This window comes from Typopeltis vanoorti, chromosome 14 (genome assembly GCF_054136105.1).
Source record: "Typopeltis vanoorti isolate ZY-2024b chromosome 14, IOZ_Tvanoo_1.0, whole genome shotgun sequence".
Taxonomy (NCBI): Eukaryota; Metazoa; Arthropoda; class Arachnida; order Uropygi; family Thelyphonidae; genus Typopeltis; species Typopeltis vanoorti.
Window position 1 is genome coordinate 11,669,372 of NC_143562.1, and position 144,179 is coordinate 11,813,550.

The window sequence follows — 144,179 nt, forward strand, 5'->3', positions numbered from 1 at the left end:
CTATGGTTTCCTCAGGGAGTTTAGTTCTGCTATTATTCCTAAGCCTTACAATGATTTTTTTTTTTGTTCCAGATATGCAGCTTTCATGGAAACCATTTAGTAATTATAGATTGAGAATTGCAAAGTTTTCTGTACGTTCAATGCACACACACACACACGCAGTAGCGGGGCCCTGAACATACATGTAAGAATGCGTATCTTGAAGGATAGAAAAAGTTGACCAAGGATCCGGTTACTGCGAGATATGTAACAACATAACCTTGTAACTTCGCAGACCTTCGGGGAAGGCTATTGGGTATAAATATAAATATAGTTAAAAAGTAATAACATAAGTCAGGAGTATGTTGAAACATTCCAAATTGATTTTACAAAATTACTCTTTAAAAAAAATAATAATAATAAAATAAAATCACCAGTTTTCGTAAAGTCAAGGAACGCAGCTAATGAATCTCACTTTGCGTATAACCAATAACATTACTGACAGGATGGGTGAAGCATTAAAGCTTTTCATATTCCCCTTTATCTGTAATGAGAGTTGTTTGGGAGTGGGAGATTTGTGAGTAATTAAGCTCGCCCTCTGGGGGCAGTTGTGTTAGCTATGATCGATTGAGAGAAGAATAGCCTTCGGTCTTTTGTTTTTGTAGTAACCAGTCTCATTGTAATTGACAGCTTGCACGATTAGTGGGTTTGAATGTGAACTTGACTTCACGAAGATTTTTTCTGCAAGATCACGAAGAAGGGAGGAGATGTATGGAATGCCGGTTTCTCGGTGAATCTGTGAATTTCTGACGAACTACGGTGCATCCAGGATCATCCTAAGGCATTTGTTTTGGATTCTCTGCAATTTTGAAATGTTTGATCTTGAAGACTGGACGTATTACCTTCCAGTAAAGAAGCAATTTATTATGTAGGTTCAATTTGCTCTTACGGTTGATCAATGGGTAGAGCTGAGCTATGACTTTGGAAGATTTGGAGCAAATGAGATTGATGTGTTTGTTGAAAAGGAGTTTCTTTTCCATCAATACCCCAAGATATTTGGTCTCTGATTGCCATGGGATCTTCTTACCAGAGAGCAGTATGTCTTCTGTGTTGCAGATCTTTCTTCTTGAAAACATTATGGCTGAGCTTTTGAGGGGGTTCACTTGAATCCTGCAGTTGGTGAACCAGTTTGCTAGCTCATTGATACTTCCTTGGAGTCTAGTGATTGCTAGGCGAGGGCTCAGTGATCTAGTTGGAATAGCGGTGTCGTCAGCATAAAAGGCTGTAGTAGTTGTTCTTGGATTGAGAGGAATATCTGCCATGTAAGTTGTAAAAGGTATTGGGGCCAGAAGAGAACCTTGAGGTACTCCCGCCAGAATTTTGCGCCTTGAAGAAACAATTCCGTTAAGTTTTACTTGCATGTATCTTTCATTGATATATGAATATATGAATTTCACTAGTTTAATTGGGATATTGTTTTCAATTAGTTTGAAGATAAGGCCTTGATGCCAGACCTCATCAAAGGCCTTGGCAACATCCAAAAATACAGCAGCAGTGTGAAGGTGCCAGTTAAAACCATGAGTGATATGTTCTGTTGGTCGGTGAATTTGTTGCACCGTGTTGTGAGCTTTGCGAAACCCAAATTGCTAATTTGGGATTATTTTCTGTTGGTTCACTGCTGATTGTAGTCTTGATAGGATGACCTTTCCTGTTACTTTGCCAAGACAGGAAAGAAGACTGATGGGCCTGTAGCTTTGGGGAAGTTGTGGGTTATTGCCAGGCTTTTTCATTGACAACAATAACAACAACAACGTTACTGGCTTGCTGGGTGAAGCATAAAATGCTTTTTATTTTCCCCTTTATCTGTGTCGAGAAGCTTGATGGGGGGAGGTTGTGAGTCTTATGCTCGCACTTTGTGAACTATGGAGTTAGGTCTCTTCTGCTGAAAGCAGGATTGCCTTGGGTCTTTTATGTTTATGATAGTCATGTTCACTATAACTGGAAGCTTGTCTGATTAGTGGGTTGGGATGAGAGTGTGCCTTGCTGAAGAACTTTTCCGCATGGTCATGAAGGAGTGAATGGATGTCAGGGGTTCCAGTTTCTCTGTGGATCTGCGTGTTTCTGACGAATCATGGGACATCCAAGATCAACCGCAGGCATTTTTTTTGTATCCTCTGTAGTTTCCGGAATGTAGATTTGGATGTGTGACTCCATGCTGGGAATGCATATGTGATTACTGGTCGTATTACCATCTGATATTATAACAGCTTGTTGCATTTATCCAGTTTTCTGTTGCGATTGATCAGGGGATAGAGTTGGGTTGTGGTTCTGGATGTCTTTGTGCCTATGAGCTTGATGTGGCTGTTGAAATTTAGCTTTTTGTCTAGCTGTACTCCAAGGTATTTGGTTTCTGTCTGCCATGGTATCATTTTTCGGAGGAGTTGAATATCATCTTGGATGAATGCTTTGCGTCTGGTGAATAGTATATAGCTGAGTTTTTGACGGGGTTTACTTGTATCCTCCAGTCGGAGAACCATTTCTCTAGCTTTGTGAGGGTATCCTGGAGACGACTGATCTCCAGGTGTGGGCGGAGAGATCTTGTCTCATTATGGCTGTGTCGTCAGCATATATAGGGCTGTGATGGTAGTCCTCAGGTTCTGAGGAATGTCAGCCACGTAGATTACGCATCGCAAGACGCAAGACGTTGCTGACTATAAGGGCGAAGCAAAATGCATGCCTCAAAATCGGATCTTTAGTATCTTTGATAAGCTCGAATTTTTAAGGTTTCTATTGTATTGTTTTAAAATTAATAATTTATCTAATTAAACTGCGTTGTATTTGTTTCTATATCAGTTAGGATTTATTTAAACATTTATTTATAGACAAACAATTGGTTTGTCTCTGTGTGTTCTTAAAATATGAATTGTTTATCTCATTTTTTAAATTTCTGATAATCAAAGTCATACTGTTTTTTATATAATTATTTGCAGCCATTAAACTTTAAGTCATAGGAAAGAAATATTAGGATAGGTTTTTATAGAAGTAGATTTTGAAAAGAACAAAAGATTTTTTCATTTTAGGCACTTTATCGAAAGGAAAAAAAAAGCGAAAATAACATAAACGGGAAAAGTTATTCTGTGATGCTAAGTAATAGGGTTTGAACAAAGACCACCCCTTTCTCAGAGATGAACGAAGATATGTAAAGATAGCGTCTCTCCTGCCGTATAAATAAAAATAAAATAAATATAATTATAATCTAAATTATAATAAACGAAATACGAATAACATTTCTGGCTAGACGGGTGAAGCAAAATTGCTTTTCATATTTCCCTTTGTAATGAAAGAACTTTGAACGGGGGTGTTAATGAGCCACATGCTCGCCCAATGAGGACAGTGAAATTAGCTGTGTTCAGCTGTACTTAAGATATATTTCGGCCTTTTATATTTGTAGCTTTCCACTTCATTATATTCCGAAGCTTCCTTGATTAACGGGTTTGGATGGTTGCTCGTCTTAGTAAAGAACTTCTTAGCTAGATCTAGGACAGATATAAGGGATATTAACTTCTCTATGGATCTGGGTGTTTCTTATGAACCAGGGGGCATCCAGAATCATCCTCAGGCACTTATTCTGTAATCTCTAAATTTTAGAATGTTTGTATTCGCGGTGTGGCTCCATGCGGGGGAAGCGTAAGTGATAACCGGTCGAATTACCATATTGTAAATTGTTAATTTTGTTTGCGTGTCCAGTTTGCGTGTCCTTTGTCTGTTGATCATACGGTAGAGCTGTGCTAAGACTTTGGATGTCTTCGAGGTAATGTATTTAATATGTTTGCTGAATAGGAGTTTACTATCAAGAATCACTCCAAGATATTTGACTTCAGTTTGCCATGGAATCTTTACTTCCAATAAATAAATGTCCTCCATGCTAGGGATTTTCTTTCTTGTAAACAGTATGACTGAGCTTTTCTGGGGGTTAACTTGGATCCTCCAGTCTGCCAGCCACCCTTCTAAAATATGTATGCTGGTTTGAAGTCATCTGGTTGCCAGTTTGGGCTCAGAGATCTTGCCATCAATGCAGTATCATCGATGTTGTTCTTGGGTTCAGAGGGATGTCCGCTACGTAGATTGAGAACATGAGAGGCGCCAGAAGAGATCCCTGAGGCACGTCTGCCAAGACCGTTTCGACGAAACCGTTTCGCCGACCATGACCTGCATATATCTGTCTTTCAAGTAAGAGTGGATTATTTTTATTAACTTGATTGGCAAGTTAAATTTTATGAGTTTGTAGAGAATGCCTTGATGCCATACTTTGTCTGCGTCGATGAAGATGCAGCTGCATTGAATTTCCAGTTATAGCCTTTTGCAATGATTTCTACCAGCCGGTGTACTTGTTGAGCTGTACTATGGGCCTTTCGGAAGCCAAACTGTTCATTAGGCAAAATTCCTTAACTTATCTATTTCTGCTTGGAATCTTGAGAGGATCACTTTCTCTGTCACCTTTCCGAGGCTGAACAAGAGGCTTATGGGTCTGTAGCTTTCAACAAAATAAAGCCCTTTCCTATTCAAATAGAATAATATTAGAAACATATAATGGAAAAAATGGTCCAAACACACAACTTTCAAAATATAAATCAGAAACATTAAAAAATACGAAAGAGGTACATAATCATATACAATGATTTGGTTTACAAAAAATGTTATTTCTCTTTTAATTTTTTTTTATTTTAACTTTAACAAACAAACAAAAAATGCGTCTTAAAATATTTCTAAAAAACATTAGCGCATCCCCAAGTGGTTGCTTTTGTCTGTTTAGGAAAAATATGGTAATAAATAAATATAAGTTCATATGCTGTTGTATGACTTCCTGTTAGAAATGTGACCACTCGAGTGAAACTAAGCACATACAATTTCACACTTTGATGCCTTTAATATGTTTTTTGTTATTTGTTTCTTTTATTTATTTTTTCTTTTTGTACTTTTAATGTCACCAGTGCGGAGTTTAGACACTCAGATTTCTGATATCATTTCACTATTAACATGCTCTACAGGCTTAAATAAATATTATTTATTTACATTGAGAAGTATTACGAATACAAGGACAACGTTTAGCTGTCATTAAAAGCGCTGACTAAACGACTTTGCCAGTTTGCTGCTATGACGTTTCACATTGAAACCCAAAACACCAGGTTTCGTTTCTTGAAAAATACTTAATGTATGTCTGCTCCGTTCTTTCAAAGCATGCCAGGAAACCAGTCTACCGAGAAGTCATATTTACTTCCGGAAGCTACTATTCTCATTCTACTCATCAGATAATTTTCCTGATTTATTTTGGAGTACAGAAAAGAATACAAACCTTCAAGAGGAATTGAAAACTCCTCTATTTTACTCTATTCGTAAGAGCAGCTTGCCCGGACAAACTCTTCTAACGAAACTGATCGAGTAATACTTCCAGTTTGACTGTATTTATTTGCCAGTGTTGGTTGTAGTCTTCCGCGGTTTATTGATAAAAGACTGTTTGGCATTCTACAGGGTGGCCATAAAATAATTTTCCCCTCTTTGGAGGCATGTGTAGCACATTTTATGTTGAGACTTTTGAAGGCATGGGGCGATGATTTCCGCGAAAAAAAGATTTGGTACCAAAGTCGCCGGTAGGGGAAATTTTGGCGCTGTCGGAGCCGAAAGCAGTCAAGTATTTGCGGTAAACGCAGGTAAAAACGATTATGCAAATTTTACTGTGCGTACGTGACAGCAGTGCTACCAATTCCACTTAAAAAGGGATTGGGAACGTTCAGGCAGTGATTCGAATGACTGACGAATTGTGCTCAATAGCCGTCCTACCTTGCTTCAGGGTACTTTACTTGTTAAGTTGTTTTACCTTAAACAGTGCAATACCGTAGAGGCCCTTCGGGAATTTAGAAAATGGTTTCATGTTGGTAGCGTTCAAAACTTGCATGTCTTGAAAGAGAACATAAAATGGGCTGTTATGAACGTTCAATCCGACTCCTTACGCTCAGCTGTAGAGCATGTCGCACACCGGATGCAACTTGTTGTACACAAGAAAGGTCAGCACATTGAAAATCGTGTATGTGGTCCAGGGGACCCTGATTCTGATGAATAAAACATTATGTCCTCCGAGTTCAATCACTACATTAATCTGCGACTTTTGGCACTAAATCTTTTTTTTTTTTTTTTTTTTGTTGCGGAAATCATCTCCCCATGCCTTCAAAAGTCTCAATATAAAATTTGGTCTCATTCCGTTCATTGGATTTAGCTATAGATACCTCCAAAGAGGGGAAGTTATTTTATGGACACCCTGTAGAATGTATATGCTGTTGAGGTTATAGCCTTTCGACTGTTTAGAGGCAGCTATATATACGTCATCATCTAGGGAAACGACTATGATCAAGGTGGTTTCCCGTTGCCTTCCTTGCCCTACTATATCCTATGACTGTAGCCGATGTGTTCACAGGCCAGTTTGTCTGCTTGCGGGATGAAAATCCACCAGTTTTTCTGGAGTTTTTCACTTTTTATTGTTATAATGATATCTCCCTAATGATCAGCATGGTACATATTTTCTTTTGGAATGATAATTGTCTTGTAGCAATGACGCACAACTATTGTTGGGAATATAATAATAAAATAAAATCATTTTAACAATGAGGTTTACATCTCTTAAAACAGTAAGTTGTATATTACATTATTTAAACAATGACAAGTGAGACACCACTCAAACAATGGTATGTTATATCATTTGAACAATTCAAATTAAGGAAAATTTGAATTGTATTTAAATAATGAGTAAATAAATGCACAATTAGTTGAAACATAGTACTCTTCAAAAGTAAAAATAGTTTATTTACACAGAAAAGCACATACAGCCTTTAGAGACTTCCTGTAAGTCGGTAAAAAACAGAAGAAAGGAATTGCTATACAACAAAGTAGAAATATAAATAACATCTGTTTTATGTACGTCAGATGACAGACCCAAAACAGGGTGACACGCAAAACGAATTTGGGAGGTGGTGGGTTCCAGTAAATTATGGCAGCAAGTTTAAGTCACTATCCACGTTATTTTTCTTTTGTTCCTGATGAAGGTCATTTTTTAGGAGTCGAAACGTTTCACGAAGTTTTATCCCAGAAATGAATTTACAAATTGTAGCCTGTCACCCTGCACGAGGCACGAAAAAAAGACGCAAAATACATGTTACCATATACTTAACGAAGTGGCACATGAGGAGTGGCGATCCTGTAAAAATCTACTCCTACTGTCGTAAAAAACGAGGCACTTAACATATCTTCAAGATACCCTGCTGATTTGTTCTTCAAAAGTTTTTTTTTTCTGTCAAAAACCCGTCACAGAAGTAGCAAAAGGTCCAATAAGGATAAGTCAATAATAATCCGATTGGAAATTTGGAACGTCCATTCGAACAATAGAACGTGACATCACTTAAAACAGTTCTATATTACATCACTAAACAATCGAATGTTACATCATTCTAACAATGTAGTTTAAATCTCTTAAAACAGTAAATTGCATATTACATTATTTAAGCAATGAAAAGTGAGAAATCACTTAAACAATGGTATGTTACGTCATTTGAACAATGAAATTTCACATCATTTAAACAATGAAATATTACAAAGTGCATATCAAAATTTCATGAGTGTAAGTTCCAGTATCATGATTTTGCTCGGAAACTTTGTAGTTTGATTTGGATGGTGACTTTTTTTTTTTTTGCTTAGTGGCGTAAGTCAGGCTTCGATAGAAGAACAGTTGGTAGTATTTTCCAGTGGTATCAGCTGATCCCAAAATTGAGGCTTCACAGAGGTACTTTATAATAGTTGAATATCAAGATGGCAAGAGATTTTGGTATGCACCTCGTACATGTTTTGGAAGATAACGAATATGTTACGATTTGAACACTGGAACTGTAGTTGAGGCAATGCAACATCGCATATCAGATAAAATTTCACACTTCTATCCACAAATCTCCTTTCCAAAGTCATCAATAATTAAAAAAAAAAAAAATACAATATATCATTGAAGGAGTTGAAATCCACAGTCTTTTTGTCCCCCATCCTACCTCTAGGAGGAGACCATTGAGTTCATTCCAAGGCACTTGGATCATTCTACCGAGCGTGTCTCATAATTCTGAAGTCTCTAAATTGGCAATGTGTGTATGGATGACCTTTGGCGGTGGTTCATAGCCGTACAGAAGGTTCGCTTTATTCAGATCGTTTTGGTGTTTGTTGGTATCACTTGAATTCCTGGAGTGGTGACCCGATGTATCCGAAGAGGACCCTGACTGGGCAGCAGTACTTGATGGGCGTTCTATGGGAACGTTTTTGCCCGATTCGTTATATGGTTTAGTGGTGTTAAGACGCACCGGGAAGGGCTTACGATAGGGTGAGTTACTCTCCGAAGAATCAGGAGGGGAGTCGGTGTCTTCGACGGCGTTTTCATCTAAAGAGTTGTCGTCCGAATGGTGGCTGAAATTAAAAATAAAACTACTTAGAAAAGAAACATTAGAAGTATTTAATATACAAAGACAACATAGCAATAGTCCGTTGTCCAAAAATAATTTTACAGAAAATGTAAATTAGAAATAACATTTGATGGGACAGTGGAGATGTAAGATCTCAAATATTGATAAAATTAGAGCTTTCAGAAAATCTTACCTAATCTCATCTCCGTCTTTGTACCAATCGTTCTCATATGCATGCATCCAAATCGGATTTGATCTACAGAAAAGAGAAGCAGAATAATTGTTCCAATCACTTCACCAACTGTGCATTGAAGCAGTAAATATTTCTAACGCACGTAATAATATTTAAATGAAGCTGTTATTGTTACACGCTGGTATTATTAGCAAATACGCGGGGTTGCATATATGGCAATAATGGATATCTCATTAATATGTTTGTAACGTACATTAACAAACGATTATTATTAATGTAACTTGAGTGATTCATAAGCTCTTAAATATCCCAGACAAAAGTAGAACAGCAATCAGAAGGGGTCCTACAAAAACTGAGAGCAATACAGGTCGTAAGACAAATGTATTTTCAGGATTTATATACCGGGTGATTATAAAATAACGTCAAGTGTTCAGAGCCCTCTAGCGAGTAATGTATTGGACGAAACACACCAATATTCGGAAGACGTGCACAGTGGAATATGGGGATTCGATTTAACGAAAAAAAAAATAGTACCAAAAGTCGCCAACAGGGGAAAGTTTGGCGCTGCCAAATTAATTTTAGGTGTGACTAATGAATGAGTAAATGGCAAATGAGAGACACCAATTTCAGGACGTTTATTGTTAGTTACAAATGAGGTTCAATACGACCACCATCCTGATGTTCCAGGAACTGCATACAGAGCACGACATTTTCCACAGTGGCTCGCAACATATCGGAATTGATTTGTCACACGTGTAACGTTATTCGATCTTTCAAAGTTGGAATATCGGGTACATGTCCTTGATGCACAATGCTTTTAAGAAATCCCCACAGACAAAAGTCAACAAGGATTGAGATCAGGCGATCTCGATGGCCATGGCGTGGGAAATGCACGACTAATGATTCTTCTGTCAGAGAAATGTTGCCGCAAAACACACTGTACCTGCAGTCCGATGTGGGGTGGTGCACCATCCTGCATGAAGATGGTCGAATCGAGACATCCTCCTTGCTGCAGTTGTGGAACCAGAAAGTTCTGTAACATATTGGCATACCTGTTAGCATTGACGGAACAGGTCACTGGTCCATTTTTGCGATTTTCCTCTTAAAAGTATGGACCGATCATAAAAGATGCCGTAAATCAAAGTCAAACACTGTGACTTTGGGCGCGTGGATAGGCATCTGCAGACACGCGTGCGGATTAGTTGCAGCCCAAATGCGACAGTTGCGTGTGTTAATATCGCCGTTCAAATAAAAGTGCGCTTCGTCACTCCATAAAATCTGCCACGGCCATGCATCATCCACTTCCATGCGTGCTAAGAATCTCAAAGATAAGTCGATTCGTGTGGTCGCATCACCAGGGCGCAATTCTTGAACATGACTGATTTTAGGGGTAAAACTTCAACATCTGATGTAGGATTTTCCACACCGTTGTGTATGCGATATCCGTTTGCCGGGATATTGCTCGTGCACTGCTGGTACCCTGCACATTCGTCATCTCCTGTTCCACAATAGCAGTTGCAACTTGTTCAACTTGTTGGTGATTGATTGGTTTGCGTCCCCTGCCTACCTGCACTGCTAGAGTTCCAGTAGTTTCAAATCGCCGAATCAGATTTCGTAAGTTTGTTACGCTAATCGGTCCTTTTTGTAAATTTTTAATACGCCGAAAATCACGAAGACAAGCACTGGCATTATTGTTCCGCTGATAATAGAGTTTGACTAACAAAGCACGCTCACGTAAGGTAAGAGGCATCGAAAAGCAGTTCGTCTACGAATAAGAAATCTCACAGGCTTCCCTTTTATTGCATGATCGCTCACAAGAAACGCGATAATGCAAATTAATGCATTTTACTCAGTAAACAGCGCCAAAATTTCCCCTGTTGGTGACTTTTGGTACTACTTTTTTTCGTTAAATCGAATTCCCATGTTCCACTGTGTACGTCTACCGAATATTGGTGTGTTTCGTCCAATACATTACTCGCTAGAGGGCTTTGAACACTTGACGTTATTTTATAATCACCGGTATATATAAATACATCAAAATACAAAATCATATATATATATTTATATATATCATCAAAATCATATATATTTTGATGTAAAAAAAATATATGCAACTGTAGTTTCTTATTTTTCTCTTAAATAATAATGAAACTTATTAAATTTGGATTTCTTTATTAATATATTACCTAGCTTGAAGTATTTATTCAAATTCCTTAAGTTGACCATACACCTTTAAATATTCAAAATAATAATAATACAATTAAATGCAAACATAATACTGCTTTTATTCCTTGTGTGGTGGCGGGGATAAGAATAGCGCCGCTATAACTCATGCATGTCGTAAGAGGCGAGTGCCCTCTCTCAGGTTTCTTCCGAAGTTTTGTTCCCGGTGAGGGAGAACTTAGAACAGATTTCGGGAGGTTTGCCCTGAGAGAGAGCACTTTGAGTCTCTGAGGACGGTGTTCTCCGGCGTGGCCCGTGAGGGACTTTGTCGGTGGATGCTTTTCCCTGGAATATGAGCGGTTCTGCTCAGTGGTGGGGAAGCCCATCACTGAATGGAGCCGATGCTGAGTTGGATAGTCTTTCGGCTACTCGTAGGGAGTCGTCCGGAGGATCGTTTTAATTTTTAGAGGTGGCTTCACTTAACAATCCCACTGCACCCCATGCATGTCGTACGAGGCGACTTAAATGTATACCCATGGAGGGTAATGGATGGCAATGCTGTAGCCAATGAAGTTCTAACTGAGGCTCGGCTATTTCTGTTTCCCTCCTGCCGAGATCAGAGCTTATAGCTCAATAACATCCTATCCTTACACTGTCCTCTACAGATAACGGGGAAGATGAAAAGCATTCTTGCTTCGTCCATATAGCCAGTCCTTCTTAGGATTGCTTTCATTATTATTTTATTATTATTATACTGTGATTTACAACCGTCCCAAGTTAAACGTTAGTATAGTGGGTCAGCTAAGGTTTTTCAGAAATTTTGAATTCAAGAACGCGGAACCTTTTTTTCAAGCCATTCCAAGTCACTAATAAGTTGAGTGGCGATCAAAGAGAGAGATGAAATTCACTAATTCATTGAATTCGAACCCGCAGTCTTGATTGGAGAGTCGGTACGCAATGTACTCAGCCAACAGTAGATACGTGCTAGGAAAAGTGAACGGACATAACACCGGTATATAGGGTTGGTTCTGAAGATCCACACATTGCTGTTAGACGTTACACAGACATTCCAAAAGTTTTTTGACATGAGTGGAACTGGAGTTACTTTCAAATCCAATACTGTTGGGTGTACGGGGGATGATCCAAGTATTGGATAGTCCCCCTCACATTCATCATACTGGAACAGCTTTTGAATAAGCAATTGTCTGGCCGATGGATTGGATAATTGAAGCCTACACCTTGACTTGGGGTCAGGTTTGACTTCTTTTGAAGTTTTTGTTCTTAATCTTTTTAATTTTATGCAAATTAACACGCAGTGCTGTTGCAACGATTGAGCGTCACGTTAAGCCTCATTCGGTATAGACGAAGTCCTTTTAGAAATATCTGGGTTCAATTCTCGTCAGTGACGTGAGGAACCCTCATCTGGTCTCTTTTGACTAAAGGTGAGTTAAGCCAGTCTCATACGGGGGGGGTTACCCTGAAATTCGGGTTTTTCTTACCCCAGAACAGGCAAACCACCCCGTGAACACACTTGGATTTGCAGTCATAAAATACGTACTTAATCCCTCATTAGGAGGGCTCAATCCGTCACTTTGGGAAGGGGGAACTCCCATACGAAATAAAAGCGTCACGTGACTAGACTAGCATAGTTGGTCAAGTGGTTAACGCATCCGCTCTCCAACGAACAGGCTGCAGGTTCGCATTCCAACGTGGGCATGCAAGCTAGTGAATGCCCTTGAGTGGGAGATGACTTTTATCACTCGGTGCGAGACCACTTCTGGAGGCTTGAAGTGGCATGCAACTTTCCATTGTTTGATCTCTGGTGCTAAAGTATTATAGGTTAACGGCTTTTCGTAGGTTGGAGTCGCATAAAAAATAACTCACAGATTATTTCTTCCGTTTATTTGATATATTTTATTAAATCAGGTGCTTACCCTTCCACGGAGTGTTGGTTGGTGTTCGGAACATCTGCCCTGTTTAAGGCCGAGTCTTGAGATCCTGAAATCAAAACAGTAATAACTGAATAATGTGTTGGCTGAATGGTTACCAATTACAGTTTAACTTTCCTTAAAGGGCGATAACTCAGAGTCTAAAAAAAGTACAGAAAATATCTTACCAAATGCTGTTGCAGTAGCTGCCTTCAGCTTACGTTCGTATCTGCAAATAAACAAAGCAAATAAATAAAAAAAAATTTAAAAGCGAATTCTCTTTTGTTATAACCAAATGATTGTTGAGAAATACTTACCTACTCCTTTGGGTGAGACACAGGGAGATCACCAGGACCAGCATGATGGCTAGAAACACGCACAAACCTATTAACCACGACCGAACTTGCGCTTCTACGTCAGATTCCATCACTGCTGCCTCGGCAGGCTATTAAAAAAAAAATGAATATCACTCTAAAAAACAATGTTAAAATATTCGAACTCAGTTGATACACAAAACTCCCGAAATAAATATAGTTAGAATCTGATAAAGAGTGGGACAGTGAACCTGAAACATCAACTGATTTTATTTAAAAAAAAGTGTGATTTGTTATGGAAGTTAAATCACAAGGACCATATCACTCACCTCGCTATCAATGACGTTGAATTCCTTAAATAGCTCATCCAGAAAATCAATATTTTTGTCAATTAAACTAGAAGAACAATAAAAGAAACATTGTTAGGTGGTAACAATGATTACAACTAGAAATTCTGTCAGGTATTGTTGTACGCATTGAAGCCAATAACTGTAAACAATACTTACGATAGTACTGTGGTAACATCCATGATGGAGTTATCTCTTCGATCTACAAAATGGAGATAGAGGTCGCTTCTGAAAAAAAAACAAAAAAACTAGCTGTTAATGAGTGCTCCAGTTTAGCATATGAAATTATTGGAGAAGTTATAGATACGTTTACTGCCAGTATATTTTATTAAACTACAGGCAGTTGTTTTTACCAAAATACACATCGGAATACTCACTTCTTTTGATCCACAGATCCATCTCTGTTCTCGTGGTACTTGTATTCGTCAACATTCACTATGGCACCAGTAATATTGCTGAGGACCCTGTTAAAAATACATCACACTGTTCAGCGCATGATGCGATAAATGTAAGTCAATCAATAACATTTATTAACCTACAAAATGCTTTCCCCCAGTTACGCCTTGAATAACTAAACTAAAATTCAAAACTTATTTTTGACGGTATTAACAACACCACACAATTTTATCAAAGAGATGTTTTATTAACTGTTTATGTTTCGCTGATTTTCAACTTAGCATCATCAGAGCACAACACACGTGTACACGCGACAGTGAGTGAGTGAAACTATACAATTGCAATGAACAAAAGATCTAAAATCCTATTTTTGGCGCCCTCTAACGAAAAAAAATCAGCTATGCAGGAGTTTCTCTTAGGATAACAGTCTCCCAAATTTTTGGCAAATTAATGCAACCATATTTGTTAAGGTTGGGAGAATTCTTCAAAGCCATTGATGACTCAAAAGATAATCTTTCAGATATGTAGCGACTCCTAAAAAGCACATTCGTTTTCCTCCATCTAATCCTGTGTGAAGGAGTGTCCAAAGCGTGATCTGCCAGTCCCGACTTGCCATAGTAATAGTAGTGAATGTATTTTTCATGTTCTTCCTGGCGGATGTTCACTGATCTTCCTGTTTGCCCATAATAGGCCAAGTCAAGTCAAGTCACAGTCACACGGAACTCCATACACTCCTGGGTGTGCTAAAGGGTGCAGTTTATCCTTAGACGAGAGGATCAGAGTTGTCAGTTTGACATGCGGTTTTTGAAAGTGGTGCGAAGGCCATGTTTCATCAATACTTTGGCTATCTTTTTTTTTACCTCTGATATAGGGAATAGAAATGGTCATGTTGTATGTTCACTGTCGCGTGTACAAGTGTGTGTGTGTGTGTGTGTGTGTGTGTGCTCTGACGATGCTGAGTTGAAAATCAGCGAAATATAAGCAGTTAATAAAAACATCTTTGTGATAAAATGTGTGGTGTTAATACTGAAAAATAAGTCAAGAATAACCATCAACAGCTAAGCTTATTTGTTAGATTAAGATTCAAAACGTATAAGCCAAGTTACTATAGCTAAACAAGATTCGAACCAACAACCTATTGGTTAGAAAACAGTGTTTTATCTACTCACATAACCAGCGGATAATTTACCAGCCTTAAAATAATGACCATAACAATAATTGCAGGCGTAGACTTCTGTGGCTAATGGGTTCAAAAGATATATTTGTGATTACACCACATTTTTTTATTATTCAGTTATACAAAATACTAAAATAATAGTTCCCGACAAGTTTCGTAAATCGTAGGATTTACATCTTCAGGGGGTAAATAGTATAACTTAAAGTTTAAACAAGAGAATTAATAAATACAAATCATAACCGTCTGACTATTCATAAACTCAAATAACAGAATGCAGATATAAAAAGTTATTGACGTTGAACAATACTGGACGATGTCACGTGTGCTTGTTCTCGTTCATACAGTCCGAGCTCAGATTGAGGTAGATTTTTTATTAGAGCTGACCACACTTGATGGAGAATTAAACCTTGATTTTTCTTGCATTGGGTTGGGTTTTTAGCATATTAGCAGCTTCTTTAAATTTTCTTATATAACTGTTGTTTTCTATGTATGACATCTTCGTTTTTTGCCAGAGTACATCCTGTCCAGTGGAAGTGGCATGGAAAGCAAGACCCGTTTTTTGTTCTCTTTTGTATTGTACGTCTTTTTGGTGTTCAGTCATGCGTATTTCTCCAGATCTTCCTGTCTATCCTACGTAGCAAATCGCGCAAGAGCAATGGAGTTTGTAGATTCCTGGTTTTTTTAAGAAGATGATGAGGTGGTTTTGGTGGATGTATGAATCATCAAGATCCAGCCAGCAACAGTGACAGACTATAGAAGGTTGACCAAAGAACTGGACGAGAGAGGCATCTAGTATCACACCTTTTCGCTCGGCTCCGAAAAAATCTTAAAAGTGGTCCTTCGTGGTGTCTGTGAAGACATTGACACAGTAGAAATAGCTGCTGACCTGAATTCTCAGGACCTGCCTCCAGTCAAGGTCAGCAGAATGTACAAAGCAGACAAGACTCCCATGCCATTAGTCCTAGTCGAGATTCATAAAATATACAAGGATATCTACAACTTAAAAACAGTCTGTGGTCTCATCGTCACACCAGAACCACTCCGTAAAAGATCATCTTCTGGGCAGTGCCACAGGTGCCAGACGTTTGGCCATGCCCAGAATCTATGTAGTGCGAAGTATAGATGTTTGAAGTGTGGGGTCATCCACCCAATCAATACCTGCACAAAGCCGAGGACCACCTTGGCCAAATGTGCCAACTGCGGTGGCCCTCATCCTGCGAACTACAAAGGATGTACTCAGCACCCAAAGAACAGACGGACAGAGGCGGTCAATCAGCCCTCCTCCTACAGCATAAGAACACCAGAGGCCCTGGCATCAAAACCGGAGACTCAGCGGCCACAGTCGGAGACCTCCCAAAATAGAGACACCCAAAAGCAAACAAGAAGTTATGCAGATGTGAGCCGAACAAATAGACCAATACCAGAACAAAGTCAACCAACAGCACCTAAAAATCTAACAGCTGTTATTACGATCTCACTAGCAAACATGCTACAAAATTTCAACCTATCAAACCCTACTGAAACCTCGACTAAAAGATTTCTTCGTGAAACGCAGGTCATCCTCACAGCTCTCATTAATGAATAGTAACAAACTCATTCCAGCATCTCTTCAGATAGTTTCTTGGAACGCAAATAGCCTCAAAAACAAAATTCTGCAACTCCGAAATTTCACATATAGATATCAACCAGATGTTATATTAATCAGTGAAACTCATTTAAGACCCTCAGACAATCCTAAAATAAGGGGTTCTCGCCTATACAGAAATGACAGATTACTCTACAGAGGTGGCGGCACTGCCATTTTCATTAAAAAACATTAAGCACCACTCTGTGAGGAACCCTTCAACAACTAACCTTGAGATCACTGGCATGAAAGTAGTCACCAGCTCCACTGGCAAACTAAAAATCTACTCAGCTTACAACCCTCCCCAAAAATCTCTACTTCACTCTGACCTAAATGCCATCTTATACGTCAGAGAGCAGACCATTATTGCTGGGGATCTGAACTCCAAGCACCCTGCATGGAATTGTTCAACCACCAACAAGAATGGTTGCATCCTTTCCAATTACTTAGGATCAAGCAATGCTGTTGTGGCAGGCCCCACCACAACACATCTCAGTACGTTTGGCTGCTGACATCATGGATATAGCTATTTTGCAGGATATCAAACTTCAATACAGCATCATATCTATGGATGAACTATCATCCGATCATAACCCAATTCTACTACAGCAGTGAAAACAAGAATACCTGTGTCCTCCTTCTCATTCCTACATAGCATGAGAAAAACTGTCAACAGCATTCAAGGTTTATATTGGACCTATTCCTCACATACGCACAAAAGAAGAAGTAGAAACTGCAGTTACAAATCTTATAAAACAAATCAATTCTGCTATAACGGTAGGTACGTCCTACAAATCTGCTCGCAAGCCAGATCGTTTGCCTGAAGACATCATGAACTTGATCAGAGACAAAAACAGAACTAGATAAAGATTCGGTAACACGTGTGCCCCACATGTGGGTTACTGAGAAACATCAGAAATAAAAACAGCTCTCCCCCCCCATATTCTCAAACCAGGGCTTAGTTCACACAGATGTAGATAAGGCAGAAGCCATAGTACAGTCTCTAGAGGAGAAGTGCAAACCTTCTTATAACAACTTAGATTACAATCACTTGTACAAAATCCACAGACAGGTCACACACGTATTAAATCTCCCAGATACCAGCGCTGACCATATTGCCCCCACATCACCGGTTGAATTATATGATATTATTATAAAACGTAAGAACAATAAAGCTCCTGGACCAGACGGTATCTCAAACAGGGTGATCAAGCTGCTGCCTCTGAAAGCTGTAGCGCACCTGACCAGTATATGAATGCAATTTTAAGATTTCACTATTTTTTTTCCACCTGGAAACTGGCTGACGTAATTCTTATACATAAGCCAGGCAAAGACCCACACCTACCGCAAAATTATCGTCCAATCAGTCTTATCTCAAATCTGGGTACGGTTGCGGAGAAGGTGATCCTCTCACGACTCCAAACCTCAGTAAATGACCTAAACATCCTCCCAAAAGAACAGTTTGGTTTCCGGCAACACCATAGTACTATACTACCATACTACCCAACAAATCCACAGAATTGTCGAATACATCACCAACAGCTACAACTGGCGCCAGTGCACAGGAGCTGTATTCCTAGACCTATTCAAAGCATTTGACAAAATCTGGCATTTTGAACTCCTACACAAACTTATCTCAGCCGGTACGTCACTAAAATGGTTCATCTAATCCATTCATATCTTCGGAAGATCAATACAAGTCAAAATCAACAGTTCTACCTCATCCCAGCGCTATATCTTTGCTGGAATGCCGCAGGGATCCCTACTAGCTGCAATGCTGTTTTCTGTATACATGTCGGACATCCAGCACAATCTGATATCTTCCATTTTGGCCCTGTATGCAGACGATACAGCAATACTAACCAGATCTCTCCGACGCCATTTCATTACCAGAAAGCTTCAAGAAAACCGTCTAAAGCTGGAGGGTTGGTTCTCCAAATGGAAATTGGAAGTCAACCCCATGAAAAGCTCCGCCATTCTTTTCTCGAAAAGGCCAATGTCTCCTGCAGGAGATGTGTTTCTATTCAATACTAAAATTCCCTGGCAGACAGAAATAAAATACCTGGGTGTAATTCTCTACAAAAAGCTATCTTTCAACCAACACGTCAAGTCTACGTGCGCAAATGGAGACTAGAAGTGAACCCACAGAAAACGCTCACGATTCTCTTCGCGAAAAGGTCGATATCACCTGTAGGAGTCGTTTTACTATTCAATACTATAATTCCCTGGCAGACAGAAAACAAAATACGTTGGTGTTGTCCTCGGCAAAAAATTAACTTTTAACCAGCACATCAAGACTACGCGTGCAAAGGCATCTAAAGCCATCACCCAGATCTACCCCTTAATTAACAGGAACAGCAAGCTAAAGTTCAGAAACAAATTGCTTTTATATCAGCTGATGATTCGTCCTATACTCACTTACGCTTCTCCTGCCTGGAGCCAGACCTCCACTTCAAACATTATCAGACTGCAACGTGTTCAAAACAAGTGCTTGCGAATGATTCTAAACGCCCCATGGTTCGCAAGAAACAATCAACTTCATCGAGATACAAAAGTTCCTTACATTTTCTATTTCCTACAGTCTTTAGCAGCAAAGTTCTTCCTGAAGACATCCATACACCCTAACGATCTGGTTCGACAAGCTGTGGCATACGAGGCAACAGATATATTCAAATACAAACGACCAAAGCCATTTTAATTTCCTGTAGCGATGCATAATCTCCATGCCCATCCAGGGCGAGCATACTACTCATAAAACTTTACTCTCACTGTAGCCGTAACAGATAGCGAGGAATACGAAAAGTTTATTGCTTCACCCCCTAAAGTCATTAATGTCATTTGTCATTTTGCTTATTATTAATCATTAAAGCTAAGTGGATTTCACTTAGTTTTGATTTTATTAATCACTAATTTAACGGTTGAATTTCTTCCAAAGGAAGCTGATTTGTGTCATTGATAAAAGTGATATGTATATATAGTTCCTTCCGAAGCAGTGGACCGTTCCTTTTGATACGTTATGCAGCAAACGTGTTCTAGTTAAGCGTTGTAAGCTTGAAAGAGGTGAATTCTTTTTTGTGTTCAAGGATAAGGAAGAGGTTTCCACAAGGAAAAAGGAGACTTTAAAATTATCTTTGTATTTCATGGAAATAGAAAAGGAATTGATATTGCAGAGAAGATATGAAAGAAGAAAGACGGTCTTTCTTAAGAAAAGTTGCACACAAATGATCTTTTTGATCATCACACGAATGTCGTGTAATGTTTACGTTCTTTAAATCGGTTGTTAAGTTTGTGGGCCTTTTTCTCTTTAGGAGATAAGTTTTTTTATTTTATCTTATTTATAATGAAAATGTGTATACAGCGTTTGAGAAACAAGCCTTTTACACACTGTTAAAGCAGTACCATAAATCTACACTAATGTTAATTGTTTGTAAAGAAAGATATTATTTTTGTATTTTGTCTCTCACTCAATCTCTGGAAATTTGTTCCCAGTTTTCCCCTGTATTATTATATTGTGGAGTGGATAAAAATTTTGTTTCAATACATAATAATAAATCAATACTGAGCATGTCGTGACATGCTTTCCTATTAGAATTTATGAATTGGATCTTTAAAATATTTTTACTCACTCCCTGAATTTCTCCAACTTTTCTCTGATCTCTTCGGGGGTCAGTCTGAGGACGAACCTCACTCTTTGGTCCTCTCGAAGAAGATAAATCTATGAAAAAAAGCACATAGCATTATCTACGTTATCAGTAACACTAGACAATCTTAAAATTCACAGAAGTCAAAAAAACTTACGAAGACTCTGGCTTTGTCGCTGAGTCCATCGGTATCGTTGACCATCACTTCAAAGTCGAAGTATCCTTTCATGCCTTTCCGGGGATCAAAGTTCAAACTGATTTCTCCGGTCTTACGATCAATGACAAACGGTGGACCCCTGAGATTGCCCAATCCTTCAGATAGAGTCTGCTGTATCTTGCCGATAATGAAGTAGCGAACTACACTGTTTGCCCCGATGTCATCGTCGGTGGCCTAAAAACAAAACATTGAGATTGGTAATGGGATGGAAACTTGGGGGGTAAAATGGACCAAGGAATGTTGAAGGATGCCCCACTCACCTTCACCTCCATGAAAGCTGTTCCAAAATCCGTCTCGGCCGTAATTCCTCCAGTGAAGACCTTGCTGGTGAACTTGGGAGCATTGTCGTTGACATCCCTCACTCTGATGTGAACCTGAAGTAAGGAGTTGTCCCTTGGATTAAAATGATCCACGTATCCGGGTTCGTGGAAACAATCGTCCGATGCTTGCACAATGAGAGTGTAGTTCTCTCTCTCCTCCCTGTCCAACACTTCCGTGGTGTATATTTGGTGGGTGAAAATGTCTAATTTGAAGCGTTCAAGTTCGTTTCCCCCTAAAACAAAAAAGCTAGATTTAATTCATAAAATTATACAGAACTCAGCATGCAAAGAAAACTAATATTATGCAAAGAAAATGTTACTCTCATAATATAAATTACATTGGAAAACAATGTAAACTGCTTAAAAATAATATTTATGACTTCACATTAATCACAAATCATTTTTACACAGTTTACATGGTTTTCTATTGTTATTTATAATAATTGTCTTAGAAATAATAACGTAACTTATATCTTCTTAGCAATTTTTTTTTAATATTGCAAATAGTTTAAATTGTTCTTTAAAAACTTAAAACTCAGCATATACCTTTAGGCTTCTCATTTCATGATATTAGAATTATTCGAATATAGAAAATATTTCGATGATTCCGTGTAGTGGCCGGGATAAGAATAGTCCCAGTGTAGCCCATGCATGTGGTACAAGGCGACTACTATAATGGGTACCCAGGAAGGTAATGGATGGTAATGCTGCAGCCAATGAAGTTTAACTGAGGCTCGGTTATTGCTGCTACCCTCCTGCCATGATCATAGCTCAATAACACCTTATCCTTACATTGCCCCTACAGATAACGGAGAATATGAAAAGCATTCTTGCTTCTCCCATCTACCCAAAAAAATAATAATAAAAATCGAAGAGTCGGAGATGGAGTTTGTTTGGCACATATTTTGGTAGTCGGATTCAATTGGATGAATGATAGGAGTATTCGACGAGATGGATTGATTGTGATGAATAGAAATATTGGAATTGTGATGGTAGTCAGTCGAATTGGAAACTTTTGTAAGTGATACTTATTGCAGATGAGTTCTGAAGATCTCGCCATTTTATGCCAGTGCTTTTTATCAAAAATTTGGAGTTTTGCAGAAGTGCCGGACAGGCTACAACTGCACGGTAAACTGTTTTTTTTTTTTGTTTGTTTGTTTGTTTTTTTTTCAGCTTCTGACACGTTACATGGAAAAACAAATAGATGAGACGATATTTGAGGACGTATATTGTGAATTCATCAGACTGGGCGAGCTGCTTAATAAAAACTGTTCGGGAAAGGTAAAACTTTATGATACGTTTCCCCTGCAAGCGTCACAGGATGACGCCGCTAAAATGGAGAAACAGTTGGAATCGGTCATCTCTACTCCCTCAGATTTTGAAGAGGTCCGCGCACGCAAGAAGAGCAAAACAGCCGTAGAACCACCCAAAGAAAAAGAAATGGAACAAGACGGTCCAGTTTCGGACTCCACTGCTTCTCCCAAAGAAAAGGTGCCTCCGATCATACTAAGAGAAAAACACCGATGGTCAGGTCTTAGATCCACTATGTCCAGTTTACAAATTGATTACACAAAGGCCAAAAATGTACACGAGGGTATCAAGATACAACCCGCCACGGTGACAGATTATAGAAAATTAACAAAGGAAATGGACATCAGAGGTCTTCATTACCATACCTTCTCACTCTGTTTTGAAAAAAAAAAATTTAAAGCGGTCCTCCTTGGTGTCTCTGAATCCAGAAAAAATAGCTGCTGATCTTGACTTACAGGATCTGTCTCCTATAAAGGTCAGCAGAATGCATAGATCTGACAAGACTCCTATACAGTTAGTTCTTGTAGAGATCCACCACATATGCAAAAATATTTGCAATGTAAAATCAATCTGCGGATTCATCATCACACCAGAGCCACTCCGGAAAACGGCATTTTGTGGGCAATGCCACAGGTGCCAAAATTTTGGCCGCGCCCATAAACTGTGTAAAGCTGAGTTTAAATGTCTGAAATGTGGGGATAGCCACCCAACCAATATCTGTACAAAGCTGAAAACCACCTCGGCTAAATGTTCCAACTACGGCGGCCCTCACTCAGCATCTAGGTTATAGTTGAATATAAGGGATGTATTCAACATCACATATATTTGGCTGGGAGACAGCTAAACAGTCTATCTCCTTTAATACACGAATACCAGAGGCCCATGCACCATTGTGGCCTCTGATTGTGGCCGCTGAGCTTCCAGCGGCCACAATCAGCGGCCACAAAATTATATCAAACACCATTCTGTAAACCACCCTCCAACCATGAACTTCAGGCCACAGGGGTGAAAATATTCACTAGCTCGGCTGGCAGATTGAAAATCTACTCAGCTTACAACCTACCCTTAAAAACTCTATTGCATTCTGATCTAAATGCCATCTGATTGTGGCCGCTGAGCTTCCAGCGGCCACAATCAGAGTCCTTCAAAAATAGAGAATACCAAAGGCAAACAAAACGTTATGCAGATGTGGCCCGTTCAAACAAGTCAACACCAGAATAGAATCAGCCAACAGCACCTACAAACCTGACAGTTGTTATTACTGCCTCTCTAGCAAACATAGGCTGTCAAACCTTTCAGCGACCTCCACTAAAAGATTCCCACGTGAAACACAAGCCATCCTCACAGCACTTATAGATGAATAGAAACAAACGAATTCCATCTTCTCTTCAGTTCGCTACATGGAATGCAATTAGCCTCAGAAACAAAAGTTTAGAGATCCAAGACTTTACTCATAGATATCAGGCAGATGTCATTCTAATAAGCGAGACTCGTCTCTAAGACCCTCGGACAGCCCTAAAATAAGGGGTTTATCTCCTATACAGAACAGACAGGCTAAACTCTAGATGCGGCGGCACTGCCAGTTTCATTAAAAATTATATCAAACACCATTCTGTAAACCACCCTCCAACCATGAACTTCAGGCCACAGGGGTGAAAATATTCACTAGCTCGGCTGGCAGATTGAAAATCTACTCAGCTTACAACCTACCCTTAAAAACTCTATTGCATTCTGATCTAAATGCCATCTTAGGCGTTAGAGAGTTCATCATTACTGCCGGAGACTTAAACTCCAAGCACCCTGCCTGGAATTGTGGATCCACCAACAATAATGACTGCATCCTTTCCAACTACATAGGATTAAACTATGCCGTTGTGGCAGGCCCCACCGAACCAACTCATCTCAGTACGTTTGGCACTGCTGACATCCTGGATATAGCTATCCTGCAAAATATTAAACTTCGTTACAGCCTAAAATCATTGAACGAGCTGTCATCTGATCATAACCCAATTCTACTGCAGCTGGGAAAACAAGAATACCTGTCTCCTTGCTCTCACTCATTTATATCGTGGGAAAAATTGTCAAAAGTACTCAGAGATTACATTGGACCTGTTCCTCATATAAGTTCAAAAGAAAATGTTGAAATCGTAGTCACAAACCTCACACAACAAATTAACTCCGCTATAATGGCAGCCACCTCATACAAATCTGTCCTCAAGCCTGGTCGTCTGCCCCAAGACATTATAAACTTGATCAGAGAAAAAAAACAGAGCAAGGAAAAGATTTCACAACACCCGTGAGCCACAAGACAGTTGTTAACAGAATAAATGGTGCAGTCAGAAATGCACTCAAAGCATACAGAGACCAACTGTGGGAAGAAACGTTAGCTTCTATCTCACCTAGTGATCACTCTATCTGGGGACTAATGAGAAATATCAGACACAAAGGCAGATCCCTTCCCCCTATAATTTCTGACCAGGGCCTTGTTCACACAGACATAGAAAAGGCAGAGCCCATAGCAAAAAATTTAGAAAAGCAGTGCAAACGGTCATATGAAAACTTAGACTTCGATCACTTATATAAAGTTCACAGACAGGTCAGACACTTATTTAAAATTTTGAACGCTGTACGACCACATGGTATGTTTGACTTGTCTTTCCCAATGCTTGTAAGGAGAGAGGAGACCAAATGGGGTAGAAATAGGACTACGTTTTCTGGAGACAATCATATCAACCATAACTTCACCCCCCCCCCCCAATAAATAAGACCGTAGTGCTTCATTAAGCAATGAAATCATCTACTGCCTTGTTTATCGGGGGCCTGAAGCAGTGGTTGATATGATGTCTCCAGAAAACGCAGTCCTATTTCTTTTCCTATGCACTGTATATGTACGTCGCGATGCATCTTAGTGAAAATAAAATTCATCCACTAGGAAGAAGCCGAAACGTTTCAGATATCGTGTGAAACGTTTTAAGTTTAAATTAAGTGAACTTTTTTGCGGATTCGTGAGTAAAATTTTCGAGGTGTTCACAGATATATGAAACGACAGTCGCCTACTCCAAACCCAAATTTCTTGGTAGGAAAAAAATTGAATTTTAAAAATTCAACAGTCTACCGCATTGATTTTCTTTACATTTTGTGCAGGAGCATTGTAATAATGAAATATGCTTCTCCATGTTCCCAGTTATTCTCCCTGAAATAGGTTCTTTCTCGGACTTATCTTTAAGACTACTTAGGATATACTCACCAACAATGAAGTAACAGGGAATAGGCTTTGGATTGCGGTCATCATCATCTTTGTCAATGGTTGAGATCAGTTTATATTTCTCCTGACCTGCAGGCACATTCTCCGTGAACATGACCTCATGCTAGAAAACAAGACGCAACTGTCAGATGATATTCTACATATGAAAGTCGATCATTTAATGCATATGGTGGAATTTCAAAACTTCTGCTATATTAGTTTATTACGATGTTCAATTCAATTTAGTTTTCTTTCTCATATGTGATTTAAGAGCTTTACTTACATTATCTTCTGTGAACTCCGGTGCATTGTCGTCAACATTTGTTACAAATACAGTCAGGTCAAGATCCGTGGACAAAGATGTCGGCTGACCAAGATCATAAGCTTCCACTCGAATCTAAACATCAGTAGAAAACAAATACTTCATTTCAAGATATTTGATCCAATTATTCAATGCTTTAATAACAAGAATTATCTAAAGTGGATAAGAGACTCCCAACCAAAGGATTTCATCTACCCCTCCCCACTCCCCCTCTCCACACACACGCGCAAAAAAAAAATGACATTTACCTCGTAAACTCTTTGTCTTTCCCTATCTAGAAGAGTTCGCAAAGTTACAAGTCCGGTCTTTTCATGGATGGTAAAAGTTTCCCAATGTCCATTGGCCAACTTTTTAAGCCGGTATCGCACTTCTCCATTTAGTCCAATGTCAGCATCTTCAGCATGAATATCCACAACTGGTGTTCCAACCGTGGCATTCTATAATATTGCAAAATTACAATTAATTAGTTCATTATAATTAAAAATAAAAAATAATAGTTTAGTAAACAGATATAAATTTTCATGGGAATATATGTATTTTTATAAAAAATGATCACCACAGAATAAAAAAAAATCAATTATAAAAACAATTAATATATGTACGTATGTATCCCTTGGATATTTTGCACAGTAAGTTTTTATTCTAATAAAATAATATTTTTTTGTAATATTTTTGTGGTTTTCTCAATGTGATATAATGAATGAGAGGGCGCTAAGATCACTATCATTAGTTTCCTCATATAATGTATGAGAGGGCACGAACCAACACACCACAGCCCAACAGGCACAGCCGACATCCTAGCCTACACAATATCAAATACCAGTACAGCCTCCAAGCACTGAACGAATTATCATCACATCACAACCCAATCCTACTTTACTTAGGGAACAAATACCATCCACCTCCCCCCAAATCCTCCGTGTCTGGGAGTCTGGGAGAAACTCAGGAAAGTGCTACCAGAACATATCGGTCCGGTTCCCCACATAAAAGCCACAATAAAGAACCTCACCAACCAAAGCAAGAAAGACATAACAGCAGCCACAGTAACCACGACTACCCACAAACAAAATCATCTCCCAGAAGAAATCATGGACTTGATAAGAGAAGAAAACAGACAAAGGAAAAGACACCACAACACACGTGCACCCCCAGGACAAAACAGTTCTCAACAGACTAAACAAATCAGTCCGAGAAGCTCTCCAGAACCACAGGAATCAACAATGGGACAACAAGCTCACCTCCATCTCCACAGCAGATCATTCCATATGGAAATTCCTAAACAACCCCAGGATCAAGCGCAAATCTCTCTCCCACCTCTCCAAGCAGAACAACACCTAGTGTACACAGATGCTGACAAAGCTGAAGTCATAGCAAGAAACCTAGAAAAACAATGCAGTTCTGCATACGAGAACCTAAACATCAGCCACGTATACAAGATAACTCGTAAAATCAGACTCACAGTAAATCGTCCACACGACAATGCAAGCCCTATTAAGCCTACCTCACCGACCGAAATAATCGGCATCATCAACCACCTCAAGAACAAAAAATGCCCCAGGACCCGACGGCATTACAAACAAAGTCATTAAGGCACTACTGCGTAAAGTCATAATACAACTGGCAAACATCATAAACTCCATTCTCAAATGGCAGCACTTCCCCCAGTCATGGAAACCAGCCGACATCATCCTAATTCACAAGCCAGGCAAAGACCCACACCTACCATAAAAATTACCGACCCATCAGCCTGCTATCCAGCTTAGGAAAAATAGCAGAGAAAATCATCCTCATTAGACTCCAAGAATATGTCAACCAACTAAACATCATTCCACAAGAACAATTTGGCTTCCGTCAAAACCACAGCACCACCCAACAGATCCATAGGCTGGTAGAACACATCACCAGAGGATTCAGCTGGAATCAGCACACCGGAGCAGTCTTCCTAGACATCTCAAAGGCCTTCGATAAGATCTGGCACCAAGGCCTCCTCTACAAACTTATCATCGCAAACCTTCCACTAAACATGATACATTTGATTGAAGTCATATCTCACAAACAGGAAGATGCAAGTGAAAATAAATGAAGTAGTCTCAACCAACAAACAATCCTGACCGGAGTTCCTCAAGGATCACTGCTGGTCCCGATCCTGTTCAACATCTACATGGCAGACATCTTCAAAATCCCATCACATCCACCATAGCCCTTTATGCAGACGACACGGCTATGCTAGCCAGATCCCGCAAACCACATCTCGTAACCTAAAAACTACAAGACACCATCCAGAATCTAGAAAAATTGTTTGCAGACTGGCGACTACAAGTAAACCCTCAGAAAAGCACAATGATACTCTTCACAAGAAGACGAGCATCCCCCAAAGGAGACATCACCCTGTTCAACTCAAAAATTCCCTGAAAAACCGAAACTAAATACCTCTGAATACTCCTCGACAAACGATTATGCTTCAACAGCCACATCAAGAGCACATGCACCAAACCATCCAAAGTTATCGCCTAGCTGTACCCAGCTGCTGATCAACAGACACAGCAAACTAAACGCAAGAAACAAAATTCTACTGCACAAGACAGTGATCCGTTCCACTATTATATACATCTCCCCAGCCTGGAGCCATACCTCCAAGACAAACATCCTCAAGCTACAAAGGCTACAGATCAAGTGCCTACGGATGATCGTGGACGCCCCGTGGTTCGTCAGGAACCCCCAGATCCACCGGGACTTCAATATCCCCTACATCTCTCCACTACTACGCTCCCTAGCAGAAAAATTCTTTATTAATACATCCACGCATCCAAACCAACTAATACAGCAAGCCGGAAACTATGACGGTAATGACCACTGGAAGCACAAAAGCCATCCTAACACCCAACAACGACACATAACCACTTCTGCCCACTCAGGAGTTGTGAACTAAAATAGCTCACAAACCTCTACCATCACTGCTCCCGAAACAGACAACAGGGAATCTTCATCCTCTGCACCATTAATGTCCTGCATCCTGAGATCACTGGCATTAGTTTCCTTATATCATAAATTGATATCATTCTGTGTGAATTGAATCTGATAAATGGAGTGACTTCTTTGCCGCAGGATTTGAATGATTTTGTAACGTGTTACTCAGCTCTAGCCTAAGGTTTGTTTCAAAGTGAAGATAAAATTTGCATTATCACTAAAATAGGCTTAATAGTCTAATGATTTTTTTAACATGAAAACTTATTTTTATCAGTTATTATGACTATATGATAATGTTTAGCATTAGCTGCATGAAAATAATTTTACCACCCCTAAACTATGAAAGCAATGGGATCTATGAGGACCACAAGTGACAGCTTGCAGCTACAATGTAATACCCTGCATTCTTCATCATTTTGTTCCCATCTTTTCGTTTGAATAATTTATAATAGGTAATTAATTATGATTAATATATTAAGATGATATTATAAATCGCAAATTATAAAAAATTTTTAATTATTTAGAATAATTATTATCAGGCGTTATGAAATTCCTGACAAATATTCGAGAATAATAAAGAAATGTATAAATTAAATAAAAGTCGTGTTAGACAAGGGCTGTGTAATGTCTAAATTACTCTTTTTAACAATGTCATTGGTGGATTATGAAAACGTATTAATATTAAATACAAAGATATAACACAGATTGAGGAGAACCGTTAATTGAATATTTTAATTGATAAATCAGGTAAATTTGGAATTGAGAACTGAACTTTTTTGTTTTTGAAAATCATCCAAATATCACAATAAAAAAAAAATAAAGATCTTCATGCAATGTAAAAACCTTGTTATTGCATAAGGGATAGAAAACTTGTCAACTGACAAACTGGGAGCAAAACTAAATAATTTTCAAAGTGTTTCCATAAAATATTAAACATATTTTGCCCACAACATATAAGAAATGATAAGTTATATCATTTATATTGTTAGCGAAACTAAGAAATATCGCCGAGCTACGTGAAGATTTATTTTACTATCATCATCAACAGCTTCCTTTAGTCCACTACTGGAGGAATTCCTCTCCATACGTCTTCCATTTTGCCCAGTCTTATCGCTCTCTCCACCATAAATGTCCATAACATCTTGTTACAGTCATCATCCCATCTTACCACTGGTCTACCTGGTTTCCGATAACCAGTATCCATTCTTGGTCTCTTTGTCCATCGGTGGTCAAACATTCCCATACCCAGCGCCGTTTGTTGCCTTTTATTACTTTTGTGTCCTTCCTTATCCAATTATTATTCTTTTTATCTAACCAGGTCATTCCCAAAATGGCTCTTTACATGTTTCTTTGTGTTGGGTGTACACACTGGTTTGTAGATGTTTCTTTTTAGGCAGTTTGGTTAATTGCTTTTAAAGATCTCTGTATAATGGTCAAAAACTTTCCATCTTGCTATTATTCTAGAATTACCTGAAATTTCAGGTAAAATTACCTTTTTACCTGAAATTTCATTACCAAGTTTATGGTTGTTGATAATGATTTTTCCTAGATATATGTATAGGTTCACTTAATTTAAATGATGTTCAAAAAAATAAATATCACCGAGGTTCTTTTCGTAATCATTACGTATTGCGGTTTTCAGATATGAAAACTTCAGATATGAAAATACATCGTCCTATGTTGAGAGCAGAGGCGTTGAATATACTCGTATATATATATATATATATAAAGGTCCACGCGGTTAGCCGAGTGGCTACGCGCTCCGCAACCATATGCCTGGGAATTCGCCGACGTGAGGGGCTAAGGATCTTTCTCGGTCATAGCCAAATTAGCTGGTCTTGGGCTTGGACTGCATGGTTTTTCTCTCCAGTTTATCTGGGGTTTTTCCTCCTGCAAAGCAGGCAAACTGGTCTTAATAACACAACGCTTCACAAACAATTACACATATTTGAGCGTGTGGGTAACGATCCCACCTCGTGATGAGTTACGAAACCCAAAAATGGGAGGCCAAGACGAAGATATACAAAGTGGCCATAAATTAACTTTCCCTCTTTGGAGGCATCTGTAGCTAAAACCAATAAACGGAATGAGACCAAATTTTATATCGAGACTTTTGAAGGCATGGGGAGATGATTTCCGCGAAAAAAATATTTAGTACCAAAAGTCGCCGATAGGGAGAAATTTTGGCGCTGGTGGAGCCGAAAACAAGCAATGGCACGAGCGCTTGGACCAGTACTAGTCTGTGTCGTCGAACACCTCAGTAACAACGTCTGTTACTGTCTCTTCTTGCACTGCTTTCCGTCCTCTGCCAGGTCTAACTCGTAGTGATCCAGTTTCTTCAAACTTCTTAATCATAGCTCTCAGTGCTACAGCTGACATAGGACCTGTACGTAGGTTATGAAGGCCTTCTAAATTCCCGAAGGGCCACTACAGCATTGCACTGTTTAAGGTAAAACAACTTAACAAGTAACGCACGCTGAGGCAAGATAGGACGCATATCGAGCACAATCGGTCAGTCATTCGAATAACTGCTTGAACGTTCCCAATCCCTTTTTAAGTGGAATTAGTGGCGCTGCTGTCACGTACGCACAGTAAAATTTGCATAATCCTTTTTACCTGCGTTTACTGCAAATATTTGACTGCTTTCAGCTCCCCAGCGCCAAAATTTCCCCTGCCGGCGACTTGTGGTACTAAATCTTTTTTTTTCCCGCGGAATTCATCTCCCTATGCCTTCGAAAGTCAATATAAAATGTTGTCTTATTCCGTGTATTAGTTTTAGCTACAGATGCCTCCAAAGACGGAAAGTTAATTTATGGCCACCCTGAAAGAGAGAGAGAGAGAGAGAGAGAAAGTTTGCATTGTCTGATTGCGTCTAATAAATGAAATATATAACGAATAATAATACTGTATAAATTATATTCTGTTAATGTGAGATTATCTTTGCAGGAATTTATTTTCTAACAAATGTTAAGTCCAAATCTTTATTTGTAAAGATCTGTAAAGTTCACTACAGACATCTGTGTACATACCTCGGGAATACGAATGGTGTAGTTCTGTGGAGGTTTTACAAATACTGGACTGTTGTCATTCACATCCGTTACACAAATACGAAACTTTCCAGTCGAATGCAAATTCGGTGAACCTTTGTCGTCAGCTTGGAGCGTCAGAGTATAGTTGCCAAATTTTCCTCGGAGAGAGAAAAGCGACATCACGCGGGCAGTGTTGGAATCTAAAGTTTCAATTCCAAACAAACCTAGAAAACAGAAAGAAAATATACGTAAAATAAAGTTTAAGAATAATCACAACAGTTATACATTAAAACATGGAAGCGAATTTTGTGTTTGAAGAAGTTAGTATGTGCTTTTTCAAAAGTTGTAGCTGATTTTATCGAAAGAAGTAAATAGAAGTGTTACATGTCGAGACATGTTCCGATTTGTTACAGAGATAGTCGTGTATTAACTGGATCAGTCTGCTGCTAGCAGACATGCTGAGAAACACCTGCGTAGAATTCATGGCCATAAATAGCACCACTGTGGTTAGCATCTCCTTCCTTGCAAGATCCGATACGGTGCGTCATTTTTCCTTTTCAGGAAAATGTCTTTGTCCTAAATTTCTGACAAGGATAAGGGTAGGTAAAGAAAGAACAATACTCTCTCTTTGGAAACGGGAAAAACATGTTATCTAAATTTCTTTCCTCCCCCACCATCCTCCTGACTTTTTTGCGTACAACGTTTTGTATTTTTTTAAAACTTGAAAGCGCCTACTTCGTTAAGAACACTGCAGGTTCAAATCCTGCAGGAAGTATTGGTTTTGTATAGTTTCATTATTAACCCCCCCCCTTTTTTAAAAAAAAAAAAAGAGCGGGTAAGAAATAAAAAAGAAAAGAGGAAGTTGGTAGCGTAAATAGAAAAATAACATGCACATTGTAAAGTCATTTAAAGTAAAAAAGAATTCAATAAATGTTTTGGAAAAAAAACTTGCAGCATGATTTGAACAAGAGTGTATATTTTCCCAATTTTGAAGACAAAATTAAATGGCTACTCGTTTGCAATCCGCTGGAAAATTCTGCTGTAGAGTAAATCGTCACACACACACACACACACACACACACACACACACACACACACACACACACACACACACACACACACACACACACACACACACACATTGATAACTTCCACTCTCATTTACAATATTATAATAACGCGTGCAATAATCATACTTGCGTAAGAGTATTCTTAAGACTGTGAACTTCTTTGGGTGATGGACTGAGTCCTTGACTCTTCATCCCTTTATCTGAGTTCTGCTTTGTGGTTGAGGGTATTTTACTGTGGGTATTTTACCCGCTCTTTATGAGCATTTTATGCTGGATCAGCTTTCTCTTGCAATGAAGGATTTCCTTTTTCCATGTTTGAAGCGCTCTGATGGCTATGTGGTCAGCTGCCTGTCGAATGAGCTGATTTGGGTGATTGCCTGAGTGTGAAGAATTTTTCTGCAGTGCCTCTCGTGTGGGTCTTGATATCTGGCAGGTTAGATTCTCGGTATAATTAGCATTGTTCTGGATCGTTTCTAGTCGTTAGATGTTTCTTTTGGTCGTGTGTCCCCAGGCTGGTGAGGCATAAGTTAGTTGAGGTCTTATCACTGATTTGTAGAGGAGAATTTTGTTGTTTATGTTTAGGAGGCTGTTCCTATTCAGAAGTGGATATAGCTGTGCTCTGGTGTGATTGACTTTACATTTTTTTTCTTGAAGTTTAAGATTTTTTTTGTCTTGAAGTTTAAGATTTTTTTTGTCTTGAAGTTTAGGCATTTATCAAGCTGAAATCCAAGATATTTGTGCCAAGAGGGATGTTTGTATTCGTTTCTGTTTTTCGTCTAGTGAATAGTACAGCGGAGCTTTTTTCTGGGTTGATTGAGATGCGCCATTTGCTATATCATGTCTCGAGTTCGATTATTGCTGTTTGCAGTTTGTGTTGTGTATGTCTGCCCTTGGGGAACTCCAGGCGTTTTTTTTTTCTTGCTAGATAGGTGAAGCAAGAATGCTCTTCATATTCCCCAGTCAGTTATCTGTAGAAGAAAATGTATGGATAGGGTGTTATAGAGCTATAAGCTCTGTTCATAGCAGGGTGACGGCCATAGCCGAGGATCACTTAAAACTTCATTGGCTACAGCATTGCCATCCGTTGCCCTCTGGAATTCTTTTCTGCTTTTCATATTCCCCGTTATCTGTAGAGGACATTGTAAGGATAGGGTGTTATTGAGCTATATAAAGCATTGATCATGGCAGGAGGGTAGGAGCAAGAGCCTCAGTTAGAACTTCATTGGCTACAGCATTGCCATCCATTACCCTCCCTGGATACCTATTTTAGTCGCCTCGTACGACATGCATGATCTGTATCGGGGCTATTCTTATCCCAGCCACCACACGAGTCTTGCTGGATGAAACAATTATATTTCTAATATGTAATTAACTAAATGGTGTAAAAATATATTTTTATTAGATTCTGGTTTTCAGAATATACTGTAAATTTTCTTATATATTAGACATTATATTATATGAACGGATAAACTATATTTTCATTTTTATCATTTATGCATAAGTAAATGATAAAAGTTTCAGCGAAAAGTATCTTCGTAACCGTTTGCTTAAATAATAAAAGCAGTTATACAGCCTATACTATAAAAACATTTTCAATAACATTAAAATCAATAAAAACATTTTCTGTAATTACCATCTTGGTTTCCATCTATGATGGAAAATGCCACTTTGCTGTTGGGAGTTGAGGGGTCGTCTCCGTCCATTGCAGAAGCCAGAAGAACTGTGTCTCGTATCCTGTGGAATTCTGTGACCGTTGCACACACTTCTTGTTTAACAAATACTGGAATTTCATCATTGACGTCTATAATTCGGATTGTAACCTAGAAAAATAAATAAATAACTGAAATGAATAAATAATTCTATAGATAAATTTATTAGAAACTATCAATATTTTTATTTTAAAAAATTAGCTTATTTCCTCATATACCACTATGATTTTAATATAATAATTATTTTAATATTGTTATTAATAACTCGAGAAAGCAACAATCCATGGCAGACTGAAGTCAATAAGATATAAGACACATAGCCTCGAAAATATCCAAAGGAATTGCCCAGTTCCACCCTGTGATCAACAGAAAAAAGCAAACTGGATACACAAACAAAGTTAATAATTTACAAGATGGTAATAAGACCGGTCATCACTTACGCATCCCCCCGCATGGAGCCACACCGCGAATACAAACATTCAAAACTACAGAGATTACAGAACAAGTGCCGGAGGATGATTCTAGATGCCCCTTGGTTTATTAGAAACTCCCAGATCCACAGAGAACTCAACATTCCTTACATCTCTTCCCTTCTCCTAGATCTAGCTGAGAAGTTCTTTACCCACCCAAACCCGTTGATCAAGAAAGCTTCGGAATATAATGAAGCCGAAAGCTACAAATATAAAAGGCCCAAGTCAATCTTACTTCCAGCTGAACACAGCTAATTTCATTGCCCTCACTGGGCGAGCTTATAGCTCATAAACACTCCATTCAAAGTTTTACCTTTACAGACAAAGGGGAATATGAAATCATTTTTGTTTCACCCATCCAGCCAGAAACGTTATTCGTCGTCATCTAGAAAGCAACTGGTACTTTGGTCGGTCGCGTGTAAGATGAATTTCAGTGTGAATTGTATTATGACGATTATGAATTGTGAATGAATATGATCAGTATTCGACTATTTCAGTTTTCTGGAATTTGTGTGATGCATAGAATGACTGAGGTAGTGTTGTAATCTGATGTGCAGTTCTGGTTACTCTAGGTAAGTACTTTACTCCAGAAAGCTGTGTTTGCAACGAGGGCCCGTTACACGCCGTCGTTACAATTGCTATTGCTGGCTTCTATATATTATAAATAACAGATTATTAACTATTGTAGTGCCGTCATCACGATGAGCGAGGAGGAAGATAATGCTTATACTGAATCGCTCAACAAAGGGAGGGCACTCAGCATTCTCGAAAAGATTGTAAGAAAAGTCGAACACGAGTGGCATCGTTAATTTCTACTCCTTGCCAGGAGAAGTTGAGGAAAGCGAAGACACTGCCCAGATGGAGGAGAAGCTGTATTTAGTAATTTCCACTCCCCCAGACTTTGAAGAGGTCCTTGCGCGCAAGAAGCGCAAAACTATCGACGCAGAACCTCCCATGGATTCCGGTATGGAAGATGACGCTCCCAGTTCCGATCCCTTGGCCTCCCCCAAAGAGAGGGTGCCACCGATCATCCTCCGGGAAAAGAAAAAATGAACACACTTAAGGTCCACCATGACACATCTACAAATACAATATATCTCAGCTAAGAACATGGATGATGGCATCAAAATTCAGCCTGTTACCGTAATGGACTATAGAAAGCTGACTAAACAGTTAAATTCGAGTAATACTCAATATCACACTTTCCCTCTCGGCTCGGAGAGGAAACTGAAGGTGGTCCTTCGAGGTGTTACAGAGGATGTAACTGCAGATGAAATAGAGGCCAACCTCCGCCACCAGGACCTTCAACCTATTAAGGTCAGTAGGATGACTACAGCGGACAAAACCCCTATGCATCTGGTTTTAGTGGAGATTCATAAAGCTTACAAACATATTTATGACCTACGATCAGTCTTTGAACTCCGGGTCACCCCAGAGCCTCTGAGGAAGATAGCTTCAACTGGACAGTGCCACAGGTGTCAAAGATTTGGCCATACTCAGAGACTCTGCAAGGTAGAGTATAAATGCAGGAAATGTGCCAAGAGCCATCCCACTAACACCTGCCTGCACAAAGCCAAAGACCACCCCTGCTAGTTGTGCAAACTGTGGTGTCCCTCATCCAGCTAACTATAAAGGGTGTGTTCAACACCCGAATAACAGACAGTCTGAAACAAACAGACAATCACCTGCCTCTATCAGCTCACAAACACCTTCACCTCTGGCACCACAGTCTCACAGTGTTCAACAATATGTGACAGAAGTCCCACCGCCGCAGTTTGAGGCTCCTAAGAGAACAAAATACCAACCGCAGGCAAGAACCTATGCGAACGTGGCCCGTTCCAAAATGACAACGAAGGAATATAATTAGAATCAATCAGCAGCGCAGTCAAACCTGACAACTGTCATTACTACCTCGCTGGCAAATATGCTACAGGATTTCAGCAGGTCCAATCCTTCACCAGCTGCTAATAAAAGATTCCTATATGAAACACGATCAATCCTCTCAGCACTTATTGATGAACAGGAATAAACTAACTCCAGACTCTTTACAGATTGATGTGGAACGCCAATGGCCTCAAACACAAGAGTATGGAGCTCCAAGAGTTCACTCAGAGATTTCAGCTAAACTTTGTTTGATAAGTGAAGCACATCTGAGGCCGTTGGACAGCCCCAAAATAAGTGGATATCACCTCTACAGAACTGACAGGCCAAATTACAGAGGTGGTGGCACTGCAATCCTCATTAAAAATTATATCCAACACCATACAGTGAACAACCCCCAAAACATAACCTCAAGATGACTGGTGTGGAGGTTCTTACTAGCTCGGCTAGCAGACAGAAAACAACAGTGTGCTAGCCGAACAGACAACAACGGATGCATATTCGCCAACTACAAAGGATTCAATTGCGCGGTCATCGCAGGTCCCACTGAACGTACTCATCACAGCCCGAATGGCACTGCTGCTATCTTGGATATAGCCATCCTGCAAAATGTTAAATTTCAATATAATTTAAGAACATTAAACGAGTTGTCATCAGATCATGATCCACTGGTATTACAGCTGGGAATGCCACACAGCCTGTCTCTCCCCCCTCACACTCATTCACATCCTGGGAAAAATTAGCAAAAGCACTCCCAGAATTGATTGGCCCTGTTCCTCCTGTAAGGTCAAATGAAGAAATTGAAACAGCAGTCAAAAATTTTACTCAGCAAATTAATGCAGCCATAACGGCAGTCATCTCTTACACAACTCCATCCACAACAAATCGGTTACCGGAAGATATTACGAACCTGATCAGATATAAAAAATAAAGCTAAAAAAAGATTTCACAATACTCGTGCGCCTCAAGACAAAAGAATTCTTAACAGATTAAATGGAGCTGTGAGAGACGCCCTGAAATCCCACAGGGATCGAATATGGGAGAATAAGTTGGCTTCCTTCTCACCTGCAGATCACTCTATTTGGGGACTCTTGAGAAATCTAAGAAACAAAAAGAAATCCTTCCCCCCCTCTACAATCGGATATGGGCCTTGTGCACACGGATGCAGAGAAGGCAGAGACCATTGCAAAAAATTTGTCGACCTGCTTATGAAAACTTAAATTTCAACCACTTGTATAAAATTCAACGTCATGTGAGAGAGGTACTAAAATTTCCTGATTCCTGTACTAATAAAATCGTCCCTACTTCACCAGCAGAAATCTACGAGATCATTAAAAATGTTAACAACAAAAAAGCTCCTGGTACAGATGGCATCACCAATAAAGTTATTAAGTTACTACCCTGCAGAGCCATTGTGCACCTTATTAACATAATCAACGCGATTATTAGATTCTGATATTTCCCTTCCTCCTGGAAAACTGCTTATATAACCCCCATTCATAGACCAGGAAGAGATCCACATCTACAGCAAAAGTATCGTCCCATTAGCCTGATTTCAAACCTGGGAAAAATTGCCAAACGGGTCATCCTCATCACCTTCCAATCCATAGTAAATAAGCTGAATATCCTCCCAAATGAACAATTTCTATTCACAGCACAACTCAACAGATCCATAGACTAACCGAATATATTGCCACATGCTACAATTGGCATCAACGTACCGGAGCTGTCTTTCTGAATATGGCCAAAGCCTTCCACAAGGTGTGGCATTATGGTCTGCTCCACAAGCTCATCGCTTTTAACATCCCGCTACAGATGGTACAGTTGATCCAATCATACCTCAGCAACAGATTTATGCAAGTTAAGATAAACTACACTATATCTACCAAGCGGCCCATTCTGGCTGGACTTCCGCAAGGATCATTACTGGCCCCAATTCTGTTCTCGATATTTATGGCAGATATTCCACACAATCCAACGTCATCTATCTTGGCCCTCTAAGCTGATGAGACAGCGATACTAACCAAATCTCTTCGCCCACACCTGGTTACCAAAAATCTCCAAGAAAACCTACAAATATTGGAAAAATGGTTCTGCAATTGGAGATTACAAGTAAACCCCTTGAAGAGCATAGCCGTGCTCTTCTCCAGAAGAACAGTATCTCCTACAGGTGACATCTTCCTGTTTAACGCCAAAATGCCTTGGAAAACAGAAGTCAGATACCTTGGTGTACAGCTGAACAAAAGACTAACCTTCAACCACCACATTAAGGACTCGTGTGCAAGGTCATCAAAAGCCATCGCCCACCTCTATCCACTGATAAACAGAAACAGTAAATTACACACCAGAATCAAACTGCTCCTCTACAAACTGATGATTCATCCTATAATCGCATATACTTCGCCAGCATGGAGCCAGATATCCTCAAACTGCAGCGAGTGCAAAACAAGTGCCTTCGTATGATTCTGAATGCCCCATGGTTTGTCAGAGATGTTCGACTTCATTGGGACACAGAACTCCCTTATATCTACTCTCTCCTTCAGTCTCTTCCAGCAAAGTATTTCCTAAAAACGTCTACACATCCCAATCCACTGATGCAACAAGCTGCTGACTATGATGAAACGGATCTGTACAAACACAAAAGACTTAAAGCTTTCCTGATTTCAAGAAGTGATCTGTAATCCCCTTTCCCTCAGAGGACGAGCATATTGCTCATAAACGTTTTTCTTCACTGTATCCATTTCAGACAGCGGGGAATATGAAAAGCATCTTGCATCATCTTTGGATGAAGCAAGATGTTTCATCCTTCAACTACAACTTTGTTGAAAGTTGAAGTTGAAGTAGAAAGCAAAAAAATCGATTATCTCTTTCTCGGATGATCACTTTAAAAACTTGTCGTATATTTAAAGTTCTCAGGATGGTATGTTTACCTGTTTGAAAGTCTTTCGACTCTCTCCTGTTGCAAATCCGTACTTGTAGTTATCCAATGCCTGCACAACTAAGGTGTATACACTTGTTTGTTCCCTGTCCAGAGGCGACACAACAGTGATGCTTCCCTGAAAAAATAATAAAGACAGTGTTCAACTCTTAAGTTCCGATTAAATTAGCTTTGTTAATACAAATATGAAAGTAAAATTAATTACTGCAGCCTTTTGGGCATTTTACTGGGGAGGGGAATTCAGAAATATTAAGCGCGCATTTAGTCAGTCTTTCATATTATAGGGTAAAGAGTAAATGGGGCAAATGCAATTGGAAAGAGAGACCAAAGACTGGTAATTCATAGAAGTGAAGTGTCTTGAATTTCACATAACTTAATAATAAGCTGTGTAAATGGGCATAACGCATATTAAGGGAATGTGACAATGTGCCATTGCCCTTGACAGTTGTTTAAGAAGATTCTGGGAGAAGACACTTTCTGAATAGTGAAAGAATGGGGGGGGGGGGGGGATTTATAAGCCAATCTGCATATCTGGAGCTGCAGAAATAAAGAGTTTTTTTGTGGTTGTACTGCACTGTATAAGGCATTGATCAGACCAGTGGTGCACCCAGAGGGGGGAGGCAACGCCCCCCCCCCAAAAAAAAAGGGAAAACTCACTAGAAAATGTTCCGAAAATCTTTTCCTAATTAAAAATTCTTTTTATTATTATTATTATTATTATTATTATTATTCATGTTGTGTCGTGTCTTCTATTTCTATACTACTTAGAAATTAGCAGTCACATAAGGTGGGAATACCCTATAGCTAAGATGGGAATACTCTATAGCTCCTGGGAATCACGGCCGCTGTGAACTCAAGGCGAACGAAGCAGTGCTCGGGCGAACCGAGCACTACTTCGTTTGCCCGAGTCGGTCCATAGGAGATCACGGGTACAATATATTGGCGATCGCTGCAGATGCTCAGTCATAGGTCGTATGCAATGCGTAGTGTACATTCTAAAATCGTCTACTCAACTCGGTCCCCCCAAGTTTAAATCCTGAGTGCGCCACCAGATCAGACCACATATAGATTACTGTGCGCAGATTTGGTCATCTGGTTTGCAATGGAATGAAGATATTTTGAAATATGTGGCTTCAAAAGGAATGGTTAAAGTGGTTTTCGCGTCTTGAATGCCGAACGTGAGGATAGAAAGGCGTGAAGGATGTGCGTATAACTGAGACACGAGTGCCTGAACGATTTTTACCAGATTAAAATGGAAGAGCTTTTTCATCGAAGGAGAGAGAGAGAGAGAGAGATAGACTTACCGTATCTTTGTTGATCCTAAATTTACCGTCTGTGGCAGCCGTGTCCAGCAAGTAAGTGACCTTTCCGTAATCTCCGACATCGGCATCTGTGGCCTCGATCTGCGCCACCTGGTACCCCACAGCCACACTTTCCTCCACGGTAAATTCGCTGGCACCGCTCACGAAGACGGGGTTGTTGTCGTTTTCGTCCAGAACTTGGATGTAAAGGTCAGCGAGGCCTGTCAGAGGTGGAACTCCGCTGTCGGTGGCGATGACCGTGACGTTAATCCAAGAGAAGACCTCTCTGTCGATTTTGTTATTGCTCACCGTGACCTCTCCTAGAGAACGGAAAGGAAACAGCAGAAAAAAGTAATATAGAAATACTTCCACAATTATTTTAAAGTTCTAAATTGTGATTCGGCGTTTTCGCAACTACTTATGTCTCCAAAATTCTTAAGTTCTTCTTGGTAGTGTAGCAATAGTTTTGTTCCACAACGCAGCAATAATAACAAAAAAATCATTTTCTCATAGTCTGTTGTTAGAAACAGATTGATTGCTTGCATACTCCTTTTTTTACACGGTTTTTTAAAAAATTTAACTTCTCTTAGAAATAATAATGTAAGTTATATTTTTTATAATTTTATTTTGTTTAAACATTAATTTTCTTAAAATATTTAAAAAATTATAAATATATAGAACACACCTTTAAATATTTCATATCATACTATTACAATAAATCGCAATTCGTCATCATGAAGCGTAGAATCAATTGCATCGATTCTTATTCTTAGTTCGATGTGAGCGTGACTGATGACTGATCTCGACGTATTCACTGATTTGCTCGATAAAGAGCAGGCTCTTATCTTATACTCAGTAATAAACTCCAAAAGAAGTTCAAACTGACATGGCCTAATAGCATGATCGACCCCGACATCATTATCGAATCACTCAATAAAGGGCTAGCACTCACTTTTATTACAAAGTTTCTCAAGAAATTTGAACGGGATTGGCATGGCTACTTAAACCTATATTCTTCACCCGAAGTCGATGTTGAGGAAAATGAAGACACTCCTCAAATGGAGGAAAAACTCAATCTAGTTTTCACTCTACCTCTAATCCTTCTGATCAAGGAGAGATCCACGCTCATAAGAAGCGAAAAACTCTCACTGCTGAGCAAACAAATGTTGGTATGGATGAGGACGCTCCCAATTCAGATCCTTCTGCCTCCCCAATGAAAAGGTGCCACCGATTATCCTAAGGGAAAAGCAGAGATGGACAACACTAAGAACCATCATGACTAACTTACAAATAAGTTATAGATCAGCTAAAAATGTAGATGAGGGCATAAAAATTCAGCCCGCCACGGTGGCTGATTATAGAAATCTTACAAAGGAGCTGGACTCAAGAGGAACACAATATCACACATTCTCACTTGCTTCCGAAAAAATCTGAAAGTGGTCCAACGAAGAGTCTCCGAGGATACTGACACGGATGAAATAGTTACTGACCTTAACTTACAGGATCTACCTCCCATAAAGGTCACTAGAATGTTTACATCAAATAAGACACCTATGCCTCTAGTCTTAGTAAAAATTCATAATATTTACAAAGACATATACAATCTAAATTCAATCTGTGAACTTAAAATCACCCCAAAACCATTGAGAAAGAGAGCATCTTCTAGGCAGTGCCACAGATGCCAAAAATTTGGCCATGCCGAGAAGCTATGCAAAGCTCATTACAGATGGCTAAAATGTGGCGTGAATCAGCACATAAACACCTGCGCCAAGCCAAAATCCACCCCGGTAAAGTGCGCTGATTTTGGGGGTACTCACCCTGCTAATTATAGAGGGTGTATACATCACCAAAAAAAAAAAAAATGGAACGATCCAAATAATCAATCTACCTTGTCATTCAGTCCAGTTCTTCCAAGAGTGAGAACATGTCAACAGGTGCTCGCCCATCATTAACTGAGCCCCTTAAGAAAATGAATCTTCAACATCAAGCGAGAATATATGCTGATGTGGCACGCTCCAAACAGATAGTATAAACCCAGAACCTGACTAATCCACATTCAAATCTATCAGCGATTATCACCTCTTCTCTTGCAAGCATGCTGCAGGAATTTAGCAACTCAAATCCATCACTAAGTGTTACAAAAATATTCTTACAGCAAACCCAATCCATATTATCTGCACTCTCTGATGCATAGGAAAAAATCGCCCCAGATTCGATTAGGATTATCGCTTGGAATGCCAACGACATCAAAAATAAAGTGTTAGAAATCCAGGAATTCAATAATAGATACAGTCCAAATATATTTCTAATCAATGAAATTCACCTGAGGCCTGCTGACAACCTAAAAATCAGAGGATAATTAGATTTACAGAAACCACAGACTTGAATATAGAGGTGTAGGTACAGCCACCCTTATCAAAAACCATATCAACCATCATACAATAACCATCCCTACAACCACCAACCTCGAAATCACAGGAATTAATGTCCTCACAAACACAATTGGAAACCTTAAAATGTTTCTGCGTACAACCTTCCATTAAAGACATTATTGACCTCAGATCTGGATGCCATCCTTGGACTAAAAGGATCGGTCGTCATCGCTGAAGACTTCAATGCAAAACATCCTGCCTGGAACAGTAAATCTACCAAAAAAATGACGGCATTCTTTCCAACTACACAGGATCAAACTATGCTGTTGTGGCTGGACCTACTGAACCAACTCATCTCAGTACGTTTGGCACTGCTGACATTCTGGATATAGCTCTCATTTAAGACATTAAACTTCAGTTTAATGTCTTGAATCCTGTAAATCACTAAACGAGTTGTTATCAGATCACAATCCAGTTCTACTACAATTGGGAGAACAAGAACACCTGCCTCCTCCGTCTCATTCAAGCATATCGTGGGACAGATTGTCTAAAGCACTTAGGGATCAAATTGGACCTGTCCCTCACATATGCACACCAGAAGATGTGGGATCTGCAGTGACTAGCCTCACCCAACAGATTAAATCCGCTATAACGGTTGGAACCTTCCACAAACCTGTTCCCAAGCCTGATCGTTTTCCTGAGGATATTATGGATCTGATCAGAGAGCAGAGTAGAGCTAGAAAGAGATTTCGTAACATTCGCGCTCCTCGGAACAAAAGAGTTCTTAATAGATTGAATGGGGCAGTAAGAGATGCACTTAAAACTCATAGAAACCAAGTTTAGGATAAAACGTTATCCTCTATCTCACCTATTGATCACTCTATCTGGAGGTTACTGAGAAACATCAGGAATAAAAACAGATCCATCCCCCATAATCTGAAACCAGGGCTTAGTTCACACAGATGTAGATAAGGCAGAAGCCATAGTACAGAATCTTGAGGAGCAGTGAAAACCTTCTTATAACAACTTAGATTACAATCACTTGTACAAAATCCACAGACAGGTCAGACACGTATTAAATCTCCCAGATACCAGCGCTGACCATATTGCACCCACATCACCAGCTGAATTATATGATATTATTAAAAAACTTAAGAACAATAAAGACTGGACCAGACGGCATCTCAAACAGAGTGATCAAGCTGCTGCGTAGAAAAGCTGTAGTGCACCTGACCAGTATAATAGATGCAATCTTAAGATTTCACTATTTTATTTCCACCTGGAAACTGGGTGATGTAATTCCTATATATAAGCCAGGCAAAGACACACACCTACTGCAAAATTATCGTCCAATAAGTCTTATCTCCAATCTGGGTAAGGTTGCAGAGAAGGTCATCCTCTCACGACTCCAAACCTCAGTAAATGACCTAAACATCCTCCCTAAAGAACAGTTTGGTTTTCAGTAACACCATAGTACTACCCAGCAAATCCACAGAATTGTGGAATACGTCACCACCAGCTATAACTGGCGCCAGTGCACAGGAGCTGTTTTCCTAGACCTATCCAAAGCATTTGACAAAATCTGGCATTTTGGACTCCTACACAAACTTATCTCAGCCGGTACTTATCCATTCATATCTTCAGAATAGATCCATATAAGTCAACATCAACGGTTCTACATCGTCCCAGCGCCATATCGTTGCTGGAATGCCGCAGGGATCCCAACTCGCTCCATTGGTGTTTTCTGAATATATGTCGGACATCCCGCACAATCCGATATCTTCCATTTTGGCCTTGTATGAGGGACGATACAGCAATACTAACCAGATCTCTCCGACCCCATTCTCATTACCAGAAAGCTTCAAGAAAACCTTCTAAAGCTTGAGGGTTGGTTCTCTAAATGGAGATTGGAAGTCAAACCCCCAAAAAAGTTCAGCCGTTCTTTTCTCGAACGAAAAGGCCAATGTTTCCTGCAGGAGATGTGTTACTGTTCAATACTAAAATTTCCTGGCAGACGGAAACAAAATACCTGGGTGTAATTTTCGACAAAAAGCTATCTTTCCACCAATACATCAAGTCTACGTGCAGGAATGCATCTAAAGCTGTAGCTCATATCTATCCGCTAATTAATAGAAATAGCAATTTCAGCAACAGAATCAAATTGCAGCTATACCAGATGACGATTCGTCCTATAATCGCATATGACTCTCCAGCCTGGAGCCACACCTCTAATACTAACATTATCAAGATACGAGTGCAGAACAAGTGCTTGAGAATGATTCTGAACGCCCCGTGGTATGTTAGAAACAATCTACTTCATAGAGATACAAATATTCCCTATATTGTCTCTTTTCTACAATCCTTAGCATCCAAGTTTTTCCTAAAGACGTCCACACGCCCCAACGATGGTGAAAATTTGCGGTGAATAATAATAAGAATAAGAAAAAAAATTCTTATTCTTATTATTATTAACCTCAGCATTTCTAATTTGGGGGATCTAGTCCCAACTGCCAATAGAGGAACTTGTGTGCGATACTATTTTTTCATAATGAAAATCTCACCCACAAAATGTCTGTTAGCCTATTGCAGGTTTCTATTGATACCGAGTGGGCTGCAGGAAGAACCTTGCTCTACAGGTCAAACATTTCACTTTCGTAAGCACTTAGGACTCAAGTAAGTAGAGTATAGACTCACACCGAGCAATAAAATTCAACTATCACCTAAAAACATTCACAAAACTTGAGCCGAGTTGATACTGCATGAAATATGGACGATGAGAGACAGTTATTCTTACCATAAACTGCTTTTATCTCCCACCTCAAAAATAGCTAAACCTAGCATTTAGAAATACATACGCAACTAAGGAACAGTTTTTCACTCGCTTGCAGAAACTTTTATTTCAAACAAAAAGTAATATATTGATGTATAGGCTATTTTTCCCACAGTCACCATGACGATGGCGACATTTCTCACAGCGCGATATCAATGAATCTGTTACTCGCAGAATAAAAATCGGCGCCTTGTACTCTAAGTCACTGTCAACTAATAAAATTCATCTTCTGACATCGCGTCATAGATTTGAAACCGATATAGCAGCTCAAAGAGACGTTTCGGCAATGCCAGGGGATCAGAAGTTTCATTGATGCTAGCGCTATGACAAATGACTCGTTCGATACGATGACTAAGTGAAAATTAGTCTACGCACGTCATAGCCTGCATATGAATGTAGATTCTGTGATGATCCTTCATACGTGGAGTGTGTAAATATTAAACTACCCACTGTAAACGATATCTGAAAGAAAAATACCTTCCTTCGAAATTTTCGGCTGCCTTAAGTGATTGTGAAATCTGCAATGTCTGTAATATTTCTCAAGTGTGCATAAATGATTTTATTAAAACATATTCATATTAAGCATTTTCCTTAATAGTAATTTCATAAAAATAAGATTCCTTTGCAAAGTGCAAGAAGACAACTTGTGAACACACAAAAAAATGTTAATAAAAATCTAGGGTGCAGTCAGTGAGAGAGAAATAGGATAGAAAATGTGGCGAAAGATGGTTAGGAGAAATGTGAACAAGTTACGTGGCTGAGGAAAAGTGAAGGCAGCACAAACATCAAGACATCTTTCCTACCTGACACTGGATGCACCCAAAGCCAGCCCGAGGCATCTGTGAGACCAGTAAATGGAAGTTAGTTAATCCCTTTCACCACATTACAATAACAGATGTATCCCATTGTTCCTGAGAACACCACAAACTTTTGACTTTTTTTTCCCCATAATAATTCGTGTTTTTGTTTTCATTCCATTTATTAGTTGTTTTCACATTTCTACAATAAATCTACATTAATGACCTTAGCAACATAATTTCTGAAATTTTTGAAAACGAAAAAGCAATAAAAAAACTAAAGGAAACTGGGAAAAATATCCAAATTGTAATTTTCTATTTATTTCGTTCGCAATCGCGAATGCAATCATTTTTGTGGGTTCTCAGAAACATGGAATTACTAGTAATTACAAAAATTATACACGTTGACAGCATAAAATTTTTGTTACGAGCTGAATATTAGCATATCATATTAGCCAGTTTAATATATGTTAGTTAATCAACAAAATTCAGCAACAGGTAGAAAAATAAAAATCAAGAATTAATATGGTTAAAAGGGAAGTCTTATTTCATGATTTAAAAAATGTAGAACACTGTAGAATATTAGTTGTTTTCAATTTGCGATATAAATATTTTCTCCTCTCCCGTTAGATGGCGCTTTCGTAAAGAAATATGGAAAACGTGTATGCAAGCATAATTCAGGATAGTTAAAATTTAATTAATTAATAAACACTATCATATTTTTATTTATATGCTACAAAATTAATTTAGTAATTGAAACCGACAGATTAAAGATAATCTAAAAGCTATTCATATAATAACAGCTAACAACCATTTTTACAGGATAAAAAAAAAATAATAAATAAATAAATAAAATTAAAAAAAAAAAACCTTTTTTTTCCTTACTAAAACTAATGCATAGATTTGAAAATAGCCTGAAAATTTATCATGGAATTACCTTTACGTTATAAGGTATTCAAATATAATATTTCATGAAACTATATTTTTGCTCCTGATACGTGATTTTTTTTTTTTTTTTTCGTGAATGGCCTATAAAGAAATAATGTATAGATTATTCTTAAATGTTTTATTCCTAACATGTTCATGTTTGGCTTATGATAAGTTTTGTGAAATCATATAATAACAACCCTAAATCGGGGAAGATAAAAGATTTAGATTCGATTTTAGTCATCGCCAACTAAGTACTTTTTTTTTTTCAATCTGCTATCAAGTTAGTTGATAAGCATTGTTTAAAAAATCCCGAAAACTACTATGTGAAATCTCTAAACTTAAAAGAAATAAATGGGGATGTCTGTCGAATCCACATTTAACCCTAATAAAGAATGCAGTTTGAAGTAATGGAATTTGATGAATAAAGGGACAAACATGTTTATTTACATTTGGAAATCACATTCTAATTATTTCTGATTATGCAAAATTAAACTGGTGTGTGTGTGTGTGTGTGTGTGTGTGTGTGCGTGCGCGCATAGACACACTATATTATAAATTATAATTTATAATTATAAGTTATTAAAATAATAAGTTAAATTATAATTTACATAAACTGTAATTTAAAAATAAAGGTGATAATTGAATAAAAGGACAATAGTCACATGATATTGGATGTTACAATAAATATTCCGCTATCTATCGGAGCAATAATACAGTTTTGATAACTGCTGCAATGATCAAAATACGAGGGAAATATCGAATACCTGTTTCTTCGTCTAAATGGACCAATCGTGCCACGTCAGGATTTCCTTGAAAGGAATAGGTTATTGATCGGTTCTTATCGGCATCTTCTGCAACTACAACTACGATTGGGGTTCCTGGTTTGGCATTTTCTGTCACTGCTTGACGATAGAAAGATTTCTGGAACTTGGGGCGATTGTCGTTAATGTCCTGCACCCTTACGGACAGAGTTGCTAATCAAACAATAACAGAAAGATAGTCAAGGTAAAATACAACGCATTCCTTTGATGTTTCCACTTTTAAACAGCCTGGAAAATAAACTTACCTGTTGCTGTCTGGCCTTCCGTTGCAGCTGCTAAATCCTCCACTTTGATGAGCAGTTTCATTGTCTCTGCCTTCTCCCTGTCCAGCGCTTTCTTCACCCGAACAGAACCATCAACAGAATTGACATCTAGCACGTCCCTGTAATCGAATTCGGACACCATAACCAGCGCGCCTTCTTCCGTTCTAGCCTCACTAAGTTTGTAATCTACGGAGTACCTCAAAACTGGTCGGTCATCAGCATCTATTGCTGTGACTTTAGTTACTAAGAATCCAATGGGGGCATCTTCTCGTACACTAACGGGTGGGGGATCCAAAAATGATGGAGCCTTGTTATTTACGTCAATGATAGAAATGTTAACTAAAGCATGAGCCTGTTTCTGCTGGTCACCTATACCACCGTCGAGTGCCATCACATTCAGGAGATAAAATACTGACTTAGGGTATGTTCGATCTGGATCCAGATTCGCTCCAGAAGAGACAGAGATCACACCAGAATTTGCATCTATCACAAACTTGTCTTGCGCTCCAGAAAGAATTCGATAAACCACCTTACTGTTGGCAGAGGAATGGTCTCCATCGACTGCAACCACTTGAACCACAGATGTACCATCAGCAGTGTCTTCAGAGATAGCCTTGGTGTAAGAAGAATGCTGGAATACTGGTGAGTGGTCGTTGACATCCTAAACAAAATAAATACGTAAATAAATAAATGTCCTAATGGACTTGATGGTTTCTTTATTGAATCCCAAATATGGCAACAATCTATAATTCCATGGACAACTTACGTGCACATAAATCTCCACTGGTACATCGCTGAACAATGACGGGGTTCCAAGATCATAGGCACGCACAGTAAGGGTAAAAGTCCTAACATCCCCTTTGTCTTGGGGTATTTTCTCAAAGTCGACTGGAACACGTGGCCGAATTTCTCCCAAAACCGCATCAATAGTAAAATTTCCATCTCTATCACCGTCAATAATTTGGTATCGTACTTTACTGTTATCCGATCCCTTAAGATCATCATCTTGGGCCTGCAAACGAAAAAATTTAGCTAGAATAACACTATATACAGTCAATTAATTATCAAACAAATTAAAAGCTAGCAGTTTCGGTACAACTCCAGGAAGAATTCAGTTAACTATAAGAAACAGGCCCCTTAATATCGCGTGTATTGATAAACACCTACCTGGACAATGAGCGGAGTTAAAAACGACGGCTCATTTTCGTTCAATGAAGCTTGGTATTTCTTTTGAAGAAAGCGAGGAGAATTGTCGTTCACATCTTCCAGAGTGATCTGCAGTTGCACCGTATTTCTGTTGCCCTGACCTTTGTCATCGCGAGCTTCAACCGTCACGAAATATTGAGCAGTAACTTCCCGATCAAACCCATGCAAAGAAGTCCTCACAGTTATTTCACCGGTAACTGGATCGAGTCTTAATCTAAATGTGAGTAAGAAGAGAATCAAGGGACGCCATAAGATTTTTCTCGCTTCAGATATGTTATTAGAATTGGAAACCCACATACACAAATAAGAACAAATATAATCATATCCAGAAAATTATTTTATTTATGTTATTCTTATTAATTAATTTTATTAATTTATTTTATCTATAATATTTTATTAATTAAAAATCAAAACTAAATACTTTTAATAAAAGAAATTGCGATGCAAAAAATCTAATAACCCTTTTATTTTAAAATATTTGCGTGTATATTTAATTAAAACTGAATTATATTTAATTAGATTGGAAGTATTCTTACTTGTCAGCTATTTGTCCCCTTAGATCTGTAAACCGAATTCCCGATGTTCCAAAATGACCCGAATCCTTGTCTTCTGCCTGCATTAAAACAAAAATAGTATTAAAAATTAAAAGCAATATATTACTATGACAACGTAAAACTTCATAGGTGGCACTACTGTAACCATCTCAATAAATATGAGGTAATGAAATAGACGTGCACAGCTTTCGTTTCGTAATTTTTGTATCTTTTAGTTGATTATTGAAGAAGTAAATTAAAAATATATAAAAAAATACCTTAATAACTGCTACTGTTGTGCCCGCTTCTGCGTTTTCTGGAATGAAAGATTTGTACATTTCTTGCGAAAACTCCGGAAAATTATCGTTCACATCTCTAACATAAACGGTGACGTTGGCGCTGCTGAATTTCGGGAAAGTTGGCACTGTTTCCTTGGCTACGACCTACAAAAGGAAACAAACAAATAAATGAAATACTGTGATAACTGATAACTTCTTTGGCTTGATGGATATCAATCCCGTGGATTCTGATCCCTTCATCGGTATGAAAAAGACTTATATTAAAGGTTAGCGAGCACTCGGCTCACCCTGATTAGGGCAATGCGGAAGCGACTGAGCCGAAAGGCAGTGCAGCTTTCGGGCGCTTAGAACTCCTGAATGAGTTGCTTGGAGTGAAAAGCTGCTTAGGTGAAAAAGTAGCGGTAGTGTTACCAAGCAATGTGGAAATATCTGGGATATCAGCATCGAGATGCAGGAGAGCATGTCATTGGGTGATCATGGAGAAGATGACTTGAGTATTCCTGAGGAATTTCTTAGTGTCGGCTTGGCTGGGGTTCATCTTGCTAAAGGCTATTAGCATCTCCCCTAGTGAGGCAGCAAGAATCTGTGCAGAATTTTCACTGTAAGCTGTCGAGGCTACGGGTAAAATCCGCGGAGAGAACGCAGAAGCGTTTGTTTTCTCGGCGGGAAAACTCCGCACTGTGACTTCCGGCGAAGGTTTCGTGGCTTGAATCTGAGTGGGCGGAGCCAACGCCGCTCTTGTCTTCCGTAGGTTAGATGGGTGAATTGAGCAGCCTTTAAAATTTGCTGGATGGCGGCCGCCACAATTCGCACATCTAGCAGGTGTAGACGATGATTTTGTGCAAGTGTGCGAGGGATGGTTGTCACCACACTTTACACACTTGTAATCTGCTTTACATAACTTTTGTGCATGCCCAGATTTTTGGCAGCGGTGGCATTGACCGGCGGATGCCTTTCTTCTGAGTGGTTCGGTCTTGATGACTAAGTTGCAGACTATAGTAAGGTCGTAGATTGCTCTGTGGTCTTTACTGATCTCCACTAAGACCAGAGCCATGGGGCGCTTGTCTGCGCGGTACATGCGCGAGATCTTAATTGGTTCAAGACCTTGTGATCTGAGGTCAGTAGCTATTTCATCAGTTGTTATGGTTTCTGCCAGACCTCTGATGACTACCTTAAGGTTTTTTTCACTTTTCAGTTGGTATGTGTGATATGGGACTTTCTGTTCATCCATAAGTCTGGTGAGCTGGCGGTAGTCCGTTGCTCCTTCGGGCTGTATGCGGACTCCATCATCGGTGTTTTTAGCTGATGAGAACTTGATGTTATTGTTCTTCATCGTCTCTGCAAGTGACGACCAGTTTTCTTTAGCTCTCAAGATTACTGGCGGAATCCTCTCTTTGGGCTGTGTCAATGTCCCTGTTCTTTCATCAGCTAGCGCTGATGTATCCATTGGAGCTGTAGTTTCCGACGTCTGAGGTATTATTTCAGGATCTGTTGCAGGGGATTTTTTCTTTCTCTTCTTCCGTTTAACTTCCCGAAAGCCACTGGAGTTTGAAAGAGAGATGTCTTCAGTTGTTATTGCTGGCTCGCAGGCGTTGTCATGTGAAGGGTGAGGAAGTTTAGAGGGATGGGTATCCTCTGTCTCCACTTCAAGGATCTGGTGTGCTCCGATTTTATCTGGCCATTTTTTATGTAGCAAGTTGCCTAAATCCCTGAATAGCGTCAAAAGTTCCTGAAAATTGAGATCGTCGAAGGACTTGTCCATGGCTAGGCTTATGAAAACGAAATAGAAACTAAAAAGTCTTACCTGCTCTGCTTATCGAGCACGAACCTACGGTACAGTAGTAAACTCCGAATTTTAACTCATTTTAAAATAAACTACACTGAAAAACTTTACGACAAACTCAATCACTCTACTCAGATGAAATACTGTGAATTGGAATTGATCAGCATTTAAAATTATTATTATTATTATATACATTCCAAGTTATTTGTGTGTGTGTGTGTGTGTGTGTGTGTGTGTGTGTGTGTGTGTGTGTGTGTGTGTGTGTGTGTGTGTGTGTGTGTGTGTGTGTGTGTGTGTGTGTGTGTGTGTGTGTGTGTGTGTGTGTGTGTGTGATGCATTTAAATTAAATGCATCACATGTACTTTAAATATGTAATCATAAATTTTAATAATAAAAAAATATATGCATAATATTTTGTGTAATCCTTAGCTCGCGGTGTGTGTTGGTTTAAACATTTTCGTGGGTAAGAATTACATTTTAAAAAAAAAATCAGATGAGATATAAACAAAGAAGTAACACGTGTAGAAGTTCCTCACACATGTGTGAGGAACTTCTACACGTGTACTTTTTTGTTCACCTTGATGAGACGGTATGGTCTTCTTCGTTGGAGTCCATAAGAGTGTTCAGTTCACAATAACAATAATGTAGATGAGTATAATATTTTCTTTTGCATAATTCTTTCTATTGGTACGGATTTTATTTAAAAATTCTAACAAGATTAATCTCGAACACGTACTCACCCTAAAGTTCATAACTTTGATCTTTTCAAAGTCCAATTCGGTTGACTTTTTAACGCGGATCAGAAAGGAGGCTTCGTTTACACCTTCTTCGGGAGTCACTTCAAACACCCCGTCATCGCCTTCCAAAAAAATACGGAAGGTTCCGTTGTTGCCCTATAAACAGGAAATGATTGTGTTTCATAATTCAAGCATAAATTAAAATTCACTTCAAAACCGATTCAAATTGGAAATCCATATTAGAGTTTGAACCTATTGTGCATCGATATGGTTTCTTAATAGTTATAAAATACAATGGAAAATTACAAAATTTCTTTAATAGTCTAAATATTGATTAATAATAAATGTAATAATTCTATGATACAATGATCACTGGATATTAAGCTAATTTCTCAAATACCTTTTATTCGGTTATAATTTATTATGGGAAGGGATTAAAAAAAAACAAGCATTGCAATATAATGAATGTCATGCTGCATTGATAACAGTTTATTAAATGCTAAATGTCTGTTAGTGTGTGTGTGTGTGTGTGTGTGTGTGTGTGTGTGTGTGTGTGTGTGTGTGTGTGTGTGTGTGTGTGTGTGTGTGTGTGTGTGTGTGTGTGTGTGTGTGTGTGTGTGTGTGTGTGTGTGTGTGTGTGTGTGTGTGTGTGGAGGGGGTAGGCCTCGTCTTCAAATACAACTTTGTTTATATATTACGCAATATATAAACAAAGATGTATAGCGAGCAAGACCACTCACACAGTGGTACTGGACCCGAATGTTAGACGCTATTAGCACGGCATCTAACGCGAATACTGCGAATTTGAAAACATCGAGGATAATAATGAAGAGATAAGGTACCACAACATATTTTTAATTATTTAAATGAAATACAATACCTGGTCATGATCAAATACTTCTGGAACCGTGTTGCCCAGAAAGTTGACAGGCACACTTAGCTGAGAGTTCTCTGTGACCTCTGCAATGTACTGGCTGCTACGAAATGTTGGGGTTTCGTCGTTCACGTCAGTTAATATGATGGTTACTTCCGTGGTCACACTAGGAGGAGGGAAAACTCCGAGAACAACCTCGTTAGCCTACAAGATAGTTTTCACATCGGATAAATCTCCTAAAACGCCCTTATAAGAAGTGGAATCAACTTAAATATTTAATTATAGAAAGCTCTAATTACAAAAATTAGTTATGTTTAAAAAACACATTCATAAACCCAAATACGTTTAAATAATTATATTAATTATTTAAATACATTTAAATAATTAATATAAAATAATATAATATTATTTTATATTAAAATAATATAAATGTTAGAACACATTTAAAAAAATCTAAATTTAGAACTTAAAAACTAGATATAAACCTGCGAAATCTTTTTAAATTATACAGAACTTTTAAAAGAATATTCGAAAGCTTTTTTAAGCATTTTCCTAAGAGGAATATATGCTGACTATCGTTTACATATAAATTACACTATCAGGAGGAATTCTAAATTTAAACGATGTCCTTATAATAGTATTATAAATGTCAATTATGGAAGTTCGTTAAACAAACTTGCTCACCTCAATTTCCAAAATGAAAGCTCCGTTTCTGTTGTCTGTGGTTTCTCTATCCAGCTTTTTCCTTACGGTAACCATTCCGTCATTTTTATCAATGGAAAAGAAACCTTTGTCACCTAAATGACAAACACAATTCACATACTGTATATTCTTCATTTTTTTTATATATTAGTTTTGTGACCTTATTTTAAACCAGTCATTCAAGTAACAACAAAATGTAATTAGGAGTTTATTCTCCTTGAACTTACGCAAAAATTGGATACGCATAAGATTTCCAAATATAAAATCTACAGACCTAACATCATTAAATATTCCATGTTCTTCCCATTTGAATAAAGGGAAACAGTACACTATGTTTGACTCACAAAACTTTCCTACTCCACCACTACGTGGCACCACCTGCAACGCTATTTTTAATACTCGCCAATCTAGATAGCATCAGTGCTTTGGTCTGTATTTTTCTGCTGTTCTACAGGTGCTTCAGATATGACTAAAACCCGCATAGACAAGTCCCTTTTGAAGCATTCCATTAGGGTTTTTATAGTATTAGGCATTTATCTGATACAATGCAGCCATGAACTAAGGAATGGTTTTAGTGATACATATATAATAATTAATTTTGATATAAAAAAAGAACTATTCACATACATGAACATAAACAGAGAAGGCATAGAGTGGAAAGCACAAGGAACGATATCAGGATGCTAACTTCTATATCATGGATCCTAAAAATATAGAGAAAACTACTTTAAAAACAATTGTTCTATCCTTCTTATTAGTACTTATTCTTATTTTGATTAAGGATTTCCTTTTGATGTACAAATACTGGACGCCCACAGATGCGAGACCCTTCGACACTTCTGCGCATGTCAGAAGAAGGAGAATCCATTCCGATATTAGGATAATCAATCTTTCTTGTGGGATGAGTTGTTTATTATTACACGTCAGAAAATTACCTTTTCTTTTATGAACATTGTAGTTTTTAAAGTGGTAACTATTTTGCTTGTATCGGTTGGAAAATTTTACGTACGTAAATATTTAACAAACAAAGTTTGGGTCTGAAGTATCTTCAGGACTGAGGCAACTCGTGGTTAAGGTGGACCAAGCTCTCATCACTATTTGTCTCAGTATCTCCCATAATGCAAAGCAGATCATGCGGACATGTATAATTCTATGCATTAAGGAACGGGCCACTACCCAGACTGGTTTCAACCTTCATTGAGGCCTCGTCAGGGGAACCAGACTCAGAAGTGGTGATACTAAGTTGTTTACACTTGGATAAAGGATTAAACTAAATGTATTATATTCTAACCAAGTGGAAAAAACTTCCAACATCTTTCTCTAAATCCAGAGTAATTTAATAATAAGGTGGTACATCTTTTGGCAACTCGTATAGGTAAATATGACTTCTCCATTGCTTCTGCCTTAGTATCACCACTTCTGGGTCTGGCTCCCACTGACGAGACCTCAATAAAGGTCGAAACTGGTCTGGGTAGTGGCCTTTCCCTTAATGCATAGTATTATATATGTCCGCAAGGAGATGTGCTTTGCATTATGGGAGATACTGAGACTAGGAGTGATGAGATCTTGATCCACCTTTACCACGAGTTGCCTCAGTCCTGAAGATGCTTCAGGCTCAAACTTTGTTTGCCTCCACTTGGATAAAGGATTAAACCAGATTTATTATAGTCTAACCGAGTGGAAAAAAAAAAAAAACTTCCAACATCTTTCTCATCAGAGACTCGAAAAATATTTATTAACGTTGAAATAAGATCTTATTGCTAAATTGAATTTTTTTTTTTTTTTTTTTTGGGGGGGGGGGGGTCTTTTTTTCATAATCAGCGTTGTAATGGTATAAATCTCTATCTCCCTCGATTGGCGTTTAACTCTAGTAGGTAGTAGTTAGCAATATTAATAATTATTATTATAATTAATTTATTCAACAAGAGAGTGTGGAAATACTATCATTTAAATCCCAGGAATACGTGATATTACTATAGATTTCTCTCTAAAAAAAGTGTAGTTTTTTTCATTCTCATCATACAAAGGAGAAGAGGTGTTTTAGCTCACCCTTTTTATCCTTATTAAAATGACAAACAGGCCAGAGATTCCTTTGTTATAGTATATTCATAATAAATAAATAATACGAAAGAAGATAAGCGAGTTTTAAAATGAATAAAGTCGGCGGTAACCATAGAAAAAACAGCCTTGAACGGGAGAGACGTAATAAGGGATTGAGAATAGTAACAGAGAAAGTACATCCATCTAGTACCTGGTAGTGAAATACAACAGCGAATTAACATTCATGAGCAGCCAGCTTTTTATTCATATGCGCATATTTCTTCCGTGTAATTATACCTTCCCATATACCGCACTCACCTCTTTTAATCTGGTATGAGATCGCATTGTTAACTCCTCTGTCTCCATCTACGGCCTTCACTGTTAGAACAGGAGAATTCTAGGTAAACAAAAAACAAGATAAGTTAGACACTCTCGCTAAAAAGAAAAGATTTATAGCTTTATAACAATTTATTTATTTACTTAAGCATTTAGGAAGTCTTAAAATTCAACAACGGCGCCCTCTATATAAGAGAATGGTCACTTAAAGAACAGGTTATGTACTTCGGGGGTGAAAAGATAGCCAACTGTGTGCTACATTGATGGAATTGGATTGCAAGAAGTTAAAGACGTTAGGGATATGTGGATGGCGGTGGTTTTCACTGATAATCTTGTAATAACAAAATTAAATAAGGCTATAATATGGGAGTATCTCGAATGCTATTTTACATCGATCTGGTCACTTTTGAAAAATTTGGTTGGCTATTATAGCACAACCAAATGAAAAAATTTGGTTGTGCTATAATAGCACAACCAAATTTTTTCATTATAACTGTATATAAAAGTTTGTATATCCAAGTGCATCAAATAAAATAAAAAAGTTCTTCAATGTTTGTTGCCTATAATTTTTTCTATTAAAAAAGATAAAAAAAACAGTTTTTTCGACAAAATGGCAAATGAGTCGCCACAACTAACCCAAACTTGGGTTAATTTTGGTTAATTGGATAGCCCCCCCCCCCAAAGAGTGTTAGTCCAGGGCCCCCAAAGTTAACGGTCCGCCACTGACTGAGACACTTACCATAGACAGGTCCTCAGGAATGCGTGTTACAGATGGAACAACTACAAAGACTGGTGGTTGGTCGGCTACGTCTTCCACCTTTACCAAAATGGCTGCCGTTGCTGTATTACGTCTGCCAGTATTTGCCCGATCCTATAATGAAAATAATAATAACTGTTTGAAAAACAAATCCTTCTCAAAACTGTTTGAAAGCATTTTTTTAACAAATCTATGATACTAATATTTTATCAAATGAGTAACATTAACAGTAATGAGTAGCGGTGCAAGATTATGCATTTTAAACTGAAAGCATTGGAGGTCGAATATTATATTAATTGGCATTTGCTGCAAGAGGTTGATGAAGCCAGAGACTTAGAAGTAATGGTGGACAGTGAGTTGAGAAATGAGGGAAATGGTGGACAGAGAGTTGAGAAATGAGGGAACTGGAAAAGGTACAGCACTACCTAACCAAAATCATATTTGAATTGTGAAACATTGCAATTGAAGATGGACCGAAGAAGTGTGATTTTTCAATGTTTGAGATACAGGAGAGGAGAGAGAAGCATACAACTTAGTAAGGGGATATTGCTATAACCCAGAGGTATCAAATTTTGCCGCTGATGGTAGGTGAGGGAAGGGGTAGAACTGGTGTCATCTGCAGAAGCAAGCAAAGATATGATCAAGAAGCATGCGAGATCCAAGTTGTTTTTATAATGTGTGGTGAATGAATCAAGAGAAATACCAGAGCGCATTGCGAATGCATCGTCAGTGTATGTTTACAAGGAGAGGCATGATCAATACCAAGGAATTTCACCTTTGAGCGTCATCCCTCGATAAGTCCCTATTTTATTGGAGTGCATATATAATAATAACCGTGAAATATACTCACAAGGGCTAATACTCGTAGCTGATAGAGTCCTTTTCTTTCATAATCCAAGGATCCAATAAGGCTGATAACACCTTTGCCTTGACTGGTCTGAATTGAAAATGTTTTAACAGTATCATCCCCAAGGTCCTAAAAATACAGAAAGAAAAACAGAAATAAATTCAAGTTCGTTAAATTTCAGCCTAAGTCAGTATTTAGGCATTTCAGATATGTTCGTTATGGTTAAGATTTCTATTAGCAATTATGTTCTACCTGAAGTTGATAAATCACTTGTCCAAATGGTCCAGCGTCATTGTCTATGGCTTCTACTGATTCTATGACTCCTGGCTTGGCATCCTATAAGTAAACAATTAGAATAATAATCATCATCATCATAATAATAATAAGTCAATACTTTTATATAATAAAAAATAATATTATAAGCAATCACACTTCTTTGAGTTTCATTCTAATATAATTTAGTGATACCTAGGTGGCGCCACTGACCTCTCTAATGGAAATGGTAGATTTAAAAGGCTTGAATACTGGCGTGTTATCATTGATGTCTTCTACAATAATTAACATTGACTGCCTCACCTGAAACAAAGAAACGACATTCGATATAACGATTAAAGCTGTACATTCAAAAACCGGAACTTTTAATTATACATATTTTGAGAACATTAAATTATTATATATTGTTAACAATCCTACCAATCATGCATTTCTGCTTTGAGAAACATTCTTTTTGGATTAGGGGTGAACGATTTATTTTCGGTATTTAGTGTTACGTTGCTTATAAACCCGTATTTGGGGGTTTATAACAACTGTCCAGTCACGAAGTCGACAGAGGGAGTTTTAAACAAAGGCAATCACCCGAATCTCAAGATACATAAAAATACTGTATGCTGATTGGTTGCCATTCGAGGAAAGATGCTAGCAACTCACATAATAGGAAATCGCTGATTTCCTTTGTCCTGCCTTACATAAACTTTCATCACTGTCCGAATAGCTTATCTTATCCTTTGACTAAATATTTTAAGCAGCCATTATTCCTATGGGGTGCTTTGTCTCTAGGTTGCCTATGTTCTTAATCTGACACCGTTTCTATGATGAAAAATCCAGTTTAAGAAAGAGAAGTCTCTGATTCTAATCAAACGTGTCCGACTAGGAAATTCTGCTATGCTGCCTTGATCCCATAAACTAAATTCGTACCAGAATCCTAGATCGTTATACCTGAAAAGAGATTGAATTCCTCCCCCCGCGCCTCTTGCGGAAACGTTTATTTCTGGAAAATCGGGCTTTACTACGTATTTCAGACATAATATATACTTATTATAGGGCAAGGGAAAGACGGCACTTGTCTGCCATAATCTCTCCCCTAAAAGCTGGATGTATTGATAGCTTTAGTTCACTATCAGTGACATCGGCTGTTGGTAATCTTCTGAGAGGATTCAGTCAAGTGACATATAACAAAACCAGTGCACTACATAGACAAATTCTTACTTAGTCTCCTTCAGAAAAGTTATTTTTTAAATTATATTTACAACCATGTGTCAGTCTCCAAATTAAAAAATGAAAACAGAATGAAACAGAGTAATAATAAATTGCATTTAATTGGAAATTCTAAAAGTCAGCAAATTTAAAAATATTTAAAAAGAAATTTTTAAGATTATTTGCTTATGGAGAGCAGGCGAGGCCGTTTTGTCTAACTTTTCGGGACTGGGGAGGGGGGTTTCGATCTCCACTAGTAGCCAATGAAATATAAGTGGTCCAAGACTACCACTAATTTTTAAGCAGCATCCGGTGAAGAGACGGCAGACAAATACCATCACTTGGTGATCCCTTACCCATACACAATATGTTATTGTCTAATATAGTGCAGGTTTTATGGGCTATTTTCACGAAAAACACCAGTTTCAGAGAGGAAAAAAATGCTCACCGGTGCCAGACAGCGACTAACTCGGGAACCGGCCCAAGAAAGGACAAGAAAAAGTTCCTCTAGACAGCGACTAGAATTGAACTTAGGTCTTTCTTCGGGAAGCCTAGTACTGTGGATGCAAACGATACTGAATTACACAGGTTCCAAGATCATTTTTATAATATTTAAAACAATGCGTTTTGTGCTATGAGCATTATTTTAGTAGAAAAAATAATTATTAGTAAATTAGTAAACCACAAAATGATCAACTTACATATTGCCCCTCTCCCAGTTTATCATCTGTAAGTGTTAGTACAAAATTATAGGAATCTGTCACCTGTAACAGAAAACAGATCGTTATTAACTTCTTTCCTGTTTCACAAGTAAATCTTTGGTTTTATAATTTTAATACACAGAACATTAAAATTGCTTATGAGGTATAATGAAAAATGTAATATGCATACATACACATTATTAAAACAATTTCAAATAATTTTGGACACGTTTTTCTAAACAACTCTTACAAATCTTGATTTATCTAAAAAAAATTAGATAGATCAAGATTTTTAAGTAAGTACATTGGAATAAATGTGATGCTACTGCTTCTAAGCATCTTAACTCAGGAGGATTAGACTAGTAATTAATATTCGGTAACTTTAGAAGTTCGTTTAAAACCACTGATGGTTTACATGAATTAGTCATTAAACTAAATTATATCAAATAACATAATTATATATAAATTATATAATTATATAATTTAGAATTCGTTTAATTAAATTCAGATATTGCCATTAGATAGACTGCTGTTCTGTATTTATCAAGCCATGAATCTGCACACACTAAACAGTAGTTTGTTATCATCGAAGTAATTAAAACCATCGGAGTGAAGTTAGATATTCACACGTGATGTCATTTCACGTTGTATGTTTCTCATCGGCTTTTGAGAGCGAAGCCTTCTTCTAGAAGAAGCGGTGGGCCCGCAGATGCTCTTTCCACAAAACGTTAGTAGGACAAACAATCACAAACATCTACGTCCCAGGCGAGATTCGAACTCGCAGCCTCTTGGCTGGAGTTCGAATCGAAGCTGACAGAACGAGTTTAATGAGAAATATATCTTAAAATATTACATCAGCAAAGTAGATGGGAAATTACTTTTATAGGACTTTTTACAGTAAAAGAAGACCATCTTTCTCATGAACAAACAAGCTACAACTTGTCAGGGGAGAATTCATGAAAACGTAGCATTTCAAGAAGGAAATCTTATCGCATGAAAACCATTTCGTCCCACTCCACCTGCTGGCTTTGATTTTAATCTCAGACTTCTATTTATAGATCAGATAAGAAATTACGGACAAGAGAAATAATTCATTTGAACACATCAGTGGTTCCTCGTGTCCCACCCACTACAAAATGTCTAATTGAACTCTCACCCTCGTATATCACTACTTTACGTTCCCAATCGCTCACGGCATTCCCATTTATCTTCATAGAACAATACACACTAGGAATGATTACGAAGACAAATAAGTTGGTGACCCGTGTTGGATTCCATACATATGTACGTTATAATCACCGAACTATAGAACAGGGACCGTTTAGTAGATGTGCCCAATGATAACGTACACAATGTAAAACAGTGACCTACCAGGGCCCTCTAAACAATTACCTTCTCGTTAACAAATCACTCACCTCTCTGTCCAATTCTTTGTTGAGAAATACGTTAGCCTCGGTACTGCCCAACCTTTCGATTCGCAAAAGTTCAGCAGCCACCGGCCCCACAACTCCAAATGTAAGAATATCTCCGTCAGCATCTTCCCCTTGTAATTTGAAGAGTAATTTTCCTTTAAAAAATAAAAATAAAATAAATAATAATAACTTTAAAAGAGTCGGTGATAAGAATGTCTACAGAAAGATATTTAGATATTTCCACGCGTTGGAAACATTACCGATAGATGGCAGCACGTTTGTTGACTAACAATATTACATTTGAATTTTAATTTACTTACCAACAGTGTCTGGTCCTTCTTTCACTTTTACTATTATATCGGTGATCCCACCTAGGACAAATTTTGGCAACGAGTTCCCTTTAGCTGTAAACAAATACGCAAACTCAGTTTATCATATCATAGCAACAAAAACTCAAAGTGAAAGTCTGTTAGTAACAATGTCTGGATCCTAGTCTTCCTTGTCCTTAGGGGGATTACAGTTTTCTAACACTCCCTTTGTGAAAATATGACTATAATCTAGGTGCTGTATTACTTCGTGACCTCGCAACACGACCTATGAAGGAGAAAAATTAATGCGAAGCAAAAGGAAGTCAAGGAAGCCCAGTTCAGACACCAACATACACTTAAATTTCAAGTTTTCGTCGCCTATTTCCTGATTTCTATCATACTAGCATTTCCATATCGCTGGCTCCATTATTCTCTATTAATATAGTCCTTCTGACACCCCCACTCCTATAGAAAGGTAGGGCATGAAAGAGGCACTCCTCATCTGCTCGGACTGTGAGTTTTAATATCCGCATGTGTGTGATTCTAATGGACCGCAGAACAATCAGCAATCAACGGGTTTTACATAATTATCATGCACAAGTGGTTCCTAAATACTGGTTACGGTCAGGTGATCATAGTTCGTTGTTCCGGGTCATAAAGGTCAGGGAGTAGACCGGTTTTTCGACACTTGTGGAAGGTCAAAGGGAGGTAACAGCATTTATACGACCCAATATATTTCATTCTAAAATTAACAAGTTATCGTAACTTTATAGCTTCTGCATTATTGTGGAGAGGTAACAGAGTGACCCCAGGATGTCGCTCTTGTATCGGAAGCCAATAACACCTCACTTCAACCTGTGAGCGTTTTAATGGTTTATGTCACTGGATCCGGAACTTTGGTCAACTAGCGGGATTAAAGGTGGGATCAGAGATCTGCATTAACTATCATTATTTCTGTATAATCCAACAATAAACAACATCATTAGTTACATCTAACTTAACCTAAGGTAACGTGACAGTCAGACACGAATAACTAGACATTTCCTAAATCTACTGCAGATTTAATTCAAAATCTTAGCAGATGTCAATACGATAACCATTTCGGATATGTTAATGACTTTAGAAAAAACATTTATAGAATTTTAAATCAGGTTAATTTATATTGTATCACTATATCATTGTTAAGAGATGATGATGTTAGTTCTTACCTGTAAGTATCCTGAAAGCTCCCAGCAACACCAGGATAATTACATGAATACCCTTGACTGCCTGCATACTATCATGGTACTGGCGGTAGAAGAGCCATCTACAGCTAAAATAAAAAAAAAGGTTTGAAATATCATCATCATCATCACAAAAAAATAACTACTCTAGCAATTCTGTGACTGCAACAGCCTCATCATCATCATCATCGTCATGTGATAACGCCACTAGATCATTAGTTGTGCCTTCATGTCATCATCTGTCATCCAATTGACAATGCGACTGGCTAATATACCATCTCTTCAAAAGTTCTGCAAGTCCCAGACCAGATTTGAACTCAGTTTGGTATTTCCAAAGGGCATTGTTGATGCTGACCCCACGGAGGCCATAAATGTGTTCATATAATGATAACTTTTACAACTGCTAGGTTAGTAACAATCTTCCTAATTATGTGTTAATAAAGTATTATTATCATTAAAATTATAAAATAAATCATTATTATTTGACACCTCCACGGAGTCCATCGAGGGAGGACACCTACTCTACACCTCTCCATCTCCACCACTCAACCTCATCCACAAACCGCCTCATCTACACCAACGCCATCTACTGTCCACCATCACCACTATTATTTTCACAGACAATCACAAAACATCCATGCCCACGGCGGGATTTGAACCCGAAGCTCTTTTAACTCTAAGTTACGTTTTGACGTGACTTAGAGTTAAAAGTTTAGGTCTCCGCCCTTCAGGCAATTTTTACAGTTGATATAATCGAAGAATCTATCGAAATATCGTGACTATGTCCACTTTGTTTACATGCTGTATGTCTATATTGTTAGATATATTGTATTATAGGTATCATATTTAGTTACGTATTAAACCTCAGTTCTCATGAATTTTATTTCAAAAAATGTAAGCCATTGTTCTCCTTGTTTTCTGATAGCCCAGACTTCAATTCCATAGGTAAACATTGGTCTTGCAATGTCTTCTATGCTTTAATTCTAGCATGTCTCTTGTATTTTTATTGGATTAAAAACTTGATTAACTATTCGAAGTGTTCTGCTGTGCTTTGTGAATTTTATTATTAATGTTAATGTCTTCTCTGTAAGTAAAATTATAACTGGGAAAGCTAAAGCAGCTTTCTTGCTCGAGATTTGTTATTTCAACACATGCAATTATTTGATTTTGAGTTTCATCGTGAGCAACTATGTCTAAAGGTAGAATCCATTCGCATAGTTAAAAGCTTTCCAATAATTTTATATACTAATGTGTCTATTAATTTCTTTGTGCTTTTTTAAATAGCAAGTTCAAAGAAAAGTAATTGTGTGCGCAGGATCTGCCCTTGGGGGTATCCATTTTGCTCATCACCTATCTTATCACGGAAATGAGTCTCAGAATCATTTAAAATTTTATAAGGTATTGGAAAGAATCGGCCAGCAAAGGTTGGTCGATTGGTAGAGCCTCTGCTACTAATGACTCAGTTAAGTAAGTTTGAGCGCGGTTAGTAGTTGGAAGGGAACCAATCGTTCGATTATGTTGGCACACTCTCCCTCGATGAGTCTTTGGACTCCCTGGTGTCAAATGCAGGTGTTAAGTCAAATAATAATAGAAATAAGTATGAATATATAGAAGACTGCTCTTTCGGTTCAGTTATATTCAATTATAAATTTTATAAAATCCACAAAAATTAAAAACTATAAAATTTAATTATAAATTTTGTAATTTTAAAAGGCCAAAGTTTATCCGGAAATATACACAATGTATTACATTATTAATATATATATATATATATATATATATATATATATATATATATATATATATATATATATATATATATATATATATATATATATAATTTATTTATTTATTTAAATTAATTATGCTTAGTTAAATTAATTATGTCGCTAACCTTGTTATTAACTAAGTGCTAAGAATTAGATATATGGATATTGAATCAACTGTGAATTATTAATCAGATAAATGAGACAACTTGATTTAAAAATTGTATATGTATGCAGATTAGAGAATATTGAATGATTGATTCCAGGCTGTTATCACTTTTGCCCATCAGATGTCACTAATAGGTCATTAACTTTCGAACCATTGTTAGGAGTTACAGAAGCGTACAGGAACTCGGCCGAATAATCGGGCAAGATAAATTAATGTCGCTGTTTAATTGTATTCTCCACGCATAATAAAGCTATCGCGACATTGAGCTCATCAAGAGTAAACATATATGAACGACTTGGATTACTAATCGCATTGTGCACTGTACTGTGACACGGCTCTTAGCTGGGTCCACCAGAGGGCATTGTTTAACTTAACTGACGACTAACATTCCAATGTGTAGCGTAAACAGACGAACTTTTAATGGATGTTTAGATAGTATCGCAGAATTTGTTCGAAAATGCTACGCACATAACCATTGTCAAATACATTACGATATGGGTCAGTACTACAAAGTGCGATTTATTGCTTATTGTCCAAATATCCCTCAGGAAATAAGATTTGTAACTTTAAGTATAAAGAGCTAATAAGCTTCATTTCGGCAATGAAAACATTACTTAAATTAAGGGGATATTAAATCCCGCATAGTTTTAAAACCGAATAAGAAACTCAAAGATCGGAATCAGAGAGTTTCTTGCCGATTATAGTAAACTATAAAGTATCGGCGACACTAGCGTTAGCCAATGCAAGTGATCCTAGTACGTAGTACAATACCGGGCAACTCGTTGCAAAGGTGGAGGAAGTTCAGATCGCTATTCTTAGGTATTTTCCATAATGTAAAAACACATTTCCTAGGAAATGTATGCTGTTATTACATTATGGAGGGAGGTCACTACCCAGACCGGTTTCAGCCTTTTTTGAGGCTTCATCAGTGAGTAGCTAGACTTAATACCGAAGTGTATAGCGAAAAGAACTTATGTACTCTGCGAACGAGTTTTCCAAACAGGTGCAACCATTAAGTTACTTAAGTATAAAGAACTAATAAGCTTCATTTCGGCAATGAAAACATTACTTAAATTAAGGGGATATTAAATATCGGAATTAAAACTATGCGGGATTTAATATCCCCTTAATTTAAGTAAGATTTGTAAGTTTTTTTTTTCTTCTTCTCGAAGTTCCAATGCTGAAATAATTATTTCATATAGATCAGTTGCCGAATGATTGATTTTGTGCCAAGAGATTTTGTGCCCATGATGGAGAGGAATGCTGTAGTTCACTTTAGATAAGTAAATGTTGAAAAAAAAAAAATTTCTCATAGCAACAAATTCAAGTAATAAAATACTAGCATTACCAAAAAAAAAAAAAACGTTTTGAACAACTTTCTTGTAACCTAGCAACAGCATAAATGAATATTTAAGACGTGAAAGAAAGCTCCAAAAAGAAACACACAAATCACATTGTTGAATTTGAGTCACGTGGTTATGGTATGAAGCCGTTGTACTTCAGTGAATTTTATGCGTTCATAAACTGTGGTGTCTTTCACATGACCTTCTCGTGGTCCCAGTTGAGTAAGAAGAATCTATTAAAGGAGTCTTAGATAATTTGCGAATATTCATCTGGAAAGGAATTTAGTTGTTATCATAATCTCCATCTGTTGCGGATATTTAAAAATATATTAAATCTTTTATGACGGGTCGGCAAGATAAACTAGCCCCCAAATGTCAACTGCATTTTTTCCAGATGAATACATTCATGAGGATGAAGAAACCTCAAAAATTATCTGCGTCTACAGTGCATATAACTCTGTAAAAGATGTGAGGTAACCTGAAGCCAATCCTGTAGCAATACTGTCTCTGGAGCCCTTTGAATGAAGACTAGACTCAGCATATCCGTAATAGCACGTGCTAGCAATTCCATAACTATCCTAAGTTGAGAATTGTGCCGAGATCAGAGATCACCGACTTCATCTATTTTTCTTCACACAGATTTGAAGCAATAGGTAAGCTAAAGGTGTATACGTCATGTTGCAGAATGCATTGTGATATAAAATAGTGCTTGGTAGCGAAATGGTACAGAGTATCATATCGTTATTATTTGGGGTCCATGGATTCAACTAGACGATTATAGTTTGGAGAGTCCGATCCATATCAGCTGAAGAAATTAGTAATATCAAATATAGCCTTTCTTATACTTACCCCTTAACAATGCCTTGCAATATGCTAATTGTGTCTCTCAAACTGTAAAATAATTCTTTGTTTTAATGTTTAATTAGCGGTCGATCTCTTAAAAATACATAATGTGTAAAATAAAAGATTTCTTTTTTATTTATTTATTTTTCATTACGTTTTTTCCCGTGTTGCACTTTTGACTTTCCTGCGCCCTGGAAGAATTGTTATTATAATTGTTAATTTTCTAGTTGCTTTTCAAGAGAAAACTTAAAACTATATATCTCTATAACCTGTGAACAGCGTTTACGAGCTCTCATATCAGTACACCTAACAATAAGCAGACAAACGATATGTTCAATATGATCAATAAATACGGCCAAAAGAGTTTGTTTGCTACATAACACAAAACAATGAAAGGAGTTTTGAATAAAAATAAAACGAACCGTTGGCATTTTTTTTTATCCCACAAAGAGCTCATTTAGGCATTGCTATCATAAACGTAAGTACAAATTAGCAGTGTAGGTAATTATTTCTGAAATATATGAGATGTTATAAATTTTTTTAAAAAAATTATTTGCGTACAGAAATAATCTAGAGTTTGTTAAAATATTATTTACATCGTTTTATTTTATGCTTCCTATAAAATGGTAGAGCAAAATAACCTTCTGTTGACGAAGCAAAACAATTATAGATATGTTATTTTATTTTATTTTTTTTCTTTTATTCCCAACTCGCTGCATTCTGACATTAAAAGGCAAGTCCGAATGTATCGTGAAATACACTTCTACTAAACAAGCGCAGAATTGCTTAAAGAACAGATCGTTTTGTGGCTAGCAAAGAGCATTTAACGTCGGAATAAAAGTCACCTTTTCTAAATTCCATGCTGAAGGAAAAGCGAACACAAATATGTGCGTGTAAGGCCTGGAGATTCCCACCTATTTGTTACGCATGCCTGATAAGAACTGTCTCGTTAACCTAATATTACCCACAATCCACTTTGTTTCAGCCTCTTTTCGCTCGTTTGCGTTGTGCTAGGATGATCAAGAATGTAGGTAACGATGCCAAGATGCAACCACCTATGACCACCTGATGAAACCCCCACGGCGAAATGATTTCTTACAATCACGACGTTAGTTTCTTCGGCACACCATTAATGGTAATGTACACAATCCGCTCCTCGGTGTACACACACATCAGGTAAGAACAAACTTAAGTTATGACGCTGGCGCCCTCTGGGAATAGATTTGAATGTTTAGAATCTCTCGGAGAGCTCTTACCATGCAAAAAAAAAAAAAAAAATGTCAATAGGCTAACCCTTCAGTGCTCTGTAACGGACATATAACGGTACCTGTTTCCGGTTAGATGAGATAATTTCCGCCCAGTTTTCAAGTGACTCTCATTCCAACCGAGGTCATGGTTGTCGATTTGTCGACGGCATAGTTAACGGAGAAAGAGCGCTTTTTTTTGATACAAAGTGTAAAATCACACGACAACCTGAAAACAATCGTTCCATCTGTGTCATAACAGTAGTAGCGTGCGTTTGTTATTGTCGCGTGGATGCTGACAATCCCGGTCGTCGAGGTTTCGTTGAAAACATCTTCAGACGCGACCTAGGCCTAAATGGAGAGTTCAGTTTTCGTGCATTTATTTCCCGGCTTTACAGATTATGTCGGTTTCAGTTCACCAGCCACGTGCGTGAGTATCCATCACACACGCACGTGACACGCTCAACTTTTGATAGCGTTCAGATTTCTCTGGTGTTTGTAATCCGGGCTATCGCATCTAAAGATAGCAAATCGAGTCATTTGTAACAACAAAAAGAGAAAATGTCTGGAGGTCAAATAGCTCGCAGTAACGAATGTAGAGAAGTATACATTTCAGATGATCTATCAACTAGTAAATCGTATGTAATGACTGATAGATAATGTTAAAGATAGATATGATGCCATCGAGTGCTCTCAATAAATAACAAAGAAAAAAATGATAACATATTCGGATGACATCATACAAAAAGCGTAATCAGAATGCACGAAGAGAATCTATATTTAAGATCTAGTGATATTAATCTTAATAATTAAGGGGGAAAAAAAACATGACGTAAAAAAAAAAAAAAAAAGATAAAATATGCCTACATTTCGAACCAGGTGTATCGAGGTGACCAAATCATATGTACAGTTACTGAGTGACCACTTTTCAAAAGTCTGTCAGCCAAGCGAGGATATTTCTGTACCTGTAGCAATAACTGATATGAGATTTGAAGTTAATGAATCACAGGACTTACTATATTGCACAATTTAAATGCTAACACTGCTGAAGATTTAGGATTATCAGCTCGGGATTAAAGCTGATGTTACGTGAACGAGAAAAGGAATTGATAACGCCTCTTACTTGATTATTTAACTTAAGTTTTAACTCTGGGTATGGTTCCTAATGAGTGGAAGGAAGGCAAAGTAGTTCCTTTGCATGAAGGGCTCTAAGGCTGCGGTAGTAAATTACAGTCCAATCACTATCTTGGGAGTGGTGGTAAAAGTATTGGAAAAGTTGGTTAAGGACAGAATTCAAGAATGGGTGGATAAGAATATGATACCCAATAGGGGCCAACATGGTTTTGTTAAAGGTTGGTCCTGCCTTAGCAATTTATTAACTTTTTATAATAGAATGACATCTGAGTTGGACAAGGGGAATGGCTACACACTGGTACTTCTGGATTTTGTTAAGGCTTTTGACAGGATGTCCGATGGAATACCGTTACACAGATTAGAACAAATGGGGATGGATACTAAACTGGTGATATGGATAAGAGAATGGCTCATGGAGAGATGCCAGAAAGCAGTGTATGGAGGAGCTGAGTCCAGGATGAAGCAGGTGACCAGTGGTGCACCTCGGGGCTCTGTGCTGGGGCCGTTATTCTTTAATTTGTATATAAATGATATTGGAAATGACTTGAAGGGAAATATTCAGTTGTTTGCTGATGATGCAAAGTTGAGTAGCGCAATAAAAAAATCAAGCTAATGTTGAGAGTTTGGAGGGTGATTTAAATAAGCTGACAAAATGGACAAAAGGTAATGGATGTCAGGTCTATGTGGGAAAGTGTATAGTTATGCATTTTGGAATTAAAATATTATCAGCTGTGTACCACATTGATGGAACTGTATTCCAAGAGAATGATGAGGCTAGGAACTTGGGGGTGTTAGTTAATAGAAAATTGAAGATCAGAGGACATATTGCTAAGGTATCCAAGAGAGTTCATAAGATTACTTGGTTATTGAAGAACACACTAACATCCAGAGATAAAGAGGTTATTATTCCTCTTTATAAGGCGTTGATATGTCCACATCTGGATTACTGTGCTCAAGTCTGGTCGCCTGGATTCCTTGGAGATGAGGAATTGGTGGAGAGGTTCACCACTTCCTCAGAGGAGAATGACTAAGTTGGTGAGTGATGCTAAAAATGCTCACTACATTGATAGATGGAGAGCTTGTGGATTTCAGAGGTTGGTTGATAGGAGGAGAAGAGGGGGATATGATAGAAACATTTAAATTACTAAAAGGTTTTTATAAGATTGATGCAAGGGAAATATTTCAGCAGAACACGAGGTCATCCCTGGAAAGTAAGGAAAAGTGTGGTTAACAAGGGTGTGAGAACTAGATGTTTTGCAAGAGTGGTGAATGAGTGGAATGCGTTGCCTGACTCAGTTGTGAGTGCTTCATCTGTAAATGAGTTCAAGAAGAGGTATGATAGATATTGTTTTGATAGCTAGGGTCTCCCGCGATGAGTCTTCTGACTCCATGGAGATACCCGTAATAATAATAATAAACACAGTCTATTCCTTCCATTATAAAAAAACATCGTAGCGAGAAGAAAAACAAAAAAAAAATTATAAATTATTTAGTTTTAGTTGTAATTTAGGGATGTAACTACCTTCTGTCCCACCCCTGTGTTTTTCAACTAAATCCAATGAAAGTACACCTCTCAATGGCAACTTTCAAGCACATAATAATTAAAATATTAAAAATAAAAATAAAAAACCCTAAATTATAAAAGATAACATGTGTCGTATTATATTTATAAATATATTATTACCATACACTAGAAGTTACAAAACCTATGGCAAATTAATGGCGTGAGTAGGATGGTTCGCATTGTATTAACAAAAAAAAAAAGGGGGGTAATAATAATAAACGAACTTGCCCTCAATCTGCAAATGTTCAGCTTTATGCACAATTGACGGGAAAACAGGACAGACTGTGAAAATCTAGCTTCTTTTTTTCCCCTTTTTTGCAAACTGTAGTATTATTAACATTTTTTTCTCTTATTTTCGTTACAAGAGAAAAAAATGTTAATAATACTACAGATTATGGCCACTGGATAAGTGTACAGGCACTGGAATGACTGATAGCTACGTTTACCTTTATATGATAAACAAATACAATCCTGTCCTGTTTAAACATAAATTAAAAACTAAATGAGGATAATGCTTATTGAGAAATGATTGTGTATTTATAAAACGCGTGGACAACTGTGCACACATTTAATTCCATGGGGGAAATCGATGAAGAAAACATTGCAAAAGATAATGAAACCAAAGAAAATTTTGATTTGATCTCAATAGACTTTCATTAATCCATAATGTTAGATTAATCCGTAAATATATTTTATGAAAATACTTACAATATACTTTTCTCTTTTTATCCCACCCCAAAGAAAGCTAATTGTATTTCCTCTGATTTATTAAAATGCTTGCAGAAATACAGAACGCAGAAACTGGGTAGGGGCCACTGCCGCACCACACCTCCGAGCGAACAGCTGGCCGTTTGCATCAGCAGTTAATAATAAATCCTATTATTTTTACGGGCTTATGAGGTTACCATCCTGCATCAAAGGGTCGAATTCTTTGAAACAGAAAGGAAAAAGGCCCAGATAAAGTGCAAAGATAGCCCGGTACTACACACACTTCGACCAGACCTTTTTGTTAGACCTCAGAAACCTAATTCTCCCTTCTCCACAGTGCAGCAAACCAACTGCCAACCGTCCTGACACTCTAATTTCTACTGCAACCACGAGGACAGATTGTTCACCGGGTGACCAACTGACCCATGGATCCATAACCGTCTTGCAATAACGAGTGTGTAATCAGGGGCCCCCGTAATAACAATCCCGCCTTTCCTTAAAACATCGAAAATAAGAAACTTCGTTCGCAAACTTTCAGTGGGCTTGATTTGGGTAGAAATAAAAATGGTTGATGTTTTAAAGAAAGCAAGTCAGAAATATCACCTACTTCAGCTCCAGCAAAACTGTATGGAACCCTCATAAACTGTCATCTAAAAGTAAGTAATAACATCAGAAAATGTCAAATAACATTTCAATAAAATGTCAGAAATAACACCTACTTCATTACCAAATAAACCTCTATGAGTGACCCATCTAAAGAGTCCTCTGCTTTCGCATTCTTTCCACTCCAAACTCGAATACCAAGAGAGAGATTTTGGCCATATCAAAACAGCAACTCTGTTTTGATATGTACAATTAGTACAAAAATAATAAAAGATGGATACCATGGTTTAAAACAGAGTAAAAAGCTAATTTAAAGAAAACTGGAAAAAAAAATCAAGGAAATAGATCTACAATAAATTCTGTAATAAATTTATATAAAAACAAATGACATAGAAATCATTGGAATCATTAAAATAATCCTGTTTACATTTCTTTTGATTTAACTGAAACATTTGATATAATACAGCTAAAAGGCACAATAACCACGTTAAAAATGAGGTTATTGTGTCTTTAAATGCTAACCTAACCTAACCTAACATGTCAGACTTAGCTCTTTGTTTTATGCAGATGATGTTCATCTCCTAAACGTAACCGTTGCATATGTCCATACTTCTCTTGCATAACAGCCGTAACAAATTTGGCATTAAAATAAACAATATAAAAGGCCAAAACTATCAGAATAGGCAGGGGCATAAATTTTAGTTTCATTCTGAATGAAAATCGTATAGAACAAGTAAAATATTTTAGCTGTTTAGGCACAGGTTTTTATCGAAATGGCAAATTAAATATGGAACTAGGCAACAGATTTAAAAAACGGGTATAGTAGGAAGCCACATGAATAAATATAAATGGAATAAATATTTAAAACAGGTGCAATTAACGCTGTATTTAAACATAACCTAGTTCAAAAACAAACTAGACTAAAAGTACACAATACATTAACCAAAGCAGTTCTATTATTTGGATGTGAAATCTGAACAACAAAACAAAAACACAAAGATTAATAACAACTGAAATGAAGGTTTTGAGAAAAGCCAAAATATAGTCCATTCGATCACAAAATAAATGAAGAAATTATAACTTCTAGTATATTATCGAATGCTTAATATAAAATATGCAAAAAATTAATTGAAATGATAAAGCCAAATAAAACCTTGATTTGATCTCATGAAAATTTTTAATCCATAATTCTAGACTCATCGGTAAATATGTTTTAAGAAAATACTCACAGTATACTTTTCGATTTTTAGCCCACCAGCCCACCCCAAAGGAAATCGATTTTACTCCCTCTCACTCTTTAGAATGCTTGCAGAAATACAGAACGCAGAAACTGGGTAGGGGCCACTGCCTCACCACACCTGCGAACGAACAGCTGGCCGTTTGCCTCAGCAACTAATAATAAATCCTATTTTTACGGGCTTTCAAGGTTACCATCCTGCATCAAAGGATCGACTTCTTTGAAACAGATATTGAAAAGGCCCAGATGAAGAGCAAAGATAGCTCGCTACTACACACACTTCAACCAGACCTTTTTTGTTCGACCTCGAAAACCTAATTATCCCTAATACTAAATCCTATTTTTACTGGCTTTCGAGATTACCATCCTGCATCAAAGGGTCGACTCTTTGAAACAGACATGGAAAAGGCCCAGATGAAGTGCAATAGGTCGGCACTACACACTTCAATCAGACCTTTTTGTCCGACCTCGAAAACCTAATTATCCCTTCTCCAGTTCGGGCAAACCAACTGCCAACCGTCTTGACACTCCAATTCTACTGCAACCACGAGGACAGATTGGTCACCGGGTGACCAATTGACCCATGGATCCATAACCGTCTTGCAATAACGACAGTGCAATTACGGGGCCCCCGTAATAACAATCTCGCCTTTCCTTAAAACATCGAAAATAAGAAACTATTCGTTCGCAAACTTTCAGTGGGCTTGATTTGGGTAGAAATAAAAATGGTTGATGTTTTAAAGAAAGCAAGTCAGAAATATCACCTACTTCAGCTCCAGCAAAACTGTATTGAAGACCCTCATAAACTGTCACCTTCAAGTAAGTAATAACATCAGAAAATGTCAAATAACATTTCAGTAAAATGTCAGAAATAACACCTACTTCAGTACCAACAAAACCTCTATGAGTGACCCATCTAAAGAGTGCTCTGCTTTCGCATTCTTTCCACTCCAAACTCGAATACCAAGAGAGAGAGATTTTGGCCATATCAAAACAGCAACTCTTTTCAGCATTCTTCGCCCAAGAAAACACGGGAAGAATCCCGATATTTATACTAATTTCACTGAGAAGTATTAATAGTGACTTAATAATATTGTCCGTATAATAATAATGTATTTACTTTTAAATAAATTTTACCATTCGAGTTGCATTGCATTTTAGATGACGTATACCAATGACGTCATACTTTAATTATTTCATTTACAAAAGAGTAAAGTTAGGCATACACTCATCCAGGGAGTGCATTCCACCTTCTTACTTTCCGGATATCATACAACACTGGATGCTCTGAAACTGCTTTGAGATATTGCTCGTGAAACAAGGGTTTCACATTATAGAGGAATGAAGATCAATACAGATGATACGAGAACATATAGAAACTGCAACAACTGCCCCAATACGGAACTGACACCCACTCACATCTTTACCTGTCCAGCAATTACAGCAGCCTTGCAAGAAATAGATCCTAATCCTGAACAACAGCTCTATACAAACAAAATCACAGACATAGCCAAAGCAGTACAAAGAGCGCACGGAAACATCTAAGACTCTTCAAAGGACAAGACAACAACAACAACAAGGGTTTCGCAGAATGCAAGTTCTACGTCTCCCTGAGACATGGTAGTAGTAGAAGTAGTGGCGATCTTCAGCACTGTAACCGCATATTAACATACACTTCATGCTTTTCCCATTGAAACTTTCTAATTTAAGATAATATCAGAATTAAATCGATACTTGAAAAACAATTTAATAGCCAACATTTGTTCTAAAACACTAGAATAGAAATCGTACTAAAATAAATTTTTATAATTGGGATCCCAAAATTAATTTCCATTTCTTATTTTTTTATTGATTTATTTCCTATTCATAACATGTATTTTTTATTTATTTATTTAATTATTTTATTTTATTTTTTTATTTTTTTATTTTTATTTTTTGAAAAAGTAGTAATTCTATCCTGCAGAGTTTGTCAATCTGTCTACTTCATGACTGCTAATAGATGATTGATTGAGTGAGTATTTAATATTATTATTATTGCAATAGAGGAAATAATGGTTACGGCTGTGCATGCAGGAGCAATGTGACTTGGGAGGAATAATAATATTCGTTTAGGAAACTGAATCTTACCTTTAGATACTTGTCAAATTGACACTAATTCACACCATGTATTCCATTTCAAAGGTATTTTGATTCACGTCCCAAGGAACTGAATTCAATATTCTATCGGCACGGACACGCTGATTATATCTAACGAAATGCAGCTTTTAACCATTCTCTCGAGTCAACAGTTGATGCTTGACCCCAGTGAGTACGCACTGGGACAAAGTATAAGCTTTGTCCCAGTGATATGTCGATAGTGTTCAGTGGTCTGTTGCAGTTACTTCACATCCGAGTTCTTGTGGGTGTAGCTAATTAGAATTTTTTTTTCCCCAAAAAAAAAAAATTCTTCGCTGATTTCAGGAACATTAAAAGTTATAGTGAGTCCATAAAACAGCTCCAGACGGTGTCATCTCAGCCACCAATGTTTACAATTTAAATGCTGAATTCAAAATAAAACTCCTCCAGACAACTGCCGCACATTCACTCGTCCGCCTGACGGGAAATCAATTAATAGACCTCCAAAATAAGAATAAAATAATAGGAAGAGACAATGCCACAAATAAGAAAGATGAATGAAGTGGATAATGAAATGCTGAAATATAAAATAGACCTCATTGCACTACAAGAAATGCGATGGCAAGGACGGGAGAGAATTGATCAACAGCATTATAGTGTTATTTATAGCAGTCCTAATGAACGAACTGGTGAGCTGTGCATTGGCTTAATATTAAGCAAAGAAGTACGGAAAAGTATATTAGAATTCGAAGCTATGAATGACCGAATAAAAGGAAAATTTACGTACATTACTGTCATTTCAGCTCATTCACCAACTAAGGAGAAACAAGAAATTGATAAAAATATATTTTATGAGCAACTTGACGAAGTTTGATGTAAGACACAAAGGTATGATATTCTATTAGTCATGTGATACTTTAACGCTAAGATTGCAAAGAAGAAAATCAAACGTAAGTGGCAGGAATATTTGCGTTAAATTATAAAAACAATGAAAATGGTGATTTACTGATGCAATTTGTAATCAGAAACAAATTCTTCATAAAAAAGCCACATCGTTCACACATAAAGCAATCCACCCGGGAACTTGGAGTGTACCAGACACGAACGACGCAAACCAGATCATGTTTTAGTCTTGAGACATCACTTTTCCTCGGCTATTGATGTCAAGAGCTGTAGAGACCCTAATTGTGACCGCGATCATTATCTAGTGAAAATGATTATATATATATATATATATATATATATATATATGTGTGTGTGTTATATATATATATATATGTGAAAATTTGAAATTTAAAAAATTTCAAATTTTCATGCTGTCCTACTTATAAAAAAGGAGAAAAATTTGATTGTAGTAACTACAGGGATATTATGTTACTTAATGTAGTTTATAAAATTCTTACATCCATAATCTATGACAGACTTAAAGAAATTACCGAAAAGAAAATAGAAGAATATCAGTGTGGATTTAGATCAAACAGGAGTACCATTGATCACCTCTTCATTATCAGACAGATGATGGGAAAATGTTTTGAGCATACAATAGCATACAAGGAGATGCACTATCAACATTCTTTATTATAGTTTTACATTATGTGATTAAAGATTTAGATCAAAGAGGGACAATTTTTAATAAATCAAGTAAGTTATGTGCTTATGCTGATGATATAGTCATCTTGTCAAGGACTAAGAAACGGTTAATTGAAGTGTGTAATGAACTGCAAAGAAAAACTAATGATATGGGATTAGAGATCTATGAAAACAAAACTAAATATATGGTGATATCAACTTCAGAAATAAGAAAACTACAGAATCTACAAGTTGGGAGAACATTGTTGAAGCGGGTGACTAGATTTAAGTAATATCGAGGAGATATTGTTGAGAATGAGGTACGATCAACCATAACAATTAAAGAACGTATTCAAGTTGGTAATAAATGCGAATATTAGCGTGATAAAAAGTAAGATAATAAGCAGAAATACTAAAATACTTATATATAAAACGCAGATTAGACCCGGTTACTTAAAGAAGCGTAGCATGGACTCTTAGTGAAAAAGATTAAGACAGTTTCAGGAAATTTGAAAGGAAAATTATAAGAATTTATGGACGTGCTGAAGAAAATAGCGTTGAAGATAATAAGAAATGGAAATTAACAATATCTTAAAATGCTCATTTTGGGATTCCAATTATAAAAGTGTATTTTAGTACGATTATCCGGAAAGTAAGAAGGTGGAATGCACTCTCTGGATGAGTGTATGCCTAACTTTACTCTTTTGTAAATAAAATAATTAAAGTATGACGTCATTGGTACACGTCATCTAAAATGCAACTCAACTCGAATGGTAAAATTCAACCAAAAGTAAATACATTATTATTATATCAACCACATTATTACGTCACTATTAATACTTCTCAGTGAAATTAGTATAAATATCGGGATTCTTCCCGTGTTTTCTTGGGCGAAGAATGCTGAAAAGAGTTGCTGTTTTGATATGGCCAAAATCTCTCTCTTGGTATTCGAGTTTGGAGTGGAAAGAATGCGAAAGCAGAGCACTCTTTAGATGGGTCACTCATAGAGGTTTTGCTGGTACTGAAGTAGGTGTTATTTCTGACATTTTAATGAAATGTCAGAAATAACACCAGAAATGTTCTTTGACATTTTCTGATGTTATTGCTTACTTTTAGATGACAGTTTATGAGGGTCTCCCATACAATTTTGCTGGAGCTGAAGTAGGTGATATTTCTGACTTGCTTTCTTTAAAACATCAACCATTTTTATTTCTACCCAAATCAAGCCCACTGAAAGTTTGCGAACGAATAGTTTCTTATTTTCGATGTTTTAAGGAAAGGCGGGATTGTTATTACGGGGGCCCCGTGATTACACTCTCGTTATTGCAAGACGGTTATGGATCCATGGGTCAGTTGGTCACCCGGTGACCGATCTGTCCTCGTGGTTGCAGTAGAAATTAGAGTGTCAGGACGGTTGGAAGTTGGTTTGCTGTAGTGTGGAGAAGGGAGAATTAGGTTTCTGAGGTCTAACAAAAAGGTCTGATCGAAGTGTGTGTAGTACCGGGCTATCTTTGCACTTTATCTGGGTCTTTTTCCCTTTCTGTTTCAAAGAATTCGACCCTTTGATGCAGGATGGTAACCTCGTAAGCCCGTAAAAATAATAGGATTTATTATTAACTGCTGATGCAAACGGCCAGCTGTTAGTTCGGAGGTGTGGTGCGGCAGTGGCCCCTACTCAGTTTCTGCGTTCTGTATTTCTGCAAGCATTTTAATAAATCAGAGGAAATACAATTAGCTTTGTTTGGGGTGGGATAAAAAGAGAAAAGTATATTGTAAGTATTTTCATAAAATATATTTACGGATTGATCTAACATTATGGATTAATAAAAGTCTATTGAGATCAAATCAAAATTTTCTTTGGTTTCATTATCTTTTGCAATGTTTTCTTCATCGATTCCCCCCCCCCCTTTAAGGAAATCAAATGGAATTAAATCTGTGCACAGTTGTCCACGCGTTTTATAAATACACAATCATTTCTCAATAAGCAGTATCTTCATTTAGTTTTTAATTTATGTTTAAACATGACAGGATTGTATTTATTTATCATATAAAGGTAAACGTAGCTATCCGTCATTCCAGTGCCTGTACACTTATCCATAATATTCGACCATAAATGTAAAAATTAAACTAAGAATTAAAACTGGCATATGAAATTACATATTAGGTACAAAAGCCCTATACTACACTAATTATAAAATGAAATTTTGCAGATCGTTTCTTACACCATCCTTGTAACGAAAATAAGAGAAAAAAATGTTAATAATACTACAGTTTGCAAAAAATGGGAAAAAAATAAGCTAGATTTTCACAGTCCATCCTGTTTTCCCGTCAATCGTGCATAAAGCTGAACATTTGCAGATTGAGGACAAGTTCGTTTATTATTATTACCCCCCCCCCTTTTTTTTTGTTAATACAATGCGAACCATCCTACACACGCCATCAATTTGCCATAGGTTTTGTAACTTCTAGTGTATGGTAATAATATATTTATAAATATAATACGACACATGTTATCTTTTATAATTTAGGGGTTTTTGATTTTTATTTTTAATATTTTAATTATTATGTGCTTGAAAGTTGCCATTGAGAGGTGTACTTTCATTGGATTTAGTTGAAAAACACAGGGGTGGGACAGAAGGTAGTTACATCCCTAAAATACAACTAAAACTAAATAATTTATAATTTTTTTTTGTTTTTCTACTCGCTGCGATGTTTTTTTTTTTATAATGGAAGGAATAGACTGTGTTTATTATTATTATTACGGGTATCTCCATGCAGTCAGAAGCGGGAGACCCAAGCTATCAAAACAATATCTGTCATACCTCTTCTTGAACTCATTTACAGCTGAAGCACTCACAACTGAGTCAGGCAACGCATTCCACTCATTCACCACTCTTGCAAAACATCTAGTTCTCACACCCTTGTTAACCACACTTTTCCTTACTTTCCAGGGATGACCTCGTGTTCTGCTGAAATATTTCCCTTGCATCAATCTTATAAAAACCTTTTAGTAATTTAAATGTTTCTATCATATCCCCCTCTTCTCCTCCTATCAACCAACCTCTGCAATCCACAAGCTCTCCATCTATCAATGTAGGGAGCATTTTCAGCATCACTCACCAACTTAGTCATTCTCCTCTAAGGAAGTGGTGAACCTCTCCACCAATTCATCATCTCCAAGGAATCCAGGCGACCAGACTTGAGCACAGTGATCCAGATGTGGACATATCAACGCCTTATAAAGAGGAATAATAACCTCTTTATCTTTGGATGTTAGTGTGTTCTTCAATAACCAAGTAATCTTATGAACTCTCTTGGATACCTTAGCAATATGTCCTCTGATCTTCAATTTTCTATTAACTAACATCCCCAAGTCCCTAGCCTCATCATTCTCTTGGAATACGGTTCCATCAATGTGGTACACAGCTGATAATATTTTAATTCCAAAATGCATAACTATACACTTTCCCACATAGAACTGACATCCATTACCTTTTGTCCATTTTGTCAGCTTATTTAAATCACCCTCCAAACTCTCAACATTAGCTTGATTTTTTTATTGCGCTACTCAACGTTGCATCATCAGCAAACAACTGAATATTTCCCTTCAAGTCATTTCCAATATCATTTGTATACAAATTAAAGAATAACTGCCCAAGCACTATTTTTATATTTCAGCATTTCATTATCCACTTAATTCATCTTTCTTATTTGTGACATTGTCCTTATATTCCATGTTGTCATTTTGATATCTCTTCCTATTATTTTATTCTTATTTTGGAGGTCTATTAATTGATTTCCCGTCTGGTGGACGTGTGAATGTGCGGCAGTTGTCTGGAGGAGTTATATTTTGAATGCAGCATTCAAATTGTAAACATTAGTGGCTGAGATGACACCGTCTGGAGCTGTTTTATGGACTCACTATAACTTTTTATGTTCCTGAAATCAGCGAAGAATTTTTTTTGGTGGGGAAAAAATTCTAATTAGCTACACCCACAAGAACTCGGATGTGAAGTAACTGCAACAGACCACTGAACACTATCGACATATCACTGGGACAAAGCTTATACTTTGTCCCAGTGCGTACTCACTGGGGTCAAGCATCAACTGTTGACTCGAGGGAATGGTTAAAAGCTGCATTTCGTTAGATATAATCAGCGTGTCCGTGGCGATAGAATATTGAATTCAGTTCCTTGGGACGTGAATCAAAATACCTTTGAAATGGAATGCATGGTGTGAATTAGTGTCAATTTGACAAGTATCTAAAGGTAAGATTCAGTTTCCTAAACGAATATTATTGTTCCTTCCAAGTCACATTGCTCCTGCATGCACAGCCGTAACCATTACTTCCTCTATTGCAATAATAATAATATTAAATACTCACTCAATCAATCATCTATTAGCAGTCATGAAGTAGACAGATTGACAAACTCTGCAGGATAGAATTACCACTTTTTCAAAAAATAAAAATAAAAAAATAAAATAAAATAATTAAATAAATAAATAAAAAATACATGTTATGAATAGGAAATAAATCAATAAAAAAATAAGAAATGGAAATTAATTTTGAGATCCCAATTATAAAAATTTATTTTAGTACGATTTCTATTCTAGTGTATTAGAACAAATGTTGGCTATTGAATTGTTTTTCAAGTATCCATTTAATTTTGATATTTTAAATCAGAAAGTTTCCATGGGGAAAGCATGAAGTGTGTGTTAATATACCGTTACTACCGTGTCTCAGGGAGACGTACGCCTTGCATTCTGTGAAACCCTTGTTCCACAAGCAATATCTCAAAGCAGTGTCAGAGCATCCAGTGTTCTATGATATCCGGAAACCATTAAATTGGAACGCACTCCCTGGATGAGTGTATGCCTAACTTTACTTTTTTATCAGGCACATGTTTTAGCGAAGAAAATAGGCAACAGAATTAAAAAAGCTGGTATAGTAGGAAGCCACATGAATAAATTTAAATATTTAAAAATAACAGGTGCAATCAACTCTATATTTAAACATAACCTAGTTCAGAAACAAACCGGACTAAACGTATACAATTCTTATGCAAGAATACTATTATTTGGAAGTGAAATCTGAACAACAGATTTCACTTCCAAATTTACAGATTTCACTGAAATGATAAAGCCAAAGAAAACTGATTTAATCTCATGAAAATTTTTAACACATAATTCTAGATTCATTGGAAAATACTTACAGTATACATTTCTATTTTTAGCCCGCCAGCCCATCCCCAAGGAAATAGACTGCAATCCTTTTGACTCATTTTAGAATTTCTGTTTCAAAGAATTCGACCCTTTGATGCAGGATGGTAACCTCGTAAGCCCGTAAAAATAATAGGATTTATTATTAACTGCTGATGCAAACGGCCAGCTGTTAGTTCGGAGGTGTGGTGTGGCATTGGCCCCTACCCAGTTTCTGTGTTCTGTATTTCTGCCTGCATTCTAAAATGAGTCAAAAGGATTGCAGTCTATTTCCTTGGGGATGGGCTGGCGGGCTAAAAATAGAAATGTATACTGTAAGTATTTTCCAATGAATCTAGAATTATGTGTTAAAAATTTTCATGAGATTAAATCAGTTTTCTTTGGCTTTATCATTTCAGTGAAATCTGTAAATTTGGAAGTGAAATCTGTTGTTCAGATTTCACTTCCAAATAATAGTATTCTTGCATAAGAATTGTATACGTTTAGTCCGGTTTGTTTCTGAACTAGGTTATGTTTAAATATAGAGTTGATTGCACCTGTTATTTTTAAATATTTAAATTTATTCATGTGGCTTCCTACTATACCAGCTTTTTTAATTCTGTTGCCTATTTTCTTCGCTAAAACATGTGCCTGATAAAAAAGTAAAGTTAGGCATACACTCATCCAGGGAGTGCGTTCCAATTTAATGGTTTCCGGATATCATAGAACACTGGATGCTCTGACACTGCTTTGAGATATTGCTTGTGGAACAAGGGTTTCACAGAATGCAAGGCGTACGTCTCCCTGAGACACGGTAGTAACGGTATATTAACACACACTTCATGCTTTCCCCATGGAAACTTTCTGATTTAAAATATCAAAATTAAATGGATACTTGAAAAACAATTCAATAGCCAACATTTGTTCTAATACACTAGAATAGAAATCGTACTAAAATAAATTTTTATAATTGGGATCTCAAAATTAATTTCCATTTCTTATTTTTTTATTGATTTATTTCCTATTCATAACATGTATTTTTTATTTATTTATTTAATTATTTTATTTTATTTTTTTATTTTTATTTTTTGAAAAAGTGGTAATTCTATCCTGCAGAGTTTGTCAATCTGTCTACTTCATGACTGCTAATAGATGATTGATTGAGTGAGTATTTAATATTATTATTATTGCAATAGAGGAAGTAATGGTTACGGCTGTGCATGCAGGAGCAATGTGACTTGGAAGGAACAATAATATTCGTTTAGGAAACTGAATCTTACCTTTAGATACTTGTCAAATTGACACTAATTCACACCATGCATTCCATTTCAAAGGTATTTTGATTCACGTCCCAAGGAACTGAATTCAATATTCTATCGCCACGGACACGCTGATTATATCTAACGAAATGCAGCTTTTAACCATTCCCTCGAGTCAACAGTTGATGCTTGACCCCAGTGAGTACGCACTGGGACAAAGTATAAGCTTTGTCCCAGTGATATGTCGATAGTGTTCAGTGGTCTGTTGCAGTTACTTCACATCCGAGTTCTTGTGGGTGTAGCTAATTAGAATTTTTTCCCCACCAAAAAAAATTCTTCGCTGATTTCAGGAACATAAAAAGTTATAGTGAGTCCATAAAACAGCTCCAGACGGTGTCATCTCAGCCACTAATGTTTACAATTTGAATGCTGCATTCAAAATATAACTCCTCCAGACAACTGCCGCACATTCACACGTCCACCAGACGGGAAATCAATTAATAGACCTCCAAAATAAGAATAAAATAATAGGAAGAGATATCAAAATGACAACATGGAATATAAGGACAATGCCACAAATAAGAAAGATGAATTAAGTGGATAATGAAATGCTGAAATATAAAAATAGTGCTTGGGCAGTTATTCTTTAATTTGTATACAAATGATATTGGAAATGACTTGAAGGGAAATATTCAGTTGTTTGCTGATGATGCAACGTTGAGTAGCGCAATAAAAAAATCAAGCTAATGTTGAGAGTTTGGAGGGTGATTTAAATAAGCTGACAAAATGGACAAAAGGTAATGGATGTCAGTTCTATGTGGGAAAGTGTATAGTTATGCATTTTGGAATTAAAATATTATCAGCTGTGTACCACATTGATGGAACCGTATTCCAAGAGAATGATGAGGCTAGGGACTTGGGGATGTTAGTTAATAGAAAATTGAAGATCAGAGGACATATTGCTAAGGTATCCAAGAGAGTTCATAAGATTACTTGGTTATTGAAGAACACACTAACATCCAAAGATAAAGAGGTTATTATTCCTCTTTATAAGGCGTTGATATGTCCACATCTGGATCACTGTGCTCAAGTCTGGTCGCCTGGATTCCTTGGAGATGATGAATTGGTGGAGAGGTTCACCACTTCCTTAGAGGAGAATGACTAAGTTGGTGAGTGATGCTGAAAATGCTCCCTACATTGATAGATGGAGAGCTTGTGGATTGCAGAGGTTGGTTGATAGGAGGAGAAGAGGGGGATATGATAGAAACATTTAAATTACTAAAAGGTTTTTATAAGATTGATGCAAGGGAAATATTTCAGCAGAACACGAGGTCATCCCTGGAAAGTAAGGAAAAGTGTGGTTAACAAGGGTGTGAGAACTAGATGTTTTGCAAGAGTGGTGAATGAGTGGAATGCGTTGCCTGACTCAGTTGTGAGTGCTTCAGCTGTAAATGAGTTCAAGAAGAGGTATGACAGATATTGTTTTGATAGCTTGGGTCTCCCGCTTCTGACTGCATGGAGATACCCGTAATAATAATAATAAACACAGTCTATTCCTTCCATTATAAAAAAAAAAACATCGCAGCGAGTAGAAAAACAAAAAAAAATTATAAATTATTTAGTTTTAGTTGTATTTTAGGGATGTAACTACCTTCTGTCCCACCCCTGTGTTTTTCAACTAAATCCAATGAAAGTACACCTCTCAATGGCAACTTTCAAGCACATAATAATTAAAATATTAAAAATAAAAATCAAAAACCCCTAAATTATAAAAGATAACATGTGTCGTATTATATTTATAAATATATTATTACCATACACTAGAAGTTACAAAACCTATGGCAAATTGATGGCGTGTGTAGGATGGTTCGCATTGTATTAACAAAAAAAAAAGGGGGGGGGGGTAATAATAATAAACGAACTTGTCCTCAATCTGCAAATGTTCAGCTTTATGCACGATTGACGGGAAAACAGGATGGACTGTGAAAATCTAGCTTATTTTTTTCCCATTTTTTGCAAACTGTAGTATTATTAACATTTTTTTCTCTTATTTTCGTTACAAGGATGGTGTAAGAAACGATCTGCAAAATTTCATTTTATAATTAGTGTAGTATAGGGCTTTTGTACCTAATATGTAATTTCATATGCCAGTTTTAATTCTTAGTTTAATTTTTACATTTATGGTCGAATATTATGGATAAGTGTACAGGCACTGGAATGACGGATAGCTACGTTTACCTTTATATGATAAATAAATACAATCCTGTCATGTTTAAACATAAATTAAAAACTAAATGAAGATACTGCTTATTGAGAAATGATTGTGTATTTATAAAACGCGTGGACAACTGTGCACAGATTTAATTCCATTTGATTTCCTTAAAGGGGGGGGGGGAATCGATGAAGAAAACATTGCAAAAGATAATGAAACCAAAGAAAATTTTGATTTGATCTCAATAGACTTTTATTAATCCATAATGTTAGATCAATCCGTAAATATATTTTATGAAAATACTTACAATATACTTTTCTCTTTTTATCCCACCCCAAACAAAGCTAATTGTATTTCCTCTGATTTATTAAAATGCTTGCAGAAATACAGAACGCAGAAACTGAGTAGGGGCCACTGCCGCACCACACCTCCGAACTAACAGCTGGCCGTTTGCATCAGCAACTAATAATAAATCCTATTATTTTTACGTGCTTACGAGATTACCATCCTGCATCAAAGGGTCAACTTCTTTGAAACAGACAGGAAAAAGGGTCAGATGAAGTGCAAAGATAACCCGGCACTACCCACACTTCAACTAAGCCTTTTTATTAGACCTCGAAAACCTGATTCTCCAGCTCAGGCAAACCAACTGCCAACCATCCTGACGCTCCAACTTCTACTGCAACCACGAGGACAGATTGGTCACCGGAGGACCAACTGACCCATGGATCCATAACCGTGTTGCAATAACGAGAATGCAATTACGGAGCTACCGTAATAACAATCCTGCCTTTGAAACATCGAAAATAAACCATTCGTTCGCAAACTTTCAGTGGGCTTGAATCGGGTAGAAATAAAGATGGTTGATGTTTTAAAGAAAGCAAATCACAAATATCGCCTACTTCAGTTCCAGCAAAACTGTATGGGAGACCCCCATAAATTTTCACCTTCAAGTACTTTCTTTTTCTTTTTTTTTTTGGAAAAGTAATAATTTTAACCTGCAAAGTTCGTCACTATCTATTTCACTGAATGACATTCAGCTCTGAAATATGAATAGGTCAATTTTTAACTGATTATTATTAATATTATAACAATAAAGGAAGTAATGGTTACGACTGAGTATGCGGGGGCAATGCCACGTGAGAGGATAAATAATTTACGTTTAGGAAACTGAATCTCACCTCCCGACCCTTGCTTCAAAACGCTAAGCCTGATAGCAAAAATAAAAACTAAGCTGATATCATGAAAGATTAGGCATATTTTATGGATCACGTGAAGCTTAATTTATGTGTGCTTTAACGACGCACTCTGGTTAACACTCTTTTATTCACCGAATTTATGCTACACGACAACATTCTTCACTCATCAGGTGATGCAAAGATCTCAAACCTCTCATAAACATTTATGTCATCGTCACTTCACTTTACTCGTTAATTCACCCCATGAACTACGATCAACAGACAAGTTTCGATACTCACCATTTCAAAAACAATTCATGTCGCAAGGAACCGTGTCTTCAAGTAACTCTCGCCGCACACACGCTGATTACATCCAAAGAAATATCAGCTTTTACCCATTCTCTCGAGTGAACAGCTGATACTTTGTCCCACTGATTGAGCACTCCTCTCATATCATCCTCTATTTGACTCAGTGACATGTGGAAGATTCGTTTGTTTTCAGTGGTCTGTCGAGATTGTACCATATCCGAGTTCTCACTGTGTAGCTAACTAGAAACTTTGCGCTTCCAAAGAATTCTTCACTGATTTGAGGAACTGTAACCACAATCATAGTGAGTCCATAAAACAGCTTCAGAATTTCATCTCCTCCACCAATCTTTGCAGTTCGAATCCAGCATTCAAAATACACTCCTCCAGACAACCGCCGCACCTTAACCCGTCCACCAGACGGAAAATGAATTAATAGACCAATTAAGGTCATGTTGATAAATTTTTATATTTCACACAACGGAGTCAATCGCCTATACGGCATAACTGAAGAAATCTAATGACTAGAATCTAATTTCGTTCCATCATGACTTTTTGTCATTAAATTTCTTCCAATATATACAGAACGATAGATTTAAAGGAAAAAAAAATTTGATTTATATTCAATGATTTTTTGAAGACATTTTACATGAAGCGAACAAAGAATTTGCAGAAAACACAATTACTACAAAAAATAATCAAACATGGACAAGGAGCAAAAAGCTAAAGTAAAGAAATGAAAACCGCATTTCAAAGATAACTGAAAAACAAATCAAGGAAAATTTATCTAAAAAAATTTAATATTCGGATTAAAGCAACTAGAAGAGAAATCATATCTATCCCAATGGCTTTAACAGGCCTTTAAGGCCCACAACCTTCCAAGCATGCTTGGATTTCGTAACCGAAATACGAGGACAGAATGGTCACTCCTATGCCTCAAGGTATTCTTGGCTGTATCCCTGTGTGTTCACGGGGCCGGTTTGTCTGCTTGCGGGATGAAAAACACCAGATAAACTGGCGGAAAAAACCCTACTGCCCGCGCCCAAGACCGGCTAACTTGGCTATGGCTGAGGAAGATCCTTCAGCTCCTCACGTCTCCGACGGGAATCGAACCTAGGACACTCCTTCCCCAGGCATATGGTTGCGAAGCGCAAAGCCACTAGGCTAACCGCGCGGACGAAGAGAAATCATAGGAATCATTAAAATAATCCTGTTCGCATTTCTTTTATTGATTTAAATCAATAAAAGAAATGCTTTTTTTTTATTTGATTAAATATTATTTAAATCAAACATTTAAATAAACCACAATAAACAGGTGTGTGTGTGTGCGCGCGCGCGTGCGTGCGTGCGTGCACAGATGTCATTATGGAAGAAAATGGCATTAAACCTGCTATTAAAATCGTAGAAATCAAACTTAGCTCTTTGCTTTATGCAGATTATGTTGAACTCCGAAATACAAGCAATGCAGATGTCCAGAGTTCTCTTGCATAACAACCGTCACAAATCTGGCTATAAAATCAGCGAGAAAAAAAATCAAAAACTATGAAAATAGACAGAAACATAGCAAATTTCAGCTTCATTCTAAATGCAGATCGTATGGAACAAGTAAAATATATCGTCTATTTAGATTTTAATATTTAAATATAGAAACACAACAGAATTAGTAAAGATGGAATGGTGAGGAATCATTTCAACAAATTTATATGAAACAATAACAGAGAAATTTATTCAATCCATAACTTAAAACTAGTTTAAACTAGCAGAATATATGACAGTGTTCAAACCAGTTATGGATCCTAGAGAGTTGAGTTAGAAATGAAGTAGATGATCAAAGATTAAAAATCGCAGATATGAGTGTTCTGACATAAAGTAGATCTAACCGATTGCATCAATGGCAGAATCATTTTCAAAATGAAGATACCATTCAAGAATATGTCCGGAAAACTAATCTAAGGTGTTATGGACACTTAAGTAGAATGAGAGAGGAAAGGTTAACAAAGATGTTTGATGCCAAGATGGCAGGAAAGAGACCCAGATGAAACACAAGGTCTAGGCGACACCCAAAGAGCTCATTGTCGGAAGAATGTTACTAAATGGTCCGTGGTATTTGAAAATATGTCCCGCTAATTCCTATTCATGTTTTGACATTTTATTGAGAACGACGTCAATTGTAACGAAGCACTCGATAAAATATCGAGTACATTTTCCATTGCTTAATAATATATACAAAAAAATAATTGAAATGATGAAGCCAAGAAAAGCTTTGATTTGATCTTATGAAAATATTTTAATCCATAATCTTACATTAATCCATAAATATTTTTTCTGAAAATCTTAAGTATACTTTTCTATTTTTAGCCCGCCAGCCCACCCCAAAGGAAATAGATTGTACTCCCTCTGACTCTTTAGAATGCTTGCAGAAATACAGAACGCAGAAACTGGGTAGGGGCCACTGCCGCACCACACCTCCGAACGAACAGCTGGCCGTTTGCCTCAGCAACTAATAATAAATCCTATTATTTTTACGGGCTTACGAGGTTACCATCCTGCATCAAAGGGTCGACTTCTTTGAAACAGACAGGAAAAAGGCCCAGATGAAGTGCAAAGATAGCCCGGCACTACACACACTTCAATAAAGCCTCTTTATTAGACCTCGAAAACCTAATTCTCCCTTCTCCACACTGCAGCAAACCAACTGCCAACCGTCCTAACACTCCAACTTCTACTGCAACCACGAGGACAGATCGGTCACCGGGTGACCAACTGACCCATGGATCCATAACCGTCTTGCAATAACGAGAGTGCAATCACGGGGCCCCCGTAATAACAATCCCGCCTTTCCTTAAAACATCGAAAATAAACCATTCGTTCGCAAACTTTGTGGGCTTGATTTGGGTAGAAATAAAAATGGTTGATGTTTTAAAGAAAGCAAGTCAGAAATATCACCTACTTCAGCTCCAGCAAAACTGTATGGGAGACTCACATAAACTGTCACTTACAAGTAAGTAATAACATCAGAAAATGTCAAATAACATTTCAATAAAATGTCAGAAATAACACCTACTTCAGTACCAACAAAACTTCTATGAGTGACCCATCTAAAGAGGCCTCTGCTTTCGCATTCTTTCCACTCCAAACTCGAATACCAAGAGAGAGATTTTGGCCATATCAAAACAGCAACTCTTTTCAGCATTCTTCGCCCAAGAAAATACGGGAAAAATCCCGATATTTATACTAATTTCAGTGAGAAGTATTAATAGTGACGTAATAATGTGGTTGGTATAATAATAATGTATTTACTTTTGGTTGAATTTTACCATTTGAGTTGAGTTGCATTTTAGATGACGTATACCAATGACGTCATACTTTAATTTTTTCATTTACAAAAGAAGAAACTTAAGCAGCACACTCATCTGGTAAGAGCATTTCAATTTCGTGGGTTAGGGAAATCATTGAACAATGGATGCTCTCCATTGACACTCAGGGCCACCTTAAAGCATGGGCACACTGGCAGTTGTCCAGGGTGCCCATGATGCCATATTGTTCATGAGATATCTCTTGGCGGAGTGTATGAATTACTCCCTCGCTGGAACGCTGAGCTAAGAAACAGAACCGGAGATGGCGCACAATACGTCAATAACTAAATTCATTTTATACGACACTATAAATAAAATTTTAAAAAAATATTTTTTTTCCAGGTAGATAACCCTTCGAGCAGGAAGCGTACGTTTTTGAGTGGAGCACAGAACAGTAAAAGAGTTGCAGAGGAGAAAGAGAAAATGAACAACCTTCCAAAGTGAACAACTTGGTTCAATCCAGGTGCAACAACAGCTACTAGTACTGCTCCTCCAAATACAGCATCGCCATCTACATCCGCTCCTGCATCAAATCATCCCCTTCCAGACATACCATTACCTACTGTTCCTGCTGTGGACATTCTGCAAGAGGAAATACACCAATCTGTAAAAGGAAAGGAGTGGTCGATTGACGTCACAGATCCCTGGCTATGGGATATTAACAATGCTGATACAGTGGATTACTGGATCCGTAGTGGGCCGACATCATGTCAGAATCAAGATTGCAACCCTTCAAACTCACGTCGAGTGTGCGACGGGACTGGAGGAGAGAGACTTAGACAAGGCATTTATCAAAGAAAGTATTTGGAAGAAAATCATCGTAAAAACTGGAAACATTCTAGCTATTCAAGAGCTGTTGAATTTCAACCTTTTTAGGAAGAGCATCTCAAACTGTATGGAAATGCTGGAAAGTGGAATCCATCGTATCTGTTGGCAAACATTTGTGTGGAATTTATTCAATTAAGGGGATAACATGTTCTTTGAGCAATTCTGGAAGAAGCGAAAGAGTCAAAGTATTATTCAATAAGTGTACATTCCACTCCAGAGATCTCACACATTGATCAACTGAAATTTACCGTCTGGTACATTCCAGGATTGGAGTCTGTGCCGCTTTTCATCAAGTTCATCCCCGACTGTCCTCATGGAGTAAAAGAATTTTTCGGAACACTGTTGTGGATTACCTGAATGAGAACAACATTCCGCCATTAAACTGCAGTGGTCAGTCGTATGACAATGCCTCAAATATGTGTGGACGTACTGGATTGCAAGCACGGGTCCGTCAACTGAATTAGTTCGCCGTCTGTGTTGCCTGTGCTGGACACAGCCTGAACTTGGTGGGAGTAAAAGTGGCAGAATGTTGGTCTACAGATTGTAAAATTCTTTGACTTTCTTCAGCATCTATATTCCTTTTTTTTTCGACTGCTACATATCGATGGGATGTCTTGGCATTATCAGTGAGAAAAGATCATGTTGAGGTCAAGCGTCTGGCTCACACGAGATTGTCTTCACATTTTGATGCGTCCATGCTCTGCATGGAGATTTTGAGAAAATTAAACATGCACTGGATTCTGTATCAGCTGACACTGACTAGGAAGTGAAAGCGAGGTAAGAGGCAGAAGGATTGAGCAAGAAAATGGAGAACGTGGAAACGATATTTTTGACAGTTCTTTGGAACGACATTCTCGAAAGAGTGAACAAAATAACAATGTCCTGCACTCAAACGATATGGACATACTTGTTGCTATGAATCTTCTCATGTCTCTGAAAACCTATCTTCAGGAAATTAGAGACAAATTTAGTGAATATGAACTGAAGGGCAGGAGTGGATGTCCAGATTCGATTATAGCGATTTGAAGAAACGGGAACGAAATCGAAATGTACATCTTACTGGATATGATGAATCAGAAGAAGAAGAGATACTTCTAAACAAAAGTGAAAACTTCAGATGGAACTATTCCTCTCACTTCTGGTCTCAGAACCCTGGCATGATACCACGTGCAGAAGCTTATTTATGCATTGGAAATCTGTTTTCCTTCGTCAGTCAATCGAACATAATTGGCTCCGTTGAGTTAAAAAAAAAAAGTGTGAACAGGCAAATGTGTATCACAAAGTCCTTGATTATGGAGCCCTTCGAAATGTATGCAAGCATCTCAAACACTGCATAGTTCTTGATGGAAATTGTGAGACTACACAAAATAATTTCAGAGAATTTGAAATCTGTGTTTCCCAATGTTGACATTGCACTGAGAGTGTTCATGTGCATGATGGTGACCAACAGTAGAGGAAAACGTTCATTTTCAAGATTGAAACTTACAAAGATCAGCTTTGAAATCAATTCCCTGCAGAGAAATTTCTCTGAAGTTTGTGTTCATTAATCATTGCTTTACAGCATGTTTTTTTATGTTTAAACACTGATTTTGTTAAAAGTACCAATAAATCTATAAGCTTACTTTTATTGATCGTTTACATTTTCATTCCCGTAGGTGGGTGAGTTTTGGCCCAATTGCATTGCTTTGTCCAGGGGCCTGAAAACTTTGTTTTTAGTATTAAGACGGTACTGTTGACACTGTTTTGAGATGTTGCTCGTGGAACCACGATTTTACAGAATGCGATCCCTACGTCTCCCTGAGAAATCGTAGTAGTGCCAATCTTTAGAACTGTAGCTATACAATAACATTCATTTCGTGCTTTTCCCATCGAAACGTGTTCACTTAAGATATAAAAATTAAATGGAAACTTGAAAACAATTCAATAGACAAGATTTATTCTTAAAAACTAGAATAGAAATCGTATAATTTTAGAACTGGAATGGCTAAATTAGCATTTTATGATAATGGTAATTTCCATTTCTTATTTTCTTTTTATTTCTTATTTATATATATATATATATATATATATATATATATATATATTTTGGAAAAGTAATAATTTTAACCTGCAAAGTTCGTCACTCTGTCAATTCCAAAGGCTGCTAATGAAAATTAAAATTTTCATTAGCAGCCTTTGAAAAAATGAATAAGTGAGTGCTTAACGTGTTATTATTATAGCAATAAAGGAAGTAATGGTTACGACTCAGTATGCAGGGGCAATGCCACGCCACGTGGGAAGAACAATATTCACCGTTTAGGAAACTGAATCTCACCTTCAAACCCTTGCTGCAATAAACTAACACTGATAGCAAAAATAAAAACTAAGTTGAGATCTTGAAAGATTAGGTATACTTTATACAACACGTGAAGATTAATTTACGTGTGCTTTACGATCTTGAACGATGTACTCTGGTTAATGATGGAATGTTTTTTCACTCGAAGTTTATGCTACAGGACCACATTCTTCACTTATTGGGTGTTGCAAAGATCTCAAACCTCTCATAAACATTTATATTATCGTCACTTCACTTTACACGTTAATTCAACCCATGAACTATGAGTGAATAAAACATTCGATCATTAACCAAAGTACATCGTTCAAGATTCTTGAGGACACGGTTCCTTGGGACCGTGTCCTCAAGAATCTCTCTTGATACCCACCATTTCAAAAACATTTCATGTCCCAAGGAACCGTGTCCTCAAGAATCTGTCGCCACAGATACGCTGATTACATTCAACAAATGAACAGCTGATATTTGATCCCACTGATTGAGCACTCCTCTCATATCATCCTCTATTTCACTCTGTGACATGTCGAAGATTCGTCAGTTTTCAGTGGTCTGTTGAGATTCTACTATATCCGAGTTCCCGTCACTGCGTAGCTAACTAGCAACTTTTTTTCCAAAGAATTCTTCACTAATTTCAGGAACTGTAACCACAATCATAGTGAGTCCATAAAACAGCACCAGAATGTCATCTACGCCACCAATTTTTAAAGTTCGAATCCTGCATTGAAAATAAACTCCACCAGACAACTGCTGCACCTTCACTCGTCCACCAGACCTGAAGAAATCTAAATTAAATTCTTAGACAGAATTTAATTTCGTTTTGGCTTGACTTTTTTGTCATTAAATTTCTTCCAATATATATACACCGATAGATTTAGAAAAAAAATAATTAAAATTTATATTCAATGAATTTTTGAAGACATTTTACATGAAGCGGGAAAAAATTTGCAAAAAAACAATTTTTTCAACCCGCACGCGTTGATCAAAGATTAGAGATCGCAGATATGAATGTTCTGAGATAAAGTAGCTCTAACCGAATTGCATCAATGGCAAAATCATTTTCAAAATGAAGATACTAGCAAGGAACTTGACATTTGTTACCATTCAAGAATATGTCTGGAAAACTAATGTAAAGTGTTATGGACACTTAAGTTGATAGAGAGAGGAAAGGTTAGCAAAGCAGATGTTTGATGCCAAGATGGCAGGAAAGAGACCCAGATGAAATACACGATCTAGGTGACACCCAGACAGCTCATTGGCGGAAGAATCGTCCGCCAATGAGCTCTTTGGGTGTCATCTAAATGGTCCGTTGTATTTGAACAGATGTCCCGATAATTCCTATTCATGTTTTTACATTTTATTGAGAACGACGTCAATTGTAACGAAGCACTCGATAAAATATCGAGTACATTTTCCATTGCTTAATAATATATACAAAAAAATTGAAATGATGAAGCCAAGAAAAGCTTTGATTTGATCTTATGAAAATATTTTAATCCATAATCTTACATTAATCCATAAATATTTTTTCTGAAAATCTTAAGTATACTTTTCTATTTTTAGCCCGCCAGCCCACCCCAAAGGAAATAGATTGTACTCCCTCTGACTCTTTAGAATGCTTGCAGAAATACAGAACGCAGAAACTGGGTAGGGGCCACTGCCGCACCACACCTCCGAACGAACAGCTGGCCGTTTGCCTCAGCAACTAATAATAAATCCTATTATTTTTACGGGCTTACGAGGTTACCATCCTGCATCAAAGGGTCGACTTCTTTGAAACAGACAGGAAAAAGGCCCAGATGAAGTGCAAAGATAGCCCGGCACTACACACACTTCAACCAGACCTTTTTGTTAGACATCGAAAACCTAATTCTCCCTTCTCCACACTGCAGCAAACCAACTGCCAACCGTTCTGACACTCCAACTTCTACTGCAACCACGAGGACAGATTGGTCACCGGGTGACCAACTGACCCATGGATCCATAACCGTCTTGCAATAACGAGAGTGCAATTACGGGGCCCCCGTAATAACAATCTCGCCTTTCCTTAAAACATCGAAAATAAGAAACCATTCGTTCGCAAACTTTGTGGGCTTGATTTGGGCAGAAATAAAAATGGTTGATGTTTTAAAGAAAGCAAGTCAGAAATATCACCTACTTCAGCTCCAGCAAAACTGTATGGAAGACCCTCATAAACTGTCACCTTCAAGTAAGTAATAACATCAGAAAATGTCAAATAACATTTCAATAAAATGTCAGAAATAACACCTACTTCAGTACCAACAAAACCTCTATGAGTGACCCATCTAAAGAGTCCTCTGCTTTCGCATTCTTTCCACTCCAAACTCGAATACCAAGAGAGAGATTTTGGCCATATCAAAACAGCAACTCTTTTCAGCATTCTTCGCCCAAGAAAACACGGAAAGAATCCCGATATTTATACTAATTCCACTCAGAGATATTAATAGTGACGTAATAATGTTCTTCGCATAGTAATAATGTATTTATTTTCAATGAATTTTACCATTCGAGTTTCATTGCATTAGCCATGACGTGTACCAATGACGTCACACTTTGTAAATGAAAGAATTAAAATGTGACATAAAGAATTAAAAGAATAAACATAAGTAGACACTGATCTGGGGAGTTCATTCCAATTTGATGGGTATTGGAAATCAGAAAATATTGGATGCTCTGACACTGCCTTAGAATATTGCTCGTGGAACGAAGGTTTCACAGAATGCAAGGCCTACGTCTCCCTGAGAAATGGTAGTAGTGCTGTTTTTAGTACTGATGCTGTATATTAGTAATCATTCCATGCTTTTCCCATCAAACCATTCACTTAAGATATAAAAATTAAACGATACTTGAAAAACAGCTCAATTGCTAACGTTTCGTACTAAAATAAACTGATTACATCCACATGGATTATCCCCAAAAATAACAGTTAACCATTCTCTCTATTCAACAGCTGATGCTTTGTCGCAGTGAGTGAGTGAGTGAGCATTCCTTTCACATCATCGTCCATTCCACTCAATGAAATATCGAAGATTCGTCAGTTTTCATTGCTCTATTGAGGTTGCTTCACAAAAATTAATCAAAGATGGACACGATGAAAGAAGTAAAAATATCTACAATATATTCAATATTCATATTAAAGCAAATAGAAGAGAAATCATTAAATAATCCTGTTTACATTTCTTTTATTGATTTAACTGAAAAATTTCTTACAATACAGCTAAAAGACAATAACCACGTTAGAAATGCGAAAATAATAAAAAAAAAAAGCTAATCTAAGGTGGGCTGGCCTCTTAAATAGAATGGTTAAAGAAAGGTAAAGGTTAGCAAAACAGGTGTTTGATGGCAAGATGGTTGGAATGAGACCAGAGCAGAGAAAGACCAAGGTCTAGGGTGATTGATTCGGTCAGATTTGCCTTAGAAACACGAAATGTCAGATATAACAATATTAGAGTGCTCACAAGTAATAGATTGATTTGGAGGAAAATTGTTGATGGGAGAATAATAATAACGTATAGGTAATCTTGTAGTGCTGTCATAATAGCCTGAACACCCCTTAAGGATAATATCAGCAAATTGATGATGATGTTGGTAATGATAAATAAAGATAACAGTTCTGTAATAAATACAGAAGAAGCACAGACTGAGGAAATTAAAATAACCAAACGAATTAGACAAGGTGAAACAGCCAGTTCCACTTTATTTAATTTCGTGATCGATGCAATAATAAAAGGTAAATAACATAGAAATATGTGCAAAAGAAATTAAAAATGAAATATGAGGTCTAATTTGATATGCTGATGATATAGTTTAAATAGAAAAAAACGAAGATGACCTCCAAAGAGTAATAAATTCATTCAATTATGGCAAAAGACGAAAATAAAAATATCTCAACAGAAAAAAGAAAAACAAGAGATAAAAGATGTAAATTAAAATCAAAGAGAAAATAATTGAAAAAGTTAGTAAAAATAAAATATTTTGGAAGAGAACAAGTATGGCATCACACAAAATGAAATACAAGAACAAGCAATAAAAGTTATATAAAACCAGGAGAATATCTGGATATCTTAACAGCTCATCCGGAAAAAGAAAAACAGCCTAAGCAAGCAACAAAAATAAGAATCTATAAAGGAGTAAAAAGACCAATACATATGCAGCAACTACAAAAATTAAACAAGTCATCTACTGAGCTGAAAAGATTGAGGGAAAAATTGAAGATGTAAGAATAATAAACAAAATTATGTATGTGCAAAGCAAAGAAAATTGTAGAAGACAGCCAGTTAATGATTGGATCCAAAATCGGAACGAAGAATGGAAAAATCATATAGAAAGAAGGCAGGCTAACAGACGGGCAAAGAAAGTAAAGAATTGGATTACAAAGAGAAGAGTGTGTGTGTGTGTGTGTGTGTGTGTGTGTGTGTGTGTGTGTGTGTGTGTGTGTGTGTGTGTGTGTGTGTGTGTGTGTGTGTGTGTGTGTGTGTGTGTGTGTGTGTGTGTGTGTGTGTGTGTGTGTGTGTGTGTGTGTGTGTGTGATTCGAACCCAGCTGTTATCAACCAACCAAAGAATCACTGATACCGAGTGAACTACGAAGCTTCATACCCTGCTAGTTCTGTTTTTGTTTTCCTAATATGCCATTATTTGTATACACAAACCTTTGATATCAGTAATTAAGTGTTGCTGTGATTTTGCTTTGGAGGGTAAGGTCGTAAAAATCATACGGCGTTTTGAATGACTAGTGGCGGAACGTAGCATATAGTATCATCCAGGATGCTTTGGTTTGCGGTATACTGAACATCCTAGGGCATTATCCTTTTCTCTTTTTTTTAATGATAATCCCACCCATGAAACATGGGTAACGTATAGCACATTTAGTACTGCGAATGGATAATAAAATGTCTGCAACATTCGATGAATTGGTTGGTAAGACGAAAACTCAAAAAAAAAAAAAAAAAATCGGATTTTAAAGCATCATATATTACTGAAATAGAGAGCCAAAGGCTTATTTATCATACATGTCCTCTACGCGGTAATATCAAGGGATTAATTAACCACGTTAATCGAGGGATACCTGTATTCCAGGTATACAATGATATTAAAAAACAGAAAGAAAGAAACATTATCTGCGAAACAGGACCGCATAAATATTGATATCATATATATATATCACGTGTTATTTGGATAACAATCAAATGTCACCGGTTGACGAGAGTATAAACTCAGCAGAAGACAGCGTTATGCCATTATAGGCTAACGTAAAAACCAGTGGTTGTGTGTTCCAGTCACACAATTTGTCGTTCGCACGTTTATGTAAAATTGGAATACATCCAGTTGCCGAATCGGAGTCATTAAACCTTACCGAGGGTTTTGTTTTATGTGCAGAGTGCGTTTCAGCTTGAATGGGCGATCAAATGTAAATTGGTAGGCAAAGTCAAAACTTTCCGACGTCTCAAGATAGCTTTCGTAGCTCAGTTGATTTCCAGTTTGACCTCGTTATTCACTGGAGTGTTCAAAACTTCTACACACTGACTCCTCTCGTATATAGGACTGGGGCAAATTAACTCTGTAGCGTAGCGCGCATGTTATAGTTCAGAGTAGGCAAATTTGTCAAACATTTTAATGCTTAGAAGATTCTTTCTGCTAGAAGAAATACAGCTAACTTCAGGGTACAGGGACTATAAAGAGTCTCGTGTGATCCATTCTGATTTTCATATATTATTGTTATTATTATTATCCACTGTTTTAAAAAGATGTAATGCTACCACTCTAAAAGACGTGGTTTATTGGGAACTTCACTGCTGTATCACCAGGTGGCACTTTTGTCTTCATGGACTCAAAACATGTTCGGAAAGGATTCCCATTTTGAATTATTCATTTTGCACGCAGCTTTCTCTACGGTACCTTTAAAAAGAGATTTATAATTAACACTGGACGTACGGTAATGGTTGCTGACACGGAATCGGTACTTCCCCTTGATATGTAGTAGTAATTATCTGTTGTGTGTGTGTGTGCGCACACACGAAACAATAAGTTTATCATGGCGGCCAATAAAAAAATTATTTTTCTGCTGTTGTCCACTTAATGGTGAAGAAGCATCATACGTCTAGCGTGTCTGTTAAGTGGGAGGCCACTAGAAACTCGTCACGACAATAATGCTACGGGGAAGCGGAATTGTGCCACCACTATTTGGGACTGCCTCACCTAATTAAAGGAGAGGCCCATCTTCTCGTCAACAAAGTAATTCAGTAGTTGTCTGACCACTTCGTCAAATCTCTGGACGACGTAAAACTGACCTGCACTGCTGTTCACACACGTGCGTCGCGTATCAATTTCTGAAGTTGTTTAAATCAAACTGGATAACAAAAATATCACCACGAAGTATGGCCTGGTTGGCTGAGTCGTTATTGAATCACTCTGTCCAACCAAGTGGCTGCGGGTTCGAATCTACGTCTAAAAATGAGATATGTTCCGTCGTTATATAAATAGCGCATTTGTTATCGTAAAAATATATTTCAGCTAACCAATTATATAGCTTCTGAATGAAAAAAAAAAAAAAAAAGAAAGAAAAAAGCGCACGTTACACTTGCGTCGTGTGACGTCACTTCTCAGTGACCAATAGTGTGTGTCAAGGCATAGATTTCAAGTGCTGAGAAAAGGACGATTTCTAGAAAGTCTGCCATTTCACTCCAGAATGAGTCTTTTTTTTTTTTTTTTACCCTTTAAAAATTAGGTACTGGAAATATTTTGTGATATGATACCGTTTGCATTAATTTTATTTAATACGAGGGTGGTCTCAAAAGTTCTCGGCCTAACAATAAAAAAAAAAAGAATTTACAATTTCGAAATTATTTTTATTTTTCGACATAATCTCCCTTAAGACCAATACATTTATTCCAGCGGTGCTCCAGCGCTATTATCCCGACCCCGTAGTGGTTCTCGGTACGATCTGCAAAATACCCCTCTACAGCTGCAATCATCTCTTGATTCGAAGAAAAACGCTGATCAGAGAGGAAGAAGTTTATTTTTGCGAAGAGATAGAAGTCAGAGGGAGCCAAATCTAGGGAATAGGGTGGATGTTCCACCAATTCATAGTGCAGATCCCTTAATTTCCCATTGTCAAAACACGTTTGGGGCATGTGCATTGTCCCAATGAAAGATGATTTTTTTTTTCTTCTGCAAACCGATTCTTTTCTCACGAAGTTTTTCGTCTAGTCTGGTTAAAAGATCGGAATAATATTCCCCGGTTATTGTTTTACCCTTTCCAAGATAATTAATAAAAAAAATGACTTTATCACCCCAAAACGCTGATGCCATGACTTTTCCTGCTGATGGAACTGACTTTGTCTTCTTTGGCAAAGTTTTGACTGCTGTTTGGATTCTGGTGTGTATTTGTGAATCCAAGTCTCATCCACAGTATAATAAATGGACGCACAAAATCAGTTTTATTCTTGTTAAAACGCTCCAAATGTGCGTGCGTTTTTGATCTGCTGTGAGTAAGCGCGGCACCCATCTTGCGCAAAGCTTTTTCATTTTGCAATTCTTCATGCAAAATACATCGTACACGTTCCTTTGAAATGCCTATAGTCGCAGCAATTTCACGCACTTTGAGCATTTCTGGTTTTGTTAAGGTTTTTGGACGTCCTTCACGTGGATCCTCTTCGAGGCTGGTACGGCCACGTTTAAACTCGGCAGCCCATTTCTTAATTGTCCAAAACGAAGGAGAAGAGTGCCCGTAAACTTTTATGAACTTCGAATGAATTTCTTTTTGTGTTAAACCTTCTTTTACAAAGAATTTTATAAACGTACGATACTCAATTTTATGTCCGCGCGGCAAAGCCTAGTGGCTTTGCGCTTCGCAACCATATGCCTGGGGAAGGAGTGTCCTGGGTTCGATTCCCGTCGCCGAAGTGAGGAGCTGAAGGATCTTCCTCAGACCATAGCCGGTCTTGGGCGTGGACAGCAGGGTTTTTTCCCTCAGTTTTATCTGGGGTTTTTCATCCCGCAAGCAGGCAAACCAGCCCCGTGAATACACGGATCTACAGCCATAAATACTTAACCCCCATGAGAGGCTCAACTCGCCCCAATAGGGAAGGGGGAGAAAAGGGAGTAAACTCCATATGAATAAATAAAAATAAACTCAATTTTATCCATTTCAAGGGATACAGACAACACTTTTGCTTCAGACAGCTGTATAAAACAAACTACTCGATAGAATGACTTGCAATTTCACATGGATGCTCATGACAGATGTACCAACTCAGAAAAAAAAAAATCCTGCCTGTCGAAAAAAAAAAAGTCGAGGCCGAGAACTTTTCAGACCACCCTCGTATAAAGACAAATTCTAGGCCTAAAGAGCATACGATATATGTGTTATTGAGAGTTATGATTATTTGGATTTTTTTGTAGACAAAGCTATTTGTAGCAGAACATCTTATTGTCTGTATCTTGAGTATACAAAAAGGTTCGCGAATTTAACAATTTAAAGAAGTTGGAGATTCGGAAGGAAGTTTTCTTGACTTGCTAAGAGTTGCTTTGCTTCTGGTTTATTCGTTCAATCAAATGATCAAAAGCGATATAAACTACATGCTGCCCGAGGATATTACGTGAACTGAATTACAATATATTTCTTTCAATTGACACAAATGTAAAAGGTCCCAAAAAATTATTTTCATTTCCGTCTGCATAACAGGAAACATCTTAATAAATTGTCGTACGACATATTAATTAGCGAATCGCTAAAACGCAGTTATACCGAAGGTCACAGAATTAAGATAATTATCACATCATCTTCTCCCCCCCCCTCCAAAAAAAAAGTTTCGACTTGCTGAAAGGTCTTATGCTATAAAACCTGCATTCCTTATTATTATGGTAATATTATTAATTTTATTTATTTTATTTCATTTTTAATAATAATAATTTAGTATTCTTGTATATACGCTATTATTTCTGTGTTTGTATTAAACACATTTGACCTCGTTTCTCCTTAAAATTATATTATGAAATATTTATACTTATATTCGTTTGATAAACCAGAAAGCAAAGAGTCACACGATGGTGCGAACTACTGGAAGCTGTGAATTGGATGAGAACGAAGCAGTGGATGTCAAAACGTTTTATTAATATTATATAAAAATATAGGTTCAATAACTTTCAATGGTTGAGGGTAATTTAAAAAAAAAAAAAAAAAAAACATTTTAATTCATATGTGAGTATAGTTTTCGCCTAATTTATTGCCAAATAATTTTCTGAAACCCTTCCTTAAAACTCGACACAATAATAATAAATAATAAAAATGAATATATAAATGTAATAATAATGACCTATGAATTGCTAATTATAAGAAAGAATATTGGGTCACTCTTTCAGTTATCGGAGAACATCAGTCCTAGAAAAATGTGCAAAACAGTCGAAATCCATTAATACACAAATATACCAAGTCACAAAAGAACATTATTTGATGCGTGACATTTCTATCGATATTCATTTATTTATCTGCAGGCATCAAAACACAGTTCTGGCATTCACAAGATAATCACAATCTCTGCTATGTTTGTCTAACCGAACGTGTGTGTTTTCCAGAATTAAACTTTTAATATACCCCTTCCCGCGATTTTAAAACTTTCGAATAAGAGCTCTTTCGTAGGGGGGGTGAGGGGGGATAATCCCAGGAATCCATTTCACTGTGAGTGCATGACCTTGCGTTTAGAAGGGCCTCTGTTCGGCTAGGTCAATGCATTTTCCGGCAAACTCACATACAGACGGACACACCACTTCCTGTCAGTAGAGTCGGCCAGCAGTGGGTTACTATACACCACCCAGGCTTTACCTAGGGAATCGGGTCAACGCCATTGTGTTTGGCTTCCGTCGCTGGAGTTTTTAAATAAACGCTGCGAACCACCTGCATCGGAACCTTGCAACAAAGAGTTGACAAGTTTTAGGAGGGAAAAACAACCCCTGTACTTTCTTTCTGAGACAGTGCCAGGTATCGTAGAAGAACCCTGATCTCACCATTGTTCTCGGAAACAGCTTCAAAAGATTCGACCTGCTAAACCTACTTTCACAATACTAGGCAGAGTATTGTGTGACAACACTTGTGGGAAAAATACGTGTAAGGAGAACCCAGAAAAATCGTCAGCTAAAAAGCAATCATAAGGTAGTCATGAGCAACATACAACCTATATTTAAACTGCAAAAGTCTAGAATTGAAGAAAGTAAGTACAGGAAGGGGTGGTTTTATGTAAAATCAGGTGTGAGACAAAAACAGAAACTGAGAAAATTTAGGGCAGTGAAGCGATAACATCAATGGCAAAATTATTAAAAAGGAGTTTGATATTTGCATTTAGAAATATGTAAATAAAACTAGTCGATGGAATTAGGATCACCTAAATAAAAAGAGGAAAAGGTTAATAAAATACATAAATAGATTAATCTAATTACGGTAAGAAAAAGGTCAGAGGATGGCCAAGATTGCCGGCCTGGTTGGCCGAGTGGTTAGCGTATCCGCTTTCCAGTCAAAAGGCTGCGGGTTCGAATCCTGTTGTGGGCATGGATGTTTGTGATTGTCTGTAAAAATACTAGTGGTGGTGGTCAGCAGTAGATGGCGTTGGTGTAGATGATGAAGGTAGTTGCGTTTCGTGGAGTGATGGAGACGGAGAGTTGTAGAGTAGGTGTCCTCCCTCGATGAGTCTTTGGACTCCCTGGAGGTTATGTAATAAAAATAATAAAAAATTGTAGGGAGATTAATGCAGTTTTATTGGTACCGTAAAAGTATTGGAAAAGTTGGTCATTAGACAACCTAGAAGTGATAAAATCACTTCTGGCTCCGGCTCCCACTGATCAGACCTCAATAAAGGTCGAAACTAGTCTGGGGTAGTGGCCCTTCCCATAATGCATAGCACTATACACGTCCGAAGTCGATGTGAAGTCGTTAGCCTCAGTATACACGTTACTTCACGCGCAAAATTTGCTTGCTTGCACTTGTATAAAGGATTAAAACAAAAAATATAATTTCTTGGCATCTTTAATTTAATTGGATTAGAAATTGCACGAAACGGTTTTTTTTTCTCGTGCGTCAGTATTTTAATGGATGGATTTTAATGAAATTTAGTATGTGGGATTTCTGCTGAAATTTGTTATCGCAATCGGATCATTTTTAGTAGCAAAATTAGACGAAATGATAAATTCAAAATGAACTTACAAATAGTAAATAGATAATAGATAATAAATAAACTGTCTAAAGCACATACAACTAAAACGGTTCTGGAATCGTTGATATTCGTGATGATGAATGACATCGCATCCAAGTCTGAAATATCGAATGGCTGCCATTTTTTTGGAGGGAGAATTTAACAGGCCTTTAAGGCTTGATCCTTAATTCGTAGTTTAAAGCCGTCCTTAAATTCCAAATAAACGTAAATTAGAATAAAATTTTGCTTCGAAATGCAAATATCAATCTGTGATTTGGGAGAAGACAAACACAAAACTATTTACTGTATTTTAACACTAGACCTTCAGCGCTCTCGTAGTTCGCTAAATTATTGTCAAATCTTATTATCAAAATATTATCAAATATTATTATCAAAACAACGAGTATTGAAACACTGTATTTCGTGTTGGATGGGTTTTTTTTTATGTTCCTCCCACCCACAAAAAATGATTTGCAAACCTATAGCATATTTTGTACCGTGGGGGTTAGGGATATTTTTTCTATTTTTTAAATCAATTTTTATATATATTTTTTGTATTTTTCATTTATTTTTTACATAGTACGAAAACCTTGTTCTAGAGTCCAAGCACGGAACTTTTCCTTTTCCAAGCCACTTCAGGCCTCCAATAAACGAGGAGGTGTCTGACACTATTCTTAAAATTTTTGTGAAAGTAGACATTCCATCACTTTTTTCTTTTGTTCTTTCTTTTCTGGCAATTATCATAGTCGTTTCTTGAAGGAACTCGTGATGTATCTGTCCACCACAATTTCTTCTGAATAATAATAATAAAAGTTGAATCTTATCCTCAGACTTGTCCAACAGATATTTTTCAAGATAACTGAAATAAAAAGAATTGGTTTCATTTCGGCACTTCGTTTGCTCCCATAACTGCATAACCTCATCGACCATCTTAATTAATTTACAATACGCTCACGTGATATTTCCTGTCTAGTTAGGGTTTTCGGTACAAAATCGCAGAACCACGACACAATTTTGGTTCGACCTGGAAGAAATCTTATCCTGATATCATCTTCGAGATTTTTTCAGTCTTCACTAAACGCTTCGATCACTTCAAAATAATATGCAGTTTCATCTTTGCTCAAAGTTCCGTTTAAATGTCTCAAATTGTCTCGTGTTGCGGGGACGGTTTGCCTGCTTGCAGGATGAAAATCCCCAGATAAACTGGGGGGAAAACCCTGCTGTCCACGCCAAAGACCGGCTAACTTGGCTATGACTGAGAAAGATCCTTCACTTCCTCACGTCGTCGACGGGAATCGAACCTAGGACATTCCTTCCCCAGGCATATATGGTTGCGAAGCGCGTAACCACCACTAACCTAACCGCGCGGACAATTCTTCAAGTACTTAATCATAAAGGATCTGGATTAGTACAGCAACTTCAATTCAATGGATATGTTTTGCTGGTTTCCTTCTGATGTACCCATTTCTGTTCTTGTCATCGATAGCGAACTCACATTTCAAATGATGCATGTAACAATGCCTCTATTGTGGCGCCATCTGGTTCAGGTGGTAGCCAGCTTTCTGCAGATTGAATTAATTTTTTAAATCCTCAACTATTCTTCGTAAAAGATAACAAAACCGTTTCTTGAAATGCGCATGGTAATTATCTTCCTGTAACCTTACTTCTTCCTAATCACCTTAATCTCTTCTCCATCCGTACAAGACTTCATTTTCGATAATCTGATCTTATTATCATGAGACCGACTCACGCTCTTTCTTTTCTCCCAACCCAAAGAAACGATTATATTCAGCTGATTCTTTACTCCACACCGGACATTGGCCTCCAAACGTTAATCAACAAATTAAAACTAATGTACGGTGCATGGAGGAATTTCCGAGTTCGCCTTCTGTAGCAGTCAGGAAATGGGAAGTTACTCCTAGTGATAAATCCTTATCTGTGGTCACGTGATAAGACTTACGTGAACGACATTGACCGCTGAGAGGTAATACCAGCCATTGATATCGATATCATCTGTGTGTGGGAGCACACATTTGTCTGTCTGTCTGTTTATGCCCGCGAAAGCTGTCGACAGTACAGACTACGAAGTGAATGTCAAGGGATTTTTTTGGTGCGTGCGTATGTGTGTGAGAACACAGAAAATATAACAGAGAGAGAAGATATCCCAACGATATTGACAACGTTTACACCCTGCTAATAAATTAATAATAATAATAATAATAATAATAATAATAATAATAAACATTTGTTTATTCAGGTTGATTTGGGTTGCACGGCAGAGTTGATGAGAACCGCAACCAATTCCCATCAAAGCCGATTTTGTGTTCTCTTTAATCGGTTCTTATTACAGAATTTCGGTTCCCAAACCACTAATTAAACCCATTTTCCTTATCATACTTCCTGAGGTCTATTAATTGCAGCCCATTCAAAGCGAGCTAAGAACAAAATTGCCATTCTTAACTGTCTTTTTTGCTGCTTTTCAAGAGACAGGAAAATGGACACCAGCCATTAACTTGCACTACTTCTTTCCTTAAAAGACAATAAAATAGAAGCGCGAATCTTATTAAGGTCATCTATTCTTTTCTTGATTGGCCTACTCTCCTTGCAAAGGATTTGTGCCGATTCACACCATTAATTCTTACGCTAAACAACAGACTTCGGTTGTATCTTCACACGAAGGTCTTTTCCCACACCTTGGGTGATATCGGCGCTGGAGAACGAGACTCAAACCCTATTACGATGACACACGCATCGATTGTGCATCTCACAATTTCGTTTCTTTCTATGAAGTCCTCGCTGACAACAGTGCTTCGTCTCGGACACACTCTACGGTTTTCCCATAGCCTTGGCAGGCAATTCCCTCACTCTACACAATAGGAAGGTTTGAAAAGACTTTCTTTTTTTGATGTGATCGTCTTTCATTCTACCCTAATTCAGTACACGTGCGTAAGACCGTATCCCATAATTCATAACGGCTTCCGAAGCGTTTTCTTGCTTAGGTTAAGTGCTCAGTTGGACCCTTCCAACTTGTGTGAACAGATTACCAAACCTCTGCAAAAATAGCAACACTAAGATATAACCGGCCCGTGTAGGGACACCTGTAACCCCCATCGGGAGCGTCCCCTGGTGGTGGATCGGGGAATGCTCGTCATAGTTTACTATGAAGGGTAGGAGGGAAATACCTCCCGCGGACCAACAGGATAGCACTTCCCTCATAGGCAGGTCTGGGGCCTCGAAGGTGGCAGCCCCACCACTAGACTCGGATGCTGAAGGCTAATCCCCTGCACACCTTAAAATTTCACTCATTAAAAGAAACAACAAAGAGATAGCCGAACTGCCTAAATGGTTAACGACAAAGCGAGGAAAAAGGTACATGAGATACGGAACATGGAACATTAAAAGTCTACATGGAAAAGAAAACGAATTAATGGATGAATTTAAAAAATCAAGATTGGATTTGCTAGCAGTCACAGAAACAAAAAAGAAAGGTCAAGGTTGCCAGAAAATGAAATATGGATATATACTTTTCTATTCAGGGGTAAACCCAAGAGAATGGGGAAAACAAGGGGTAGCTTGCATAATTAAACCAGATCTCAAAGAATATATTACTAAATGGCAACTAATAAACGAAAGGTTGTTGACAATCACTATAGATTTTAAATCAGACAACCAAGTATTCACTGTAATTGTTGCATATGGCCCAAATGATAATGCCAATAAAGAAATTAAAGATGAATTCTTCGAACTCTTACAAAAAACAATTGAAGAAGTTCAAGGGCATATCATACTACTAGGAGAGCTTAATGGCCGGGTAGGGAATCAAGTAGATGAAGAAACGAAACAAGTGTTGGGATCACAAGGAGAAATAACCCGGAATAATAATGGAGAAAGAATAATAAATCTTTGCCTTACAAATAATTTAGTAATAGCGAATACTATGTTCAAGCATAAAGAAATCCATAAGTTTACCAGGGAAGAGCCCAATAGAAACGAAAAATCTATAATCGACTACGCCATCATAAGCAGATCGTACTGGAAGTATACAAAAAATGCAAGAGTCTACAGAGGTCCTGAAATAGGCAGTGACCACTACTTATTAGTATTGGAAACAATCCATAAAATAAAAGTTGAAAAATGTAGAAAAAGTAGCAAGGAAATAAATGTTAAAATAAAGAACTACAGACTAAAGAAAGAAGAAACAGCCTTTGAGTATAAAAGGCTGTTTATAGAAGAGAAGATGAAAGAAGTAGAAAAAGAGATATATGAAGACCAAGATGTAGAAAGCCTATGGTACAGGTTCAAAACACTTCTAGAAACAAGCAAAGAAATTTGTGGTGTATCATTAAATAATAAACAGAAGAAACATAAAACACCCTGGTGGACTGAAGAACTAAAAGAAGAAATTAAAAAGAAAAAGCAATTATGGAAGAGATATATAACATCAAAGCTGCAGGTTGATAAAGTTAAAACCTTAGTGAAAGCAGAGAAAAGAAAATGCTGGGAAGACTTCGGACATACTTTAGAACAAAATTTTAAAGGAAACCAAAAATTCTTCTATAATGTTTTAAGAAGAATGAGGTCAGAGAAAGAATGCCCCATAAAGTTTATCAAAAATAAGGATGGAAAGTTACTCACAAATTCCGAAGACATCATGGAAAGATGGAAACAGCACTTTCAAGAATTATTGGAAGATGCAGGACACAGAAAAAATAGAACCCTAAGAGCAAGAAACACAAGCAAAATAGAACCCTAAGAGCAAGACACACAAGCAAAATAGAAGATCAGAGTGAAGAAATTCATGCAAATGAACTGTTAGCAGCAATAAATAAAATAAAACTGGGCAAATCAGCAGGCCATGACCAAATAACACCAGAAATGGTAAAGAATTTAGGAACGAAAGCCATAAAATTTCTTTTACACCTATTCAATGTTGTATGGAAAAAGAAAATTATTCCCAAAGACTGGGAAGTAGCTATAATAATCCCTATATTTAAGAAAGGAGACAATCGCAAATGTGAAAACCAAAGAGGAATTTCGCTTTTAAGCGTTCCAGGAAAATTATATACCCGCATTTTAGAAGCGAGGCTTAGGAATCAAATAGAGGACACACTGGATGAAATGCAATATGGCTTTCGAAAAAATAGAAGCACACAGGATCTTATCTTCAGTCTTAGACAAATATCAGAGAAAATATTGGAATATGGAAAAGAACTACATTCATGTTTTATAGATTTTGAAAAGGCCTTTGACCGAGTTCCCAGACACTTAATATGGCAAACATTAAAGAAAAACAAGATACAAGATAACTTAATAGCAGCCATACAAAGCCTCTACAAAAGTAATAGAAATAAGAACCTGTAATAATAGATCAAAAGAATTTGAAACAAATGTAGGAGTGAGGCAAGGCTGTATCATCAGCCCTCTTCTCTTCATCGTAGTAATGGATGAAATTTTAAAGGCATGCCAAACAAAAACAAAAAAGTTCCACTTAGGATACAGGAAACTGAAAGAAACCAGGATTTCACATATGGCTTTTGAAGATGATGTAGTGATTCTAGCAAATACAGCTGAAGATCTGCAGTACAATATCAACATTTGGTTTGAAGAAACAAAGAAAAGGAATATGACCATAAATATAAATAAAACTAAAACAATGATCATATCTAGAAACCAACAAAAACACACAATAAAAATAGAGAATCACCAACTGGAACAAGTCCACTCCTTTAAATACTTGGGATCATATATACAAGAAGATGGCAGACTAGACACAGAAGTTAACAACAGGATAACCGAGGGGAACAAAGCTATTCTATGCAATGAAAGGCCCACTCCTAGATAAGAAAGTAGTCGCCCAAATTACCAAAATGGCAGTGCACCGTTCAGTGTTTCTACCAACATTAACATACAGTTGTGAGTCTTGGTGTTTAACAACAGGAAACACAAATAAACTACAAACAATTGAAATGAAATATCTCAGGAAAGTGTCACAAAAAAACAAGACTAGACCGAATAAGAAATCAAACCATAAGAGACAGCCTTCAAGTTGCACCTCTGAACCAATTCATAACACAAGCCCGAATGAGATGGTTTGGACATCTCAATCGAATGGAAGAAGGAAGAATAGCAAAAAATGTATACGAAAGCCAGAAAATAGGTAAAAGAAACATAGGCAGACCCAGGAAAGGTTGGCAAAAGGAAATTAAAGAAAAATTGGAAAAGAAGGGAATTAACTGGAAAGAAGCAAAACAACAAACTTTGGACAGGACGGCATGGAAATCTCTTTGGCAAAATCTCGACGCTTAAAAGCATAAGAGATCATAGACGAAGAAGAAGAAGAAGAAGATATAACCGGACAGGCATTGTGTCATTATAGGTCAAATACGTCTACAAATAAGCTAATTCCTTTTCCAAATATTCGGAGTTGAAAGAGGATGATGCAAAAAAGCGATCAATTTTTATGAAGAATTTCACCATCGCTTGGACATAAAGCAGTGTTAGAGAGAATTAACGAAGAAACACAGATAGAAAGGGAAACGATACGAAAGACAAAGTGAAACAATAGAAAGAAAGAACAGTAGAGAGAAAAACAAAACATCCCTCTACTCCAGTGAATCTCAAACTTTTTCAGACTGTGGCATACTTGGGAATTGCAAATTTTTGTCGCGGCACACCTGTGTTCTTAATGCTGGACTCTCGTGTAATTAACCGTAAATTTATAGCATTTTCCATTTTATACTGCATTGACTATATTCAAACTCCATTACAATATATATTGTGAGAAATCCATTTTAAACAATCTAACAGTAATGAAAACTCAACTCAAACTATTGAAGTTGGAATGGCTAAACTTAACATTGCATGTGTACCGGTACTGACGTAATGATTGTCGTATTACTGGAGGTCGATTGGTGGCGCTTTCGTTTAGCATTTGCAGCAAAATAAACTAATGTTACATAAATATTAGGCTAACGGAAGCTTTTATATAAATAAAATTGCATAAATAGGCATAAGTGCGCTGTAATTGTTCACCAAATTATTTTTTACTAACAAAATTTGACGGCACACCTCTGGCTCTCTTTTGGCATGCTGTTTGAGAAATACTGCTCTACACACCACACACGGAAGGAAAGCGACGGATAATCAACACAGTAAAGAAAAGAGAGAGAGAGAGCAAGAGAAAGAAACAGCGATAGATAGTAACAGAGGGATTGCTTAGACAAATTACAAAAGAAGCTAAAAGAAAGAAGGAAAGTAGAAGACGAACGCGAGAGGGAGTGAGAACAAGGAAAGAAAGAAAGAGAAAAACACAACAGATACCAAAAGAAGGCAATCCCAAGATAGAGAGACAGAATGAAAAGAAAAAAGGAGATAAATTATGGAAAAACATAACTAGGCAGAGATGGAAGACATACTAACAGTAAAACGAAAGATATGGAAAAACAGAAAGAAGCAAAAGTCAGTGCGAATTTGGACTCCCTAAAACAAGATGAAGGGTCCTCTGAGAATTTTGGAGGGTCTGAAGAGTCTTTGTTGGTGCTGTAGCAGTCCTCGGTAGCCACGCACTATAGGACTTCGTGTCACAGTAGCCATGACTCCGAAAGAAGTAGCGAGATAGAGAGAAAGAGGTGCAGATAGAAAAAAGCGAAATGCAATGAAAGAATGAAGGGAAAACATTGATAGATAAACAGAGAGAGAGAGAGAGAGAGAGGAAAATACTTCATAGCGAAACAGCCGTCAGTTTAGTGAATGAACTTCCATCGCATATGAAGGCTCATCGGCTAAGGAACCCCCCCCCCCTCAGCACGTATCAATCGGGTGTGTTTGGAGGGGATCCAGCCCAGCGTAGCGAAAGACAGGCGAGAACGGAAAGGGTCGTCGGTCAGCGTGTTGAGATCCTGGACTAAAGCAGGTCACGCTAGGTCAACGAAGGGTGTCTTCAGAAGGATCCGTTGGGGGGTCGTTAGTCTGGACTCGCTGTTTGTCCGTGCGCGCACGTGAGAGAGATCGACACGTTGGAAGAATTCAAGATGACTACGTCATCCACCGCATTATATCACGTGACCGTGAATAACAGGCAAGTCTGATGTGCTTGAACGACCCGATGATCACACGGATCCCTCGCACACTTCTTAATGATGAGCGACAAAGTCAAACAACCCCTTCGCACAGAGAGGGTTCAAACCAAGAGGAATTTCATGCCCATCCAACCAACAAGTGATTGGAGTAATTAGTCTGACGTCACTCGGTCTTAACTCGAGCGCAGTAGCTCACATACAAAGCGCGACTTCTACGCAAAATATATAGGGAAAGAGAGAGAGATAGAGAGAGAGAGAGAGAGAGAGAGATGTTAACTTAATGACACCTACTGACATGCAACTTATTAAGGAATGTTTGTTCAGCCGACTCTATTTATGGATTCATAAATATACGCATTACAATTAGGGAGGGATAAGAGGGAAGCGATAACTGTTTTAATTTATTTTATATCAATATCAGTCCTGATCAGTGGCGCACCCAGGGGGGGGGGACAAAGGGTCCTTCCCCCAAAAAAAGAAAAAGGAAAAAAAAAAAAAAACTAGAAAAATTTCTAAAAATCTTTCCCTAATTAAAATTCTTTTTTTTTTTTTAATTTATGATGTGTCTTCTATTTCTATACTACTTATGAATTAGCGGTCACATAAGGTGCGAATACCCTGTAGCTCTCGGGAATAACGGCAGCTGTGAACGCAAGGCGAACGAAGTAGTGCTCGGGCGGACCGAGCGCTACTTCGTTTGCCCGAGCCGAGCCAGAGGTTTCATGTATTGGCGATCACTGCAGATGCTCAGTCATAAGTCGTATGCAATGCGTAGTGTGTATTCTCAAATCGTCTACTCAACTCGGTATCCTCCCCCCCCCCAAAAAAAATCCTGAGTGTGCCACTGGTCCTGATTATAATATCCACAGTGCTAAGAGAGAAAGACGAAACTTTTTTCATAAACAGGTTCCCCAAAATAGTTCTAGTAATATATTCTCAGCGTCATTGAGGACAAAAAAAAAAAAAACAGTGCCCACTTTTCATAGATATTTGAATGGATCTGCAATCGATATTTTTTCTGGATTAAAATTTCTCTGGAATAGTAAGAAAAGCGATCCAGAAAACCTAGCGTCATAGAAGTGCCCATGAACATACACAGATGTAACATAAGATTTAATTTGGACAAAGTTGCTTTATTCATTAGTATTTTATGGGGGAGGGGGATAAAGATACATGATTCTAATTCTTATATATAGGCAAACACCCCCCCCCCCAAAAAAAATCTAGTTCAGCTGAACAGAAATCCTCCAAATCCAGGTTCCTACTTAATCTATTCCTAAATCAGATTCAACCTTGTATTACCTTCCACTGGCTACTGATCCCAGCTCCTCGCACTATACGTAGCCACTCTCCTGCACTTCGATCACTTTGCTGCGCAGTGCTCTCAGGCTGTTTACGAGGTTACAAAAAAATTCAATTTCTGGTTTGATAGTTTGAATTACACAAACAACTAAGGTGATGAAGTGAATGTATTACGTCTGTTAATTAAATGGTTCCTCGATCCTACGCCAACGCACGAGACCATCGGCTGAAATCGCTCATAAAAATTCCTTGCATCCGAGCGAGTATCTAGAAGAACCCTAATCAGATCAGTCAACTCTTCTTTTTTTTTTTTTTCGTACAAATATTCGTGTCATTGACAACAATCCAGCCTTTTTTACGTTATGAAGAAACTAAACATTGAACATTGGCTAAGCAAAGAGGCTTAAGCACATCATGTGTCGATTTTCGGTACATATACATTTACCACATTAAGATGTCTAATCCGAGGAATATTCTCAGGCTTCTTAAAATCAAATCTGATCATGATTTGCTTATCAACACGCATGCACAATAACAGTTCAAGGGAATAATTTAAAAACATACCACAAGAAATAAAAACAATAAAACGTGATTCTTATTCACGGTTTTGTCTTCATGGGTTGAATCTGAAAACACAGCACGCTCGTCCCATTATTTCTCGGGAACATATAATTGAAAAATCTCCGAAGAAAGCCATCATACTGATGGGTATAAAAATGAAAACGATGAAATGAAATCGTGCCCACTCGGGCTATCTTTTCCCATACAATTGTTCATTTTTTTTTTCATGCGATTTGGTCATCAGCGACACTTACCATTCGTGCCATATTTTACACAAACACCAACGGACGTCTTCATAGCTGAAGCAAACCTCTACTTTCTTTTCCCCATCCTTAAAATACCACCTCGATGAGGAAGCTCATTTGGCCAAGTAAAACCGGTTTCTCTGGAAGAGAGATGGGACAGTTGAAAATCACGAGCAAGATATTACAGCGTGATACAAGTGAAGTACTTCCGGCTTGACCAGTCTGTTAGTTCCTCAGGACAGAAAACAGACCCCCCCCCCCTTCCTTAACACTACTAAGAGTTCCGTAGAAGACAGTACTTAATGTTTGAATTTTTCAGTTACTTAAAATATTAAAGAAAACATTCTGAATGACACAAAAATGTCGTTAGCAATGGCAAAAAATCGAATTATGTGATAAATTCCCGTGCGCTCTCACGAGATCACACGAGACGTCGCCATAAAAATTCTTAAAGTGGAATAAGAAACAAAAACAAACTGACTGTTTGAAGATAAAACAACTGCTAGTTATGCAATACGTACACTCTGGGCATGAGAACGGATCCTTTAACACAGAAAGAATAGCGTACAATGAAAGCCTGATCCGAGTTTTAACACTAATTGGCATCCATGACGATGACCTGAAATGATAGTGGATGGTCTTACACTCCACACCCAAATTTACGTGGTGTCATTAAATTGAAGACAACTGTATATATTAAGGTAACCTCATACAGAATAAGAAACGTGAAAAGAATAAGGTCATGATCCCTTATCAGTGTGTGTGTGTGTGTGTGTGTGTGTGTGTGTGTGTGTGTGTGTGTGTGTGTGTGTGTGTGCAATACCTAATGCCTTATTTCTTCTAGTATTGTTTTGTAGATATTAGCAATTCTTTATCAATTAAAAATTAGTCATGAGTAAGAAGGAAAACGTAAACATGTAACAGATCACTCCACCTACTGGCAAATCCAAGAAATACGTTTGCCAATCTGAGGATCCACCCTTTTCCTATAGAAAATTTTATAGGAATTTTAATACACTTGTTATTAATAATAAAAAAACGAGGGCAGGCATGCAGAATTAATGTTACTTTTATATTTATTTTAGAAAACATACTTATACTAGAATTACAGCAATACATAAATATTTCTACTGTTTTTCAGAGAGCTCTGAATTTATGATTAGTATATGGCACATGTTGAAGTTACAATGGAATGACAAGCCTGTGATATACACACAAACTATCTTAGGTTATTATTGGTTTGTATTTTTCTTACGTCATTTCCTGTTTTGTCAAAGTGAAACTTACAATAGAAACTTACAATTTACTTTTTTACACAATATACTAGCAAAGTCATCATCATCATCATCATCATGCGTATCAAGGATTTAGGCCTAGCATGGCCTGTTCCGGCCTTAGAAGCCATCGTTGAATCGTTTAAGCGGACGTCCTGGTTTTCTTTTTCCTAATGGCTTGTACTTTAAGGCTTGTTTTGGTAATCTTTCTGTTTTCATTCTTTGAACGTGTTCCATCCATTTATGTTTATATTTTTTAATATTTTCTATTACTGGTTCTTAGTTTAATTCTTTCATATATATATACTGTACTAGCAAAGTATATTGTGTAAAGAGGCAAAAGTTTACGCTGTTAAAACACAAGTATATATTCTCTGTATTTATCAATTTCATTTTCTCTTAGTTAGGTAGCAACCACAAATAACTTTCTTGGAAGTAATCCTTTTCTAACAACCCCAGATAAGCCATTATATAACTCTTCTTTTAGAAGCACCGAAAAACCGGAACTAAATACTGTACAGTACTAACTCCAACCCACGCCGTTAGCTTAAAGCTGTCTGTGTTTTTATGGATGTGTGTGTGTGTGTGTGTGTGTGTGTGTGTGTGTGTGTGTGTGTGTGTGTGTGTGTGTGTGTGTGTGTGTGTGTGTGTGTGTGTGTGTGTGTGTGTGTGTGTGTGTTGAGGGAGGGATTCGTGTCCCAAATTCTGATATTGCGACTCTTCACTTTCCTAATATGTGAAAAGGGCTTCATTACTAACCACAACAGCACTTGATAGCAGGTTTTGGTTTTGAACAAGGAAGTAGCATCATTTGATTACCATCTGCGATCACCTGCAAGTCGAAACCTGTAGAACTTCATTTTTGGATGCTTACGAAAGTTTTTCCTACAGATTTATTATCACTAAAACTTTTGGCCAGGCTTGCGTATTCATTTTTCAAAAAAAAAAAAAAAAAAATCTTGATGTACATAAAACAAGTTGGTGATCTATAGATTTTATTATTAAGGCTTTCTTTAAATTTTCTTTTATAATACATCCCCTAAACTGCGAGGTCATTTAAGAACAACTCAAAATATCTACGATAGCAAAAAATCAATACAAAGTCGGCAATTTAATTAAACCAATAGGGACCTGAAGCGAACAGGTAGCAGCATAACGTAGCTATCACTGATGCAAGCCACGTATTGTATTATGCTTATACGTTCAGCGATATCATTCATTACTTAGCTAATTGTTTCTTAGTTTATCCCTGCTAAGCTATGTTGTCAATTCGTATATTTAGTATTATCCTTAACAAAGCGACAAAAACACGTTGCAGTGAAAAGGTTCGCAGGTTAAACCAATTAGGTAGCATGTCTAGATTTTTCCCCGATATTATTCTGAATAATATTCGTAATAATATCGGGAAACTTATAAAAAATATGTAATCCCGATATTATTATGAATAGAAAATGTAATAAATATGAAATATCGAGAAAGAAAATATAGCCTAATTAGGATAATAATAAGATAATATAAGATAACTAACAAGGTGCACTGCTTACAATGTTTATTTAATGTGAAACATAAAAATGCCTTTTTCTTTGGCTGAACTTAAAAACAGATAATGCTAGTTGATTGTAATAAAAGGTGGCGCGATTGTAATAGTTGTTTAACGTAAAAAAAAAAAACAATAACTCAACTTTCGTTATTATTTAGCCAATTATTATTTAAGTTTTGTTATAATTTAAGCGGTGTGATGAAAAAATTACCAGACTGACCGCTAGATGACACTTCAGACGTTAGAAAAAAGCTCCTTCTTCTTCTTATTATTATTATTATTATACAATATCCTGGGTATCTATTTGATAAGCACCCCTTAGCAATTTATATGTCTCAATCGTATCGCCCCCTCTTCCGCCTACTGACGAACGTCTGTAATCCACATTCTCTCAGCTTATCTTCATAGTCAGTATTCCACAATCCCGATATTGCTTTTGTTATTCGCCTCTGAACTTTTCCACAGCTTGGACGTAGGAACGCAGGTGACCAACTCGATGCGCAGTAGTCCAGATGTGATCTAATCAAAGCCTTGTACAGCGAAATGACCACATCCTTATCTCTACTTGTCAGTGTTCTTCTTAGTATACTGGAATTTCTTTGTGCTGTTTTTATTATTTTTGCAATATGTCACTTGAACTTCAATTCTTTATCCACCAATATCTCAAGATCACGCGCTTCCCCACCTCCTGTAATACAACGTCTCCAAGATGATACGCAGCTGTACTTTTTTGAGATCCAAAGTGCAAAACCTGACATTTACTGGTCTTAAATTGACATCCCCACTTGTCTGCCCACATAGCCACTTGATTCAAATCGCTCTGAAGCATTAGTACATCTTCATCATTCCAAATAGCATTTCCTAGCTAAGCATCATCCGCAAACTGAATATCATCTTGCAGACCACTCGCAATATCATTAACAAACAAATTGAACGTAGTAGCCTGGAACAGAACCCTGTGGGAATCCATTGGTAACTTTCCTCCTCCTCCTGAGACGTGTCGCCTTTACACACAACCGTTTGATATCGATTAGAAAGCCAGTCTGCTATCCAATCACCCAACTGATTTTCCAATCCAATTTGCCTTAACTTATACACCAGTTTATTATGTGGTAGCCTGTCCAATGCCTTTGTAAAATCCAGACGTATTACTGTATATGAATCACCCCTATCCAGGACGGTAGTCACCTTATTATAAAATGTAAGCAAATTTGCAAAACAATACCTCCCTTTAACAAACTCATGTTGATCCCAAAACAGAATTTTTTCCTTGTCCACCTTGTCTTCTATTCTATTCCTAACCAATCTCTCCAAGATCTTAACAACCACTCCAGAAATGCAAACTGGTCTGTAAATTGAAACATCCGTTTTGCTTCTACCTTCATAATGGAACAATCTTGTCCTCTTTCCACTAATTAGGGATTGTTGAGACTCTCATTAAACAACCGAAATGTCAGTTCCTTAGCGCATTCTTTCATAACACGTGATGAAATTCCATCTAGTCCAATAGCCTTATTCACATCAATCATAGACTTCTACGTCATTGATCTTCAAGCTATAGCTTTAGAAATTGAAAGGAAAATTGAATGACGTCATAAAGAAAAGATGTAATAAATCTGTGCTTATTTGCTGATTTCATAGCATAGAACTTCTGCAAAGGAAAGCCATTTAGGACGAGCATACAAAGGAGACAGCATGGAATATCAAATAAATACTGTTAGCTTAAAGAAAAATAAATACAATTTCTAAAAATGTTTCATTGTACCTTTATTATTATTATTATTATTATTATTATTATTATTATTATTAACAAAACATAACAAAACACAGATGTTAATAATACATAACCCAAGAATCATGCGTCCCGCACCACTATCACTCATACCGTTGCATTAACAACAAAAAACCTGCCAATGTCCCGAAATCAAACCTGTAACACACGCAAAATACCTCGGTCTCTACATAGATTGCTACCTTAAATGGACAAAACATATAGAATACCTACATACCAAACTCCGCATCATCGCAGCAAAACTCTTCCAAGTAAAAGATATTATTCATCCAATATAAAAAAAAAAACTCCTATATCACGGTGTCTGCGAATCCTACTCAGATACGGTATAACAGTCTATGCAAACGCATCAAACAACCACCTAACAAAATAGAAATATTACTTAGGAAAATTGTGTCAACGGTGATTTGGACACCTTATACGCAACAACCAATATCCGACCAGCACATGGCGATACACACAGAATTCTGAGCATTAAAAACCTGAAACACTACATGACATTAACAAGGAATTATTTCAACATCACCTATCGAAACAACAGAGACACATATCGTATAACACGACCTACAACAACTCTCTACATTCCCACACCTTTCAACAACTCATACGGTTCTTTTGTGAGATCACATCAGATACTAACGCAACTCGACAACCTACCAAGAAATTTAAAACACGTAGATAACTACAGAACATTAAAATTCGAACTCTGGGAAATATACCAACAAAGTTAATATACCATTAACACTGATATACACATCGCATATCACCAGCATCCAATGCCCACATCCCATCGATAAAGAGTAAAAACAACAAATAGTGAAGGCTAAATTCCACTCTCTTCATAAAAGCTAACCCAAGCTTCGAAGTAGGTGGGATTAAATCGCCTCACTCATCTACACGTAATCCTTATAATTAAAGAATGCAGATTATGTAACAAAACAGTCAGTAAAGTGTATAACAATAATGAAGATACTGATATTAAAAAAAAAGTGTATATGTAAATAGCCTGTATAATAATAAGCTATGATATTGATTATGAAAAAATGTATTTAAAAAAATCACTGTACACTATATTTGTACTGAACAGAAAATGTAATAGTATGCTTTATTCTATATATGTAAATACTCTGTATGATGATAAATAAAACGTCATTACAGTTTAAAAATTATTATTATTATTATTATTATTATTATTATTATTATTATTATTATTATTATTATTATTACATTTCCGTTTCTAACCATCGGGTGTAAACAAAATGAATATTTACATTTATTTCATACATCAATAACTGAATAACATGCGCAGTGTTATTGAGCACACAACAAAAATACTCGTCCCACGAAAATAAAAATTTAAATGGTTGTTTATAAATTCATTTTTAGGTTATAAATAACAAATATTTATGATGAAATTGTTTACTTGTTAAATATTATTTCTTTTTCCTTGGCATTTGTGCGAAACAAAAAGACATATTTAGTAAATGACCATAATTTTACAAAATTGTTCGATTGGGTAAAGGCCTCACACCACGTGACCCAAACGACTCAAATATAGCATCGGTGGATAGTTGGTTGTAAACAAGTCAAAGAAATAATGGCCACCGGAAGACGTAAAACACTCCTACTCAACTTCCGGATTAAAAACTTGAGGCCGATACCAAGTTATCAAACTAGGGAGGTTTTATTATTTTTTAACTCTCCGGGAATTATTCGAAATATTTCAGGAAGTATGTTATGGAATAGTGTTGGTTTTTTGCGTTCTACACGCTAAAAGAGATGACAAAAACTCGAAACGCTTCGTTAGGCTTAATAGCAACCAGGCAGAACATATATCGTTAGGAATTGCTTGAAGAGATGTTGTAAACAATCTTTATAGACGTGAAGAGGTATCTCGTTAGCATCATCCCATGTGATATATTTAGACTTATGTTTCCCATAGTGCAGGTAAGCATGTTGGTCAAGGTTGTGGGCCCTATACCACATACCCAGATTGTTGATCTAACGTAGATCTTCGTTAAAGTCCCCCACCTCAACAACGATGTGGTATTGTCCGCGGTCAGTCACACACACACACACACACATGGTTTTGTCATCTGACCTTTCATGTGTGTCGCTTTCATAATAAAACACCAACGATGCCCGAAACCGGTTTTGGACAGAGGGAGGTTGTTTAGTGTCGTTATATACAAGCTCTGTGACATCAACAGTATCACACAGTAGCATTAGACTTACTGTTTCTGTCCCCTGATAAAAAATCATTTACTAAAAAAGCAAATATGACACTGATAGCTCTCGGGAATGTGTAATTCTATTGCATTCGCTTTGCTCTATGTACATACACATAATAACATCGCTCTGACTGGTTGGATTTTACTCAAATCTGGTATTTTAATCCGACATGTTTAATTTCATATTTGAAGTAAATAGTTTCGCTCTAGCTGGAGAGGATTGGACAAAATTTAGTGTTCAGGATTTCTACTAAAATTTGCCCAGTCAATTTTGATGTTTAGTTTCAAATGAATAATTTTAGTAGCAAAATTAGATCAAGATATTATACGAATTCTATATAGTATATAAAAACTAACAAAAAAAAAAAACCATCGTAGGCAATCATAAAAAAAAGGTGCTTATACAGCGTTGTATAGCGACACGCTTCGTTATCACCAGAAAGATAAGCCGGAAATAGCTCCAGATTCAACTGAATCTGTTTCTGGAAAATGTTTTATTCTAAAGTTTGTCACTAAAGAACTGTCCATATTCAAGATATAGTACACTAAAAAAAAATATATACAATACAATACAATACAATAATACACCTACTATACCTTGTACAATATACTGAATTAACATTTAAAATAAATATCTTTTATTTAAATTAAGGGGATATTAAATCCCACATTGTTTTAAAACCGAATAAGAAACTCAAAGATTGGAATCAGAGAGTTTCATGCCGAATATAGTAAACTATAAAGTATTGACGATTACTAGCGTGAGCTAATGCAAGTAGTCCAAGTACGTAGTACAAACTCGGGCAACTCGCAGCAAAGGTGGTAAGTTCTGATCGCTATTCTTGGTATTTTCCATAATGTAAAACACATTTCCTAGGAAATGTATGGTGTTATTACATTATGGTGGGAGGTCACTACCCAGACCTTTGGTATTAATTTGGTCTAGCTACTCACTGATGAAGCCTCAATAAAGGCTGAAACCGGTGGGGACTATTATGAGTTCGCTCTCTTAAGGTTTTTGCCTTAAGGGAGCAATTTGAGTCTCCGGGGAAAGTGTTTTCCGGAACGGCCCGGTGAGGGGCTTTGTTGGTGAATGCTTTTCTTCGGAATATGAGTGGTTCTGCTCGGTGGTGGTGGGTGGAAAGCCATCACTGAGTGGAGCCAACGCTGAGATGGACGGTCTTTCGCCCACTATTGAGTGGTCTAGAGATCGTCCGAATTTTTAGAGCCGGCTTTACTTACACATAAGGCTGAAACCGGTGTGTGTGGGGGGGGGGGCTCCGTGAGGCTCTGCTTGGGGATAGGTTTTTGCCTATCTCTGAGTGGGGTCACCGTTCAGATTATGGATCTGCTTGGTGATGAGGTGAGCCTGCCACTGGGTAGACCCAATACTGAGAAGTTCTTCTCGGTGATGGGGTGAGCCTGTAATTGAGTGGAACAACGCAGAGTTGGGCGATCTTTCGGGATCGTCTTATTTTTAGAGCCCGTTTCACTTTTACATTCAAAAATGGTTGAAACCGGTCTGGGTAGTGACCTCCCACCATAATGTAATAACAGCATACATTTCCTAGGAAATGTGTTTTACATTATGAAAAATACCAAGAATAGCGATCAGAACTTTACCACCTTTGCTGCGAGTTGCCCGAGTTTGTACTACGTACTTGGACTACTTGCATTAGCTCACGCTAGTAGTCGCCGATACTTTTATAGTTTATTATACTATATATTCGGCATGAACTCTCTGATTCCAATCTCTGAGTTTCTTATTCGGTTTTAAAACAATGTGGGATTTAATATCCCCTTAATTTAAATAATGTTTATACCGAAATGAAACCTATTGGCTCTTTATATTTAAGTAAATATCTTTTATTTTAGTATATTCAAAATAACAAAAGGTCGTTTATTATTATTATTATTATTAATAGCTTTCCACGAATAAAACATAAATCCTTCTGGGGATAGCAATACACGAAATGTGAAAATCACCCTCATTAATATTTATACTTGGATGTATATGTAACCACTACCAGACGTGTTTAAGGTCAATTATGTTTGTTACAGGAAGTCCGTGCACCCGAAGGATACCTATCCCTAGCTGCATATACTAAAAAATCGTCCATGGTGGAAGCCGATTGTCCTATCACGCAATAATTATTATTATTATTATTGCTGTTGTTGTTACTCTATGGAGTCCAAGGACTAATCTGGGAAGGCATACCACGCGGAGTTGTATCTCCCCCTCCCGTGCATTCTCTTATTTTTCACATTTTTATTATTTATTATTTTTTTCCAAACATATTCACACACAAACACATAACAATACCGACATGTTCAATATTGCCAAATTAGATCATTTTTACACATAAACTTTAATTAATCTATCTTTCAGCCATAACAGTTACTTTTTTTAAGTTCACTGCTTCCGTAATCCATTAAGGAAGGCTATTCTACATATTTTCAACTATAGTTTCATTGTACCTTATAGCATAACATAGTTATGTCCTAACTGTTGCTTCAGTTAAATCTCTTCATCTCGTGTTAGATAATTCATCGAATAAAAACTAATCATAAAAATCATAATACAATCCCTTAATCAATCTTTCTGAATATTGTCAATAAATTATTATCTTTCAATCGATCTTTTAACCTAAGTTATCCGACTGAATTGAACCAGGAGATATGACAGAGTTTGTTAAATTCTTTCCTACCAGAATCGAGTTTCGATCGGAGCAAAAATTGAAAAGATTCAAGAAATTTTTGCAAGAATAAACTCGTTGGATTCAGGGCGATAAATAAGCATTGTATTAAAATATTATCTCCGATCATTTCCATAACTGTAAAAGACTTATCTACCGATTATGAAACCGATACAGTCCTTTTAATGCACTAGTTTCATTTATTTGGCCCATTGCTCAATGTTGGAGCTATTTAACCGGAAATAACTAGAATAGGCATACAGTAAACCATAACAATAGGCTAATTAGGGATCTATAAGCAATATAAAAAGTTATGGCATGTCTTTTTAAATATTTCACCGCAGCATTTCTACACATCAATTATATTATGCCTAAAGCCTTGTGTGCGAGTACACCGATTGGATTCGCTAGTTGGATGACTTTTTAATGCAATTATAGTCTATCCTGTTGTCTAAAGAACTCTCAGAACTTCCTTCTCCTACCTTCACTTTTTTCCTTATCCAAAACAAAAGGGAAAGGTCAAAAGCTGCTCGCAAATTAAGTTACGATGACACTAATGCGCAGACTATTTTCATATAAGGAAGGGACTCAATGCTGAGTATCTCTCTTGGGAAGTCGTGTTGCCCCTTTCACAACATTGCTACGTGACTGGAAATAAACACACGCCGAATAAATGCAGCCAAACTGAGGCACTTATTCGATTACCTTGGATTCGCCTTCATAACAGCACTGAGTCGTTATAAGAAGTAAGAAAATGATTACAGAAAATCAGAAACACAAAGGTGTGTTTTGTAATAGCATTATTATATAGTTTCGACATTTATCATCACAACGTAATTTTGTTTTGCGTAATTATGCTACTAATATGGTCCAAATGAAACCCAAATGGATGTGATTTGATAAATTCTGGTAAAAATATCAAATTCTACAATTGTGTTAAATTCGGTCTGGTTTTAACTGATATGTGCGTAAGCATCTGGCAAAATGAGCTTAATAAGACAACTAACGCCCCCTGAGTTCTCCTTAAGTTATCTGATTAAATAAATGACTATTTTATTCAGTATCCATTGCCGGTTTGTCTTACCACCTATTGTAAGTGCTAGTAAGGGCACTCCGTTGAGATATTCAGTAATCCCTCTCTTTCCCAGTAGGCTCCAATTGATACTGTCCATGCTCCTATGGCGACCTTAGTCACATCAGGATGGGGTAGGCACCAGAACCGGTTTGCTCGTCTCACTGCAGGACCAAAGATCACAACGAACTACGCTGCAAGCAGGCAGTGGGAAAAGATGGCGCTCCAGATAGCAAAACTATTAAAGAGGCAACATAGCGAGTAGCTGGTACAGAAGACGTGGGAATCGGGGAAAATAAATATGGAACAGTTGTACGATGAAAAGGACTTCCGCAAGAGGATAAATGAAAGCGGGGGAGGATTCCCCGAAAAAATATTAACAGATAGCTTCTTATCACAAGCGATGCACGCCCCCTTGTGACAGAATAATCAGTTAAATAGGCGTTTTGGTCGAAAGATGGTGCAATGTTAGGCTACCCCACGTTTAGTAGCTGGTGAAATATTTCTACATGAAGCGGTTGCATGTTGACTTTGTTTCTAAGTGGTTGCCGTCTTGTGAATCTAGTCATGCCATTGTGCGCGTGCTGTCACACTAAAACATCTGCAGGCTTTTTAAATAGGCTTTCCACGTATACCCTCTTATGGAGATTCGAAGAATTCACGACGTATGGATACAGCCGTGTATAGATGTACGTTGCACGATAGGGATTGGTTAATATGTGCCTCGCGTTCAAATAACAAAAAAAAAATGGTGAAAAAGTACATTTGAACAATACACAATACCAACGAATAGAGCAATTAGTGAGGCAAGGGTACATCATTATTACTGATTAATTACAATTTGTTAAGCATGCAAAAACAATCGCCATTACTCATACAATAGATGTGGACTTGAAAAACCTGCCATTTTATGTCGAGCACCTCATTTACTGAACATTATCCCTAATGCTATCTGAGAAAAAAAGATTTTGAACGATCTCTTAAAGTCAGTAAATGCCCTAAGAAGATTGAAGATTTCAACTGTCTACCCATATAATGTAATAACACGAACTATATCTTCAAAGGTTGTTTTTTTTGGGGGTGGGGAGGGTATAAAAACCCTATAGCTTTCACTAAGACCAAATAGGCATGACAATAATAAATGTGTCAGTAGGTATTGTTCTTCGGTGGATACACAATCAAAATGGTTATGTTTATAATAAGTACATGGATTTGGAGCTAGCTAAAAATTTTCAACTAAAATTGGAGATGGTTAAAAGATTGCTTTCCTGGTGTATACAGAACATTCGACGATGTTCACAGTGACTGGACGCAGTGGTGAATCCAAGAAATTACAGTAGAATAATATAGCGAATTTTCAGTTAAATAGCTAAAAAATAAAAAAAAATGTCTTGAAATTTAGGGCCGACAAAATAGTGCTTGCCTGGGGATGGTCTACGTTCTAACAACGGTCCTGCCGACATCGTAAAAATCCCTAATGTAGAGAGAGATATATATTTCCTCTATCTGTCACTTCAGAGGAAAAAAAAAATTAAATGAGAAGCACAATCGTAGGAAATATTCTTTGGTTCCTAATACCAATCAAAGGACTGTCCTCTGATTGTCCTAACAAATCCGTGTCAGCTTGTGCTACTTCTCAGGACATTCACCCGAAATCTATAGTCGAGTGGCGTCTCATGTTTTCCAATAACTGCAATAGTGTGGCCACCACATGATGACAACGGACGCCGTCTCAACAAAACAAGTCAATACCGCTAAAATGTTACCGCAGTAATAATGAGTACAACGACAGATAGCGCTGTTGTCCCCACGCCTCCTTCATCGGGAATACACAATTCGAACCTTGTAACATGACTCGTTCACTACATGCGCGCAGCTCAAAATTTTGAACTTCGATTGTCATTAAAATATAAGCACTTTTCAAGTGAAGGGTTACTGGATCATACTGGAAAGTTACATTTTTTGTCCTGGAAACTTAGTTTATTTTACCCCTCCCCTTCCCTCAATCAAACACTTGCCTCACTTTAATCGCTGAAAGTGAATTCAGTTAAAATAAAAAGATTAACAGCTCGATATTGCATTTAGAGGCCATGGGAGTGAGCTTACGGAAGTCTGCCTTACAAATTGCCGTGCACTTTTGATCTTGAAATTCGAGTTGATAATAAAATCCTAACTTTTTTTCTTTTTTTTTCATTTAGTTATCTCTTTATATAAGCGGTTCCCAATCTCTGTGCCTCGTCACGACATTGATTTTTTTCTATTTTTAAGTTTTGATAGTATTTTGCAATGGAAGTGACGTCATACATAACTTGAACACAGATAGCTACAGTAATTTATTTCAGCTTTCTCAGAAATAATGAATTTTTATATAACTGGCTAAAGTAATTTATTTTGACTTTCTTTGAAATGATGCAAGTTATATTTTCTTAAAATGTGTTAAATAATATTAAAAATAGCTTACATCATCATCATCATCATCATCAAATTCTTGCCATGTACCCTCAAGGGGTGCACAGGATATGATAGTACTACGTGAAAAATTTACATCGTTACTAACATCTTATCTACAATTTTCCTCCAAATCAGTCTGTTACTTGTCAAGACTCCAACATTATCAGATCTTATATTTCTATCGTCTAAGGCACTTTTTACTGTATCAATCCACCTATATCTTGGTCTTCCTCTGGGTCGTTTTCCTGCCAACTTGGCAGAGAACACTTGTTTTGCTAATCTTTCCTCTCCCAATCTGTTTAAGTGACCACACCACCTGAGATTAGCTCTGCTAACGCATTCCTCGATGGTGACAATGTCAAGTTCTTTCCTAATATCCTCGTTTTTAATATGATATTGCCATTGATGCCATCTGTTCACACCCCTAATCTTTCTCAGTACTCTCATATCTGCGGTCTCTAGTCTTTGGTCAAGTGTTTTACTTCTGACCCAGCTCTCAGATCCATAAGTTAAAACTGGTTTGAACACTGTCTTGTATACAGCTAATTTAGTGTTCAGACTAATTTCTCTCTTATTCCATATGAATTTATTCAATTGACTTCCTACCATACCAGCTTTGTTGATTCTGTTGTCTATTTCCGTATTTAATTTATCATCTTCACTAAAAATCGTGCCTAAGTAGCTGAAATGTTTTACTTGTTAAACAGGATCTCCATTCACAACACAGTTGACATTTTCAATGATTCTGCCTATTTTCATTGTCTTTGTCTTTTTATTGCTGACCGTCATACCATATATATTACAACAGCTATTCAATTTAGTCACAGAATCTTGCAGATTTGTAGCGGATTTATTTAGAAGTATAACATCGTCTGCATAAAGCAAAGAGCTGACATTAACATCTCCAATTTTGATATCAGGTTTAATACCACTTTCCTTCATAATCTGATCCATATAGATAATGAATAACAGAGGAGATAATGAACATCCTTGTCTCACACCAGATTTAACATCAAACCATCTTCCTGTAATTCCTTCAATTCTAACTGCTGACTTACAACTCAAATAAAGACCAAGTATTGCTTGATATAATGCCCCATTGACACCATATAACTGTAGCGTATTCAATAGCTCCTCTCTTGGCACCTTGTGACATGCCTTTTCCATATCTAGAAAACTTAAATAAAGATCTCTGCTATATTCTCATGATTTCTCAACTATTTGTCGTAAAGAAGATCTGATCCTGATAGCCTCTATTTGTCCTGAATCCAGCTTGTTCTTCACCAAGCTTTTCTTCCACAATTCTTCTCAACCGTTTCTCAAGTATACTTGCATAGATCTTGCCAGGAACACTCAGTAGGGAAATACCTCTGTAATTCTCACATTCAGTTTTATTTCCCTTTTTATATATGGGGACTATGAGAGAGCGCTACTCCAATCATCGGGAATTCGTCCCTCTGTCCAGGCCTTCTGAACTATGCAGTGCAGCCACTGTAAGACCATCTACTCCAGCTGCCTTTCCACATTTCAAGCCTTTGATGGCTTTTTCTACTTCAAGTATGGATATGTATTCCTGACTGTATGCCTGGGCAGTTTTTACCACTGTGCTGTCATCACTGATTGTTTCATTTAGTAGTTTTTCAAAGTAATTACTCCAAAATAGCTTACAATGTTTCTTAATTACTAACGCAAAAGATATTTCCAAAAGCAATCCCTTTAAACATTCCATATAATATTATTATATTACAATATGATAAGGTCATAATGAATAGATCGTTTTGATAAGAAATAATATTAAAATAGTACATTAACGCGTTATGAATTCACACACGTATATCGCAAATGGTTCTGAGTTCTTCATCAAGACAAGTAGTCATCCAAATCCGCTGATCAAACAAGCTTCGGACTGCAATGAAGCAGAATAATATAAATATAAAAAACCCAAATCTATCTTATGCTCAGCTGAACACAGCTAATCTCAATGCCCACACAGGGCGAGCCTAGAGCACAATAACACTCCACTCAAAGAATATCCCTCACAGACAAAGGGGAATATGAAAAAGCATTACTGTTTCACCCATCAAGCAAGTAATGTTCTGGTTCTGAAAAACAGGCTAAAATGTTTCGCGTCGAAGGATCGAATTATTTTATATTATTTATCAAATGATCCTATGAAACTTATTCAGATTTATGTTAAGTAGTGTCTAAACACGTGAGAAGTCTCCCAAGTGGTTAACGGGAAACTTCATCCGTCAACACTGTCTGATCCCGAGCAGGGCGTCTTGGCGACTTCCGGCGCTGACCTATCGTGGGAAAAGTGGCAGAGATATACCTGACGGTAGGGAGCATAGCAACCAACTGGGTGTTCTGGATGAATGGGTTCTCATTCGTTCCATTGAAAACATAAACTGCTAGGTGAGCAGAAGGTAAAAACTGGAGGCTTTCGCCAGTTAATCCAATTTAATGTCTACAAATTACTTATCGGGTTCTTGTCACGGTGGGAAACTGAACATTAATTAGACCGAATCGTTCAAGTAGAAAGATCCCGTGTTTGGAGCAGACGATCGCAATTAACCCAGTCGTCTGTACGAAGTTCGAATGCATAGAAACCGTCCAAAAGAATAAGAAGTCGTCTGCGAGTCATTTATTGGGTGAAAAATTAAAAAATGGGCGTGTCTTTGCGCGGCAATTTAGATGACAAATTAAACGTAAAATAAAGACAGAAATAAACGCCACACGGATATGAATCGTGATTGCCAATTCCTCAGGCGACCTGTGGGTGAAGGTTAGGCCTGGAACTACAATACATTTCTGCTTCACTGGACACCCTTACAAAGAACGGAAGGTTCCCCCGTCTTCCGGCCTGCAGACCGCTATTAGGAACTTACAGGTAATTGCTGCGGATATTTTTGCACCACCTGCTCCACGATAGAAATAATTCACCACTGCCACTGAGTCTGCGCGGTAACACTGTTTGGGGGACGTTATTAAAGAAGTAAATTAGAATATCACAAAGTGGTACGGTAAGGTGTCGCCCATTATATGATTACACCACGTCCCCCCCACAGTAATCTGGCATCACCCCCCCCCCACACACACACACACACGTATTCTAATTCTATCTTCACCGCAGCGGTAAAACCCGTGGTTTGAATTGGGATGAACACCTTCCATTCCCAATACAATACAATGCAGCACACGCACCCAGAAAGTAAGTACAGCCAAACCCTAATATACCCCCCCCCCCCACCTTCCTCCACACACAAACGTCTGTATTCAGCCGGGGCATTGATTTCGTGACTGCGAGGGCGAAAAGATGCTGTTTTACCTGTTTCTCTCTTCGTCTGCTTAGAATCTTGGAGAACAAAGAGTTTTAAGTAGGACAGACTTGGGTGTTGCGTTCCTAAACGCGTTCTAGGACGCTTTTTACAGACCACCGTTATTGCCCAAACACTCCTCAATATCTTGAACTGTGCAGATAATAAATTACGGTAATCCTCCAACGAATGATGACGTCACAAGCATTGTTTGAAACTTCCGGTAAGGTGTGGGAAAATTGCCACGAAAACACAATAGAAGCAAGGGGGCGAGCAGTTCACAACGGTCAGGGGAAAAGAAGATTGTATAATGGTCGGTGTGCAATCTCGGACGAGGCCAAGTGATTTTAGAGAAATTAGGGTTGGGGAGGAGGTCAAAGAACCAGTTGGATTCAGTCGTGTAGCCTCACACTGACATCTGCGCAAGAAAAGCCAGCTTTCTAACAACCCTTTCTCTACCGAACGAAGCGTGGGATGAACAAATAAAGCTAGTGCAACTGACGACAGGTGTTTTTGAGAGGATTTATGTAGAATAAATAACCTGTGAAGGTTAATGATTGCCACCTGGAATGTCCACAAAGAAATGCCTCAAATTGTAGCGGAACAATAGCAATGGACACATCAATGTGTTTTGTCCCAGGACGTTTTGTGTTACGCCATTGTTCTTCCAATGTCGCGAAGATGACAGTTACAGAAACGCTATAAAATTACGTTTCTGTGCGTGTAATAATCAATACCGTACGAAAATAAATAGAGTATATCGTGCTTGCGTGTAGATTGGCAGAAGGGACGTTTCGACTGCAATTTCACAGTCTTCATCAGATTCGCATTAAAATAGATTACAGAAATTGGTGTTTAAATAGAGGAATCTGTCTTGGAATGTGTGTCGGACAATAGATGACCAGTGATCCATTGAAACCTACTGGAATCGGACATCGGACCTAATTGCATCTACCTTTGACCCGCCCCCCACCAACAGCTCATCCTGGAACGATGTTATAAAAATATTTTCCTCGTAACAAGGCTATCAGGGATTTTATCACAGATAATTGCTTGCGATATCCTTCCAGCAATCAGATCTATCCAGGAATTCATTATGGGCACCTAATTGATTTTCGTGGTTATAAAATCATGGTTAGGATTTATGACCGCCACTGACCTCTTTGTCGCCCACATCCGTCTTAACAAACACTCGCAATATATATATATATATACCTTTTCTTTTAACGATCTACCTATTTAAGTCATTTAGTGCTACATCCCGGCCCTTAGACATCATCCGGGATTACACTATCAACGGCTAATAACAATGGCAAGATAAAAACCCTGTTTAGGGGGAGTTGTTCGTTCGGAATGATAACAATGCGTGCCTGTTAATGCTGTTTATCATTTGAACTGTTTCTATGCGCTGCTTAAGGAAAGGTATTGCATTTCTTGGACATCTTTTTTTGCTGCAACTGATGTGGAACCTCCACGAACAACAAAAACGCAAGAGAGGAATGACTCTGTCTAATGTGCGTGGCACAAATCACGAGCTATTAGCATTCTATTTATAAAGTACCATCTTCACTCTTTCCTTGTTCGTTTAATTCTCTCCTCACGAACCCTTAAGAAAGAATTAAAAGTCCTACCATCACATTTTCATGGACCACTGAAGGATCATAAATCACCAGAAATATTTGTAGCCCTAAGGTATTGTTTAAGCAAACAAGAAAGTAGGATTATAGATCAACACCCGTGCACGATGGCTGATTTGCTTCACACACACGCACACACACAGCCTCAATATAGTATCTATAACTAATATTTACATGCCATAAAACAAAGGCGAATTTCCATCTCCCCTCACAAAAATAAAATAAGAATAAGTAAAACATGGTAATGTCACACCGAGGAATTAAAATCATTGGACACCTAAAGGTGTCCTGGTGGTCTGAGAGCAAAGATGATCTTCACTAGGTCAACCAGGCCAGCATTTAAAAAAAAAAAAAACATAAAATCTTTACAAAAAAGTGGAGGAGGTACTCAACCATCTTTCATAAGATGTAAATTGTCCATTCTCCTAAAAAATAGTCGGATTTGTTCATTTTTTATGTGTCACCCACAACGAAAGATTGTTGCATTAGTATCGTAGAGAAGTAATGGTTTATTTATTTATTTTTTACAATGTCCACAAACTCTGCTCTATAGACTAAACATGGAATTATTCAAGCCACTCAGACCTCCAGTAAGCCGGGAGATGTTGTCACATCTGGCGATGAAATTTATCTACCATCTAATAAAAATCACGAACATCTATACCCACAGTGGGATTTACACCCTCAGCCTGAACAGCAGGGTGAGGGTTCACCTCATTGTGGGACCAGCTTACTACATCATCAGTCGAAAAACCTTTATAATTACAACTTCTTCGAGTCCTATAGGAAACTCGAATTCATCTCTTCCTGATGAACTACTGTGGTTCCATTTTATATAGTCTTTGACTAAAGGGCACTCGATGACTCATAGACACAGCTGTTCTATAAACATAGTTGAATTAGTCAACACTTTTTCCCTTAATGAAGCGATTTCCAATATAATTTATAGCATGAATGTAGTTAGGGTAGATATTTGTATCTGAATAGTTGAAAAATAACTATTAATAATAATAAACAACTATTATTATTTTTACTTACCTAAGCTATTTTCAATACATAATTCCAAATCCTACACTACACTTTATTTATCTCTTTATATTTACTCATTCAATCTCTCTCGATAACCCTAAAGGGATTTTCTTGTTTTTATCGCCCTTTTAAATTGCCATTCGCTTATCAACACAGAAGCCATCCCTCAATGAGTATAGACATTCTCTAACCTGGTTTTAGCCATTTGGCGCCACGCTTTGAACTAAAGCTATCTCAGCGCCAGTCACCAAGTTTGAATCGATCCCTAGGGCTGTCAATACAGAAAGGGATGACTTCTCTCGCTTAACAAAAGACACTACAACCAACCCTCGAATTCAACAAATTATCGACCTACCTGAGAAGCGTCCGTGCAGGTATCCACACACACAGTTCTATCCTCTTGCACCACACTGGCTTATCCCATCACAAACGGGTCTCTGACAGCACCGAGCGTGGTCGGCGTCAGTTGGAGAGCACGCTGGGACGCTACACCTGCTAGTGACGTAGCAGGATGTACCTGAACGGAGAATATTGAGAGAGAGCATTGTTTTTTTTTTTTTTTTCTTTTTCCGCTGTCCAGGTGTGGTCTACAGAAGCGCCATCTATACAAAGGAAAAACTTTTTTTAAGCGCAGACGAATGTAATCAATGGAAGCAGTAAATATTTACCGTACCTATGGCAACAGCTTCGTTGTTAACTGGATAAAAAGCGTTACGAGCTTTAGTTTGTTTTAATTTAAAGACATTTTAAGTTGTTAAATCCTGACAAATCTGTTAGCAGAGAACACAGGTAATTGTACTAAATAAACATTCTACTAATAAATATGAAATGCAATCATATTAGCCAATTACACGCTAAACCTTTCCAGATAACAAACTAAAGCCAAACGACTTAGTTAAACAGATGTGTGTGACGTCTTAAACAAGTGGCCATCGCTCGACCTGGGCTACGCGCGTCCAGTAGCGAGGCCGTTGTCATTAAAAATCCAATAGTAATTAATTAGTAGCATAAGTTATGATAAACAGTCATATGTTAGGACTTTTGGAAACCCTATAACACAGGCTATAACTAATTTTAATGACTAATGCTGTTTTTTTAAAAAAAATATTGTCTACGTAAGTTCCGCAGTTACATAATTCCAGATACGTAAAGCCATCGTGTTTGAACAGCTTCCAACTTAATACTATTTATCTCCTTTAAAATATGCACAGCTACAACGCATCCTTACCAAGTAAAATCAGAAACATTTCATGTTATTCGGGGGGGGGGGGCACATCCTTAGTATCATCGATGAAAATAAATATTGTGAATTTTAATGATCTTCGCATTCCTTCCAAACGAGAATTAATCCCATTGGGGAAGATGCGAATAAAAAGGAAGCAAGCCTGTGGGAGATTAGGCAAGACTGGGTTTTTGGTGGCATTGAAGCCTACAACATTGTCCTTTCCCCATTGGGATATCGGAGTTCACACTGCTGAACGTGGTGGATCTTGAGGATTCTAATACTTGTGCACTACAAGGTTTGTCAAATGAAAAGGAGAAATGGAATATACTGTCATCGGAGAGTGGTTATAAGAATGGAACCATGGCGCACTCCTGCATTGGTGGAGAAATCTTAGGAGAGGAAATCGTCTACCATGACAGATAGTGAGCGATCAGTGAGAAATCTGGTGATCCATTTGCAGTGTGGAAGGTAGGCCATAGGATGACATTTTGCTAAGAAGGTACCTGTGTCAAATCCGATCAAATGCCTTTGAAATGTCAAGGGCCACCACATGAGTTTCTCCACATATTTCCATGGCATGCGTCCAAAGGTGGGTGCTGAAAGCAAGACCACTTGTAGATCGTGAGTGGCAGAATTCATACTGCTGATCACTGAATAGTTGGTATGACTATAGGTGGTTCATGATGACTTCCTCCATACTTTTAAAGAGGACAGAAATGAAAGCAATTGACGGCAGTTCGCTGGTTTGGTTTTATCACTTTTCGTTGGGATGGGCTGAATGTGGACCTGTTTCCATGTTGTAGAGTAGATGCCATCAATTGAATAGGATAGATTGAAGAAGCGATACAGAACAGGTGTTAGTTTTGGGGCACAATATTTTATGTGGGATACCATCAGAACCAGATGCCTTGTTTGTGTTCAGGTTATTAAGGATTCTTCAGATTTCTTTTTGTCTGACGACTATGGGGGGGGGACATGAAGGGAGTCGTTCTTGGTGGAGTGGAAGGAACCTTACCAAAGTCATCAATGCAAGAAATTGGAAGAGGAGAGTCATGCTAGTATGTCGGCCATGATAGTACTGTAGTTACCTCACCTAAAAGGTGAGGTAACTACAGTACCATCTGGATGTGAGAGTTGTGGAAACCTGGGTGGGCAGAAGTTGCGTCCAGCGGCCTTGATAAACGACCAGAAGGAGCACTGCCATTTAGGCATGAGGCGAGTTTCAGCATTTGGCCCTTTCAAAGTCTGATTTGGATTTGGGGATGATTCTTTTAGCGTTGTTATGAGTTGTAATATAAGAAGAGTGAACAACAGGAGTTGTGGTGTTCGTGATTTTTCTTTATGATCAACTAGAGGTCTAATCGGCATTTCCTCCAAGGAAATATTATACTGCACGAGCGAATACTTACATACAGTAAAAGGGATCTTCATTGCTAGAGATCATGTACTTCACCATCTTTATTTTATAATAATAATAATAATTCAAGTACTAATCCAATACGTGATATTCAGAATGCGTAGCATCTATTAGACCAGATGCCATGCAATGTTTTTTCCCCTGAATTTTAAATCAGGTATAAAAAACAAGGATTTTTATTCCTATTTTTATTTTTTTCAATCATTTCCTTACTTGCTTGTTTTATTGTCATAAACATAGGTGCTTTTTATCCGCAGTGATCATCTTCTCAATACAAGCAAACACCCATTTGCTTATATTGAAGAAGATGATATATTTTTTTTTTCTTTCACCAAACCTTACATCAAAATGTGTATGTTGTATTTGTTCGCTGGTAACCCCCTCTGTTATCATTCTACACACAATCTGTTATTTATCGGCCTTGATTACATATTCACATTTATTTCTAAAATTTATAGTTTTAATAAAGTTCGAAACACAGTTTATGGCCCATCCGTTAAGTTTATGCAGTTCATTAAATAAATCACATTTGAAAAAGTGTACTTTCAGTAAATGCATCCTCTAACTAACTTTGTGGTAATAATTTATAGGCTTCAATTAGTTACTAGCTAATTAATAACAATATCTTATCTTACATTCCTCTTCTATTTTTTTAATTGCCGACTTTTTTTAAAGCCGTTAAAAACAGAAAAGTTTTTAATATTATAAAAAATTATTAAATGTTATTTATTTCATTTATAAAGAATATTTAAATAATAATAATTAGCACATATGTATATACTAAATAATTCTAACGCCATATGAAATCTTGACTTGATTCTTTTTAATAGCGAATCACACGAATCCAGTGATAAACAAAGCAGTATAAACTGCATGCAGAATGAGATACACAAGCTCGACCAGAGCAGACTTTTACAAATATCCATGGCCACGTTGGAATTCGAATCCACAGCTAATTGGTTATAGATCCAGTTTGCTATCCACTCTGTCAAACCAGGCTGGCAAATTCTAAACGTATGCAACAACAGACTAGTATAAAACAATATTTAGTTTCTTATGTAAAAAGCATCCACAAGTAGGCACCAACAACGATATGCTGTTCGAAAAGCTGGTAAAATTCCAAAGATGTTCCATCAGGATGGATCTTTCCTGTAGGATTGTAGATGAAAGACTTCTGGTGAACATCGTTAAATGAATATATTTCAAAATTGGGGATTTTAATCTGTGGGATTTCTTATAAGGTAAATCCCTGACCACGAGTTTTACAGTTACCTTCTTCAAGCGATGCAGACCCCCTATCCTATGCACTATTCTTCAAGGGGAAATCAAATTTTGTCTTATTTTATTGTGGAAATTCCTCTTTATGTCCACCAAAGTAGTCTAAACAACCTAAAGGATAACTGGACTCGAACCCAAGTAACGAAGTCCAACTTGAGGTTGTTGGTCTAGAAAGGACCAATCACCTGCACAGCTATCCTTGGTTTCCTCGGAGTCTTTATCTAGGAAAAAAGCAGGAAATATGCGACAAGTGAAAGTGAGAATGGCTTCTGATTACGGGACGAAAAAAAGGTGCTGTGGCTTTATTCTTTACCTTACACTACTGGGCTATCTTCTAAACTCCTGTTGGTCTGTATCTCCCCCTCAGTTTCTCATTTCCAAAGTTCCTTTCAAAGAGGACATGCAATAATGATGGTCAAAGTATAATAACTATAAAGTAGTGTTTAAATGGTGGAGTGATACATCATGCAGAGTTATAATAACATTATCCCCTGGGATAGGTAAGTATAGTAGGTACAGTTCGGTAATATAAAATTGTATTAACGTAATTCAAATTGCATTGTACGTAGATGTTCTTTTCACCCATAGCTGATGGTGATCAAAATTAAAGAATCTCTGTTTAAGGCTTTAGAGCGCCATCTAGTGATCTTAATGCTGTGACTCTTTCCAGGAATACATCATGCGGAAGCAATATCTGGCAAAAAAAAAAAAAAAAAAGCTCGTATTTCCATAATTCACCACCAGGGTGCTGGAAATACCAAATACGTAGAATTTGCATAACACGCAACTCAGTAAGGTGCCAGGAATATTTAAAAAGATGGGCCCAATATTTTTCCCTTAGGGACTACGGACGAGTTTATTTTCCTGAAAGTATCGATTTTGTGGATTAAATTTGGAATTCATGTGGAACTGAAACTGTAACAAGTGAAGACAGAATTAAGAAAACAATGGACGGATACAAACATCCAGAAACGGAGATGAGGAACGAAAGCAATGGAGGATGAAATTGAAGAAGAGCATAAAATATTTACAACATAAATCCTGTAACATTTTTTCATTCTGCAAACAGGAGTAGGTGACACACTTTAGGAAATCGGAAGGTAGCCAACTCCATCCATCAGCTGAGCAATAACTCGCGTGCATTTCTGGCCAGTGTGATGAGATCAAAGGCGAATTGGCACAATAGACTGGGATCGCAAAAAATGAGAGTGGCTATTAGATTATCGACATGCATTGGATAAATACATAAGAATGAGATCTGTACATGCAGCGTTCAGAATCAAAATCATTGGCGACAACGCTGTTAATAAAATGACCAATTTTTAAATAAATAATAATTTATCTATCTTCTAAGATGTGTGTGACAAAAATAGCAGGCATTTTGTGTTCCTAATCCTACCTGGTATTATTTTGAGAAACTGAAACTTTTCCAAGGTCTATTTTTCTGAGTTAAGGTATTAAACCCTCATTTAATGCAGCGAACTTGGGAACTAACTAAAAAAAAATCAATATGTAAATAAATGGCTGGAATAAGTTCCTGTAATTGGCAAGGAGAAGCAAACTTTAAACGAATCCCGCTGCGGGATGTTTGTGATTATTATTGGGTGGGAGATGAATTTGATTCATCTCACCCATGGGTATTAATCGAATTCTTCTCCCACTATGGGATGAGGAGAGAATTAGGTAGCTTGCACGTCCCAGTATTAAACTAAATGTCCAATTTTAAGAACAAGATGGAACTGAGTAGCTAATTAGTACGTACTATACATTTATTTATTAGCCATGGAATAATATATTGTTAGCACTCAGATATTGCCAGTTGCTATTTAATAGATGCAGAGTGACAAATTGTAAATAACTGGTTATCAAGATAGTGTTTGATATTGCTACTAGCAAATCACACTTCTTGTTAGGTTGAGTGACAAGAACGTGTACATTGTCGGAAACTAATGCCTCTTTAAGCAAAGAGACAAAATTAGGATGTCATAAAAACTAGTTCAGTCACTTCCTTTTCCCTGGGTCATTGACAGTAAGAAGGTTTATTTAGATCATTTAGAGGAATTTATTTGAGTTAGCCGTGATCGTCTAGTGGTTAGGACATTGCGTTGTGGCCGCAATAACCCAGGTTCGAATCCTGGTCACGGCATTTGTTTATTTTTTTTTTTTCATTTTAGTATTTTGTTATACTTGCGTTAAAAAAAATTAAATAAAATAATAATAATAATAATAATAATAAAACCTAGGAGATTATGATCCTAGCCATTTTCCCTTAAATATTTTTAAATCAGCATGTGGCGCTGATTTAAAAATTACCTTCAGTGAAAAAAATTAAGAAACAAAATTGAAAAATTAAACGTTGACTCTTTCTTCGTCTGCATTTTGAAACATAAGAAATCAACAATCTTTACATGAGCAGAGTTTAGCCGTTTTCGTCTGCTCGAGTTTTTGTCTTTTAGCATACATACGTCTGCTTCTAAGAAAGTTAATGCGGTCGGCTGACAAATAATTCTCAGAAAAATTTTTGAGATTACTGCTTTTGTTTTATCTTCTTAATTCGGTTAAGAGGATGCAAGAATGACAATAACCCTAAACTTTTCGGAAATAAGTCAGTAATTTAATAATATTAGTTCTGCTAAGAGGATTAAAGAACCACTCTTCTAATCACGTGCGCGCTCATTCGGGCTATAATAGACGTTTTCGTTTAGAACAGTGCTTCAGAATAACGGAGATCGAAGAATAGATAATACTTATGTCGTAATAAGAGGGAACTGAATATATTAAAAAAAATTAACTGTAACTTAGTAGTCAACTTTTTAAAAAATTTTTTGATGACGTATTATATGCAAATGTATTTCTTCAACAATGAAGAGTGAGCATTGTTGCATATCTAATAATCAATGAAATACACTGAAGTATTCTCCCGTAACTTCGTTTGCTTTTGTTCTAATAAATCCATTAAGAATTCTGTAAAATTATTTTTTAAAAGAAAACAAAGGGTTAAAAGAAGAATAAAACAAAAACGTTAAAATCAATTGGATTAAGAAGGTAATTACTTATTTACTCTTTGAATTGTTTAAATTGCTAAATCTTCGCTGTTGTTTAATGAACATAAAAATAAATCACACAAAAGGAGTCGCCATGATTTAATGAAATTCAAGGTTTTATAGATCCTAAATTAGCAATATGTCCATTTATTCTTCACATTTATCAGAAGGTAAAAACTGAGAATGTACATGTTCCTTCAAATCGGTGCTCATTTGTGCTACAGAGAAAGAAAAAAAAATAATAGTAGAAAAAAGTAGTTGAGTAACTTTTTAACTCCTCCGGTTGGCAGGAAATGCATTTATTTGGGCTGCTTAGAAAGGCTTCAGAGCTCGTGCCGTGATTGTCTGGTAAGTCAAAAAACAAAAGCAACATACTTCAAACTAAGCAGAACAACCATTCCCATACCACAACATAGAGAATTAAGAAGAGGACAAATCACACTCAATCCGGTATTAAACAATGTCTTCAAGCTCCCAATACATCCAAGGTATAAAACCTTCTTCTTTAAAGTGCACCATGCCTGCCTACCAACTAAGATGTGGATAGTGGCTAAAGGTGTACCTCTTGAAGGGCATGCAACGTCAGTTTTGCCAGGAACCGGAAACACTATACCACCTAATGTTATATTGCAAGGAAGAAAGCCGTTAAAAGATGGCTTCCTGAAATCTAACTAATCAAGAGGAAATATTATTCTGTGAGCCCAAGAAGTAACTTGGGTTCACAGGTGCGACCAAGCGTATGGAAGAGAAGACAGTCCCGGAACCATATCGAAATTCCATCCAGGAGGAGATCACCAATTCAGTCTAGAAGAATGACTACAGAAGAATGGGCACACTTAACTTCAAACCTTACATCAGACGAACCCTCCAACCAACAACAGAACGACACCTTCATCACTCCCTAGTGCAAATGGGGGCAAATCTGAAGTCAAATCGGAAGGATACTAGCTCCCACCTCCATCAGAAAAAACAGCGTCTGAGCCACTCGAAACAGATCGTTTTCCTACGGCAGGAAAAAGAGTGTTCCTTTACCTCAATGGAAACAGAGAACTCAGTGTTATATGTTTAACTGAAAAAAAAAAAAAAAAACTATCAGGAAAATTACAAGACGCCAAATTTTATGTAACATACGTGAAAGCTTTGCATATGATTATAACAGCTGCTTGTAATATAATAGAATAAATTATGTAAATGATTGCATATGAATGGTATTTCACTGTACAGATGTATATATGATTTATTTTGCCGAATATATAGTTAACATGAAAATTCGATTGAAATGATTGTATTTCGAATGTATATATTGTATATAATTCATTATGATGTAAATAATAGCAAACGTTGATAATAAAGTTCTTATTTAAAAAAAAAACGTTTAGTGGTTAGGAAATTGCGTTGTGATCATAATAAACTAGGTTCAGATCTTCGTTACGCCAGTTTTTTTTTAATTATTATTATTTACGTAATATCATAGAGTCATTATAAAAGTCTGCCCACTGACATTTTTTCTTCAAATTTACGATATCTTTTCGTCTGAATTTGTTCCGATGTGTAC

General features: G+C 37.3%; 2 protein-coding genes and 1 non-coding gene across 3 annotated transcripts; 2 read left to right on the forward strand and 1 right to left on the reverse strand.

Annotated features, from left to right (window-relative positions):
• Nucleotides 1-8,047: 8,047 nt before the first annotated feature.
• Nucleotides 8,048-64,346, reverse strand: Cad88C (cadherin 88C). Its single transcript, XM_090403585.1, has 37 exons — nucleotides 64,257-64,346; nucleotides 63,061-63,144; nucleotides 62,744-62,895; nucleotides 61,329-61,391; nucleotides 59,641-59,730; nucleotides 59,407-59,490; nucleotides 59,158-59,283; nucleotides 58,290-58,421; nucleotides 57,533-57,611; nucleotides 55,157-55,269; nucleotides 54,479-54,676; nucleotides 53,602-53,754; nucleotides 51,058-51,222; nucleotides 50,783-50,859; nucleotides 50,208-50,460; nucleotides 49,807-50,052; nucleotides 49,023-49,701; nucleotides 48,721-48,930; nucleotides 47,033-47,068; nucleotides 41,031-41,347; nucleotides 39,719-39,844; nucleotides 34,362-34,548; nucleotides 31,659-31,882; nucleotides 25,911-26,099; nucleotides 25,624-25,737; nucleotides 25,344-25,464; nucleotides 20,726-21,018; nucleotides 20,406-20,639; nucleotides 20,234-20,322; nucleotides 13,788-13,874; nucleotides 13,570-13,638; nucleotides 13,393-13,459; nucleotides 13,067-13,194; nucleotides 12,938-12,978; nucleotides 12,756-12,819; nucleotides 8,659-8,721; nucleotides 8,048-8,469 (listed from the first exon to the last, which is right to left on the reverse strand). Exons 1-37 carry the CDS (start codon nucleotides 64,321-64,323, stop codon nucleotides 8,124-8,126), a joined length of 5,766 nt encoding a protein of 1,921 aa, XP_090259711.1. The 5' UTR covers nucleotides 64,324-64,346; the 3' UTR covers nucleotides 8,048-8,123.
• Nucleotides 64,347-77,550: 13,204 nt separating this feature from the next.
• Nucleotides 77,551-77,871, forward strand: LOC150099226 (protein CFDP2-like). The gene has a single exon (XM_090404285.1). It carries the CDS (start codon nucleotides 77,551-77,553, stop codon nucleotides 77,869-77,871), a length of 321 nt encoding a protein of 106 aa, XP_090260411.1.
• A 63,783-nt stretch (nucleotides 77,872-141,654) lies between these two features.
• Nucleotides 141,655-141,726, forward strand: TRNAH-GUG (transfer RNA histidin (anticodon GUG)). The gene has a single exon. It is a non-coding gene; the product is annotated as a tRNA-His (tRNA).
• The last annotated feature ends 2,453 nt before the right edge of the window (nucleotides 141,727-144,179 follow it).

What these genes read in the sequence shown, in the direction of transcription:
- Cad88C (XM_090403585.1), bottom strand. Translation starts at nt 64,323, where the DNA reads ATGCAGGCAGTCAAGGGTATTCATGTAATTATCCTGGTGTTGCTGGGA. An exon ending in CTACCATTTCCATTAGAGAG is followed by an intron (nt 59,491 to 59,640) that starts GTCAGTGGCGCC and finishes GTTTACTTATAG; the next exon opens with GATGCCAAGCCAGGAGTCAT. An exon ending in ACACCATTCGTATTCCCGAG is followed by an intron (nt 26,100 to 31,658) that starts GTATGTACACAG and finishes GCAATATTATAG; the next exon opens with AATGCCACGGTTGGAACACC.
- LOC150099226 (XM_090404285.1), top strand. Translation starts at nt 77,551, where the DNA reads ATGAATGAAGTGGATAATGAAATGCTGAAATATAAAATAGACCTCATT.